Genomic DNA, 101,503 nt, shown 5'->3' with positions numbered 1-101,503 from the left:
TTTGGGGGTTTTTTTTGGGGGGGGGGGGCGGGGGGGTCCCTTGTGAAGCATGAAGATAAGAGATGTGCTGTTATTTATTGTAGAACCATGGGTATGGGTCCCAGAGGCTAATAACTAGGGTTGTAACAATATTAGATTTTTACTGCATGATCATCATGGAGCCTCTGCCAAGGCCAATGGCCTGTTATACAATTTCAAATAAAGTTATTCCGATCCTTACTAAAATTTCACAGATTCTTCCTTTTTCATTGCTCTGTCTCTTTACCAAGTTTCAAGAAATACAGCTGTGTAGTTTGAACTCAAAGCTTTCTGGAAGGCATGCTTTCTAAGATGAAGTTAGTGTTTTAAAAAGTGTTTTCATCCAAATCGGATTTTCCCTAAATCTCATCAAGTTGTCTTGTTGCCTGAAGGGGTGTCCACAGAGGGAGACACTAGAGACTGATAACTTCGTCTTAAACTTATCTCAACACTGAGCTGAGTGATTTAGACAGCTATCAATGGGAGTGGGAAATACCTTAGAGAGTTACCTACCAGCAAGAGACCAGTGTCCTCGAGCAAACAACCGTCAGCTACAAACTCGGTTGGCAGGGAACCCTTTATGTGTGATTTCTTCTTCTGCATTGAATCTCAGTAGAGTCTGAGAAAGCTGAAAATGCATACGAGGACACAATGGTACTGAGTGTGCCGATCACAGTCACTGTGAGCTTCACCGATGCAATGTGTAGTTGTTACATAATAGGCTCGAGATAGATTCAGAACTGAAGTATAAAGGTGCACATCAAGTTACATCATGAGTTATAGCTTACAGTTTTAGAGAGGTCTGCAATTATAGTCTACCTAAAGCACACCCAGCATAAATGATGATGTTAGACCCCAAACCCTCATTGAATACAGATACCTGCAATCTATTGATTCTTAAGAGATAAATAGTAAGTATAAAAAACAGACATAGCTTCCAAATCTGAAAAGTCAAGCTTACCTAAAACCTGTATTTTTTCAGTGGCCTCCAGAGGGCAGTACTTGTGGATGCAGAAACACTTACAGTCCTATATAAGTCTATTGGAGAAGCAAGCCTCTGGCTGAACCCCTGTAAGCACTTTCCTGGTGAGTTTATGAGCTCAGTCAGTCATTTTGGGTCATATTGAATAAGGTGAGGTCAATTTTGGTCATTCCAAGTGTTAGAAAAGAGGATTATCCTGGATATCCTCCCGGCTGCTAATGTAATCAAGCCAATGAGCGTGCAGTTCCACAGTCAGATCCACCACCAACAAGATGGTAACGGTAAAATCCATCTCTTTGAGTCTTCAAAACAAGAATTTGAAACCAGAGGGTGACATCATGGTTGCTACATCATATATAGGTGCAAATAAAACCGTTCAGCACAGTGTTTCAGTACAGGTAGGGTTGGATAGGGATGTAAAAGCACCTAAATAGTACAACATAACATTTTACTACCTAATACAACAGACTACCTGCTTCCACAGTTTGTACAAAGTATGAACTTTATGTGAGGCAATTACAAACCACTGGTCCAGTGCATAAGAAGTTGGCCTTTCTGTGTGTTAAAATTTCTGAAAAAAATAAAATGAGATAAATAAAAGAGCAAGATCCGGCCACTTTGAACCGAATAAGCAGTTAAGAAAAGGGATTGATGGACAAAGTTGCTTAGTTCAAATTCTAAAAAACATTCTCAGACCCAGAGATTCCCCCAAACCTTTGATTACTAAGTACGTTTTAAAATATAAAAGACAAAAATCTTGTTTGGCGCAAAGCTGCTAAACATTAGCTGATATTTTCCAAAGGTAAGCGTGAATTATTCATCCGTTAGGAACAACATCTTGTCGTTGAGCGGTCACTGCTTCAGCGGGATAAAGAAGGATTCATCGTAATGTTGCAAGGCATGAAAAAAAAAATGTCTGCATAATTTTTCCCCGTGAAATTGGAAAATTGGTGCTATTATGTGACAGATTCAATCAATGGAGGATTTATGAATGGCTTCACACATGATTCATGTCAGCATATTGTTGCAGTGCCCTAACCCTTTGGCTTTTCACCCACTTCAAGCTGTCCCTGTTTCTTTAGATTCAGCTGGAGGGCTCTCTCTCTCCCCTGGTTTTTTGTTTTTTTTGTCTTACAGTTGCATCTGACTCAGCACACCTTTATTTTGACTCTTCTTTCCTTTCCTTTGTCCCTTACGCCTCTGGCCTAAACAAAGAGCAACTTTATTACCGTCCATTTCTGCCTCGTTTTCTCTCCCCCATGCTTTGCATCTTCCCCCCTCCCCCACACTTTTCCCTTCCTTGACTGTGGACACAGTGTTCATGTGTGCATTTGGAGGGTGTAGGATTTTTTTTTTTTTTTTGGGGGGGGGGGGGGGGGGGCATATCCCATAATCACCAATCAGAAGGTTCCTGGGGGCAGTTGTCATAGAAACCTCGTGCACGGCTCTTGACGCTCCTCCCACCCCTTAACGCCGCCATCACACTGGCAGAATTGCATATCTCATAATGATAATAATATCATATCTGAGGCAAAAGGAAAAAAGAAAAGGAGGAGGGAGGGAGGGTACAGACCATAATAGTGTTCCTGTTCGGCTGGTCGCCATGGAGATAAGCAAAGAGGGTGGTGGTGGTGGTGGAGGGGAGGAGGGTAACAGGCGGGGTCAGATTACCATGTATGTCAAAATACATACCATACTACTTCTTGACCCCCCCCCCCCCCCACGCCATTCCCTCCGTTAGACACCATCTCTGCTCCACCCGTCCTGCTCCTCCGAAGCACCAGAAAGAAAAGTGGAAATGGATTTGATCAGCCCCAACATGTCAGCCATATGAGATAACACACACCACTACAGAGAGGCTGACACATGGAGAAACAACGATGATGAGATTTGTAGGACGGGGCAGTCTGTGATGGTCTGGAGTTCACATCTTTTTATCTGCCATATTTCAGCCAATCGTGTGACTTAAAACAGGAAGTTCACTGATAGAAACTCATTGATCGCTTTAATATATTACTGACAGATCTGTTAGACCTGTCTCATCACATATAAAGTGTGCAACTATGCATAGTATTTAGAAGTAATTACTGTGAGCCACAAGCTCAGGGTTCAAACTGCCCTAAATCCTGTTTCAGGCTCTTTTTTTCTGCTCTCAGATATGTCATGGGGGTGCATATCCCTAATATGGTTGTATAGAACAAAAAGCTTTGACTGTGAGGGGCAACCAATCAAAAAAAGGTTGGCTTAAAAGGGAGTTTGGTATAAAATAGGATTATTTTGAACTATGAATCATGCAAAGCTGCTCCAGTTAAATCCAAGAATTAAAAGATAGAGCTAAAATATGGAGTGTAATAGATCCCCTGTGAATAAATTAGCTATTAACAGGAACATAGCTGTTGTAAGAGAGACATTGAAGAATCCTGAATTGAAATCTATGAGAGAAATTTAACACAGCCAAGGTTTTTGTAGAAGTATATCTTCTTTGGGACAAAGTCAGCAAACTTTCTGATAATTCTGTAGATGCAGTGTTTATGTCCCAGTCGTCTGCGTCATGTTTCAACAGCTCGTCCTCCTCCTGGGCCTTCCCAACATCCACATCCTGACTGGCTACCAGTGCTGTAAGTGAGAAGCTACACTGGAAACACTCACTCTCTCAATCCTCAATGACTACTCCCCTTAAAACTTTCTTCTCGATCAGGGATGTCAAACTCATTTTACATCGTGATCCCACTTTAATCTTAAGTGGGCCAGACCAGTGAAACTCTTCTTTCTGTCACTGTACAGAAGTTTAATTGCACATTTAATCCTGGAGAAATCTTAATAAAAGAAAAAGAAGCATAATTACTATGTCATTTTTCTACATGACAGAGAAATGCTCCTGTAGTAAATTAAAGAAATCTGTCAAAATTACTAAAAGTTCTGGTAGGTTATTGTTGCAACCTTCCTGTAATTCTAAAACTAATAGATAAACCTGATAGATAGTGAAAAAAATGGAACTTTTGTGTCATATAATTGCTTATCTATTATTATGTAGTATCAATGGCCATGGAAGAGGTCTTTATCAGTAGGAAAAGGTGTAAAACTTATGAAAATACAGTTAAAAGTCCATTCCTGGGTCCTTCACATTTTTCAAAGCAGTCCAGCGGTCAGAGTCTTTGTCAGGCCCCCAGGCTTTATGTTTGATGCCCCTGATGTAGACTCATGTCTTAGATTCAGAATTTCTCTGTGCTGACTTACCAAACCATATCACATTGAGCACTGACCGTTCTTACAGACTGGATATGTTTGTGCCATTGTAAACAGGAAACAGAGGATTGGCTGCTTGTAGAAAATACAGAGGGACAGCAGTGGCAAAAATATAAAACCAGAGACTTTTTTGTCTGCGCTGATGATGAGGTGGAGTATTTGGCGGACTGAGACACAAAAAAGGAATGTAAGCTGGAGTCTATCCCAACTGATGTTGCAAGAAATAGGATACACCCCGGACAGACCATCACAGAGGTTATAACATTTCATCCCGAGGAGAACATGCACCAAATATTGTGACAGTGCATCCATCAATTGTTGAGACATCTCAGTTAGAAATGCAAATGTCAAACTGCTGTTGGCGCAAGAGAAAACACGAGAGGATGACCAAAGTAAGGACAGTCTGGGCGACCGACCAGCTGGCATTGCCTTTCGAATGGCTAGGCTACTAGCATGGCTAAGGGCCAGGTTGTGCTAGAAAAAGGGAAGGTTCAAATGCCATTTTGTCTGACCATGTTGGAAAAGAGGTGTTTACAGATGGTTCAAAATGCCACACTTCAAAGTGGAGTGATATGCCAGCTGTGTGGAAAACTCTTATTTTTTTTTTTTGCAGATATAGTGGTGCAAACATTAGCAAAAGAGCTTGAGAGCCTTTACCAAACTGGCAGATGGCATTGTAAAGTGAGCTAAGAGATGCCAGGTTCTTGAATGATTTCTCAGATTTATAAAGCTGTAAACTACAAAAAAGTCTGCAGAGCGCATCTTCAGGAATTTGTCACACAATTACACAAAGATGAAAATCTTCCAGTTCATCTCTCTGTTCCCACTTGTCCCTTCTTGTCACAGTCGGCCTGCTTCCAGTGGCGAAGGAGGGAACAATAGTGAGCAGGGCCGAGAGCCAAAATCCAGTTGTGACAAATAATTTTTGTGCAGTTTTGAGTTCATGCTGACCAAGAAAAACGCCAACAACTCCTGTGTGATGTTACAGACAAGTGCCGTCACTTAATTGGTCTGACAGCCTGCTGCTGTATATATAAATAATATATTTCCCGAGCAGAAGGACAATGCAAATCTGCAAGAGTTTAGGCAGTAAACACAGCAAATCGCTGCACATAAACACGGTGCGTGCTCCACTGCTGCCTCAGTAATTTTCATTATGGTGGACAGGGAGTGTATTGTGCTGCTCAGATACTTTGCCAATGAAGTTTTTTGATGAATTCCCAGCTGCTGCTACTTCGCCTCACTGCCTTTGTGCTGCCTCCTCTCTCGGGTCTCACTCCCTTCTTGAGTCACCTGAAGATAGATGCCCCCTCCACCCTCACTTGCCCACCCACCACCGCCACCACCAGCAAATATGCAAAGTCTGTGCACGTCGGGCTGTGATGTCAACACGCGCCTGGAGGGGTTTGGCGGGATTGCACTGCTCACAAAAACAGGCCTAGGCCACAACATAATACCCCCTCCCCCCATCTGACAACACAGACATCCCATAATAAGCATTTGCCTGCCCCCCCACCCTCCTCGCCACCACCACTTCCTCCTCCTCCTCCTTTCTTCAGCGCTTGGCCTGCCAGTCCATAATAATCACATGGCTAATTCTCCTCCTCTCTCTCTCTCTTTCTCTCACTCTCAGCCCCTTCCTCCTCCCCCTCCACTAACACCATCATCACTTCCTGTCTTATAGCTTATAGGTTCCTCAAGTGCACAGTATATTATGTCTCTCTAAACGGCAGCCACCGCTGCTCAAAATACCCAGCCTTCCCATCTGTGACGTCTTTGTCGCACTTCGTCAGGCCGGGGTTCCTCTCGCTCTCTTCCTTTCTCCCCCACAGCCTCACGGAGCTGCAGATCATCACAAACAGATATGATAAACTGTGTATTTATTTGGTTCTAACCACAGAAGGAAAGTTCACCAAAATCAACAAAGGACTGGAAAAAAGTCACTCCCACACATCTTTTTTAAATGTCAAGTTCAGTTATACACAATTGTCTTATTAACAGATGTATTATTGTCTATTGTTATGCCATGTTTGGTAGTGTAAGGCGTAATGCATTACTATAATCACATTACATTTGCCAGTACTTTTCACCCATCCGTCCAAGTTGGAGTTGGATTCTAGTCGTCATAGTTCGAGAGGTGGAGTACACCCTGAAAAGTATTAACATAAAAGTAAAAAGCAAATAACAGTGAAACAAGGTGAACAACACAAAGGTCAAGTGGGACATCTTTCATTCTTCTGGCTGACAAAACCGACCACCACAATCCATCTCTCTAATCTCTTGATGTGGATCGTAAAACTGGACTGCAGCAGGTTTTACATGCACGATACTAAAGTACACCTTGTTTGTTTGGGGTGAGGCAGGAGGCAGTTTATCTGGTAGTTATGTTCTTCAATTATCTGCATGACCCACTTGAGCTTGTGCAACAATTGGTTGACATCAGTTGAAGTGAGAAGGAGGACAAAAATAACAGCGTGATTTACAACTTTTGAGGAGTGATGATTACATTTAATTTACTGCATAAAACCACAACATTTTTCTGTCAAGTCCTCTATGAGCTGTTTTTCACCCTCTCTGTCAGCTTTGTAGTAAAACTTAAATATGTTACTGAAAGAAAGATGTTTGTCATCCTTGATAGAAGAAACACAGAAGTAAAGAAGAATAAGAAAAAAAAGAACATGTAAAGTAATACATTACTTAAAAAGTAGAAGATAAAAATGTCTTTTATTGTTTTTGAGTAATGACCTTTAACACTAAACATAAATATACTTTTATATATACTTTAGGGTCAGAGGATCCTCAGCTGGACATCAGGGCCAGAATCGACTTCCCAAAGGGTTTCATCCGGCCCACTGGATGAATATGTGAAATTACAAAGGAGGGCATAAATTTTGGACTTACAGTTCTTTTCTTAAGATTTCATCATCAGTTTTATAAATGGGGGCTATTAAATGAGAACATTTTCAGAAGGTATTGCACTAGAAGAAGCTGGAACAATTTGAAGCTCCAGGCTAAATTGGGTTTGACACCTATTTCTCTGTGTGTGTGTGTGTGTTCTCATGTTTGCTGAGGAATTTAAATGTCAAACTAAAACTTGGAACAACTGAGAAATGGAAGTCCTCGATGCTGGGACCACAAACAGACTGCAACTCAGTCCTATGTTTGCACTTAGATCAAAATGTCAAAGTCATGGTGCAAGGATGTTTGGAGGTATACACATTGATTACTGAGCCAATCAATGGCAGAGCTGCTCGTGGGAAATTACTTAAACATTGAGCTCTGACGCTGTACAACAGCTGAAGGAAGAGTCAGTGTCAACGGCACCTTTGCTGTAAATCCGTGAGGTGTCCTGTGTCGAGCGTGATGTCAAACAGGAATGTTATTATTAGGCCAAATTGGATGTTGGTCACAGATGCCGTCTGTGAGGCTTCCTACTGAACCAGGTATCATATGCTGCTCTATTCACATTTCACTGTTTCATTCTCTTGCAAGAGTCCATGGGATTTATTTGGTGTTAACTGTACTATCTGAAAATGTCCCAATGTTTGAGAAGTCCTGAAAAACTGTTAGTCTTAGTGGAGCCTTTAGAAGTCCGATGGAAATTTGATCACCTATTTTGTCAATGCAGAGTGAGACCTTCCACTTGGACGCCGTCCCTTCTAGCATTGACAGTTTATTCTTTGACATGTATGTTTTGGTTATCGGGCTTCTTTCTGCCCCATTTTCAGATCCCTTATTAATATTTACAGATTGTGTTCTTTGTTAGGACCTGCCAGAGAGTTGCTCTGGGAGAAAACTTGGTTTCTAATATTCTCTTCAGATTTTCCAGTCTGCAAAAATAAAACTGAGCAACTCATCAACATAAGTATGAAACTTATAAATACACTTTTGATTCCAGTACTGCTATTCCACAACTCGATTAATCCCTGAATGTAACGTTACAGGTTAATATGACCTCACAGAGAAGATTGAGTGGAAAATCAGTGTGTATAAGTGAAAAAATGCTACAATTCAACATTATTAACCCATTCAGGTTTGGCTAGTAGGTCAAATGATACTAACCTATCATATTATGCCATATGATACCTAAACATATTTTTATTCTTCTTTGCAAGCTACATATTCATTGTATAAGACGAAGGAATCGGTGATCATCACCATGTCAAAATATGACCTCAATGTTTTATGCTGATAGTTTTTTCTTATGCAAAAACAAAAAGCTATCAGGAAAATAGCAGACGCATTAACATTTACATTAACATGCTCATGAAATGGTCGTCACAGTTTGTAAAAACTGTTTCCATATGGATCAATCAGGCAAGTCATGAAGTCCAATGGGATGTGTTCCAATGCTATATGTGCCACCTGGAGATTGTGGGAGTTTTATGGGAGAAAATAAAATATACAATATAAAATATACTGCTGAAGTAGTTCATTGTTCTGGCACAGAATGTCCAGAAAAATAGGTAAGTATGCGAGAGACCAAGAGGGACAAAGTTAAGTCCAATTCCTCAGATCTTCTGCAATTTGGAGAGCACTAAATCCCAATATTTCTGCAATCAACGGCAGGACCAAAGGCAGCGCGTTAACCCGGTGGTATTTATTTTACACTTAGGACATTAAGGTTGAGTGCCAGTCTTGAATTTTGAAAGGAGACTGGGTGGTAGATGAGCTGAATGCAAAAATGTCTTACATTAACGGGATATCAACTAAAGTTGAAGTAGGGCTAGGCTGTACTTTCTTGTAATACCAGTTTGTACCAGGAGATGGTGTAGTGAGACAGGTAAACTTTATATACCAGTTAAGTAAGTAAATAAAACACCTTTTTCTTTATAGTAGCCTGGCGAGGATGTAAAGAGAAATACCAACAGTTATAATAACAATAGCAACATTATATAATGCTGAAAATGTGCAGAGGTTAATTTTTTAAAAAGTACTTTTAACCTTGAAAAAAAAAATACATTACAGTCTGTATATTTAGTGCCAGCTGGAACTTCATGAAAAATAAGTAAGTAATTTCTTTTGTAAAGACACGTTAAAGAGTGAAAATTTTAAAAACAAAGCAAAATCTATTAAAGCGAGTCACGCCATATATGCATAATGTCAGATGTGTGTGAGAGGGACTATGTAATAACTGATATTAACTGATCACAACTTCCAGAATCAACAATTGAATGATTGATAAACACAAACAATATCTTCAGAAAAATCCAATGGACTCAGTGTAATGTCACAAAAACAATTCCTCTCATCACTGGACCAAAATCCTTCTTTTGACATAAACACCTCATCGTACCATATTATCACAGCACAGTGCTTCACTCTCAGACTGCTGGATTAGCTGTGGTTCCTAGGATATTTAAAAGTCGAATGCGAGGCAGAGCCTTCAGCTTTCAGGCCTTCTTCTATGGAACCAGCTTCCAGTTTGAATTCACAAGGCAGATACTGTCTCTACTTTTAAGATCAGGCTTAAACGTTCCCTTTTGATAAAGCTCATAGTTACGGCTGGATCAGATGACCCTGAACCCTCCCCTGGTTATGCTGGTGCAGGCTCAGATTGCTGAGGTACTTTCCATCATACACTTATCATTTCTTCTCTTCTTAATTCTTTTCAATCAATCAAATCAATGAAAACTTTATTTGTATAGCACTTTTTATAGAACTTTGCAGCCCAAGTTACTTAAAGGAAACACAACAGCATAGCCTCTCTTTCACTTTCTCTCATACGTAAAGGCAAAAATCACTGCTGAGCCCACCATAAAACATTAAAAACCGAACAGAGGAAACACTATCAGTGAAGCAAAAACATTAAATAAATAAATATATGATAACAAAGCACAATATATAAGAAAACAGGGTAAAACCCCCCAATTCTGATTATTTCACTCCCCGTGTCATTAATTTGATCTTCCCTCTTCCATAGTTATTGTTATATAGATGACTCCCCCTCTCTTGTTCTGTTGGAGGTTTGTTCCTGTTAAAATGGATTTCTTCCTCCCTGCCATCACCAAGTGGTCGTTCATTCTAGTTGTGTTAATAGATGAGGTTTTCTCTGTAATACTGAAGGGTCTTTGACTGCTGCTGTGAATTAGTGCTATATAAACAAAGTTGAATTCAATCAAGGGTCACCTTTTGAATATATCCAAACCCCCACAGTCCTGGATTAACTCATTTCAGGAGGAAAATGAGGAGCCAAAATATCAAAAACAGGGTAATTCTGACTGTACAAACTGACTTCTGGGTGTGAAAGCAGCAAAAGTAAACTTTACAACCAGCCTTGCGCACGCACACACAGGAGCTGCCATTTTATCTTACCTTCTCAAACACATATGCGTGCACTCACTCTCTCTCTCTCTCTCTCTCATGCACTTATTATAAGCTCACACGTCTGCGCAGACACGCACGCCCAACCCCCACACAATCTTCTGCTCAACACACACATACACAAACCTGACACGCTTTCCCTGCAACACTCCCCCAAACACACACATACTTCGCGCGCGCACACTTGTGCACGCCAACACACACCCTGATCCCTTCCCCCCTCCCATTCCATACCAGGGCACGTCGTGACAAAACAAAGAACACCCCATAATAGTCAGAGTCGCACAGTATGCATGGTAACCAGTTATGTCAGAGATGAAGGCAATCTCTGTGTCTGTGAATCTCACTGTATACTGCATATGAACACACACGCACACACACACATACAGCAGTGTGTCTGCAGATAGTTCATACAGAAATAAACACACAAACATTCCACAAACCCACATATATACACCTCCCACGCACGCACGCACGCACGCAAGTAAGCACATACACACACATACACACACAAAATTACAGGCCGACGGGTTCGTATCCACACACACACACACATGCAGCATGTACACACCCAGACACAGACACACACACCCATAAAAAAGTACACTGCACATAAATAATGACTCACATGAGCAAGAATATGGAGGCACAGACACAAAGAAAGACGCAAGATTTAACATGTGAGCACAAAAACGAGGAAGTATGGAGTAAAGATAAAGAAGTAGACACAAAGAAACATGGAAGATGAATTAAAAAACAGGAGACACAAACATGGAAACACAAAATGAAACGCACTGTGGATACACCAACATGTACTCCATCAAAGAAAAAACGAAACACACCAAATAAAAAGAAATAATGCAAAAATACACCTGAGTGCAGACAAAAATTAGACACACCAACATGAAATCACTATAACACTATAACACACATGTTTTTTTTAACAATAAAATCTGAAGGTAAACACACAAAATAAAATGATAGAAACACAATATTTGGAAAGACGTACAAAAATACACCAAACTTTATATGCAAACATGATATGGATGAATAAACGTGCACAAGGTATGTGGTTCAATAACACTACAGCACCGATACACTACACAGTATCGCTGGAGTAAGTACAATAAAGAGACAAAAAAATTTAAATACAAGCACAAAATGTTAACACACACTAAAAACGGTAAACACACACACACACACACACACACACACACACACACACACACACACACACACACACACACACACACATTGAAACATAAAACTCAAAAACAGAAGCAGCTTTATTGCCATGTTATATAAAAATACACACATTACAACACCGAGAGTATAACTGTCATCTGAAACCTCTTCAGTTCTTCTTTTATTTCTATTTTGTCAGATGAAGGGACTTTTAATAGCTCGTTTGAACCGACTATAACAGCGACTATTTAATTAGCTGTGGTTCGCACCGCGCTTGAGAACGATCTGTTTTACCGCCTCATTATCAATAAGACCCTTTGAAATGTGCTAATTTCAACCTTGTTCGTTACTCTCTAAGCAGTTCAAAGAGTGATGTATGGTTGACACAAAAGCCAAAAGCACACCTGGACTTTGCACTGGACACACCATTGGGAATCAACGCAGCAGTGACATATAAACAATAAGAAATGGTCAGTGGGAGAAACAAACACACAGCGTCCCTCTATTTCACAATCTGATCCACCCTGCGCTCCTGACATCCAGATTCAAAATGTTTAGATTTATGTTTTATGTTTTAAGTCTTCTGATTGGCTGCCCCTCGGAAATCCAAGATTTCCCTCTTTATAACGTCATCTAAACATAAAATTGAGTGTTCAGATCAGCTTCAAGCCTAAGTTTTTGGCCTTGTGCATACACTGACCTCACTATTAGAAACTTTAGTCATGTTGTAACAATGTACACATAACTCACCTCTCTTAGCTATATTTTGCATGGTGTAAATGAACCTGACAAACCACAAACAGTGCTGGTTTCCTTCAACAGAAGTGTCCACTGTGTGCAAGTTCATCACGAGTCTTGTGGTTTTTTCTTTACATTCAGCAGTAAACGGATATTATCTTTTTCCTCCTCCTCTTTTATGTATCTATGTTCAAACAAACCGTGTGTGTGTGTGTGTGTTTGTGTGCGCGTGTGTGCATGGCTGCACATGTGCGTCCACAGAGAGAAGAAGAAGAAAAAAACAAAAAAACAGGCAGAGGTCAGGTTTCTATCCCATGATGCAACTCTCTCTCTCTCTCTCTCTCTCTCTCTCTCTCCCCTCCTTGTTCTCCATGCTGGTTGCCCATAGCAACACACTTATAATGAGGTCAGATGGACATCCAATAATATTCACCAGCCACACTACCAAGCAGTAGCGGCAGTGAGAGAGGCACTTTGGGACAGACAGCAGTCAAAGTGTCAGAGGCAAGATGGCCGCCACACAAATGTAATAAATCATCAAGTTCCTCAAAGTAAAAGTGAAACTGATCTGGAAACAGTTTGATGTGGGTTTTCACGTTGATCGGGACTTAAATTCTCTGAAAACGGAAAAAAAAAAGTTTGGATGAGATGTTGCTGTGTTTACAAAATATGAACAAAAACTTCAGAATACCTGAAGAAGAAAGGCAGCGCTCGCTGTAAAAGGCAACTAAAGTCAAAAGTCCTTAGAACTGAAGAAGCTTCTCGGATGAGAGGTGAAACGTCTTCAAGTAACTTAAAGAAGTCCAGACGCTTTTCTTTGCAAGCTCCTTTGACTACGATGACCTGGATGACTGAGAACCTTCACAGACATGATGTGAAAATTATTCATTTAAAAAATATTTGATTTTATTTTACCTACAACGATACTGAGCTGCAGTTATTCCACTCACAAAAACTTGTTTTTAGTTATCAAAGTTAAAAAGATTAATCAAACGATCAACTGTCAGTAAATTTAAAGTCTACTAATTTTTTCAGCTCTGTTTGTATTAGAGTAGCTTTGCATGGCCTACAAAAATAATCCTTATTTATCTTCTCAGTTCATCTGTTTTGTTGTATGAAACAAGCTGTTGCAGAAGCTAAATCTCTTATGAATGGTTGCTATTTACAAACAGAGGGTTCTATCTAATGTTCGAGTCCGATACTGGTCACAGTTTGCTGATCTATTCAGTTCAGTTCTGGTTTATTTTGTGATATCTGCACAATTGCAAAGTACTTTTCCAGTCTTACTGGCCAAACAAGGTGCTCTACATCACAAGCTGCATTTAACCACACGTTTCTGGTTCCTGGGCTTTCTGTGTGGAGTTTGCATGTTCTCCCCATGCTTGTGTGGGTATTTTGGCTTCCCCCCACAGTCCAAGGACATGCACGGGTTAGGTTAGTTGCTCATTCTAAGGTGGCCATGAATGTGATGTAGATAAAGTGCTGGAAGTGTACAGAAAAACACGCGGCATGAATGTGTGGTTAAAATGTGACTAAATGTGACTATATAAATGCAAATACATCTACTTTGGAGAATATCCAGGCAGATACAAGGAAAACATGCAAACGCTGCACAGAAACCACTGCAATGCTGTGCTATCCCAGAGAAGATCAAAGTCATGTATCGCCATTACACATGAAAAATTCATACTGGCGGATTCTGTCATGAATCGCTGTGTGCAGGCAACAGATGCAGCACTCGCAACACGGGAATCAACTCAAAAAGGCAGTTTATTGTAGACTTATTGTAGATTAAAGTGGTGCACTCACATTGCAGTGTAAAAATTCTAAACAACATAATTAAAAAAAAACAAACACCAAATAATAACTTTGTCTTCTGTAAAGCACTTTGGTGCACAGGTGAGTGCACAAAGGGGAAAATGAGGTGGCACCAGCTTTAAGGTGAGAAAAGGGCCATGCACTAGAGGGGATAAAAAATCTCCAGCATTAGAAGTCTGCAAAGGTGGTCCCCTTCACCTCCATGCTGGCAGCCACTCATATTCATCAGGTGATACACTGAGATCGCTCTGCCTCTCTGTAATCTTACTGCATGTTTGCAAATGTATTAACTTTGTCCTTATTAACTACAGACAAAGAAAGATACCAAACTTAGTTTCCACACATTGTTGCAGCTTCCACATGAAGTCTCATCGTTGTAATACTTTCCTGTAAATGACAGTTTTTTCACCAGTCTCTGTCCCTTACATTTATTTACAACCGCAATACAGCTCCCTCTCGCCAAAGGACTGATATGAGCCAGAGCAAAGTTCGCTGAGTCAAAGCAGTGCAGACTCACTGTTGTCACTCCTCTTGACATATTGCTACATCTTATTGATGTTGGTTTGCAGGCCATCTCTGACCCTCAGGCTGTATTTAGTCCCTGTATCATATAAAGTCATTAATATCATGTACATTATTCTGCATGATAAGTACTTTTGCTCCAGATACTTTAAATGGATTTAAATGAGCATTAATGCATCTTTTACCTCCTTGCAAACTACCTGGTGTGGAATGACCTTTAATTTATTATCATCTGCACAACAAGGACACATTTCTGCATATAAGCCTGAAAACCAACATTTTATACACTGATTTTCTACTTTTTCTATTTCCTCACCTCTGGGAAGTCTCACTTGAAAGTTTTTCGGTGGATAAAAATCTGCATGTTTATGTGGATGGGATTGTGTTCAGGTTATTTTTATCCAGAGGTGTAACTGCATATAACAGTGTATTAAATGAGATCTGATAAATGGCCTTTAAGCTCATTTGAGTGGTTTATGTCTCGAACATGATGAGGGTAGAGCTCCACATAAGACAACTGTAAACATGTTGCTCCTGCAGTTTGTATCAGTGATCACTGTGGTTAGAAACTGTTGCGAAAGGATGATGACTCAAGTTTTTAGATGAGCTGAGAGGACTCAAACACAAAGACCTCAAAGGCTCAGACAAAAGACACAAAGACGCACGGAGAAAAGGCTGATGGGAGAAGGCATTGAAGAAGAGGATGGGAGTAGGAGAGAGAGATCGGGCTGTGCTGTGAATGAAGGGCTAATTCATTTTTTCTTTTCCGTCTGGTTCACGCCTGGCTGCTGCTGTTAGTCAGACAAAGGAGTGAGCGGGTCTCAGCCTCCATGCCATGTTGGTCTGAAGGATCCATTTTAGTCTGCCAATCAAAATGAACCCAGGTCATTTACATACCAGACCCACCAGGGCCCACTGAAAACCTGTGGAGCAGCTCCCCCTAGAGTTCTGTGAGTGGACACTGCATCTGCTCTGCAGACGTAAACCACGTGTCCACTCTCATGTAGGGAGCATTTGATCTGCAGATTGAATTAAACACATTTCAAATGTTTACTTATAATCAGTAAATGAATTCAGACATTATTAGAGAGGAACTTTAAAAAAATAACCTTGCCTGACTCTTATTTAGGGAGGAAAAAGTTCCAGAACCCTGATTTAACAGCTCCCAGAGACACAGCAGGGATGTGTGCTCTGTCATGTATCGAGTACTAAATGTGTCAAATGTATTAAGCACTTTTAAATGTTTAGCTCTAACCAGGAAATGAATTCAGATAATTTAAGAGAAGCTTTACAATGTACAGTTTAAAGGATTCAAGGATTCTTTATTGTCATTCACCACAAAGAAAACACGACAGTGCAGTTACTCAGTTCTCTGACTAACAATCAAAAATAGTAAACAGCCAACTAAAAATATAATCATTTATATATGAAATAAACAAGTAAATAAATATATTACCTATTAAATCATTTCAGAGATGTGGAGGTTTAGCACAGTTTAACATTGTCACAGTATCCAGAAAAGCAGCAATTCTTCGGCCTCACCAGGATGCTGTGCAGCCTCCATCCCAAATGGAGGAGGGAAAACGGTCCATAGCAGGCAAAAGATTACTGCTGTAAAACTGTTTAATTCTCTTCCTAACTTAACCCCCCACACATCTATTTTAAAATGTAAAACATTTTAAATTTAAAATTAATTAATAAATTATGATGTCGATTCACAGACTCCAGCCTATGCCATTATGGCTGAACACTCATATGGGCTAATGATTCCGGGTCCACCTCCCCTTCTTCCCCCTAAACCCTCTTTTCCTCTTCTACTTCTCCTTCTACTTTTCCGTTTATAGCAGAACACAGAAGTAAGTGGATTTTTTATCTGTAGGATTTCGAGTTGCCAGGATGGCCTCTTCAAACACCTCCCTCACTCCTTCCTGAAAACGAGACAGAAAGAGACACTCAAATTTAACAAGAGGAAAAAAAGATTTCTACTTCAGAGAGAGGTGGAGGAGTTATCAGATCAAAATAAAGATCTATTTCCTAGCAGAGTATCAAGATAAACAGGAAATATTGTGAATATAAACTGTTTATTTTGATACTCTACAAGGAAAAATCTAAGATGTGAGAAATCATGATGGTCTCTGCAGTCCTGCTGACGTGCCTCTGAAACATTGCATGGACGTTGAGTACAGCGCCTCTGTGCTGGCACACTGGGGAGGTGGCTCCCCTGTTTGCCACAGACTGTTCCTTCCTTGAAAGGCACTGATCAAACCTCAGATTCAGGAAGAGAAAGGCAGTTTTTATCCTGGTCCTTGAACACACTGCATCAAGTATTTATCCTCTGAACATATTCAAAGGTGCGTGGCAGTTTTATATTGTAAGGTAGAGACCTGACAATAATACAAAGAAAACAGAGAAATACAAAGAAAACCCCAACAGTCATATGAGCCCCTATGAGCAAGCACTTTGTTGACAGAAGGAAAAACTCCCTTTTAACAGGAAGAAACCTTCAGCAGAACCAGGGTCAGGGAGGGGCGGGGCCATCTGCCGTGGCCAATTGGGGTGAGAGAAGGAAGACAGGACAAAAGACATGCTGTGAAAGAGAACCAGAGATTAATAATAACTAATGATTCAATCCAGAGAGGCATAGTGAGTGAAGAAGAAACACTAAATGCATCATGGGAATCCCCCAGCACCCTCGACCTATTGTAGTGTAACTAAGGGGGGATTCAAGGTCACCTGTTCCAGCACTAACTATATGCTTTAATAAAAGGAAAGTTTGAAGCCTAATCTTGAAAGTAGAGATAGTGTCTGTCTCCTGAATCCAAACTGGAAGCTGGTTCCACAGAAGAGGGGCCTGAAAACTGAAGGCTCTCCCTCCCGTTCTACTTTTAAATACTCTAGGAACAACAAGTAGGCCTGCAGAGCGAGAGCGGAGCGCTCTAATAGGGTGATATGGTACTACAAGGTCATTAAGATAAGGTGGGGCCTGATTATTTAAGACCTTGTATGTGAGCAGCAGGACTTTGAATTCAATTCTGGATTTAACAGGAAGCCATTGAAGGGAAGCCAAAACAGGAGAAATCTGCTCTCTCTTTCTAGTCCCTGCAGCAAGAGTACTGAAGCCGTCTCAGGGAGTTTTCAGGACATCCTGATAGTAACGAATTACTGTAGTCTAGCCTAGAAGTAATACATGCATGAACTAGTTTTTAGTGTCACTCTGAGAAAGGTTCTGTTCATAATTGTTATTAATTTTTAGGCACAGAGGGTTTCCTCTTTCCCTGCTGAGGATGCTTTGGTTATTTTGGCTTCACTGCGTGATGAACTGCAGCTCGCAACTAAGGCCACTGTTCTCAGTTAGAAATGGGAGAGGAGCTGCTGCCTAAGAACAGGTGTGAGGTGAGAGTGGAGCAGGAGGTTGGCAGACTGATTTGTAGGGCAGTGGCTGCAGATACAAGCAGTGGAAATGAGCTTCCCCTGTGGGGTCTGGGCTCACCCACAGAGAGGGGATGCCGAAGCCTTCTGGGTGAGGTGCTGCGGGTATTAGAGTCATAGAGGCCAGTATTTTACTCAAATATGTTGAGCCATACTTAAAAATTTTGTTATGATCTTTAATTTTTGTGATTTGTAATTTTTTTATCTTAATTATTTAGTTTATGTTGCAATTTTAAACAGTATCATCGGTAAATTCACCATGCTTTGCTGATCTATTCTGTTTTAAGTTGGTAGATGTCGTAAAACGGGTGCACGTTGAGCCTCCATGTGGTGATCGTTTTTTTGTTTTGTTTTGTTTTTTTGCCTGTCCCATTTGGTTCTTTAGCCGTCAGAATTGTTGTCTGAAGACCAACAAGGATCGCCAATGGATTTACTTTGCCAAATGGATCATCACGGCCTTGCCGTATTGGTCCTTTTGATCGACCTTTGTTGTTATTATTTATTTTATTTTATTTTCAGTTGTTACAGACGGGAGAGACATGAGTGAGGGATAGGAAAGGGAGAAAGAAAGAGGAAGGAAAGGAAAAACAGAAGGGGAGAGGGACAGTGAGAAAGGGGGGGAGAAAAAAAAAAATCTCCTGGATCACCTGTTGAGAGAAGAATAGAAAACAAGCAAAAAAAAAAAAAAAAAAAAAAAAAACCAGAGCAACATACTAAACACAACACCATCACGTTAATCTAGCTAAGTGTAAACAGCAGTAAATACTAAATATTGAATGTTGTTGTGTAGCAAGCAGGACCGACAGCGCACAATGTGCTTGGAAATAGCAGCCAATGAAGGTGTAGTTTATGTCTATGAACAGTGAACACCCGTGTGCACACCTGTGTGGATCAGCGCGCTTGTATTCAAAAGGTTTCTCCATGTAATGGTCTGCTAGAGGATGTAGCGAGCCATAGCCCCGTCCCCCAGGGCATGAAGCAGGCATAGAGGAGATCCAGGCCCCAGACATCCAGAGGCCCCAGAGTGCGAGAGCCCAAGGAGGACCACCGGAGGGGCATCCGTGTCACCCTCCTGGGAAGAGCTGAGGAGAGCCCAGATGAGGGGTCACCCAGTAGCCACGGAGCAGAAGCCAGAGGGGGCTGCAGTGGCGTGCCCGCCGGCTCTGCCGGCAGCCAGCTGTGCCAGAGTGAACCGAGCCGCAGGCCCAGAGGCCACTCCCCAAACAAACTCTATACCCCAGGTCCAGGTACCCTCGCCCCTAGAGGTGGAAACGGCACCTAGACCAGTTACCCTTTCCCCCGGGGTGGAGGCAAGCAGACCGCTCCAGGCTCCGCAGCAGCAGGGAGGCCCCGCATCCTAGATCCCAATCGGACGGCCAACACCTCCTCCCAGCCCCCCCGCCCCAATGGCCAGCAGAGAACAGGAGTGTCTGAAGACCCCACACCTCCCTCCTCTCACTCATGTGTAGTGTTGCTGCGTGTTGTTCGAAGGTGCATTTAAAACACGGGAGAGCATGGTGCTGCTGCCAGAGAGCAGCAGGTGTTAGCACGGCCCCTCCTGAGAACCCTCCATGTCTACATGGATTTAAAACTGAGAGGTGGGCACCGGCGCCAGAGGTGGGGTTGAATACACAGACCGTCCACTAGACGCTGTTAATGTGCCCACCTTCAAGGCCCTATATGTATGTGTTATGAGAGTGTGAGTAATGTGGATGTCTAAGTTGTGGAATAAAATTGAGGCACAAGTGGCCAAAAGGGGGGGGGGGGGGGGGGGGGGGGGCACTAACCAGGTTATGACCACAACCCCTGGGTTAAGTCCTCCAGGGATAACGTCCCTAGGGATTCTCCAGACCCCGTAAGCCCGTCCCTACCTCCACATCAACCACAATGGCGAAGGCGGGACCAGACCACGACCCCCCGTGGTGGTGATTGTTTTAGATATATCAGGAGTATGTAACCAGGACCCCAACCTGAGATGTTTTGTAGTTATTTTTTACTTCCACTAGGTTTTGACAAATGGCTTTTGATGCCTTTTTATTAAGTGTAAAGACTTCCTGTGACTCTGTGAGTAATGATGATGTTCATATTTCTTTTATTCTTATTGCCCAAAACGTATAGATACCAAGGCTTCTTTCTCAACAGAGAATCCCACCAGCAGACTTATTTTTCTCTCTCTGTACCTGAGTCCGAGCCGAACACTCCATGTATTTAACAGCCTTCAGCTCATGAGCCAGTTCCTCGCCACTCGTAAAGGTCAGGGCTTGTTCCAGGGTGTTCTCGTTATCTCTCAGATCCACCTGAGTCCCAACCAGCAGGAATGGCGTCTTTGGAGAGAAGCGTAAAATCTCTGGCACCCACTGTAAAAAGACAAGCTAAAGGTTTGATGCAGTTTCACTGCAACCCTAACGATCTCTGCTCTGTGTGTGTTTATCCTTAGAGTTTGGCTCATTATATTTCTAGTTATGGAAGTAATTAAAGTGAAGGACATGAGCATCAAATTAGAAATAAAACACACAAACCATCTAAACGAACCTTGTCTGTGACGTTCTCAAAGGTTGAGGGCGATACGACAGAGAAACAGACAAGGAAGACGTCGGTGTCAGTGTACGTGTTAAGTCGGATGTTTTCGTAGTTCTCCTGACCTGCAGAGGCAGACACACACGAAAAAGATCCGCAACAAACAGTGCAACCAAAGCAAGGCAAATTTAAGCAGTTATCTCCGAGGCTGAAAAATGTGAAAAAAGAAACACTGCAGTTCCTTTAATATCCACTTGGGGCTAAAACTTTACAGCAGAAATAATTACATTCTCAACCTGATACAAAACACAGTTTTGTCATCTCTGGACTGATTTATTCCCTCATAGAAACTGTATGGTGGGTAATGTTTTTCTAAATCACCCATCAAGATACTGGTGAGGCTTAAAGTCAGTGGCATGGCTGCTTTGATTGACAGCTGTTGCCAGATAACTGTTCGTGTTTCATAAGTGCCGCAACCCAAAAATAAAGATTTCATAAGGAACTTCATAAGGACAGTGTAGTAAGATTTCAAATTGCTATAGGATCCTATCCATCACCAGCAGCTCCGAACATTACAGGAAATACTGCTACTAATATAAATATGCTACAGCTGTTGCTATTAGTATCTGTTTTGTTTCAGTTTATGTGTATTTTTTACCTGAAGTGTCACACAGTTGCAGATTGTACTCCTCGTCATTGATCTTCACTGTCTTCACACAGGTAGCAAACGACTGGGGGGACAGAAGGCAAGGAGTGAGGAAACAAAGAAAAAGACAGTAAACCTGTGAAAAACCTTGATTGCAGATGTACTCCAAACAAAACTGGAAGTAGACTTCTGGACTAGTTAAACCTCTGAACGAGTGTCGTCTCAGTTAGTCTGTGGAGCTGAACCAAAGCCACGTAGTTCCAGTGTTAAACAAAGATTACACTGCTGAAACAAAACATGTTTGTGGATGCTGACAGAATAAACTGGTGAAATCTGACCAAGTTTTGTTTAAGTGCCATAAATACACGAAAAGTTTCCCACTCTTATTAAACCTTAAAGGTGCTCATACGTTCCACACACTCACATAAATGCGTCAACGAGTTGGAGGTTCATCATCTTGACAAAGGACACCCATGAACTAGAGCAGCCAGAGATTGAATCCCTGACCTTTCGTTTTCACAGAACTGTAAGTAGATCTTGAGCAGTGTTGGATCAGATACTCAGTGGTCTGCAACCTGCCAGGTCTTTAGCACAAAGTCACTATAACACCTGAGCATATTGTGTGAGGACATAGCTGTCGAGAGGGAGCAGCAGGGTTCTCCCTCTGTATAACAAGCTTGGCAGCACTCCGGCTCATACTGATCCCCAGCAGATCCTCTAAATTCAAAGCTATAGCTGTTACGTTATACCTGCTCTTCTGTTCAAGTCTTAAGTCTTAAATCAGTCTCAAAGGGGATGGTTAGTGAGGGGTGAGTGTGCATGTATATATTTATATTATACAGGACCTCGTATGGGTATTCTGCAATTGATACATCAATACGTTTATATATCAACTGTTACGTAGACCATATGTAGTGAAAACTGTAAATGTTAATACACAGAACTTTAGACATATCCGCACATCATTAACAGACAGCAGCGATTACATTCCTGCGCTCTATGATACCGGCTCATATTGAATACTGTATTACAAGTTGGTCCTATACAAGCTTTGCTGCTATCGGGCCAATCGAAGTGTGCTACAAAGATCATTGAAAATATTAGATAAGGAACCTTTTTCATATCACCATTGTCAAATTTTAGATAAATACAAGTTTCAAAATTTTACTAATTTCAAATTATTTAAATCTGCCTGTCTAATATACAAAGTTCTTGTCATTGTTTGTTCTAGTATAATGTGATCACTGTTTTTGTCCTTGTCACATGACCTGTAAATATTGTCTCTGTATGTTATTACTAACTTGTGTTTAACACCAACCTGCCAGAGAGTCTGCAGATGGAAATTAGCCCAAGGCTATTTGTTAAAATATTCATTAATATGTATTGTCCCTCTTTCTAAATAAATAAATAAATGAATGTATTATCACGGCAGGGCTGCTGTACAACAAATGCGGAGTAGTAGTACTTCCAAATAAGCCGTTGAATGGTGTGACGGGGTGCCCAATCCCACTCCTCGAGAGCTATTGTCCTGCACCTTTTAGATCCATCCCTACTCCAACACAGATGAAACAAACGGTTGGATTACCTCTTCAGCATGCCATCAAGTTTGGCAAAGGCCTGATAACAAGCCATTCATCTGATTCAGGTGTGTCAGAACAAAGATGCATCTAAAAGCTGCAGGACGGTAGCTCTCGAGGACTGGAGTTGGACAGCCCTGCTCTAGGAGAAAGATTTGACACATTCACAGAGCTTCATCACATCATCACTACACTTTATACTGCAAGAGGCCCTGCAACACTACAGAGAAAACTGAACCCACTACCAACCCCCCCCCCCAAAAAAAAAAAAACAAAACAAAACAAAATCTGATGACCTATGGGCAAGAGCTTTGGAGACACTGGGAAGGAAATACTCTGTTTAAATAGGTAGAAACCTCAGGCGGAACCAGGCTCAGTGGGATGCAGAGATTAATAATAACTATCGATTACCCTCTTAAGCACCTATGTCCCCAGATACGGGGCAAAGGGGAGGAGATCACATTTACGGTTATGCGTGGGTGCTTAAGAGGTTAAATGCAGAGTGGTGCAAAAACACATAGTGGGTGAAAAGCTGACTAAAGGACAACTCGGTGCATGATGAGATCTATCACAGATCTACTGAAGGAGGTTTCAAGGTCACTGGCTCCAGCCCAAACTATACCATTTGCAAAAAAGAAAAGGAAACCTTCTGCCTGTGCTCAAAACTTCTGTCTGCGTAGGGCAACCCATCAGAAGGCGATGGCATAAAAATATGATAGCAATAGACATAAAGTCAAATCATATATTGGTCACATGCCAACACCGTGGTCACGCACAGACTAAATGTTGTGACTGCTGCTTCCTTTAGATTGACATCCTTGGCTGAAAGGCTCTCTTTAGTGGTTTTGGTGGGAACTGAACTGAACATCGAGTGAGTTCGATTTTTTAGTGAGAGGTAAAAATGCACCACTGTCAACTAAAGAGATGTTTTGTGTTACCAAAACAAAAGCTTTGCAGTGAAATGAATTCCAGTGACCAATCCTTTGATCGTGATCATCTTGTTTTCAAGATAACGGCCAGCAGATCAAACGGGTTTGTCTGCAGCGACGATTTTCACTTATTATGGTTGCTAACACTAACAAAACAAGCACAGAAACCAGAGTACAGCACTGTGATTCTGGCTTTGACTTCCAAATGGTAGCACTTCTAGTTTTAGGGCATTTCAATATGTCGTCCACATTTTTGGTTATCTTGCAGGCGCATCGAAAAGAACTGGAGGAAAACAGACGTATACCCTAGAGCATGTTTTTAAATGTATTTATATGTACTCATTCTCAACTGTATGCTATGTTTTAGTTATGGCGTGAAACAAGAGTCAGAAATACTCTGGAAAAACAATGTTACAGGTGACCTGTTTTCTTACTGCGGTGGTTATTTGTTAGATGAGTGACAGGAAACACCACCACAAGAGCCAGCACTGGCATGAAACAGCTCAACACAAAGCAAAGATTAAAGAAAGTATGCAGGGCACAGCTGGGAGATTAGAGAGGACACTCTGGTTATTCAACTTAAGGCCTGATGACTTAAAGGTTTAAGATACAACTACAGCACTGACAACGAGTTGTTAGATAGTTAATAACAACAGGAAAATATAGGCAGGAACAAGAAGGTTAATATTTATACAATCAATGAGACAATAAGCAATTAAGAGTGGCAGTGATGTAGTCACAGCCCATCACAATTCACAGGTTATTGCCCAGGAAACGAATGTGACCTTGACACTGAGCACAATTTAGGTGAAGAGCCGTAAGGTGAACACCATGTTTGTTTTTGTCCAGGTACGGCTGTGTGGCAGGAAGAAAGAACTCAAAATCATTCTTAAGCCCCTTTTCCATTAGTACCTACTTGTGTTTTCAGGGTTTTTCCTGTAGGTCATAGTACCTGGTACCAGCTACTTTTTAAATACCTACTCCATGGGGTTTTGAGCGATCCAAGGCGACCTGAAAATGTGACGTCAGAAGACTTCATGTCACCAAAAAACAACATTGTGGTTCTCGAGTCTGAAAAAAAGCCACAGACTGTGCGGCAGGTAGATCGTTGCCTCGACGTCCGCCTTTGTTGTGGCGTTCGTGTCACATACTAATCACATCGTGAGACTGTCGGCCGCGCTGCTTTAATAACCCCACGTGCATTAGGTGGTATCCCACTGTAATGGAAAACGAGGTGTGCCGCTTCGAGCCGATCCAAATAGGTACTAATGGAAAAAGAGCTTTAATGCTGCTGTTTTAACAGAATACAAAAGGCCAACACAGAAGCAGGGCAGGAAAGGGGAAACTGAAAACTCTGAAACACAGAGCAGGGAGACACAGGACCATGAATGAGGACGTGACAAAGGACAGGGGGAGACAAAAAATACTTACAAGATAACGAGGGGAGAGGAAACAAGTAGGAACACAGCTGAGGGAAACTAACATCATGATTTGGGAGGAAGTCGTCATGGTCCTGCATCTTTGACCCAGTGTCTTGAGTTTTTGTGTGCTCATGATGTGATCTGTGTTCAGCTCTGCTTCGTGCTTGTGAGTATTATATTATTTCCTAGTGCTTTTCAGTTTTGTTTTCTATGGTCTTCAGATGACAGCAGTTTCCTTTCTCTTCCAGTCTGTCCTAGTTTCTTCTCTGTGTTTTGTGCCTCATGTATGATGTCAGTCTTCTCTCCGTGTTGGTTTCCCTTCTGTCTTTGCGTTCTTCTGTTTCCGTGTTCGATAACATCTCGTTTTATTTTGATAGTCTTTCGTCTCATGTGCGTTATGTTCAGTTTTGCCCGAGTCGTCTCCACTCTGCCCTCATCTCCTCTTGTGTATTTAACCCCTCATTTTGTTTCTGTTCTTTGTTTTGCCCTCCATTGTCACGCATTTTCTAAGAAGCATTTTTTGCTTTAAAATATAAAAAATAAAAATCTTTTTGGCCCTTTCAGTAAAGAGCGACAAAGAGAAAGGAAATAAATGCACCGAAGAGCTGTGGGTCAGACTCCAACCCAGGCTGGCCACTTCCTGCCACTCAGCACATGGTCACCTGCTCATCCCAGTGATCTAAACCGGCACCCCTGACCTGCCTTTTTGATGCATTTTTGTAAGCGCTTATAAATAATAAAACAGGTTTTTGAGTTTTATATCTTCAGTGTCCTTCACTTTTGGTCCCATTGCCGTCCACCACACAGTGAACCTTGATGGAAGTTAAACTAAACACAGACTGACCTATTCGCCCATTCGTTCATTTTCATTGCTGACACTGGATTGCCCAATCAAATCTCCTAATGCGAGCGGTGTTGTGCCAAAAAGTGATTGTCTGCCAAAAACTGATTTCTGGTATTTGCCAAAAAAAGATACGTATTTAAACTGCTATAAATAACTTGTTGGTCTATAATATGTGAAACATATGTCAAACATATCCCACATGAATGATACCAAGTCATCTTGAGCCACAAACAACATTCCTGTAACAAGGTAGAAGCCACGATCAGTTTTTGGCAGTGATTGTTATATATCATTTATTTATGCAGTTAAAAAAAATCCTGTTGACATTAAAAATGTCTTTTGTAAGAGTAATCTGGCCAAGACGACAGCAGAAAGTGCAACAAATATTAGTTCTGTAAACATATTTTAAGTGGACAAAAAGGACTGAATTGGTTATAATGTAAGTACAATAACACAGAGTTATAAAGATACTTAAAAAACAGGTAATTTTTAAATTGTATATATAACCCCTTTGTAAACTCTGTTCACCAAACTCTATTTACCAACATACGTAAAGATATCACACATAAAAAACACACGGAAACATTGGAAATCAGTTTTTGGCAGGCGATCACTTTTTGGCACTACACTGTCCCTTTGCCCACCTGTGCGCTCACGCCGCTTAAGTTTCAGTGTTGAAGAAGTGGTGAAAAGCTGAGAGACAATGTTAGCTGTCAGGGTGCTGATGAACTTTATTACCAGTAACAACTAGAAAACAGACCTCACAGTCACAGGAGGCTGCTGCTGGCACCAGCTGTGGAGAAGTGAGGAAGAGACAGAGGAAGATGAATTCATGTGTTAAGAAAATAGATGGAGGGACAATTAGGAAGGGAGAGATTTCAGGTAAAACCAATGGCTACTCTGACCATGAGCCATCGCTAATAGCGAAAGTGTAACTTTAAGTTATTGTCAAGTGTATTATATCCGTCAATCAACAGAAATGATCCCCAGTCCAGCCCTTTGTCAGCATTACAATGACTGCACAGAGCCTTGCTTTCACTCTTCTACCTGCAGAGATTAGATAGTTACAACCATTTACCACTTCCTGTGTGACAGCATGGAGCCAAACACCGAGCATTCCAGAGAACACTCTTAAGTTAATAACAAGCTGGCTTTTGAGCCGTTTCACAGCTGGTGAATGGAAGCCACTTGACTCTGTGCTGTTTTCGGATACTCACCGTGGGGAAATCTCCAATGGGAAGCTTGTCAGTTGTGTAGGAATTGAGCAGGCAGGTCTTTCCTGCTTCATAGTCACCCACCACCACACATTTAATGTCTTTCATCTGAGGAGAAGGAAGATACAGAATTTAAAGAAATAAAAAGGACAATATGAGGAAATAACACCTATTTTCCACTAGCACTTACTCGGCTCGGCGCGACTCGCCTCGACTCGACAGTGATGGCTCAAACAATACCGAAGCATCGGTGCATGTGTCAAACACACACCTCGCACCGGTGCGTGTATGGCTTTAAGAAAAATCACGTGACTGAAGCTAGGCGGACGATAGGAGCGCGTTAACAGTGCCGTTTGTGTGTTTACGGGTTTCGCTCGTCATGAATGAATTCCAGCGATATCTGTAGGATGTCACCTTGGCCGCAAAATGCGACATTCGTCTTCTTTCTTATTAATAATAAACCGTAAAGCCTGTCTTCTCCCCTCACACACAGATACACATGAACTCCCACTTTTACAAGCACGTATTAGTCATTCCTATTATTTTTGTTCTGCTCCGTGTTATTCTATTTTGTCCAGTTAGAACTCTATCATCACTTGGTTAACTAAACAGGATTACTCATCACTCGTTTGCTGTCCACATGTCAAAGTGAACGAACTTCAGTCTGTCTCCAGGTTTCCTGCAATTACTTTTTAAACCGAGCAGATGTCGCTGTTGAGCGATTCACGGAAACAGTGTCAACAGCAAGCAGAGGATTAGTTTGTCATATCCTCCCGAGAATAACAGCCTTTTCATTTATGTCCTCTGTGATCGACATTAGCTTTGACTTATCTTATCCACTGACTTATTTGCTCTCTGGGTACTCTGGGTTTCTGCAACAGTCTCAAGATGTGAGTAACCCAAGTTAAATCACTAGACTTAACGCTCTAGTCCTATTTGAGTTAATATTCTCTAATCAACAAAAATGTACCCTTAGGCCCCCTCCTCGATTCAGAGATTTATGTAAATGGCCTTCTTGACTCCCTGCTCATACCAGCGTTCTTCCCTGTCCAGGATGTGTAAATCCTCATCATGGGGAGGCTACATCTTTCTTCATCTTACAATGCTGTGATTGCAGCAATTCTCTGTGAATGGTACTCATGGCCATTGATCAGATCAAGGAACTGACTTCACAGCCCATTGGTCATTCAGTGGTGCTAGTTTCAGTCACTGTGTAAATGTACTGTTAATAAGGTTTGGGGAAACCTGCAGTCAGCTGAGACCGAAGAAGTCAGTTGGATGAGTGACGAAACGTTTCTACGTCCAGATGAACAGAATCAACCTTTTGGGAGTTAGCATTACTTCTGTTCTAACAAATAACATAAAACAACAAAACACGACATTAAATGAGAGATCATTGAATTTATTGCTAGTTTTAAATACATTTTACTTTTAAAGTAAAATGATTGTAAAGCATATGAAAAAAAAGATCAAACAAGCTTGTAAAGATTTTTGGTTACCAGTTAATTTCAGTCTCTAACTATTATCTTACTCATCTTGTCAGTCAAAAACTGATGACTGACTGCACAGTGTTAGATAAAAGTCTACACAAGATGCAACTGGTTGTAAAATACAATATGCAGAATTCAAATAATACAAAACAAACAGATGCTTGCCTGATATATTCACAGAGGAGATTTGTGGGCTGTGGCCTACCTCAGTATCTTCTCCGGGTCAGTCAGGAGCTTTTCAGTATAATTCCAGCATCAGCGTCCTCGTGCTGTCACGCTTCATCAGAATTTTAACACTGATCTGAAGGTTGTTTGGCCTCGAGAATATACTCTCCGTAATAATAGTGACTCAGAGGAAATCTTCTGAGTGTGCTACTGTTTAATCATCCAGTCGGTCCTGTTCTGCACTCTTTTCAAAAACGAAACTATTTCAGTTCATTCCAGTTTTATCTCACGTGGATCAAACCAACAACGCATAATCTAATCTACATTTTGTTTACTTACTTACTTTCTGTTTTCTTTTATACTTTGTAGGAAGAATTTTGTAAAAAAAAAAAAAAAAAGAAAAGAAAAGAAAAGAAAAAAACATTCAGGAAGTGAAAACTGATCGATATTATTTAGATTATGGTTTTGGGTTAAATTACAATCATTGTCACAGAGCTCAGGTTCTTTGTTTGCCATGGTGACACTGACCTTGAGTCAGTGTCACCTTATGTTCTACCTGTTCACACCTGCTGGAGTGTGACGCATTCAAGTTCCCTTCCTCCCTTATTGCATGAGGTATAAACATTTTAGTGCTTTTGATCTATAAAAGTTTCTCTTCATTTTTGTGAAATGTGTACATAAGGTTTTAATTTTGCTTTTAAGAAAGGAAACCAAGACCATCTCCTGCCTGGCAGCTCTATCTTCAACATCCTTTGCCCAGTATATCGACTATCCCTCCTCTGGACATGTTCAAACCACTTCATCCTTGCCTCTCTAACTTTGTCTCCCTCTATTATACTCATTTCTAATTCTGTCCATCCTGGTGACTCTCAGTGGATGGTATCTGCAGCCCTGCTTCCTCAGTCGCTGTGCAAATCTCACAGCAGGAATGTCATTCTCACCACTCTTAACTCAGCTCTCAAGTGGTTAAAATGTTGTTGTTTTTTAATTTTATTGAAAACGTCCTGACCTTGGACAGAAAACTGCAAAAATATTGGCCTAATGTACAGTAAAAGTGTTCAGACACAAAAATGAAGTGTGAAAGATTTATTTCAAATCATAATAACGACAAAGACAATGCGTAACCAACTACTGTGCAGTTCACTTAAGTCTCACCACATACATTCAGCAGCCACTTTATTAGGTTCGCCTGTTCAATTCAATTCAATTAAATCCATCCATCAGTTCGCTTCCGCTTATCCTTTTCAGGGTCGCGGGGGGCGCTGGAGCCCATCCCAGCTGTCATAGGGCGAGAGGCGGGGTACACCCTGGACAGGTCGCCAGTCTGTCGCAGGGCCAACACACAGAGACAGACAACCATTCACACTCACATTCACTCGCACATTCACACCTAGTGGCAATTTGGATTATCCAATTAACCTATCCCCACAAGTTGTATGTCTTTGGACGGTGGGACCCATATGGAAAAGATGTATATAAATCTTATAAAGTTTGTATCTGTCTTGTGTGAAATTTGTATGAAAAGCATATAAGAATGAAAACAGATATAAGATCCCTTGAAAAATTATATAATGAAACTTGTATGTTTTGGATACTTACTAAAACAATGTATGAAAGTAATGAGAAAGTGGCCACTTTCATGAGTAATCACATATAAGTTTTTACTATTTCTTTTCCATATGGGGAGGAAGCCAGAGTACCCGGAGGGAACCCACGCAGACACGGGGAGAACATGCAAACTCCACACAGAAAGACCCCGGCCTGATGGTGGAATTGAACTCAGGACCTTCTTGCTGTGCGGCAACAGTGCTAACCACTGTGCTGCTCAATTCAATTCGATTCGATTCGATTAAATTCAATTCAGCTAACATTTTCTTCAGCTTTTGACCTTTTCCTTCAGCTGCGTGAGCACTCAGCGAAGGTATACGAGGGGCTGGTTGCATTAGGAGATCTGAATGGACAATTGAGTGTGGGCAATAAAAATGAATGAAAGGGCACATCAAGGCAGCTAGGATTTACCAGCTGTACGCTGGCTTTGTGCAACAGTCTTAAGCTTACGAGTCAGTTCCTTTCCACTCGTGAAGGTCACAGCGTGTTGGTTTCTCTGGGCCAGCTTCTCCAGGGTGTGGCTGTCATCTCTTAAATGCACCTGAGTCCCGACCAACAGGAAGGGCGTCCCCGGGCAGTGGTGTGAAATCTCTGGCACCCACTGTGGAAAAATCAAGGTCAGGTTTGATGGGCTTTTACTGCAACAACTGACCTGTAGCTCTGTGTGTGCGCGAATATCTCTGAAGTTAGAAACCAAACAAAATTAACTTTGAGTTTGTCAAGACCAAATTTGAATTTAAAAGCAAGCTGAGTGTATTTTTGGACGAGTCTTTGAACTGAGGAGAAGAATTTCACATTTTAGTTTGTTGATTATTATACAAACGATTCTCTCAGACAAGTGCCCGTTTACTTTTTACCCATTATGAGCATCACTCATTATTATCTGCCAGTAATTAAGGTTAGGATATGTATTTTTTTTATTCCAATCCATTCAGCATTTAAATAACCTTTATCAGATTTAATGGTTCTGTTACAGACTTTTCAAAAAAGTGTTTTGCTTTTCTTTCACAAATGTGGGGATTAAATTGTGTTAAAATGTACAAGACAGTGATGTCAGTGATGAGGACCCAGGCACAGAGAGACTTGATGCATTTAAGAATCTTATGATTTAATAAAGAAATTTGCAGACTTGCACAGAGAGGGTAAATTTATGACGACTGATAACGGAGACGAAGATAACAGACGATGAGGACAGGGAGGAACAGGGGTTTAAATGCACCAAGGAGACAGTCAGAGGGAACTCGGGACAACTGGAGACATTTCAGGATGCAGGGACTGACAGAGACAGGGAAGAAGTCTCATCGTGATGAGTAAAGGTTATGTTGCCTGGCTGGGCAGCTCTCTGGGTGCTCAACATCCCCAAAGCTCTGATCCTTGAATCGCTCCTGGTCCCAGCTGTGTTTCCCTCCTGTCTCTCATTCCCTGATTGCTTCCTGTGTATTAAGCCCTGTGTTTTCTTTGGTCTGTGTTGCAGTCTACCCTCATCCTCTGCTGTGTGTTCTCACTGTCTGTATTGCGTAAGTTTATTTTGCATTTTCAGTTTTGTTACTTTTTGAGTTAGCATTAAAGCTGCAGCTGTGTGTCTGCACTTTGGGCCCTGTCCTGCTTGCACACAGCCTTCACATGACAGAAGATCACGGCCATTACATGGACCCAGCAGGTGAGCCCGTCCAGCCGTTTTCCTCATGTTCTGGAGGCTCAGGAGAATTCACTCAGCTACCTGATTATCATCCACCATTACTACATCATCTTAAACTTCTATCCATAGGTCAAATATTAGCTCACTTATTAACTCAGTCACCAGCTCAGTCATCTGCTCAGCTGCCTGTTCAGCTAGAGGTCTCTGCATCTGCTGGCCCTGTGTCTGTCTCTGCAGTTCAGGAGAACAGTTTCAGCTGCCTTCCTCCTCTGGAGGGTCCGAGGGATCGCTCAGCCATCTCCTGTTCAAGGGATCGCTTCAGCCGTCCTCTGTCTTCGCTGAGGGGCCTGTGGACCAGCTTCAGCCGTCCATTATCGCTGAAGGGTCCAAGGAAGGATTTCAGCACCTTGTGTCCGCTGACCGCTCTGAGTCCGCTAAGCCACCTCCTGAGTCTCCAACTGCAGCTTCCACGCTGTGTGGTCCTGCCTCATTTGGTCCACAACATGCTCGGATGGCACATCCATGTCCAGTACACCTGGCTCTTTTACGGCCGCCAACTCAACGTCGCCGGCTACTTTAGGGGCCACACTGGCTGGACATCATCGCTGTCATGGACGGCCTCCTGTACTGCGTCGCCACCGCTGCCTTCTGCGCAGCCATTTTTGGACTCTGTATTGCATGTTTATTTTGAATTTTCAGTTTTGCTACTTTTTGAGTTAGCATTAAAGCTGTTTTTGAGTGCTCCTTCAACCTCAAACTGAACTTGAATTAAAAGGATATGAAAGTGAGCTTTAAGATGACATTTGAAAGATTCTGCAGTATGAATATTAAGCAGCAGTTGTCCTGATTCTTGGATATTGAGGATAGGAACAAACCAACACTGGCCCAGATGAGTTCAGTCAAATGATGATTTCATTAAACACACGCGTGGGAAGATGTGCACTGTAACACGTCAACATAGATCTCCGCTAAAAAGCACACTTCAAAATGGTTTTAATATGTCAGGGTTCAGCCCCTTCTGCGTCAGCAAAGAATATAACATGCATAAGTTGCAGTTAATGACGGTTAGACAAATTTCCATTATCAGCAACATTTTACCATACATGGCTGTTTCTTTCAACTGTCTCACCCCCAGATGTTTCCCGTTGACTTGTCCAGTTTTCATCAACTGTTGCTTATGCAGGCACAAATGCAGTTACCAGCAAAATGTCTTCCTGGCCTCTGGCCCAGACTTTCTTCTGTAATTAACTGTGTTTGTAAGCATGTATGCATTAACCTTCTACACTCGCAGTTACTTACACAATAAATCGTTGGGACCATCACGCCAGACAAAGCTTATGACCTTAAATGGACTGAGCGTCAACTCTTCATGAGCACATTTGCAATGTGTACATAAAAATAACTACAACTACACCTTTAATAAAAGTTTTAATAAAATGCCAGTAATGAAAGCCATGTTTAGCAAAAACATATTTTCTGTTATTTCCACACAGTTCATTCCAGAGTCTTAAAACTGTGACTGCAAACTCCCGATCCAAATCGAGACCTCTGCTGCACTATGAGCATCTGGCTAGAAGATCTTAGTGCTCTTTTGGGGTTAAATAAGTTGAGCTGGTTGGTTAAATAGCTGGGTACGACACCATTTAAAACTTTAAAAGTAAGGCAAATCTTAAAACCAGCCGAAAAATGGACAGGAAGCCTGTGAAAACCTGTTAAAAGTGGAGTGATGTGATCATGCAGCGGCATTTTGGACTAACTGCAAACGATAAAGAGAAGAGTGTTTCAGACCTAAACACAGAGGATTACAGTGGTCCAAACTAGGCCTGAAGGCATGAACACATTTTTCAAGGTCTTTTGGAAGAAGATGTGATTTTGTTTTGGTGATTTCACATAACTGATTAACATCTGGTCTTTACAACTGCGGTCAGTTGCTTCTCAGATTTAAAAGAAGTATCGAAAAACACTGATTTTTAACAATCAGAGAACAATGAGAAGCAAATAATGCAGCAACAACGTTGCTGACAGGTGAGTGTTTTGTTTTCTTCTCCTCGGTTTCATCTGTGATTTCAGTGGTATGGTATGACAGTTTAAGCAAATAGTAAGATGTGTATAAATATTGTCATTTTATAGATAATCAACTTTCAATTGATCTGTAGAAAAAAATATATAAATGAATTATTTGGATAGTTATTTAAAGCTTTAGTAGTAGTCAATGTTGATGTATGTTCTGATAAGGAATTTTTAAACTTTTTTTTGTTGTGTTGTCGTTGGTTTTTTTTATAAATTAATGTTTTTAACAGGCATACTGAGGTTTCCTTTAACTGACAGTCTTTGAGAGTTTGAATTTAAAGGGAAGCCTGTGAAGAGAATCACCTCATTAAATTAAGTCAGTATCTCCATCAAATTAGAAACAAACACAGATACCAGCTAAACAAACCTCTGTGACGTTCTGGAAAGATGACAGTGATTCAAATTGGGACAATGGCTGCTTTGACTGACTGGTGTTCCTCAGTGTCTGTCATCAAAGGTTTGACTGATACAGGATTTTTCCACACCAATGACTTCATCAAAGGTGCTGATGAGAATAGGGCTCTGTGGAAATCAAGTCAGAAAATTGAGATTTCATGGGTTAAACACTGAGACAATATTGTTTAAGTTTAAAAGTTGGAGTAGGTAGAGGATCAATAGGATCCTCTAGGTCCATGATCCTGTTGGGGAAACTCCCATAAGGCTTGAAATCTGGGACTCTCCACTAATTGCTCTTAGAACTGATTAAGATTCTCTGATGAGAGGTGACATATTTACAAGAAACCTACAGAAGTCCAGACGCTTTTCTTTCTAAGCCCCTGAGACAACGATGACCTGGATGAGTGAGAACCTTCACACACATTGTACAGTAGAATTTTTTAATTTAATAAACTGAGCTTAGATGTATTTTTTTTACCTAATTTTACCTCGTCAAACATTCCCAGAGTGTACGCCTCTCCACCAACAATCACTGTCACAGCATACCTGTCAAACACCTGGAGAAAACAGGGAACAAAAGCCATAAACAAAGATAAGTAAACATGCAAATGCAGCAGAATCGTTACAGCATGACTAAACAGAGTCAAACTGATTTATGAAATGAGCTGAGCACTTTCATGAATATTAGTTTGCAGCTGTTCAGGTAAGCAGATGTGTCATGTCTTGCTTTACTCCCCTTTACTCACGTTCAGGCTTTTGCCACGTGTGTTAACAAGCAGCTTATCCCAACATTCCTGGTAACCTCGGCTCTGGACGTGAGCGGATGCAGGGAGTGTTTTACAGCTGCTGCGCTTACTTGAATACTTACTTTCAAACTCCAAACACACTAGAACAGAAATTGGTCCACACTGCTACTACTGCACATTCACCCAATGTATATACTACATATATATATATATATACTACATATATATATATATATATATATATAATGTTTTTCCTCTACCCCCCCCCCCAAATTTTTTTGCTGCACATGTCGAGGAGCGTGTCAGGCTACATTTCACTGTGTGTTATACTTGTATAACTATGCATGTGACAAATAAAGAACCTTGACCTTGACCTTGACCTGTATTGTGTGAGAACACAATACACAACCCACTTCGATTGGTTTTGCATGTATGTCCGTTTGTACTGTCTGTCTTTAGTGTCCTGTAGAGTTCAGTCACTGGTCTGTAAGTATCACAACCTGTGTGACACAAAAGAGCAGTTCAGAGCAACCTGAAATCTGTCTGGTTTATGTCTGCAGACTTTCATGCCACGAGTTTCCTGCAGAGAAAAATGTTTTTTTATTTTTTATTTTATCTGTGGTATTTAAACCTACTCACTGTGGGTATGTATTCTTACTTGTAGGCTGTGCCTGTATAGGTCAAGAGGAATTCATGCTTTCCTGAATCACCATCACCCACCACCACGAGCTTTATAGTCTGCATCTGAGAGGTAGGAAAAACAATTTTTAAAAAAGGAGCAAAATTAGGAACAAAATAAACTGTAAAGACAAGTAACAGTAACTGATTTGTGTATAGTTAAACTCACTATCCACATTAACCTTCTTATGGCAGCTGACTCTGGTTTACTTTCTATTCTTATTCTCCTCGATCTGAGTTCTGCTGTCGACACCATTTCTCACTCTGTTCTCCTCAGTAGGCTAGCCTCCATCGGTTTCCCCCATACTCACACTAGCTTGCTTTAAATCATACCTGTCTGATCACACTCAGTTTGTTCGACTCAAATCCTTCACTTCTCAGTCCTTTCCTCTGGTCACTGGCGTGCCCCAGGGATCTGTCCTGGGGCCCTTCTTTTCATTATCTACCTTCTTCCGCTTGGACACATTTTTCATAAATATAATATACAGTTTCACTGTTATGCTGATGACACCCAGCTTTATCTGTCCACTAAACCTGACTCTGCTCTCCCCCATCCTTCCTCACCCTCTGCTTAGCCGAACTAAATTCATGGTTCTCTTCTAATTTTCTCAAACTCAATAGTAACAGATCCGAGCTCCTCTTGGTCGACTCTAAATCAACATTATTCAGAACCAACAGTTTCTCTGTTACTATCAAAAACTCGCCGGTCTTCGTTTCTTCCTCTGTGAAAAGTTTGGGTGTCATCCTCGACAGTACTTTATCTTTCAATTCACACATTAACAATGTTACTCGGTCTGCATACTTTCAGTTGCCAACATTAATCGTCTCCGTCCTTTTCTCACCCCACATGCCACTGCCATTCTTGTTACTTCGACGGGTTTGGTTACTGCAACTCTCTTCTTTTTGGTCTTACTCAGAAATCCATCCACGAGCTCCAATACGTCCAGAACTCTGCTGCTCGTATTATCACCAGGACCCCTTCTGTCCATCACATCACTCCTGTCCTGCAGCAACTTCATAGGCTTCCAGTCAAATATCGCATCATTGTTAAAACACTCTTGTACACATTTAAGGTAATTCATGTTCTCTCCCCGCCACATCTGTCTGATCTGGTTCAGATCACCATCCCATCTCAGTCTCAGATATTTTCTTCTCTTTCTCTCTCTGTCTCCTCCCCCCATCTTGCCGCCATGGGGAGCTGGGCATTCAGCTGCTCTGCTCCTTGACTTTGGAGTTCCCGACCTCCTGATTTAAGAAATATAACTTCCTTCTCTCTCTTTAAGTCTTAACTCAAACATCAATTGTACAAAATAGCTTATCCCAAATATCTTCTCCACTCTGCTATTTTACTTTTGTTTTATGTCTTATGCCTTTATGATTGTGTAAACTGATTGCTTTTATGTTGCTTTTATTATTCTGCTGTGTACAGTGTCCTTGAGTGTTTTCAAAAGGCGCTTTCAAGTAAAATGTATTATTTTATTTGAAAAAAGTGCAATTCAAACAGGATTTCAAAGTAAAGTTTAACATGAAAGCTTTTAATAGAAAATGTAAACATGATGTTAACAGTGCGTTCTAAAATAAATGTTTCTTTATAAAGGCATAGTAAGATATTAAATCATCAACACTTACTTGAGAAGTGCAAAAGTCAAGTTTCAGGTCTACAGAGCTCCACTGCCTCTTTGTCTGTTTATTAGAGTTTAATCATACTTTGCAAAAAAAAAAAAAAAGTAAATAAAACAATGCTAAGTGTCAAAGTGTCAGTACAATGCAAGTCTTTATTGCCTGGTTAAAAGATAACCAAAAAGTTAGAGATTAACTGCCCTTCCAGTAATGTGTAATCAAGGTGGAGTTTAGAAACCTTTGTGTGTGGGTTAGTGTGGGACTGCAAACTGCTAGTGTAATTTTTTTATTTTATTTTAACAGAGGGACGTTACAACATGCTTGTGTTAAACATTATTCTCCACATCAACTCTGTAGACAGTTTTATTACAACTCAGTTAATGATGAAATTTAATTTAAAAACTATATTGGTGGTAATAATAACTGAATTACTTTGCACACTCATCAAGAGCCAGCAAAGCAAAGAGCTCATCATTTACAGGAGCATAAAATTGTACTTATCCATGAAACTGTGGCCACAAAGATGCACAAGTGATGCAGCCAGTCATAAACGACATGGTGCTTTGTATTCAGATAGCGACACGCTGCACCAACATACTCAAGCCAAGTTAAAAGTTACCTGTTAGATGTGCATATCCTACACTGATAATTAAAATTTAACTAAAAATGAAGAACGATTAAACAGTATGAAAGTAAAAGTATTTTCAATGCTGAAAAAAAATCTCAAGAAGTCAAGGAAATGCACACATTTGATCTTGATAACTGAAATATTCAAAATTTAAATCTTTACTGACATAATGCTCTTGTCATCTTTTCAGTATGAATGCAAAGCAGACAACAAATAGTTTAGATGCTTTATTAAAAGAGGTATAATCAAAAGACAGGGCATGTGGACAGGTAGGCAGCAATTCAGAGAAAATGAGAGAGGCTTGGTGGAGACTTTGCAGGCATGCGAGTAAAAAAATGTGTCCCAGAAGTTCTTAGTTGGATTCAGCTCTGGAAAATGTCAGAGACAGTCAATGGTATCAATGCCCGTATCCACAATGGTTCTGAGGAGGTCATCTGTATGATCCTCCAAGGATATGCCTCCCAGACCATCGCTGACCACTGCCAAACCATCATGCTGGATGATGCTGCAGTCAGAAAAATGCCTACACTGTATCTCAAGACTCTTTCACATCCATCTGTATGAACCTGATAGACTCTGGTGATGCATGACGTGGGACTGTGAGCACAGGTCCCACTAAAGGATGTCGGACCCTTATTCCAGCAGATGGAGTCTGTTTCTCATAGTGTGCGGCCAGAAACATGCAAATGAGCACTCCGGAGGCCATTCCTTAGGCCTCTGTCAGTGTTCCTCCTGTTATACTCGCTACACTCCAGTGTCCTGATCAGGCGTCCTTATTGTTACAACCCACTTGCTTCCTGCACCTGCTTCCACTGTGGATCACTAGTTACCATTGTAAAGACACACCTTTACTCGTAAATGTCCAAATTGTATTCTTGAGCAAGCAAAACCCACCTCATTAGTCTCTGCTTGTGAAGCGTTTCAGAAACACCAAAGGGCATAGAGAGCACCTAGAGGTCAGCTTGCATCGATATGCCATTCTGGAGAAGTTGTTCTACCTCTCCAACCTGAATGTGTTGGAAGCACCATCTCATGCTACCAGCAGTGACAAGGACATAAACAAAAAGTTGAACTGGAGAAAAAGATCAGATGTAAGGACAGAGCAATGGTTTTTGGTTACTATCTGTAAAACCAGTCTCTTTTTTCCCCTTTTCCTATTTTCCTGTTCCCTCTCCAGTGAACCTCGTGTCACTTTCATTTGCACCAAAGGAAGCAAAAGTAAAGTGCATCAGCGCCCCCCGATCCACTTTACAGCCCAAATGATCCCAAATCACACACTGCTTCTTCGTGTGACAGCTTTGTTAAATAAATAATATGTCATGTGTTGTTGTTCATCTACGGTTGTAATTAAATCATTTTAAAACCTACTAAGGAATAGATGGTTTCCTGCGTGCAGTTTCCTGCTCACATGGTTGTACCTTAAACACAAGCTGCATATGAACAGGTCAATGCAAAGCTGTAGAGGCTGAGAATGATATTAGTTGATAGAAGTTTGTGTCCATTAAAAAAATGAGCGAGTGAATGACACTAATTAATACTGCATAAAAATTACAATGTAAACATAAGTTCAGAAAAACCTAAACTACTGTATATAAAGACTTGCCTGCACTCATTAATAATAAATCTGCATAAATTATTTATATTTGTCCAATATACTTTTGTATTTTTATTTTTAGAGCATTTTCAGCTCTGCTTGCTAAATAAAGAGATATTTATATTGTTTTTGGTCTAACTTTTGAAAAGATGCGGGTGAAACCACGGAGAAACAGACGAGGAAAACGTCGGTCTGTGGGTAGCTGAGGGCTCGCAATCTGTCATACTCCTCCTGACCTGAAGGGTGAGACACAAAAAGCCTGATTAAAAGTTAGATTAATGCTATTATCTGAAACATTTAAGTGATTAATGGAAAATTATTTTTTTTAAGTTAGCATGGGGCAACAAAAGGCTGGAAAATTACATTTTTTGAAAAGAAACAGCTGGAGCAATATTTCCGACTGATTGGGTTAATTTGCAACAGATCAGTAACAGGATTTAAAAATATAAAAGGCACATTTAATAGACACAGTTTCTCAGAATGTTCATCAATCTGAAAATTGTGGAACAATTTCAGAACAATATTCCTTAATGTGAAAACTGTGGTATCTCGTCATTTACAGTAGAGTGTCATCAAATGTTTAATAAAACCTGGAGTAGTCTCTCACCAAAAAGGCTGTTCCAGATTATTCCTCCCCTGTTTATATTCTTTCATCTCTTTTTTGGAAAAAGCCCCAGTGATGGAAACACCAACAGGGTTGTCTTTTATGTCTTATTGTTCCCTCAATGATGGCTTACATCAGTTTGATGATTGAAGGCATGTAATGATGTGAAATAAACACTTCGCTCAAATGTCTTGAACCTGTCAGAAAAATACATACCGCGGTAAACTACAAAAAAATGTAATTAAATGCACTAATGAAGTATTCAGACTTCTTTACTTCTCACCTCTCTTCAAAACTAAAAGTATGAGTATTACTAAAGTAATACTAAAAGTAATTTATTAACAATTCTTGTTTTATTAATGTTGTTAGCATGGAAAACACTAGCCGGTATTCAGGCTGTACACGTGCCCTTTTACAGTTGAAATTATCCTCAAAGTCTGCTTGTAGTAGAAAACAAAAACATACAAACATTTATTTTCACACACAATCCTGAATTCACAGGAATTAGCTTGAATGTCCTTGTAATGCACCAGACACGGTATGAAAAGTGTTTCACTCCACAGCTAATTATTGCCTCTCTACAGTGCAGAAGTCCAACAACCCACACTGCACGACTGTGTATTAAAAAACAGTACATAAAAATTAAATAAGTGGGAAAATACAGTTTAGCAATAAACATTACACTAAAAGAAGATTTTAAAGCAAAATTAAATTACCCATCCTACACTTAAATGTATTCACAGTAATTCAACTCAAAATTATTAACAAATATACATTCTGCAAAATGCGAGTGAAGTAAGAGAAACTTACAGACCTTTATCTTATACAAATGTGTTCATTGAAATACATTTTGTGAATGACATTATAATTGCCCCTAAAGGTTTGATCTCCTGCTGCTGCTGCTACTAATATAAATATTACTTAACTGAAATTTTTAGTATTTATTAAACTGAATGTAGATTTTTATTTATTTATTTATTTTACCTGAAGTGTCCCAGAGTTCCAGATTGTACTTCTCACCATTCGTCACTGTAGCAAAGTAGTTATCAAACACCTGGGGGAGACAGAGGGCAAGGAGGACGAGGGTTGGTTAATAAGATCAGTGCCTCAGGTCTGGGCTGTGTGGATATCTCTGGCTGTGTCCCAATTCAGGGTCTGCACGCTTGAAGTACGCGCACTACGTACGGTGCGTACTATAAGTACGAGAAGTGCGGAAGTGAGAGGCTTGTGAAATGGGACGGTATACGCTTCGTCGCGCTGTTCAGGTTGCCTAGCAACCATGATCCTAACCGCGAGACACGTTACATACAGCTTTGTTTGACAGGAATGAAGGAGAAAAATGTTTTGTTGGTCATTCATTTTTGTCATGACATCACTTTGATTAGTTGAGTATCTGAGGCTGAGACCACAGGACTGTAAAACATGATTGTTGGGCTTCCTTTCTGTGCTGAACAGTCATTTAAGATTAGTTAGTAAATAACAATTAGTTAATGTTGTTCATGAGACTAAAGTCATCTCACTGTGGTAATGTAAATATAATATGGCCAATATTATAGTATTGTCAGATTATTTTATAAATAAAAAACACCCAGCACGCCCCTGCGGGCGGTTTATCCTTCAAGCTCGGGTCCTCTACCAGAGGCCTGGGAGCTTGAGGATCCTGCGCAGTATCTTAGCTGTTCCCAGGACTGCGCTCTCCTGGACAGAGATCTCCGATGTTATTCCCGGGATCTGCTGGAGCCACTCGCCTAGCTTGGGAGTCACCGCACCTAGTGCTCCGATCACCACGGGGACCACCGTTACCTTCACCCTCCACATCCTCTCGAGCTCTTCTCTGAGCCCTTGGTATTTCTCCAGCTTCTCGTGTTCCTTCTTCCTGATATTGCTGTCATTCGGAACCGCTACATCGATCACTACGGCCGTCTTCTTCTGTTTGTCTACCACCACTATGTCCGGTTGGTTAGCCACCACCATTTTGTCCGTCTGTATCTGGAAGTCCCACAGGATCTTAGCTCGGTCATTCTCCACCACCCTTGGGGGCGTCTCCCATTTTGACCTCGGGACTTCCAGGTTATACTCGGCACAGATGTTCCTGTACACTATGCCTTTGACAGTTCACTCTTCGGCCACTGCATCTTATTAGGGAAATTCCACATACATAAATGGGCGATCGTGGCTCAAGAGTTGGGAGCTTGCCTCGTAATCGGAAGGTTGCCGGTTCGAGTCCCGGCTTGGACAGTCTCGGTCGTTGTGTCCTTGGGCAAGACACTTCACCCGTTGCCTACTGGTGGTGGTCAGAGGGCCCGGTGGCGCCAGTGTCCGGCAGCCTCGCCTCTGTCAGTGCGCCCCAGGGTGGCTGTGGCTACAATGTAGCTGCCATCACCAGAATCAGAATCAGAATGGGTTTATTGCCAGATGTTGAGGTTTACAACATTAGGAAATTGCTGCGGTGCTTCAGTGCAGACAATAAGAATTAAAGTGCTATGTAGAAAGAAAGATATGTGCATGAGATATACATGAGATATATACATGAGAATAAGAATTATGAGTGCTACGTAGAAAGATATATACATGAGTGCAGGTGGTGATCAGTGCCAAACATGAAATGATGCAGTGACACAGCGTAGGGTCATGTGTTAGTGGTGGGAACAGTCATGTGGTTATTGTTCATGTGTCCAACAGCAGAGGGGAAGAAACTGTTCTTGTGGCGAGAGGTTCTGGTGCGAATGGACCAGAGCCTCCTGCCTGAGGGGAGCAGGTCAAACAGACTGTGTCCAGGGTGAGAAGGGTCAGCTGAGATCCGGGCTGCACGCCGCAGTGTCCTGGAGGTGTACAGGTCCTGCAGAGATGGGAGTCTGCAGCCAATCACCTTCTCAGCAGAGCGCACAACACGCTGCAGTCTCTGTTTGTCCCTGATAGTGGCTCCAGCGTACCACACGGTGATGGAGGAGGTGAGGATGGACTCGATGATTGCAGTGTAGAACTGCATCATCGTCCGTGTTGGCAGGTTGAATTTCTTCAGCTGCCTCAGGAAGTACATCCTCTGCTGGGCTTTCTTGATGACGGAGATGATGGTGGGCTCCCACTTCAGGTCCTGGGTGATGGTGGTACCCAGGAAGCGGAATGAGTCCACAGAGGTGATGGGGGTGTCAGTCAGGATGATGGGGGGGAGTGGGGCTGTGTGAATTCACCAGTGTGTGAATTAGGGCTGCTCAATTAATCGAATTTTAATCACGATTACGATCTGGGCTTTCAACGATCATTAAAAATGACTGAGCCGATTATTAGCCCCTCCTTCATTTATCCGCGACACATTAAAGGCGGGTCCGGGAAAATATTGTCGGGCATAAACCGGTCCGTGGCGCAAAAAAGGTTGGAGACCGCTGATTAAGAGGACCCGAGCGAAGCTCGGAAAGCTAAGCAGAAGTTATTTGGAGAGGAGAGTGACTGCTGTTGGTTGAAAAGAGAGGTAAAAAAAAAAAAAAAAACTTCAGTGGTGTTGCACACTATTTTATATTATTTTTTAAAGTCATTGTTAACCCTTTAAAGCCGTCAGAGCAGCACGCTCCGTTTTGTGTAACTATTTTTAAATCCCTGTAGAACCTGAACCGTGTAAGCTAGCGCAATAATTTGTTTGCATATGAAACCAGAGGAGTTGTACTTACATCTGATGCCATCAGCTTGTCCTCGGTCACAGTTTCCTTCCACATAAATTGCATAAAAAGCACTTGCAGGAACAAAAACATAATATTCCAGAAACACGCTTCGCCGATCCGATCAGCTGTTCGTAACACTTCCCACATTGAAAAAGTGGTCAGCGCGAACTATCACATGTCCGCCATTTCCTGGCCGAAACCGGAAGTGATGTCATTTTTGCGGAAATGTAGTTTTTTTTACTTGTAGGCCTTAAAAACCTATACTGGTCATGTTTGACTTTTCTGAATAGTTTCTGGGATGCTTAGAACTCGAATTGCACTGCTGGAAATAGTTTATTTTGATGCACATGCTGTTTTCTTTGCAAATTTGCATCATAGGATTGTTTTTTTGTTTTTCCTGCAGTATATAAAAATTGGTGTATCTCCAAAATAAAACTATGAAGACACTCAAAATAAGTTTCCTGTTATTGTAAACTATTTTTGCAACTTTTTTGTATTTAAAGTTTTGAGGGATAAGCCTCTTAAATTTCTCCAAGTAGAAATATATGTAAAAACAGAAACGATTTTCAATTTTTTTGTAGTATATTGCACTTTTTTGCAATTAATGTAGTTACTATGGACTTAATGTATACATATTATTAAAATATGGGCTATAACAGTTATATAGCAACTTGAAATGCTCCCACAAATGGCACTACAGCATGTAAAAATATAATATAAGCTCTGGCGGACTTGGTGCTACACTGAAAAAAATATGTTGTTGGATTTACTTAATTCAATGGTGGACATTTGTTGCACACAGATGTTTTGCTTTGGCAGCAACTTAAACAATTGAGTTAAATTAACACAATTTATTCATGTTCAATAAACCTGTGCAATTTGTGTTGATAAAATGTGACTTAAACATGTTTTGATGAAGTAATTTGAGCTCTTGAAATATTTTAATCCTTCACAATTTTCTCACTTTATCCCAACACCATTCAATAACTTTTACCCAATACTACTTGGTCACTTAAATACTACATGTTATCTTCAAATTACATTTTGCTATTATATTCTAGTATCAAATACACAATTTTCAAATGGAGGCCTTATAACAGATTATATTGTTCTCTTCCAAGATGGTTGCTGGCATCCACCAGTAACCTTTCAAAACAAAATGTCTAATTTCACTGCATTGACAGTAGGTAAAGAATTAAACTGACATTACTCCACTACTGAATCTATATAAACCAACAGTTAAATAATGTCAGTTCTTCCGTGTTCTCTGGAATCAATCACAGCAAAGAAATTAGACTCTTTCTTTTGAAAAATGTTGGGAAAGAACAATACAAAACATTCTATTTAAGGCCTCTAACGTCAAGATTCAGTTAAACAACAATTATAACTAAACAATTTGAGGTAATGTTAGTTTCCATTAACATTAAATTAGGTTACTGAATTGGCAAACACCTTCCTATTAACATTACCCATTTTACCCCAATAACTAAAGAAATTAGCACTTGCAGGTCAAAACCTTTATTCAAGAGATGCAAAAATAACATTGATACAGTGACTGTCAAAAATTACGGCACTAATCATACTGTGACATCTTGGTTCAAAACAGCAAGCTTAGAAATATTCAACGTTCTTTACTTCAACTGAATGAAACTGAAAATACCATTTCACACGACCCATATGGGATATTTAGACTGCATAACTGTTCATGCTACATCTCTTCACTAGTAAAAGAAAGAAAAAATACAAAGAGAAATTTAAAAATGCTGCCAAACAGACAGAGAACTTGTACAGAGCAAAAGGAAAAACAAACAACAACAACAACAAAAAAACGGCTCGTCCTCATGGCAGTTGCAGTGTATATAAAAATGAACCCTGCGATCTGTTCCTGGAATTGAGCTTCAAAAATGCAGCAGAACAAGTGTGAGATTTAAATGTCTTCTCACCTAGAGCTGATCACCTCACATGCATAACAGTGAGCTTCGTTGCAGGAGCAGTTTTGTCTTAGTTGTGAGCTTTTCTTGAGAGCTGAGTTGCTTCCAACTCCATTACCACCCTTTGAATCACCTCAAAAGTGTAGCAGAGTTGTGATGGGTAACTCATATTGAAGGAATAAAAAAGGTCCAAACAGCATGGCTACTGCAAAGGTCACGTTATCCAGATCTTGAAGAACTACTATACCCTCGATGATGATGCCAACATCAGAAAAGTCATTGCCTGGTGCATCCTCTGGAGACAGATGTTCATTGTGGTTTTCTCAATCTGTGCAGTGGCCTCAGTCAAGTCCTGGTTAAACACAAAACATTTCTTTAAGATTCCTTTTTAAACTCATCTCTTTTGAATCTACCAGTTCTAATGTTAGAGTAATTTAAACCAATGCAAGCAACATAGTAAATAGCTATAGCCAAAGAGTGGCCTGCCATGCTGCCATTCATGGTCTAACAGAGTTTCTAAGAGAGGGTGAAAAACATAATTTCAAATGCTTTACATTAGTTTTTCTTAGAAAGACACCGGCCCATCAGAAATCCAGGTTTTGTCACTCAGAAGATGTTAGAATTTAGACTTTCAGCCCCACAATTTGGTTAGCTGTTGGTCTTTTTTTTTTTTCAAACAAAAGCTAATGTAAATATTGGTGGGATTTTCCTTTGTTCACTAGAATGACAAATTTAAAGTTTTTTCACACTGATGTGACCCCTAATACAGGGGTGGGGCCTCAAGGGCCGGCGGCTGAGTTCACTACCAGGCCTCATGTGAACTTCAAATTATTAAAGAGGACTACTGGTCCTAACTGGTCCAATGAGGATCAAGTGGATAACTAAATGCATTTTTAAATGTTGCAAAGCCACAATCTACTCATAAAACACTCACCATGAACTCCTGCACCAAGATGTTGCAATTGTCTTTCACACAGATGCGGAGCACTTTGATGAGACTCCCTTTGAGCATTAATGTCATCCTAAAGTATTATAACAAAGAAAACAGAGATTTGTGAACTTTTCAGTAGCACAGAAGAAAATGATCCCAGACCAAAACTTAAACCAGTCAACATGCAACACCAGCATCTACAAAGCAATATCAAAAGTTCCTGTTTGACATCAACTTTGTGGATATATAGTTTCCAGAACATTTATTTTTTTAAAAAGATCAATTTTTCTCAGTGGGCCAGTAAATGCATGACGAAAATTATGGCATCCTTTCGGTGGAATCAGTACTCACAGGTAATAGTTGACTGTTTCAATGGATGCAGCATAAAAATCTTTTACTGACCTAATGCAATACATATACACTTTGTAGTTAAAGAATTTTAAAGTTCTTACTGTCATCATGGCAGCTACATCCTTTAGCTTTGTGCCCTGTTCCCCCGATCACTTTGCAAACACTTTCAGCAGACTGTCAGAGAGAAACTCAGCTCCGTCAGAAACCTTGACTGTAAAGGCAAGGTTGGGATGCACTGGAATGCTGCATTTCATCTGAAATGACATAAAATTATTTTGAAATAACAGCAGGCACTGTGCTTGGTTAATAATCAGTAATGTTTTGTTGAATAAAAACTGTGTTTCCAGATCTTATGGGATTAAAAAAATCCAAAGATGTTTATTTCTGATTTGCAACCCAAGAACCCACAAGTTACAACCTCATTTTAGTTCAAGTGTGCATTAATGTGAGTCCAGTAATCACCTTTCTGACAATACATACAGGTTAAACCTATGGCAGATTTTGGATTTCTCAGTTGTATTAATAGGGTGGTCTATTTGAGTATGCATGCACCTAATAATTATAAAAAACCTATTATAATTAAGTTACAGAAACCTTAAGCGAAAATAGAATATACTTTCTTACCATAACACCTTGAACCCACAATCCATCAGCTGACTCCTGGTGAAATGCAGAATAGATGTGGTCTCTCAATGTGCATCAACAAAAACAAAAACAAAAACAAAAGGACAGCAGGTGAGGGCAGGAGGGGTAGGGATGTAAGCTAGCATAATACCGCTGATGATATTAGCTAAAGCTGTTCAATGTCCAAAATCTCACTAACACCACGGTGCAGTAAATACACAATGTAACTGAAGAGTCAGTTGACAAATCTATTCACACAGAAAACCAAATTATGTTATGAGTGCCTCGTAATTAGGTTTAATGTGATATTACGGCTCTTGTGCCAAAGACAAATTCAAATGAAAAAGCGCCAATTCTTTGATAACAGATAAAACAGCAAATAAGCTAACGGCTCTTTTTTAGCATGTTACATGGCGGCACTTTAGACGTTTAACTACATTTGGCTGAAATATGGTAAATATTAATTCAAAAAATCAAGACATACCAAAAAACGTAGAGTTGGCTGCTCGACTTGACTGAGATGGATGCATTTTTTAAACCACGATCCAAAGCCCGCGAGATGAAATCACGCGTGGTTTCACGAGATTTAACGTTGCTATCTTATTGACTTACTTCACCTGAACATGATATGAACAATTTAATACACCCTTTCTGCATATCATGTAGTTTTTTACACTATATAGTTACATTTATCTTTAAAACATGAGGCAATTGTGTTAAATACATGCAAGATGCTTACATAAATCCAAGAGATGGCCAGTCCCTTTTTTTCAGTGTATAGTAGGTCTTAAAGGGTTAAATAAATATCGTCAAATAATCGAGATCTCAATTTCAGTGAAAATAATCGTGATTATCATTTTTGCCATAATCGAGCAGCCCTAGTGTGAATGTGTGTGTGAATGGGTGGATGACTGGATATGTAAAGGGCCTTGGGGTCCTTAGGGACAAGTAAAAGCGCTATATAAATACAGGCCATAAATGTAAATTTCAAAACTCAACCCCATCATTTAATTTGGTTTTGATTGAAATTGAATATTACTTAAACTCTCTTAAATTAACTTCCAATAAAAAAGGTTTATCATTGATTGAAATTCATTCAGAAATGTTTAACGAATGAGCTGTCACAACTTTCAAGTACAAAGTTGTTATGAAGTCTGTCACATCGCCCCCCCCCCCCTTTTTCTTTTTTTCTTTTTTCATCCTTTATTTATTCATCCTTCTTATTTCATTGTGCTGTATATTGTTACTCTTATTTGCCTTGTATGTCTACTGTACAAACTGAACTGGAATGACTGACTGTTCGCTTTATAAGTTCAATAAAGTTTGGAAAAAAAAACCTCTTCGGCCGCTCCCTTCTGCCGTATTTTGCGGCAAAATTATCCACACCCACCACCGCGCTATGAATTGTGGGATATATGGGACCACGAAGCGTGCACCGGACCACGCTTGATATTTGGGGAAATCGACGGCGCATTTGGAGTATGCATTTGAAGCACACTTCGAATTAGTATTTAGTATTTAGTATTTATTTATTTATTGTCATTGTCAAGAACAATGAAATTGCGTTTGGGGCTTCCATACAACCCAAAAAAAAAAAAAAAATTGGGACAGCCGTCGTCGCGTGGCGGTGACGTAACCGCACTTAAAATGCGTACTTCAAGCGTGCAGACCCTGAATTGGGACACAGCCTCTGTCTGCCTCTGGCTCCTGGGGGCTGTTATTGTGGATTCCCACCTCCGTTTTCAAGTACATTTCATGACAAAGACACAGGCCCTCTCTCTCACTCTGTCTCTCTCTCTCTCCTCACACACGCACACTTTCATTTCAGGCGCTGTGTGTTTTTCTTTTCTTACAGGTGCAGCAGTTGGTGATACAGTGCGCATTTCTTTTGTTCTTTTATTATATTTTCACCTATTGTCACCCCTCTTCCCTTTTTCCTGCCTGTCCTGCCTTACACATTCTCAAACTGTAACACATATAATGTAATAACTGAAATAACAGGAATTGTAATGAATAAGTAAAAAGATAAAATAAACACCTGAACAAAAGAAGCCTATGAATAATTTATAGAGCCAATCTTGGAAAAGAAAAATTTGTTTGCACAACAGAACATTCGGATCATAACTTTGATTGCAAAGCTGTCACACAGGAGAGGATTAAAAAAAACAAAAACAATTATTCAAAAAATAAAATAAGATCTTGAGAAACATTGCAGGTTGTTGACATGGACTGAATAAACTGATAAAACTGGGATTTATTAGCACACTACTCACTGTGGGGATGTACTCAGAGGGATACTCTTTGGTTACGTATGTGATGAGCATGCAGGTCTTTCCCACTGCACCGTCACCCACCACCACACACTTTATTCCCTTATCCTGAGAGAAAGAAAAAGAATTAAGGGAGGAAAAGAAGAAATGTTGGGAAGCAAATGAACTGTGTCAGGTAAAGCAGTTTCACCCCAGTTCTTTTTATTCCTCAGGCCTCCAGTAGTCATTTCACAAAACCTTAACAATACAATACAACTTTATTTGTATAGGACATTTAAAAACCAAAGTGCTTTACAGTAAAAACAGGAAAATTAAGACATGATTAAATAAAAGACTATTAACAAAGTACCACATATGTCATCAGGTTGAGGGCACAATTATACAGGAATAAAAGGGAATAGAAGAACAAAGTTACTAAGAACAGATATAGCCAAAAGATAAAGTACATAGATAAAAAATTGAACCAAATATAAAACAGGGATGCTAACTAGATGGAAAAGCTATGTTGAATAAATGAGTTTTTAAACGGGATTTAAAAGATAAAACGGAGTCTGACGCACAGATAGCGAAAGGAAGGTTGTTCCACAGATTTGGTGCAACCAGGGCAAAAGCACGGTCACCCCTAGATTTAAGTCTAGATCTAGGCTGAGCCAGGAGTAATTGGGCTGAAGACCCGAGGGCTCGTCCAGGGACATCTAGACTAAGGAGATCGACAAGATAACGAGGGGCTAAATCATTTATAATTTTAAAGGTGAGCAACAATATTTTAAATTCAATACAATATTTTATGGGTAACAAATGCAACTCAATAAGAACAGGGGTGATAGAGGCATGCTTTCTAGTGCCAGTCAGGAGGCGAGCGGCAGCATCCTGGACAAGCTGAAGTCTGTGAAGGAGAGCGGAGTGAAGACCAAAGTAGAGGGAATTACAGTAATCCAATCTAGAAGTCACAAAAGCATGAATGAGCTTTTCAAGATCTTTATGAGGGACATAGTGCTTAGCCTTAGCAATAAGGCGCAGTTGGTAAAAGCTAGATTTGATTACTGAAGACACTTGTTTGTTAAATTTAAAAGAGCTATCCAGCAGGATAGCACCTGAACGTGCTTCAACAACGTGGCCTGCGGCGAATCCTGAGAATTTCCTACCAGGACCGAATAACAAATGAGGAGGTCCTACGAAGAGCAGGCACCCGCCCATAGCCGATGTTGTTGCAGAAAGGGGCTTCCGCTTTGCGGGCCATATTTTACGCCTACCCCCTCATCGCCCAGCTAAGATTGCCATGACATGGCGTCCACACACTGGCAAGCGAAAGCAAGGCCGACCAAAGACCACATGGCGTCAAGCATTCATGGACGATCTGAGAACTGTCGACATTGCCTGGGACGAAGCTGAAGCAGTTGCTGCTGACCAACATCGATGGAGATCACTAGCTGCCCGATGCGCCGCTGCATCGGGCAGCTAGTGATCTAATCCAGCAGGACACCTAGGTCACTAACTGAGTCAGAGAAAGACGTGGCAAAGGAACCAAAGGTATGAGCTAATAGGCCCCAAGGGATATGGTTGCCAAACACCACAATCTCCGTTTTCTTTTCATTCAGGATAAGGGAATTGTCTGAAAGCCATGCTCTGACTTCTCTCATGCACTCGAGGAAGCAGTGTCATCATTAGTGGTGCAACGGATCAAAAGTCTCACGGTTTGGATCGGAACATGTTTTTTTTGTCACGGATCGGATCAATTTTCGGATCAGCAGAAAAAAAGAAGAAGACAAAAATTTAACTCGCCGTTTACTTATTTAAGTATTTTTTGCCTATTAAAAAACATTCAACTCAAGACTCATTCCACGCAATTATATAAAAACAAATTAATATGCAATATAGGGCAGTACAGGGCTTTCCATCTCCCACTCCGCTGTGATATAATGAGCGGTCACGGTCACGTAGCTTTCCGTTGCCCTGGAGGTCCACCCATTTGTAGTTAGGGCAACAGATGCCTGGGACATGCGACGGGATATCATAGCGTGGCTCAAGCACGTTCATCGTAGTTTAAACTGGTACTGTCAGCGTAAATCTCGTTAAAATGACGTTAATGCCATAACTGCATTAACGCGGAAAATCTCCGTTAACTAGTTACCGCGGATCGCCCCATGCATGGGGCTGCACGGCGTCAATGCGTCAACTAATGCGTTGACTGGTTTAAACACCTTGTTTTGCACAACAGAATACGGCCTCCCGTCTGCAGCTAAACACTCCGATAGCTTCTGAAATAGCTTTAGCCCGGTCGGATTGGGCAGCAAAGGGCTGCTTAAATACCGCAAACTCCTCTGCTCCTCCACTTGGACCGCTAGCGCTGACCATAGCTATCGCTTGACAGACTGACCACGCGCACCATACACATACTTTTTTCTTCTTTTTCGAATCTTCGGATCACGTGCGTGCCGAACCGTGGAGTGGGATCGGTTCGGATTATGGATCAACTGTGCTCCATTGCACCACTAGTCGTCATCATCTAATTGAAAATATATCATTGGCATAGAGGTGATAAGAAATGTTATATTTTTCAAAGATTAAGCCTAGGGGGAGCATACAGTATGTAATGCCGTTAAGTATTTAAAATACAAAATACAGTGGAACCCCGACTTACGAATACCCCATTTAACGAAAAATTCAAGTTACGAAGGCGCTGAACGGCAATATTTCTGCCCGTGTAACGAAATCCGCTGGCTCTGATTGGCTGAGCCTACAATGCCCACAATGCCTTCCGAATCATGTGACAACCCCTTGGCTTTCGTAATTGCGCTGCGCTGTTCCACTTGAACGACGTATTGTTGTTCTAATTAGTAATTAGCCTATAGCCCATCGTTCAGCATCGCCTCACTCAAAAGGCGCGATGGGTGCTTCGACTTACGAAAGACCCTCGGGAACGAATTAATTTCGTAAGTGGGGGTTCCACTGTATGAGTAACTGTATTCCGTTACAGTTACCATTCAAAAAGTTGGAATTCAGAATGCAGTTACTTTGTTGAAATAAAGGGATTACACGGCGGTCTTTTCCCGTTTCATATGTTCGGCTATGCCCTCTCTAATTTTGGTCATTCCACGTCGGTGGAAACCCAAACAAAACGCGCATTAAAAGGCTCTAATGTCTGTGTCTCAATCTCGCCTCTCATAATGATGTGAAGAAATATTTTTAAAAATGATTTAATATGAAGGCAACAGGCAGAGTGTTACAGGCATCGCCCTAATGCATGTAGCCTCATGGGCAGTGTAGTCCATGCTGCAGGGAGAATGGACTGTCATACCCGTTATGTGTCTGTGAGCGAGGGAGAAAAAGGAGAGTGGAAAAGTACGAGCTGTCACTGAGCAGAAACGGGAGCTGGAAGCATGTAAATATAATAATAACCACAGCAGCCAAAAAGAGTGCCTGACGAGCCCAGTTGTAAGTAAGCTGTTAAGACTCGACTGTACGCTGTGTTCGTGTTTTCCTCTGAAACAATAAGCTCCGTTGGAGCAGCCTTTCAACGCCTCTCTCTGTCTCTCGCTAGCAAAGTTGACCCAGACAACAAAGTAAAGCTATTTTTCGGCTACAAGCCCGACACGGAACCCGAAGTATTAGCCAGAGGTCCCTTTACTACGGTTGGGAGGCATGTATTCTGTAATCTGTAGTGGGATACATTTTAAAAGTAACCTTTCCAATATTATGTGTGAGAGACAATAATGCTTATGCTAGGCCTTCAAAAGGCTGAAGTTTAGCCAGGAAAGACCCTGACATGCAGTGCATGACACCAGAGTTCTTGTTCTCAATAAATGCAGCGGAATTTATCGAGGAGTTTAAGATGATGTCATCCTGCCCTTTGCACCTAACAGCAACAACTCTTCTGGGAAGGCTGAGTGTGTTTATGGGAATCTTTGATCTGCATATAACCTTAAAATTAAAGACTTTAATAAGTGAATATGTACAGAAAAATCTTAGTTTAACATTGGTTTAAGTGAATTCAGTCCTACACTTTGTGATGTCATGCCCCCACCACCTCTGGGCATAAGCTGGAAACTCTCAGACTGACACCGGCTTCATCTACAAAAGAAAACACAAAACATCCATAAAATGTGAGCAAAGCTTAATTAAAACAGATGAACAGAGCACACTGTGTTTAGAGACACACAGACTATATTAAAAAGTGTTTAGATACTAATATAACTTATAATGTCTATTACAAGTCATTACTAGTCATACTATTAATGACTATGTAATGACTGATAGTCTGCACATCACTGGATACACTATACTATCTTCTAAAAATACGTTTTGCACAATTCAAATATAGAAAATAATCGAATGCTTACCTGCTTACTCCCAGAGAAGATGTGTGGGGCATAGCACAGGATCTCCTCCCGATCATTCACGAATCACTTTTCAGTATCATCAGGTCTGATGTTTTACTCAGCACTGAGATTTATTTTCACCATGATTCAAATGCTGTCTACGAAGTCATCTCACTGTGCGCAGTCCGTCAGGTGCATCCAGTCGATCCTGTTCAGCGATCTGCGGCAGGGAAATGATTTTCATGATATGGCTCATGTTTAAAAGCAAAACCATTTCAGTTCAATCCCAAGTGAGTCAAACCAAAAACGCTACAAAATAATAATGTATATTTTATGTTACTGGTTTATTTACTTACTTTTTGTTTTCTTTAGGAGTAGTAGTATATCCACAATGTCAGTTTTTCAGTGTAAACTGCAGATTACGTCTCTGAGAGCGTCTACCTTACCTGGAGGGCTGGTGATATTGTGTTGCATTTAGTTGCTTCCAGTAAAATTCAACTCCTCACCAGTTGCAGAACATGTGACTGTGACTTTCGGCATTTGACAGCTGGGATAGGCTGATCCTGATTTGGATAAGTAGAAGAAAAATGATGAATCTCTATATATAATAATATACATAATCTAATCTATTAATTCTTACCCATTTTCTGAGTTAAAAGCCCTCTATAGAATAATTCCTGCAGTGATTAATGTTTCAGCTGGTAACGCGTTGTTGAACCGATGATTTCTTAAACAACCATGTCTAAGGCAGGATCTTTTTTTGAGTAACCAGCTCTTGAGCTCTAAGAGACCTCACTGCTGTCTAATACTAAAATACTGAAAAAATTAGATGGGACTTAATGACACCAGTGACCAATATATATATATATATTTTTTAGTTTGCTCCCTTATTCCATTAATTTTTTGTTTGAATGGCATAAAAAGGTGAATAAATAACAAAAAAGGTAACTACAAAGCTGAATAATTCCCATGTTAATGACTTTCTTCAGTTTTTGTGTGTGTGAACAACATAAAACCACTAAAAACATTTTCAGCTTTTTTACGGTATCAGAAAAAAAACTTGAACTTTGATCAACCTACAGCTGACACAAATCCAGTGTTTCAGCTGATTTGTAGAAATCAACATTAAACTATCAGGTTTTAATTTAAGACAAATCTTCATCAACAAAGGTGTGAAAGCTGCTGAGAAACACGGCTTCTTTATGACAGTGTTCATACAAAAAGATAGCTGCACCCAGGGCTGGACTGGGACAGAAAATCGGCCCGGGCATTTTGACTAGAGACCGGCACACCAGGTATTATGGGAAAAGCCATAAAGCCTTTGAATGAAAACAAACTGTTGTGAGAGTGATGTACACTGTCACTGTCAGTAAAACAGCCTGCTTACGGGAAAGTAACAGTAATCAAATTACTTGTTTGCAATAGTTATCCCTTACATTACTTGTTACTTGAAAAAGTAATGGGGTTAGTGCCCGTTTGTGGCCTACAGCAAGCAGAAGAAGCTCTGGACCCAGATCAGTTTGTCATATCCTCCTGAGAGACCCGGCTTTTTCATCTATGTCCTTTCTAATGAACATTAATTTGGTCTATATCTATTGACTTATTTAAGCGACACTACTAAGTCCTGATGCGCTCAATAAAACACAAGATATCTCATGATATCTCGTGTATTGGTGGACTCTTTTAGCTCCAAACAGGCAGGAAATCACAACAGTTAAACAGAAAATACATTCTTCCTTGGTTCTCAGGAAGATATTTTATTCAATTTTTCTCTCACTTTGATGTGTATTTGTGGAGTTCCATCTTCCTGTAATGTGAAGGCAGCAAACATCAATGGCCTGGTGACCGCAGCTCTTGCCAGCCACCTTTGCAATGGAGGCCAGAACATGGTCCATTAAGACTCTGTACTAAACCCACAAACAGAACTGATTGCATACTCTCTCCATTTATCGCATTAACAAATGACAAAACCCCAATCAGCTGATTTCTCATGTGCAACTTTAGTCCATTTACTGAAGCCGCACAACTTTCAGTCTGTCATTATGATTATTTTCTGACTTACAAAGCCTTGGAGTAAATAGAGATGGGTATAGAATTAGATTTTTATGTTCCCCGAGAAACTTCTGAAAAAGTGTTCTAACAAATAAATAACGAAACACAACATTAAATAAGAGGTCATTGAATTTATTGCTAGTTTTAAATACATTTGACTTTCAAAGTATAGTGATAGTAAAACATGTGGGAAAAAAGATCAAAGGAGCACGAGTTGTAAAGATTTTTGGTTACCAGTTAATTTCAGTCTCTAACTATTATCTTACTCATCTTGTCAGTCAAAAACTGATGACTGACTGCACGGTGTTAGATAAAAGTCTACACAAGATGCAACTGGTTGTAAAATACAATATGCAGAATTCAAATAATACAAAACAAACAGATGCTTGCCTGATATATTCACAGAGGAGATTTGTGGGCTGTGGCCTACCTCAGTATCTTCTCCGGGTCAGTCAGGAGCTTTTCAGTATAATTCCAGCATCAGCGTCCTCGTGCTGTCACGCTTCATCACAATTTTAACACTGATCTGAAGGTTGTTTGGCCTCGAGAATATACTCTCCGTAATAATAGTGACTCAGAGGAAATCTTCTGAGTGTGCTACTGTTTGATCATCCAGTCGGTCCTGTTCTGCACTCTTTTCAAAAACGAAACTATGTCAAGTTGTAGTTGATGTCACTGACAGCGCCTACCTTTCGTTCTACCTGTTCACACCTGCTGGGGTGTGATGCGTTCAAGTTCCCTTCCTCACTTATTGCACGAAGCATCACTGGCTGGCTCCCAGTGGATGGTATCTGCAGCCCTGCTTCCTCAATCGCCTTTTTGCAAATCTCACAACAGGAATGTGCAAATTCCCTGCTGACTCGGCCTCAGGATATCTACAGGCAAGATTCAAGCGCACCCAAATGAGCGCATTAGTTGTCATATGCGCATCACGCAGAGGGAGAGACGAAAGGCGCAGCGGCAGAGCAGTTGTAACGCAGTTTTGTGTGATTCCGTGTGAGTTAATGAAACTGTAAGTGTTATTACCTTTGATAGGTTAACTGGTGTGATAATAGTTATAGTTGTTTGTGCAGGTTAAAGTTAAAGTTGTGCCGCTGTAAACTGATATCATGTTAGTAGGTTTATTTAATTAATTTGCACCAAGTAAATACCAGTGGCCTAAATCTCCTCCAATAATTACATCCCGCGGTTAAAGGATTTTTCTGTTGTTTATTGTTTAGTTTAATTGTTGTTAGCTTGCCACCTTCTTGCCTTCCCACTAGCAACTTGGAAGAGATGTGCTATTTAGCCAACTTATGGTCTTACAGCGACCCCTTGTGGACATTGTGAACTATTGCTGTGTCTGAGTAGATGATGTGTTCTGATTGTTTCTTAGTTATCTTTGACCCTACTAGCTATAGTATTACCTGTTTCTGTTTCCAGACAACCATGCTTATAGTCACCTATACTGCATCTGCTACAATTATAAATTCATGTCTGGCTGCATCACAGTTGGATTTATCATGGCAAGTCCTGCTGTAACCAGTTCTTCTGTGAAGCTTAATTAAAGACGGTGAACTAAACTCCAGGACTGCTGCAGTCTTTCTGACCGAAGACTTAGGCCAGACTTGTATACCCAACACTTCCAGTATATATATACTCTACAAGGAATGTCATTCTTACCACTCTTAACTCAGCTCTCAAATTGGTTAAGGCATTTTTCATAACAGTTTAAAAAAAAATATTAAAAACTTCCTGACTTTGGACAGAGAACTGCAAACATATCGGCCTAATGTACAGTAAAAGTGTTCAGACACAAAAATGAAGTGTAAACAGTTTCTTTGAATAATTCCTGAAATGGAGAAAATCATTAAAAAGACAATATATAGAATGTGAGACCAAATACTGTACAGGCCACTAAAGTCACACTACATACATTCAGCAGTCACTTTATTAGGTACACCTGTCCTACTGCTCATTAATACAGTTGAACCTCGAGGCCTGCTTTCTAGTTGTTGCTGTTCAGCAGCAGCCTTGGCTGGTTGCATTAGAGATTTGATTTGACGATCCAGTGTGGACAATGAAAATGAATGAATGGGCACATCAAGGCAGCTATGAAAGCAAGAGGATTTACCAGCTGTACTCTGGCTTTCTGCAACAGTCTTAAGATGTGAGTAACCCAAAGTTAAATCACTATGACTTAACCCTCTAGTCTTATTTGGGTTAATATTCTCTTATCTCTAATCTACACCTCCACCGTCTCCTCCTTGTTCTCTTCTTGTGGCATCTATAGCAGGATGCAGAGCTTCTTGGATTTAGTATCTGGAGGCTCCAGAGCAGCAAGAATAGCCTCATCAAACACATTCTTCAATCCTTCCTGAGAGAGAGACAAAAAAGAAAAACAACAACAAAACAAACACATGAGAGAGGTTTAGCAAGTTAAAACCATTTGAGCTGTTTGTCTTGCTTTCTTCACGGGTGATAAGTCCTTGAACCAGCGGGCCTGCGAGGCGCAGACCCAACAGAGAGGCTCCTCTTGGTGCCAAAATGACTTCCAGTTCTATAGAAAACAGCCCTCTTTGACCTTAGTAAACACTTTCCTGGTGCCTGTACTGGGTGTAAACCCTAAACCAGATGACTCAATTAACTCTAAAATACTAATGTTGAGTGATTTTCATCCATGTGAACATTTTACAAAACCTGCTTGTTAGTGTTCCGGGGTTAAAGAGATCGATCGAGCTGAACTGAGTGGGAATATACACCAATATACACATCTGTTGGCTTCTGTTGGTAGTTTAAAGCCAGTGTGAAGCATCAGGAATGAGAATCTGCACCATTAAGGCTGAGGCCATGGCTGTGATTTGGTAAAGGGCAGCGTGCCCAGTCCCACTTGAGTATGAGTAGGAATGGGCATGACTGAGTGGAGAAGTTTAAATGTCCCAGTGTCATGAGTGAGGGAAGAAGAATGGATTGGTGTGACACCGACAGTGACATGGACACAGTACCAACCTGTTGTGATGAACAGAGCTGAGCATGTAAGTAATGCTGTCAATATACTGGTCAATCTACACCAACACCCTCACCTATGGTCACGAGCTTCATGTAGTGACTCAAAGAATAAAGCTGCAGATGCAAGTGGCTGAAAAGTGAGATACTATGTGATAAAATGTCACGGTCATCTTCCTGTGGGCTCACTGTTTAAAAAAGAAGTCAGTCATTCGAGACAGACTCAGCATCATGGGTGTCATGTGCCTCAGTCTGGTCACTCTTTTCATCTTTCTTCTTCATCTGTGTGTGGATGTGATTATCTACTAACCAATCTCTGGAAACCCAGGAGAGGCACACATGTTTCCCATCAGCAATCAATACAATAATTAACCCTGGGCTCCACTACCGCTTGTTAACCCACCCTGACCTACTCGTGCTCTGCTGGCTGAATTAGCACACAGCCTTGGATTTTAAGGTACCTTTATCACTAATGAAGACGTTCATATTTCTCTTAACTTTGCACCCAAAAACTTATAGATACCAGTGCTTGTTTCTCAGCAGAAACACCAGCAGACTTCTTCTCCCTCGTACCTGTGTCTCAGCTGAACACTCCACGTATTTGACTGCCTTCAGCTTACGAGCCACTTCCTCTCCACTCGTGAAGGTCACAGCGTGTTGGTTTCTCTGGGCCAGCTTCTCCAGGGTGTGGCTGTCATCTCTTAAATGCACCTGAGTCCCGACCAACAGGAAGGGCGTCCCCGGGCAGTGGTGTGAAATCTCTGGCACCCACTGTGGAAAAATCAAGGTCAGGTTTGATGGGCTTTTACTGCAACAACTGACCTGTAGCTCTGTGTGTGCGCGAATATCTCTGAAGTTAGAAACCAAACAAAATTACCTTTGTGACTTTGTCATAAAGTGCACATGCGCCATTAGCATGCTGCCTGCTGTAACCCTTAATTTCCTTCAAGATTAATAAAGTATTCTGATTCTGAGAATATAAAGCGCCTTGAGGCGACTGTTTTGAAAAAATGTTACATAACTTAATCTGATATTGGATTATTAAATATTTTGGCAATTAACTTCCCCGTGTGAGCATGAAAACATAATATTCATTAGACGTTTATCTCTCCCTGAAGTCCGTTTTGAATTAGAGACTGCAGTTATTTGTTTTAGAAACATCATCATTAGATGTCCCAGTGGTTAAAGACCACTAATTAACCAAAACAATCCAATACAGATGCCAACATAAAAAGCTGAGGTAGAAAAATGAGTTTTAAAACTAGACTTAAAAGATAATGTTGATTCTGCAGTATGACTATTAAGTAGCAGTCTTAAAACTGTGACTGCAAACTCCCAATCTGGAGATCGCAATCGAGACCTCTGCTGCACTATGAGCATCTGGCTAGAAGATCTTAGGGCTCTTTTGGGGTTAAATAAGTTGAGCAGGTTGGTTAAATAGCTGGGTACGACACCATTTAAAACTTTAAAAGTAAGGAAAATCTTAAAACCAGTAGAAAAATGGACAGGAAGCCTGTGAAAACCTGCTAAAAGTGGAGTGATGTGATCATGCAGCGGCATTTTGGACTAACTGCAAACGATTAAGAGTGTTTCAGACCTAAACACAGAGGATTACAGTGGTCCAAACTAGAGCTGATGAAGGCATGAGCACATTTGTCAAGGTCTTTTGGAAGAAGATGTGATTTTGTTTTGGTGAATTCACATAACTGATTAACATCTGGTCTTTACAACTGCGGTCAGTTGCTTCTCAGATTTAAAAGAAGTATCGAAAAACACTGATTTTTAACAATCAGAGAACAATGAGAAGCAAATAATGCAGCAACAACGTTGCTGACAGGTGAGTGTTTTGTTTTCTTCTCCTCGGTTTCATCTGTGATTACAATAGTTTGGCATTACAGAGTTTATGCAAATAGGAAGATGTGTATAAATATTGTCATTTTATAGATATGTAGAAAAATATATTTAAAATGACTTTTTTTTTTTTTTTTAATTTTAGTACTGGCCAATGGGAACATGTTGATGGATGTTCCGATAAGGAATTTTTTAAACTTTATTTTTGAGTAGAACAAGAAGACTTTGTGTTTGTTTGTCCGTGTGTTTTTTTTTTTTTTTTTTTTTCTAACAAATTAATGTTTTTTACAGGCATATTGAGGTTTCCTTTAGCTGACAGTCTTTGAGAGTTTGTTGGACTTAAAGGGCAGCCAGTGAAGAGAATCACCTCATTAAATTAAGAGTCAGTATTTTGAATTCCCGTCAAATTAGAAACAAAACACAGTTACCAACTAAACAAACCTTCTCTGTGATGTTCTTGAAAGATGACGGTGATACGACAGAGAAACACAGAAGCAAGATGTCAGTCTGAAGGTAGTTGAAGGGTCGCAGTGTATGATAATCTTCCTGACCTGCAGGGGGAACACAACACAAGTGTCTGAACAACAAGTTACCCCTCCCCCAGAAAATGAATTTCCAAGTGGAAATGACTGCATCTAAAGGACAAAGGTCACTCTTTCGAGGATGCCAATGTTCACATTTTGGGCAGAGAGGACAGATGGTTTCAAAGAGGAGTGAAAGAAGCATCTATGTCCACTGTGAGCGACCATCTTTGAACAGAGGCGACACCAACTCTCTGCCATCTATAATCCAGTTTTGAGATCCTTCCCAGACGCCTTAACACCCACTCACATCCTGGGCCATCTGACCTCAGGAAATCACATGATAGGGTGGGGCCAGGTTTCACAATGAGCTCACCTGAAACCCTGGCTGATTGTGACGCACAACCGCTTTCACACCTTGGATCATGTGATTAGGTAGAGGATCATTAGGGGGGACACTCCCACAGGGGGACACTCCCACGGGGCTTAAATCTGGGACAATCTGGGACTCTCCACCATTTGACCTTAGAACTGAAGAAGATTCTCGGATGAGGGGTGAAACGTCTTCAAGCAACTTATAGAAGTCCAGACGTTTTTCTTTCTAAGCTCCTTAGACTAAGATGACTGAGAACCTTCACAGACATTATACAACTGATTTTTTTGTATTTAATAGACTGAGTTTCGATGTACTTTTTACCTGTAGTGTCATTTAATTCCAGACTGTATATCTCTCCACCAACAATCACTGTCACAGCATAGTTGTCAAACACCTGGAGAAAACAGGGAACAAAAGCCATAAACAAAGATAAGTAAACATGCAAATGCAGCAGAATCGTTACAGCATGACTAAACAGAGTCAAACTGATTTATGAAATGAGCTGAGCACTTTCATGAATATTAGTTTGCAGCTGTTCAGGTAAGCAGATGTGTCATGTCTTGCTTTACTCCCCTTTACTCACGTTCAGGCTTCTGCCACGTGTGTTAACAAGCAGCTTATCCCAACATTCCTGGTAACCTCGGCTCTGGATGTGAGCGGATGCAGGGAGTGTTTTACAGCTGCTGTGCTTACTTGAATACTTACTTTCAAACTCCAAACACACTATAACAGAAATTGGTCCAGACTGTATTTGTGAGAACACAATACACAACCCACTTCGATTGGTTTTGCATGTATGTGCTGTAAATACTGTGTTTGTATGGTCTGTCTTTAGTGTTCTGTTGAGTTCAGTTACTGCAAGTATCACAACCTGTGTGACACAAAAGAGCAGTTGAAATCTGTCTGGTGTATGTCTGCAGATTTTTGTGTCATGAGTTTCCTGAAGAGAAAAATCTTGTTTGTTTGTTTTTTTTTTAATTTGTGGTATTTAAACCTACTCACTATGGGTATGTGTTCTTCCTTTAAGGCTGTGCCTGTATAGGTCAGGAGCAATTCATGCTTTCCTGAATCACGATCACCCACCACGACGAGCTTTATAGTCTGCATCTGAGAGGTAGGAAAAACAATTTTTAAAAAAGGAGAAAATTGGGAACAAAATAAACTGTAAAGACAAGTAACTGATTTGTGTCTCATCATCATCATCATCATCACCTTTATTTATAAAACACTTTAAAACAACCACAGCTGACACGAAGTACTGCGCATTGGAACTATATAATACATTTACATAAGATATAAATAAAAGCCAAATAAAAGGAAAATAATTAAATAACTAATTTAATTATAAGAGAAACTAAGTCTCACTGAGAATAAGACAAAGAATAAGTGGGTTTTAAGACATGATTTAAAAGAGTACAGTGAAGGGGCCTCTAACATGCAAGGGCAAATTATTCCATAATTTTGGAGCGACATTAGAAAAGGCCCCGCCTCCTATGGGTTTCCGCCTGGATCTTGGTACCTTCAGGAGCAGCTGGTCAGCTGACTTGAGAGACAGGGTAAGGATGAAGAAGCTCAAAGAAGTAAGGTTGGGCAAGAATGTGAAAGCATTTAAAAACAAACGTAAGAATTTTAAAATGAACCCTAAAAGGAACAGGCAGCCAGTGCGGAGAGGCCTGCACAGAGGTTATACAGACGTGGACAAAATTGTTAGTACCCTTCAGTCAATGAAAGAAAAACTCACAATGGTCACAGAAATAACTTTAATCTGACAAAATTAATAATGAATACAAATTCTATAAACCCTAACCAATGAAAGTCAGACATTGCTTTTCAACCATGCTTCAACTGAATTATTTAAAAAATAAATGCATGAAACGGGCCTGGACAAAAATGATGGTTGCCCTAGCAAAGAATGGAAATTTTAATTGAAGGTGTGTCCACTAATCAGCATCACAGGTGTCTACAATCTTGTAATCAGTCAGTGGGCCTGTATGTATGTCTCCAGGTAGTCACTGTGTTGTTTGGTGACATGGTGAGTACCAAACTCAACAGGGACCAGAGGAAGCAAAGGAAAGAGTCGTCTCAGGAGATTAGAAAGAAAATCATAGACAAGCATGTTAAAGGTAAAGGCTATAAGACCATCTCCAAGCAGCTAGATGTTCCTGTGACTACAGCTGCACATGTTATTAAGAAAGTTAAGATCCATGGGACTGTAGCCAACCTCCCTGGACGTGACTGCAGGAGGAAAATTGATGACAAATCAATGAGACGGATAATCCAAAGGGTAACAAAAGAGCCCAGAAAGACTTCTAAAGAGATCCAAGCTGAACTTCATGCTCAAGGAACATCAGTGTCAGATCGCACCATCCGTCGTTATTTGAGCCAAAGTGGGAGACGACCAAGGAGGACACCATTGTTGAAAACAAATCATAAAAAAGCCAGACTGGAATATGCAAAACTACATGTTGACATGTCACAAAGCTTCTGGGAGAATGTCCTGTGGAAAGATGAGACAAAAATGGGATTTTTTGCAAAGGCACATTAGCTCCATGTTCACAGACGGAAAAATTAAGCATATCAAGAAAAGAACACTGTCCCAACTGTGAAACACGGGGGAGGCTCGGTTATGTTCTGGGGCTGCATCTGGCACAGGGTGTCTTGATCTGTGCAGGTACAATGAAGTCTCAAGACTAACAAGGGATTCTAGAGAGAAATGTGCTGGCCAGTGTCAGAAAGCTTGGTCTCAGTTGCAGGTCTGACAATAGGAAAATGACCCGAAACACAGCTTAAAACACCCAAGAATGGCTGAGAGGGAAACACTGGACTATTTAAAAGTGGCCTTCTCTGAGCCCTCACCTCAATCCTATTGAGCATCTTTGGAAGGAGCTGAAACATGCAGTCTGGGAAAGGTGCCCTTTAAACCAGAAACAGCTGGAGCAGTTTGCACATGAGGAGTGGTCCAAAATACCTGCTGAGGGGTGCAGAAGTCTCATTGACAGTTACAGGAATCGTTTGATTGCAGTGATTGCCTCAAAAGGTTAATCAAAATATTAAGTTGTGGGTACCATCATTTTTGTCCAGGCCTGTTTCATGCATTTATTTTTTAAATAATTTAGTTGAAGCTTGGTTGAAAAGCAATGTCTGACTTTCATTGGTTAGGATTTATAGAATTTTATTTATTATTACTTTTGTCAGATTAAAGTTTTTTCTGTGACCATTGTTAGTTTTTCTTTCATTGACCGAAGGGTACCAACAATTTTTGTCCACGTTTGTATGCTCTCTTTTACGAGTTTCTGTTAGGAATCGCGCAGCAGCATTTTGAAGACGTGAGAGCAATGACTTACTCACCCCCACATAAAGTGAATTACAGTAGTCCAGATGGGAAGAAATAAAAGCATGAATCACTGTTTCAAGGTGCTCTCCTTAAATGATAAAAACTGGACTTCACCACTGTTCTGATTTGGTTGTCTTTAAATTTAAAATCACTCCCCAACTTAAAACCAAGGTCAGTAACAACAGGATTAAAATAAACTTCCAGGTGTCTGAAATCAACAGAGGACGCACAGGGACCACCAGGTCCAAACACTTCTGTTTTCTTTTCATAAAAATTTAGAAAGGTTAGAGCCAACCAAGTTTTGGTGTCATCTAGACATGTCAAGAGAGGTTTTATGGAGATGCCATCCTCCTGCTTTAGTGGCAAATAAATTTGGCAGTCATCAGCATAATGAGATCCTAATGAAAAGAGATCCCATGCCTTCTAAGGATGGAACCCAGAGGCAATAGATACAGCAAAAACAGCAGTGGCCCTAAAATTGAGCCCTGTGGGACGCCGAATGACAGAGAAGCAGAAAATGATTCGGAACCGAGAAGGCTGACAGAGAAAGTTCTGTCTGCCAAATAAGGCCTAAACCAATTAGGTCCAGTCCCAAAATTACAATTTTTTTTTTTTGTTAAGGCAAAAAATTGCGTGTAAAACTCTGCGCTCAGGTTTCCTGGCTGTATTTATTTCAACTTAAAAGTACGAATTTTGACCCAATTTTTCTGTCAATTACAAATTTAACAATCCAATCAAAGAACAGATGGGTTTGGCTGTTGGAGGGGTGCTTTACTGAGCTTCATGTCCTGGAAGGGTAATATAGGGTAATATTTCTATGTGAATATCCCATAAGGGTCATACAAGCAGGGGCGGTCCTGGCCTGTTCGGTGCCCTGGGTGAACACTCAGAAAATCTAAAATTTTGTTATTATTATTTTTGTACTACTCAGTTTTATTCTCTTTTATCCAGTTGGCACTTTATCATCACTTGGTTAACTAAACAGGATTACTGGTCATGACTCGGTTGCTGTCCACAGTCAAAGTGAATGAACGGAGACTTCAGTCTGTCTCCAAGTTTCCTGGAATGACTTTTTAAATCCAGCAGATGTCGCTGTTGAGCGATTCATAGAAACAGTGTCAACAGCAAGCAGAAGGAGCTCAGTCTGGATCCAGGTTAGTTACTCAAATCCTAGTGAGAGTCCCAGCTTTTATATTTATGTCCTTTCTAATGAACATTAATTTGGTCTATATCTATTGACTTATTTAAGCTACACTACTAAGTCCTGATGCGCTCAATAGAACACAAGATATCTCATGATATCTCTTGTATTGATGGACTCTTTTAGCTCCAAACAGGCAGGAAATCACAACAGTTAAACAGAAAATACATTCTTCCTTGGTTCTCAGGAAGATATTTTATTCAAATTTTCTCTCACTTTGATGTGTATTTGTGGAGTTCCATCTTCCTGTAATGTGAAGGCAGCAAACATCATGGGTATAGAATTCGATTTTTATGTTCCCCGAGAAACTTCTGAAAAAGACATCTTCTTTCAGCGGCTCCCCTCAGAGGCTCACCCTGTTCTCAGCATCATCTGTCACACCAACCCTCTGCATGTCCTCCTTTTCTACATGTATGAATCTTCTCTGAGGCCTTCCACATTTCCTCCTGCCTGCCAGCTTCATCTTCAAGATCCTTTGTCCAATATATCGACTATCCCTCCTCTGGACATGTTCAAACCACTTCATCCTCGCCTCTATAACTTTGTCTCCCTCTATTATACTCATTTCTAATTCTGTCCATCCCGTTGACTCCCAGTGGATGGTATCTGTAGCCCTGCTTCCTCAATCGCTTTTGTGCAAATCTCACAGCACTGTCATTCTCACCACTCTTAACTCAGCTCTCAAAACAGTTAAGGCATTTTTCACAACACAGACAGTTTAAAATAAATTATTAAAAACTTCTTGACCTTGGAAAGAGAACTACAAACATATTGGTCTAATGTACAGTAAAAGTCTTCAGACACAAAAGTGAAGTTTGACAGATTTATCTGAATAATTTCTGAAATAGAGAAAATCATAATAAAGACAATATATACAGTCTGAGAATGTGTAACCAAATACTGTGCAGTCCACTAAAGTCACACTATTTACTTTCAGCAGCCACTTTATTGGGTACACCTGCTCTACTAACCTGTTCCACTTGTTAGTGCAGTTAACCCATATGAGGCCTGCTTTCTAGTTATTGCTGTTCAGCAGCAGCCTGGACAGCTAACGTTATATCTCAGCATTTCATCAACGTTTCTACGTCCAGATGAACAGGAGATGAACAGTTAGCATTACTTCTGTTCTAACAAATAAATAACGAAACACAACATTAAATAAGAGGTCACTGAATTTATTGCTAGTTTTAAATACATTTGACTTTCAAAGTATAGTGATAGTAAAACATATGGGAAAAAAGATCAAAGGAGCACGAGTTGTAAAGATTTTTGGTTACCAGTTAATTTCAGTCTCTAACTATTATCTTACTCATCTTGTCAGTCAAAAACTGATGACTGACTGCACAGTGTTAGATAAAAGTCTACACAAGATGCAACTGGTTGTAAAATACAATATGCAGAATTCAAATAATACAAAACAAACAGATGCTTGCCTGATATATTCACAGAGGAGATTTGTGGGCTGTGGCCTACCTCAGTATCTTCTCCGGGTCAGTCAGGAGCTTTTCAGTATAATTCCAGCATCAGCGTCCTCGTGCTGTCACGCTTCATCACAATTTTAACACTGATCTGAAGGTTGTTTGGCCTCGAGAATATACTCTCCGTAATAATAGTGACTCAGAGGAAATCTTCTGAGTGTGCTACTGTTTTATCATCCAGTCGGTCCTGTTCTGCACTCTTTTCAAAAACGAAACTATGTCAAGTTGTAGTTGATGTCACTGACAGCGCCTACCTTTCGTTCTACCTGTTCACACCTGCTGGGGAGTGATGCGTTCAAGTTCCCTTCCTCACTTATTGCACGAAGCATCACTGGCTGGCTCCCAGTGGATGGTATCTGCAGCCCTGCTTCCTCAATCGCCTTTTTGCAAATCTCACAACAGGAATGTACAAATTCCCTGCTGACTCGGCCTCAGGATATCTACAGGCAAGATTCAAGCGCACCCAAATGAGCGCATTAGTTGTCATATGCGCATCACGCAGAGGGAGAGACGAAAGGCGCAGCGGCAGAGCAGTTGTAACGCAGTTTTGTGTGATTCCGTGTGAGTTAATGAAACTGTAAGTGTTATTACCTTTGATGGGTTAACTGGTGTGATAATAGTTATAGTTGTTTGTGCAGGTTAAAGTTAAAGTTGTGCCGCTGTAAACTGATATCATGTTAGTAGGTTTATTTAATTAATTTGCACCAAGTAAATACCAGTGGCCTAAATCTCCTCCAATAATTACATCCCGCGGTTAAAGGATTTTTCTGTTTATTGTTTAGTTTAATTGTTGTTAGCTTGCCACCTTCTTGCCTTCCCACTAGCAACTTGGAAGAGATGTGCTATTTAGCCAACTTATGGTCTTACAGCGACCCCTTGTGGACATTGTGAACTATTGCTGTGTCTGAGTAGATGATGTGTTCTGATTGTTTCTTAGTTATCTTTGACCCTACTAGCTATAGTATTACCTGTTTCTGTTTCCAGACAACCATGCTTATAGTCACCTATACTGCATCTGCTACAATTATAAATTCATGTCTGGCTGCATCACAGTTGGATTTATCATGGCAAGCCCTGCTGTAACCAGTTCTTCTGTGAAGCTTAATTAAAGACGGTGAACTAAACTCCAGGACTGCTGCAGTCTTTCTGACCGAAGACTTAGGCCAGACTTGTATACCCAACACGTCCAGTATATATATACTCTACAAGGAATGTCATTCTTACCACTCTTAACTCAGCTCTCAAATTGGTTAAGGCATTTTTCATAACAGTTTAAAAAAAAATATTAAAAACTTCCTGACCTTGGACAGAGAACTGCAAACATATCGGCCTAATGTACAGTAAAAGTGTTCAGACACAAAAATGAAGTGTAAACAGTTTCTTTGAATAATTGCTGAAATGGAGAAAACCATTAAAAAGACAATATATAGAATGTGAGACCAAATACTGTACAGGCCACTAAAGTCACACTACATACATTCAGCAGTCACTTTATTAGGTACACCTGTCCTACTGCTCATTAATACAGTTGAACCTCGAGGCCTGCTTTCTAGTTGTTGCTGTTCAGCAGCAGCCTTGGCTGGTTGCATTAGAGATTTGATTTGATGATCCAGTGTGGACAATGAAAATGAATGAATGGGCACATCAAGGCAGCTATGAAAGCAAGAGGATTTACCAGCTGTACTCTGGCTTTCTGCAACAGTCTTAAGATGTGAGTAACCCAAAGTTTTATTTATATATATATATATATATATATATGTATATATATATATATATATATATATATATATATATATACATATATATATATATATATATACATATATGTATATATATATATATATATATATATATATATAAATAAAACTTTGGGTTACTCACATCTTAAGACTGTTGCAGAAAGCCAGAGTACAGCTGGTAAATCCTCTTGCTTTCATAGCTGCCTTGATGTGCCCATTCATTCATTTTCATTGTCCACACTGGATCATCAAATCAAATCTCTAATGCAACCAGCCAAGGCTGCTGCTGCTGAACAGCAACAACTAGAAAGCAGTATATATATATATACATACATATACATACATATACATACATATATATATATATATATACATATATGTATGTATGTATGTATGTATGTATGTATGTCCTTCCTCTCTCTCTTCTCATCCAGGCTAATAGTCCTTTTTCTACGTCCACGTACATCTCCAGCTTCTCTTCCTCTGCCCTTTACTCCATTTGTTCTTATTGTGATGTCTATAAAAGGACACAGCGACTGGATTTGTTGTGTAGAGTCTCCAGCACCACCCGGATGGCCTCTTCAAACACATTCTGAACTCCTTTCTGAGAATAAGAGAGAACACCACACTCAGCTTAAGAAATAAAGGAAACACCATAAATCAAACGGAAAGACAGAATCTTTCTTCAGATAACTACAAATATTGCAAATGTGTAAAATGTGATCAGCTGCTGTTGTCTGTCTCTAGAAACTGAGAATCTGGAGGGAAGGGTCCCAGAAGCTTCTGGTTTCTATTTGTGGTCACCTTAAACTGAATAGCATTCAAGAGAATGAAAATGATTGTTGCATTTACCACATGGGCAGGATAAAAGAAGGCTGAAGCTTCTGGGTTTGAAATGTAAAGTAAATGCAGAAGTTCATTAAAGCTGTATTCTCTCTAATGACCAGCAGGGGGCGACTCCTCTGGTTGTAAAAGAGTTGCAGCTATATGGCGGTAACCCCGAACCAGATGATGGACACCAGAGGTAAATGTGTTGCTACCCTAGCGTTTGACAAAAGGCTTTTAATTCAGAGAATTGTAAAGACTTCCTGTGATTTCAGGAATGGAATCTTTCACATTTCTTTTATTTTTGTGTTGAAGGCTGACAGAGACTCGTAGGAGATCACAGCAGCAGACTTCTCCTCTCTGTACCTGTGTCAGAGCTGAACACTCCATGTATTTAACGGCCTTCAGCTCATGAGCCAGCTTCTCTCCGCTCTCAAAGGTCACCGGTTGCTGTTTGTTCTTGGCCAGCGTCTCCAGGGTGGCACCGTCGTCTCTCAGATCCACCTGAGTCCCCACCAGCAGGAAAGGCACCCGTGGACAGTGGAATAAAATCTCTGGTACCCACTGTGAACAGATAAGTTTAAGATTATGATCACTTATTCTTTATGCCTTTCTTTTTTAGTACCAAATTCAGATTTTCTTTCTTCCAGCTTGAGTCTCTCTTTAACCATTAATTCTAATAGTTAGTTCTAAATATTAATTATTAAGCAACCATTTTATTGCCAACTTTGCCTCATTGTTTTCCCCTTTCAGCTTTTTTCTTGGGAGTAATAACAAATGGGGGCTGATCCAGGATTGTGAAAAAAGCATCTGGAAATGGTAGTATTTGTTTGTGAGTTGCCACCTGTTTGTCATATTTCTGTTTTTCCTGATGGCCAGCAGGATCACGTGCTGTGTGCAACTGCAGGTTCTGCTTCAGGTAAGCAGATGAACAATAACCTGGTCATGTAGCAGCTCCTGGTATTCTCTGCTTTGTGTTGGAACCTGAAGCTGATTGGAATCATTTGAGGGACTAACACGACAGGATCACAATCAAAACTCATTTTTTGCGTTTTTCAAATTTGGAATTTAAAGCTAGTGGATTAATTTTTTGTACATTCTTTGAACCGATTTAAACATTTAGGTGGTCTGCTTATTATTCTGGAAACAATTAAAATAAAAGTGAACCAAACAGACCTTCTCTCTGATACTATAAACTGTTGAGGGTGATACGACAGAGAAACAGACGAGGAAGATGTCAGTGTCGGCGTAGCTGAGGGGTCGCAGTCTGTCATAATCATCATGGCCTGCAGGGGGAGACACAAAACGAGTCTGAGTAGCAAAAAATAGTGCGAACAAATGAAGGCTGAAAAATGCCTCCCAAGTGAGGACGTTCCCGTAGATTCTACATGCTAAAATGTCCAACCTCACAACAGACACAAACATCCTCCTGAGGCTGCATTTGCAGGCCGATTACGTCACAGCGACGCGACAAAAGCCGTCCAAATGCGTAGACTCCTCCAAACGCAGCCGACAAATGCGTTCTCCTTTTCCCGAATTTGAAGGATGGGTCGGGAGTATCCTTCGTGGCCCACCATATCCCAGAATTCACAGCGCGGCCCAGCCAATTTCAGTTTCAAAATGACTCTTATTACTCTTTCTGGGTCACAAAGTAAACTTTTAAGATATTTTCAGGCGAGAATGTAGCTGGGTAAACTTCAAATATCGGTTTATCAAGATATCACATATTTGCAAAAGCGCTCCGACATTTTTGGAGACATCTGTTACCCACCACTCGATAGCTAGCCGGGGCGATAACAGCGTACTCCCGCACATCGTTTTTTGTTTCCTCCGTGAGTTTCTCCCTTTGTGGCTTCCTGTGGATTCAGGTTTTAGTTCTGTTTTATTAGATTTCCCAGTTTAGGGTTTCTGTGTATGTCATCTCCACTCCTGCTGTATCCTGCTCTCCTTGTGAATAAAGCTCACTCACATCTAAGTCACTGCCTACGTTCTGGGTCCTTATCTCACCTCCAGCTGGCTTGCCTCGCTGATAAAAGAATGCATTTCATGGGTAAAATCAGCTTGACAGTGGGAAAAATAAAGACACAAGTGTCATTTTATTTCAGTTTGGACATTAGCCTGCCCATACTATCAATTCTGTATTTGTAAAACCTAAAGTTTTCCCCCCATTTTATCTGCAAGGAGATGTAAATAAATCACGAGTTCATTGAGGACTGTACACAAGTAGATAAAGAATGTCCATCTTTTATGTACAGGCTATGTCAACACTAATCTGCAGTCTAAACCTTTTTATCTAATTATAGGTTTGTTTATTTAATTTGTATCACTTGAATTTCTAACAGTGAAAACAAAAATGATGATTATCTCTGACCTGTATGTTTGCATTTTGTACATTTATATACAATATAAACAATTTTAATATTGCATATTCTGTACATATCACCACCTCAAATTCTGACTACAGCCACGCATAACCTACATAAGCACTTGTTTTACTTTATGTATTATTTTCTATGTTCAGAGTTAAGTTTGTTCTTTATTTGAGTCAGCTGTTTATTTAGTTGTGTGACGGGAACTTGCAAAGTAAGAATTTCATTGCTCTGCGTAACCACTTGTGTTTTGCGGTTTATATGACAATAAAATTCTTGAATCTTAAAATAACGTGTGGGTTGTCTCGTCAGCGGTGGGGAAACTGCTCATCACAATCAGCTCTGAGCGTTATAGGAAATATTGCTCCGACTATATGTATGTGACTGCTGCTGGTATGAAGATTGATATTATACAACACAGAGTTTCATTAGTTATTAAACTGAGAGCAGAAATGTTTGTCTTTACCCGAAGTGTCGCACATTTTCAGAGTGTACTCCTCCTCTCTGATCATCACCGTCATGGAGTAAGTGTTCACCACCTGGAGGAGACAGAGGCTGAGGAATGAGAACAAGAAAGAGACAACAGGAAGGAAGTAAACCCGCCAAAAGGACTTGATTACAGATGTTCTTCATAATAAAATTGGATTTATTCCATGCACTCACACTGATTTATCAAAGCAGTTTGGGCTTCAGTGTCTTGACCAAGGATCCTTACACAAAAAAATCTTTTTCATCATAAGTGGTGTTTAACTTGTATGTTTTTCAACACAACACAACACAAATAGGTCCATTAAAAACACTCCTCTGTGTAATATTATGGGTTCATAAATAGTAATAGCTTCATCACAGTGTTGAAAGGGGGCGCTGACAGTTCTTCTATGCATAAAAACCGTGGAACAGCACAAGAGCTGCACACTGTGTTACATGGAATAAAGTGAAATGAATGCTGCTGCATGTCTGCAGACTTTCACCTCACCGTGGGCACGTATTCAGAGGGAAACTTGTTGACCGTGTAGGACATGAACAGGCAGGTTTTTCCCACTTCAAGGTCACCCAACATCACGCACTTTATAGTGGACATCTGAGGAGGAGGATGGAAGATGATGAAGAAGCAAAGAATGAATGAACAGTAAATGTGAGGCAGGGGAACAGAGGGAGTCTCTGGAGTGTCATCTACAGTATGCAGCTGATTTTAATTAGACACTTGTGCTTAAATAGACTTATTATATGTATGATACTGTAACAGTTATGGTTACAGTAACAAACAATAAAAGTTGTCACTGTAAATTTGGAACTGATGTCAGTACAAACAGAACAAGACCAGACTGCAGACCACCAACACTCAAGAAAATATTCATGCTAAAAATGCTGATTTTAACTAATTTGATTACTTTTAATTACAGAGTAAAATCTTAAATGTAAATGAATCTGGTCAAATGTACTTGATTGGTATATATTCAGTTTAGACCAAACACATTATTGCTTCATGTTTAAGAGGCTACGTATCCTCTTTCTTTCTTTTTTCTTCTTCCACATCAGGCACGAATTGATTTTGCGCATCCAGAAAGAGATTCAGATTAGTGTGTCATAATCTCTTGGCACAACTTGAAAGTATTTAGAAATATAATATAAATATTGATATTGGACTCCTAGAACTTCTCTCTCCTAAGTCTACCACAACTATGCTCTGATTGTTTGATGGTTCCCAATGACAAGGCGATTCTGAGGTGAGCAGAGCATGTGATGATGCTCATTGACGCCTTAAATCATGGTAAGTTCATGAACCTTGGGACACACACATCACTGGTTAAGTGTGTGCGCTGCCTTTACCATTAAAGTAATTTTGTCCTTTTTTAAAATGTCCATCGCCGAGTGCAGCACAGAGATGTTTGAAGGGCTTTTCACTTTGGAGACTATTCCCCGCTCTCTGCCCTGCACCTCTGGCCTCTGCCTCCTTGGTGGGGTAACCGTGGCAACAGAACACCTCAGACAATATGATAACCATGTTCATTTGATACAAAAGCAGTCAAATCTGAGAAAGTTCCCCATGACCCCCTCACAATTAGCTGACTGTGTTGTTGTTGTTTTAATTCAGTGAAGACAGTTATACATTCATCATCTTCTTCTTTTGGCTGGTCCTTTTAGGAGTCACCACATCTGCCAACATCGCACCCTATCACAATATCCTCCTCTGTCACACCAAGGGTTAGGGTGACCAAGGGTTTCAGGGTTAAATATCATGAGGTGTAACTATGATACTTTAAACAGCAAAAATGCACTAGTTTAATGATGTAGGCGAACAGAGACGAGGACGTGTAACGATCAGTATCTGAAAAAGTGCTCAAAAAGTGTTTTTTATGTAAACGTCCGAGGATCATCAGTATTTTAAAGTTGATCTGACCTTTTGTTGCACTAAGATTCCACAGTCGACCGTAATCATGACTCAGGTGACAGGCCAACATTTTTCTAAATGTCATCTTCTTATCTGGGAAGTCAAACATTGTTGTTTATCAGGTGCATCCAGATACTCCTGTTCTGCAGACTGCAGCAAATGACTTTCATCATTGAGCTCATTTTAAAAATGAAACTATTTAACTTCAGCATAATCTGATTTCAAGTTGGCCAGACAAACAACACCACTGAATACATGACCTATGTGTTATTTTAATTATATTTTGTTATTTACTGAAGTTTAAGAAGTGTATTCTCAAAATGTTCAGGCAATAAAAAATAATTTAAATAACAATTTGAGTTAAAACGCACACATTACCATCATTTTTAAATCTCCAATGTCTTGGTTGCCACAGGTACCCTGAAGATATTTGAGTATTTATTGTCAGTAAATCGCAGTTTATAATAACTGGCAGCTCCTACCTTTCCTGTTCACAGCCGATGGACCGCTAGGTCTTATTCCGGGAGCGGGTTTAGCGATCAGCTCCGAGTTTGATAATCCAGGGTTGAGGCCAAGTTCGGGTTTTCTGCTCCAGACCGAGTAAACGTCAACTCCAAGTTAGTTACCGGGGTAACAGACCCCGTGAACTAATCCTGCTCGCTGTCAGATTTTCTTCAGCAAACTGAGTGTCCCTCTATCTCCTCCCTTCCTGCTGTACCTGAGCCAGCTGATTCATTTCCTCATTCACAGCCGCTGCCAAAGTGCGAAGAAGAGCTGATTCATTTGCAAAGGGTTTTTTTAAGGCACAGAACACATTGATCAATAATCAATCATTTGTCGTGTTGGAATCAATCGAAATATCCCAGTTGGATTTTGGACATAATGTAAATATTTGAGTGAAGATGAGGCTTAAATAACTTTAAGACGCTAAAACTGATTTTGTTTACTTTGGAGTTAATTTAAACAGCTGCAGACACTCTGTGCTCTGATTATTTTCAGGTACAGAGTCTGAACCGCGACACATTTCCCACTGAAAATGCGTCTTTGAGAGTCCACTAAGAAAACGCGAGGTGCCAAAATATAATTTCCAATGTTTCTGTGTTTCCCATGTGTAATAACTTTGCTTGTATTGGTAAATAGTCTGTGGCCAACAGGGTTTAAAGGCGTTATAAGTAAAATAAAGAAATAACTCGTCCTCTTGGCCTGATTTTTCTGATCTCGATCCCTTTTTGACACTTCACATCCGCCCAAAGGGATCACCGGCTCCATATCGGCTCCTGGAGCCCAGAAGCCCAAAGTGACTTTAAACAATTACAATCAGCGCTATCTAAAAAAACGAAAAAAAGAAAAAGGAAATCAGTTCATGCTCCTTTGTCAGTCAGAGAAAGCGCCGTGTGGGTCCTGTACTAACCAGCATTATTGAAAACCAACCGTGTATTTACGGAGGACTAAATGTGCCAAACCAATTGAACACTTTTTTAAAAGTCTAGCTTTAATGAGCAAACTGATTCAGTTATTATTGCAGATAATTTAAAATATCTTCATCATCTCCTGTGTGAGTGAGGACCTCAGTTTCCTGTTCTCATGTCTGTTTATGGTGTTTTTTTTTCCCTACGATGAGTAATAGTTAATTAACTATATGTCTATCTCAGGACCAGTGTGGTCTTCTACCGTAGCTCTACTGCTCATCTTGGCTGTAAGGACTTTGGAGTTACTGTTGCTTCTCTATCAGCTCTAAAAAGTAATTTTTACCCAGAGACCTGCTGCTTACTGGATATTTTCTGTCATTCAGACAATTTTATGTAAACCCCAAAGATGGTTGTGCAGGCATATCCCAACCACAACCATGAGTCACCTTTCTTCTGACGTTTGAACTTCAGAATGTCTTGCTTGTGTCTGCATGTCTAAGTTATTGAGTTATGCTGATGAATGTTTGCACTTAAAGTAGCCATGCAGGTGGACCTAACAAAGTGCCTGTTGAGTGTGGATGTCGGTCTGTTACTAATTGGAAAACAATTACTTTTGTTATTTAGTTAAGAAAAAGTGTCATATCTTTAATTACGCTGCCCTTTGCTTTTGAAGTATTTAAAGCATCTTTCACTTTTTTTTTTTAAAATAAAAGGAATAATTAGATATATTCATACAACCAAATTAATATTCCTTCTGCTAAAGTTCTCAGACAAGCTAACTGTCCTCACATCTTTTGTTGTTGTTTGTTTTAAAAAAAAACAAGAGCAAAAGATTATACATTCAGATTATTAAGACTATTTGAAAAGAACAACTACAAATCCTCCATCTAATTTTGAAACATTTATACTTTCATCCATGAAGAGGCAGTCTGATTTCAAATGAACAAATTAAAAAGATCCTGGCAATCACACGGATAAAAAAGCAGTTTTCTAATTTCAACAAATAAAGTCCCAGTGAAAAAAAAACATTCAAGTACTGGTTTTATTATTTCCAAACACCCACCACTTCCAACATTCATCTTTTAAAACATCTTTAATTCTTGCTTCGGCTCTCATGTTTCTCTCCTGCCATTAGAAGCTTGTTATCACTTAGTTTCAACCCGGCCAGCAATACTCGAACCAGCTGTTGGCACTCAACCATCAAGTGTCAGAAAAAACGTCTAAAGAGAAAAGGAATTAAAATTCCAGAAACACCAAGTTAAAAAAAATCACCAGGAAACAATAAAGAAAAAAAATCTATATAATACTTATAATCATCCATACATAATCAGAATAAACCATCATCAACCATAGAAAAGAAACAGGAGGGAAAGTGGAATTTCAGTTCATTTGAATGGGAAATGATTTCAGTTTAAAGGTTTCAAATGTGTTACTGACTCCTGATCAGTGTCAGAGAACTTTAACATCTCACCAGTCATACCGCCTTAAACCATCCTCAGATCAGAGGTTTGTTGATTGTAGCTTTAACTAACTTTATGAAAGATGAATAAAAACAAGCAGCACCGACTCTTTCAGTCCAAGTTTGCTGTCAGAGCAGCAGGTTTCAATAAATGACTGGGAAAATTCAGTCACTGAGGAGGGTTTTTTCTAAAGGTCAGCGCAGCACTTCCTTATTTAAAGGTAGTAAAATGAAATATAAAAACTGTGAAGCCGCTAGAAGATGAATGAAGGTAGAACTGATGTCTTTAAAAGACTCAACTTTAACTTCTCAAACACTGATCAGTCTGATTTTAGCCAATGAAATGACACACAGAATCCTTTAAACCAGCCTAATCCCCTTTAAGGCCTCCAGGAGGAGCCAACGAGTCACCAGAGAACCACCTCGGGTTCTAGCCTGGAGCAGCGAAGCAGGAGTGAACAAAACAAGAGGAGGTCACACGTGGGCCGTTTGTCTGTGTCGACTTTAACAGTTTAATAAGGTGGAAAACATTTAAGAAACTTAAAAAAGGCGCGTCTCACAGTTTTCACACAGTGACTCGTTCTAAAGGAACATTTCGCCCAATCTTTTTCAATATCTCTACTAATGTTTACAGTTAAAAGTTATAGTTAGGAGTTATATAATGTTGTGTGCAGTTGCATGCAAATTCTTGCAAAACATTCCCGTTTCTGTGGTCAGGTGAAAACTGCATGACTTCAGATTTCCTGAATATCCCACATTTGTCCTGTTACCAGGTGGAACTTGAGAAATCTCAGACAATTCAAGACTTAAAGAGTCTGAATATTATTTTTGTTACTTTGGAAAGCAATGCATCCACATGAGAACATCGAGTTTCTAACTTCTCTCAGCTACAGATTGAGGCACTGTTAGCTACTGTGCACACCAATGCATGTGTTGTCCTGTAACGTGCAGCTTCTGCCCAGTTAGTAAATGTTTAGTCTCAGTTATTCTTTTTGACACGGATGAAGTCAAGTTACAGAACTCGCACCTACAGCACGCAGAGGCGTTATAAGGAGGAGACACGGCTCTCAAACAATCCTAAACTGAAGGCTACTGGAGCTGCAGCGGTTAGCAGCGTTGCCTCACAGCAGGAAGGTTCCTTGTTTGAATCCCCTGGTCGGTTTGCAGGCGTGAGTTCACTCCAGCATGTTGGGTTAAACGCTCATTCTTTCAGTGTTTGGAGGAAACAGCTAGGAGGTTTTTTTTACTGCCCAAAGGTGTAGACTAGATGTTTGTTGATGCTCTTTTTGTTGCTTTTTTGAAACCAGTGACCGAATAAAACAGCACTAATGTTGACTTTCTTATGATCAACACTTTTGATTACATTTAAATCTACAGTTTAAGCAGAGGTGGATGGGTTTATCTACTTTAGGATTTATCTGACCTTGTGTTGGGATCAAACTACAGCTGCTTGGAAAGATGTCCTGCTTTCTTCAAAAGGACTTGCTTGAATTGTATTGTGGATACATTAAGAGCAAACTAGCTCCTTTACCTCAAGTTTCACAGGATTTTTCGCCACAGGATGAGAATGTCAACAAAGGCTTTCTAGAAGCAAACACAGCCACTCAGCAGCTACGCTGAAACACCTCTGGACAATTATTTTAAAGCACTACCTTAAATACTTTTAACTTCACCGCTGACCAGGACATCAAAACTGCACTTACAGAAGCAACAGTCAAATCTAATCAAAGCAGCTCTACAGGTTTGACTTGAAATAGGCTTTTTTCTCCTGTAGGTTATTATTTTTTGTATTTAGAGAGTCCTCAGCTGAAAATCTACGAGTGCCACGTGTCTCTCTTATGTCTTACACAAATCCACAAAGCCTGCACAACTGCATATGATTTTTTGGTTTAAAGGTTAAAAATAAAAATTCTAAATCTGTAAACAGAGTTAATCTTTATGTTAACAAAAGAAAAGGGAAAAATACTGCTCAAAGTTTTTTTTGTTTTAACGTGGAAAAGTTAACAAATTAAAAAAAGCTATTGTTGAGATCAACAGTGTAGCGCCCGTCACTGCTACTGTACACCACAGCCGTTCAAACTCTGATTACCAAATTATTTCAAGGCTATGAAATCAACAGCAGATCAATCACTAACACAAGTGTCACAAATATAAAGCAGCAGTTTACTGACCCAACACATTGTTCCCAACATTTATTTCAGATATTTTATACAGTTCCTTGTAGATTTTTTTAATGATTTTAAAAGTTTTTGTTAAGTTTCAGCTGCTAACGTGACTCCATCCATTGTTTGTATCTTCAAGGCATCTGAGGTTTAAACTACTATTGCTCAATCTGCTTCCTGCGATTATTAAAACCCTGTTTCCAGGTTAGCGAAGAGTGTTGCTCAAACATGTTAGTCATGTTACGGTGATGAAAACAAAGCGCCTATCCGTTCTAACACCACACCCACGTTAAGTCACTATGGCTGAAGGCACTGTTTAAATGCGTCTACCCTCCCCCCCTCAGTTCCCATCTGGGTTAATAATCTCCTCCTGGTCCACCTCCACCTTCTCCTATCCTCTTCTTCTTCTTGTCGTGGCGTCTACAACAGAACGCAGCGCTTTTTGGGTTTGGTGTCCGGAGGCTCCAGAGCTGCCAGGATGGCCTCGTCAAACACGTTCTTCAGTCCCCTCTAAATAAACAAAAACAACCCATTACTAAATAAATAAATAATAATTAATTTTAAAAAAAAAACTGAATTCAAATTTAAATTTCAAAATTCAAAAATTCAATTCACATTTAAAAAGAAAGAAAATTCTACAAAGGAAACTAGAAATGAAAATAGACGACGTCGCCATCCTTTTAGACCGAGGTGGAGTTCTGCCACAGATCTCTGCATGCCTCAAATTTACTTGCAATAAAACAAAGTAAAATAACAAATACTTTTTTCTAATGACCGGAGCTCCTGTCCTCTCGCTGAATGTGCTAGGGGAGGCGGTTTCTGTCTAGCTCTACCAAAAAATACATAAAAATAAATAAAAGAATTTGACTAAATAACATGACCGTATGTAGAATAAGTAGATTAACATGTAGGAGGAAAGTCTTCTGTTTTTAACTAATCAATTACATTTAAGAAGACTTTTTTTAAAGCAGGTAAACACTTGTTCAAATACTAGTTTCAGTTCCTATTTAATACTCACAGGTAATTGTCTGATGATGATTTATTTTTAAAAGTGCTTTTTAAAAGCTGATTAGCAGTTGTAACCAGAATCATGCCTAGTACACGGAGCCACGTGGAAATGAGCCGTTTACAGTTTCACATCTGGACACAGACAGTTCTGTAGCTACACGTCGCCACGCTTATTAGACTTAACTGTGAAACTTCCTTTGACCTCATCAGTTTATCTTTTCAGACCTGAGCTCACATGGATACTAAAGGCCTGTTTCTCCCACTCAGACGACTACTTCTTTCTCCGTACCTGCGTCAGAGCCGAACACTCCACGTATTTGACGGCCTTCAGCTCACGAGCCAGTTTTTCTCCGCTCTCACAGCTCAGGGCTCGCTGTTTGTTCTTGGCCAACTTCTCCAGGGTGTTGCTGTCGTCTCTGAGATCCACCTGAGTCCCCACCAGCAGGAAGGGCGTCCGTGGGCAGTGGTGTGAAATCTCTGGCACCCACTGTGAAAAGACAAGGTCAAGGTCAGGCTTGATGGACTTTAAATGAAACTCCAACTGACCTGAACCCTCCTCTGTGTCCTTAAAGTTACACTGTGAACAAATTTAGATCTAAAACCAAGCTGATGGTGTTCTCAATTAATTTTTACTGAGAAGACAATAACTTGTCATAGTAAATAATTTGGTTTACAGATTATTCTGACAGCCCTTGTTTAAAAAGGTAAAATGTACATGTGTCAATCTTAATCTAGAAACAAAAAACACAGAGAGAGCTAAACAAACCTTCTCTCTGACATTCTCGAAAGATGAAGGTGATACAACAGAGAAACAAACGAGGAAGACGTCAGTCTGAGGGTAGCTGAGGGGTCGCAGTCTGTCGTAATCCTCCTGACCTGCAGGGGGAGGCACGAGATGACAAAATTAAGCTAATAGAGATAAAAAAACAAAACAAAGCTTCAGGTCCAGTTGAGGTGGGCTCCAGAACTGAGTCAATGCCCATATTAAAGTGTCCAACTTTGGACCACACATGAACATGCGCAGCGTGCTACAAAACAAAAACCTTCCACCCTCTTCACCATAACGACGCAGCGGATATTTTCATTTAAACATATGGATACTGTAAAGGTTTAATCTTAGGAGTGTGGCTTGTTTATTTGACAGGTAAATGTGGAGCAGATCGCAGTCCACTCGGTCTCACCTCCACCAGCTAACATCTCACACTACCAAAAACTCTCACTCTCTGACTTCCTGTTTTACCAAAAGTGGTGGTGAGATGTAGCCAAAAATTAAGATTTCATGATGCATTTTTTTCCCCCAGGAAGTTTTCATCATCTTTTTGACAGAAGAGGGTTAGCACATTGACTTAGTTTTATTTTTAGGTTTTGTAGTGCTTTTAACTCCACTAAAAAAACCTTTCTGTAAATATTAGGCAGTCACTGCTCGTGGGAGTGTGTTCGGTGTTCCTACAGTGAATTAACTGAAATGGTTTTAGATTTTTTTTTACCTGCAGTGTCAAACAGTCCCAGAGTGTACGGCTCTCCACCGATCATCACCGTCACGGCATAGTTATCGAACACCTGGGGGACAAAGAGGGGAAAAGGTGAGAAAACAGAAGCCGGATGATATGACAGAGAGAGCAGAAAACAAAAAAAGGAAGTAAAGTGTAGACTGGAAGAAGACTTGAGTTGTTAAATCGTTGAAAAAGGAAGTGCTTTCCTAGTGATTTTGTTTGACAGACGTTCAGCACCGCTGTCATACAAATCAGACAACTCCAGTGTTGAATGTGCAAAGTTAAAAAGGCTAAAATATGAGCACATGATGCTCCATTAAGCAAATCTTTAAGTCAAACAGTGGATGAGCGCACCCATCAGCGGTTTCACACCTACAGTTTATTTCCTCCGGTCAGAATCAGTTCAGTTTCTAAACGTGTCAACTGAAAAAGAACAATTTATGTTGGGCGGCTAGTTGCTAGCCTGTGCACATCTATAGTACCTCGTGCTTCACAGAATACAAAGAAATAACCGCACGTGACTACGGGAAGTTGTTTTTTTTTTAGCTCAAACTTTCAACATCTACATGGTAATTGGGCCTGACTGAGCTCGTATCCTGTTCACACCACAAACGAACTGCTGAGTTCATTTGGAACCGCACAGAGACGTCCTCCAAAGGGTCTCGGTGCGGTTGTTTTGGTCCGCACTCGAGTGCGATTATATTTACATCTGCACAAACGAACTGCAGCAACAGGGAAAATGAGAAAGTGATTTAAACTGACTAAACACCGCAGGCGTTCACCTCCATGAAACCGATCATTTCCAGTGTTGAGAACGTGTGAAGTGGATTTCTTAACATTGTGTGCTGTATCTAAGACCACTGTCTGGATCTGTATGATGTGATTCAGAGCTGTTATTCTCAAAATTGCCATCTTGGCCAGAGAAATCCAACCTACGTGCTGTTCAACCCTTCTTTTTGAGAGGTGCAGCTACTCGGCCTGGTGTAAAAGAAATCAGGATTATTGTGAACTGTGAATCATGCAAAGCTACTGCAGTAGGGTCCAATGATAAAGATATGGAACTGGAAATGGGTAAAACAGCTGCCCTTTAAATAGTTTATTGCATACATGATCTTTACCAAATTACATGAAATGATGGAAACTGAATATTGTTTTGTTGTTGTTCAGGTAAACAGACCTGCTGCGTCTTGGTTCAGTCCTTCCTTTTATTTAATCACAGCCATACCTTCAGGCTGCTGCTGTGTACAATAAAACAGTCCAGTCCCAACACGCCTGCTAACCTTGGCTCGGCGGACGTGCGCTAAAGCAGGGAGTGTTCACGGTGATGACCTCATGCAGTATAAAACAAGGTACGGTCACAGTAGCTGACTGGAAATGCTTGTTGCACGACGATCTTCATAGAGACATGTTTCATCAGCGAGTTTCAAGCTGCTCGACTGTTTCACAAAACAATCAGCATCATTTTGAACTATAACTGTAATGTTATTTAACACAATTATTCATTAACTTAAAAATACAGGCTCAGCTTTTAGTCTCGTCTTGGACTGAAAACCGTTTCGGTCACTTAAAGCAACAAGTCTTCACAAGGAGTTTACTTTAAATACTACTCAGATTGGAAACACTGCAAATGAAATGATTAAACAGGCAGAGCTGATTGACCTGCAGACCGTTGGGTGCACACCAGTGGGTGTTTGTGCTCGTGAAGCCCATCTTATTTGGGAGCTGCTGGTCACTGCTGGCCCACAGCCTCCATTGTGTCTGTTTGTGCAGACGGCTGTGAAGCGAGACCCTCGTGACAGCAGACTTGGAGGCATCAGAACAATTGGATGGTAGCCACAGGTCGAGGGAGAAACAGCTAAAGCAGACAGCCAAAAAACACTTTGGTCGCACGCCACCAAAAGTGAATCAGGCGAGATGAGTCAGCAGACGACAGCTTTTCTGGCACGCAAAACATTTTGGGACCCACCAGAGGTTCTGGTCTTCCATCAAAGTAAAATGTTTTTGTTTAATTGCTGAAACTTAACAGAAAGTTCAGTCAAATGACCGAGGATAGCAGGAAAACGCACTGACGTCTGGAAAAGTCACAGACTTTTCGCCTTAGTTATATGCAGACAAATCATGATTATGTGTAATCACGCTCAAAGATCCTGAGCCAGTAAGAAATCCCAGTTAACTGTTAACTGGTTTTACAGGATTTGGCATTAACACGACGGTTTACCATCTTTTTTTAACCCAATGCTAACCTAATGTCCAGAGAAGCTGCTGCTACAACTGTTCAAAATTTCTTCTACTTGTCTGTTTGTTGGTTGTTTATTTTTCTTCCGAGCACAGAGAGGCAGAATTGACCCGACGTTTGATAGACTGATGAAACAGTTCAGAGTGTGCGACACACACGCAGAGAAATGGACAAACAGAGACAGAAGTGCCCTTCAGGTCAAGTTTGGACAGAAACACTGAGTAACTGGCCCCTCCTCTCAAACATCCACCACACAGACAGAAGAAGAGACACAGGTTTGATGGTAAGAGCTTTGGATGGAGCTCAGACTACAGAAGCTGCTGGAAACAGATCACAGCAGACACAGTGGGGAAAGAAAGCGCTGTGCCGAACGGTGTCCCGACTGTGCTGTTACGATAACTGTATTTATATGCCGTTTCAGTTTCATACAGAGCCAAACAACAGCCTGAAATTAAACAATAAACACACTCCTTGTAAAATGTGACAGGTTTGACATCAGATTCCTGTAAGGTGACTTGTTGGTGAGGAATTACTTCCTGGAGAAGACTTACTCTCTCCTAATTTCTTACTGTGTGGCTTGTTTGTCAGCAGATTGACAGGAAACGATGCAGACACATAATACAGCACTGATGTATAGTTGCTCAACACACACACACACACACACACACACACACACACACACGCACACACAGAGCAAACATGAAACAGAAAGCGTACAGGAGAATAAAGTGTTTTGTCTAAAACAAGACATTGCTCAACTTAATGCTGCATGATGACTAGCCTCAAAGATTAGGGTTCATTAAGTACGTTGGTGACATTAAGTAATAAGGCGGTGATTAACAACAGGAGAATGCAGGTAGGAACAGGATGTTGCACAGGAATAACAACAATGTGACAGTAAGCAATAAAAACAAAATAACACAGCTTTTGCTGAATCATGTTGGAGGTGTATAAAATCGTATTACTATTCACGGATGATAAAAAATAATAAGCATAAAAAGTTGCATTTATGAGGAAAGAAAGTAAAATTTTACAATAAAACTTTGTTCTTGATATCCTTTTTTACATTTATATGAAAGTATTTCCACTTCTGTCTTGAAAAGCACCTTTATTCTGAAAATATCACAGTAATTATAATCAGCATTTTGATAATAAAGTTAAGTCTTTAGTACTTATATAAAGGTTTTCCTACATGTAGCGCTAATAAGGAAAAAAAGAGCTCTATGCTAACAGCAAAGAGCTACTATGCTAATGTTTTCATTAGTAGGAAGCCACAGATGAGCTGAAAACTACATACAGCTAATACGTTAAGATATGTTTTTACATTATTTTTTTCAGTGGGTAATAATAATAATAATAATAATAATAATAATGGATTGCATATATATAGCGATTTTCAAGGCACACAAAGCGCTTTACAATGCCACTATTCATTCACACACTGGTGGAGGCAGCTACAGGTGTAGCCACAGCTGCCCTGGGGCAGACTGACAGAAGCGAGGCTGCCATATCGCGCCATCGGCCCCTCTGGCCAACACCAGTAGGCGGTAGGGTAAAGTGCCTTGCCCAAGGACACAACGACCAGGACAGAGAGCCCGGGGATCGAACTGGCGACCTTCCGGTTACAGATGCGCTTCCCAAACCCCCTGTGGTGACCGTGTCCTGTTTGAGCCTAATAAAAGTGCTCAAACAGGACTGAGAAAACTAAGAAGAGCAGACAGAAAGCAAACAGTCCAGTCTCGGCAAACAGAGGTGGTCACGTGATGCCCTCACTTCTACTCTTGTTGACTGAGTTTAAGAAGAAGCAGAGCGCATTTTTAAATATGAAAGGGAAAGCTCATAACAACAATGTGGCATTTAAACAATGCATTTGAAATAAAGTAGTTGTACATAAACAAATAATAGATAGATACTGACATGACCATTCCTGCATATACGAGGTACGCCAAACATACAGCCCGGGGAAGAACGAGCCTATTAAAGCAGCGGTTCCCAACCCGTGAGCCACGGACCGGTAAGGGTCTGTGAGACGTTTGGTACCGGGCCGCGAGAGTTGAGGCTCGGGGTGAAATTTATGGTTTTCAGGGTTTTTATCATTAACTCTCTTTCCCTAGGTATTTTCCCATTAAACTTTAATGCATTTAAAAGACCAAAGTACTTTCTGATCTTGATAAGGTTTTAGAATCATAAGGAGGTAAAATGGCAAATACTACTGTTGTTTAAGCTGCAAAACAGTCTAGATGTGAAGGTTGTGCTTTTATACGACAACAATAATCAGTAACAGCCGTATTAATACTGGAAAAAAAGTGCATTTTTTAACATTAAAAAAAAAAGAAGATCTTGTTTTAGTAATTGGTGGCCGTCAAAAATCGTAATAAAAATTCAAACAGAATTGGTTGAACGACATTTGTACTGAAGAGTTAAAAATAGTGGAGTGGAAGCGAGGTGAGTGAGATGGACAGTCTGACAGGAAGAGAAAGATAAAAGTTGAGTCAGCACTGTTGCTTCCGCAATTCTCAAACAGTGCTGACTGCTGACAGATCAAGCAATGGCACCAACAGAAAACAGAAGACAATTACTCATCAGTTTGCAGTCCCTACTCACAGACCCTACCCATCATCAATTAGGAGGCATTTCAGATATTTCTAGCAGGGCTGCAGAGCCTGTCAACGCTCAGCAAGCCGTTTTCTGATGGCAACAAACCACAGAGTCAGAGAATGCCGGATCAGCTGAGCTGAGGCGCACATGGACCACATTTGTGTCACGCTGCAGAGCTTGCGAAGCTTCTTCCTCATCGTGCTGCTGCAGCGTGACGCAACACTTTTGAATAGTCACGAATCAAACAGGATGTCAGGAGACAAGCACACATTTCTAATCCTGCAGGTACAGACATGAAACCACCGACTGCACGCACCAAAAACGACACAAACGTGTACAAGAATCAGAACAAACAGCGAGCGCTAGAAAGTTTACAACTTCAGGAAATGATGTGCAAAAACTCTTGAAGGTGTGAAAAAGAACTTTTTACCAAAATATCATCCAGCTTCATGCTTGAGTGCAAAAGGGTGCTGCTACCAAGATACAATTCACTGTAACAAATTAAAAGAGGACAGCTTAATGAATGCAGTAGGAGCTTGGACCCAGTAGCAGGGTTTATAAGTCATCATTTAACAAGCGTATTGTAAAAACTTTTAAGCCCTTCATTTTTATATGCAACATTTAACTTGCAGCATTTTCTGTGTGTGAACTGTCACAACCTCTCTCTGCCTAATGGAGAAGCTGTAGCTCAGGAGGTTAGGAGCGGTTCATCTGTAATCGCAAAGTTCGATCTGCAATGCGTTCATTGCAGTAGCAGTGTGTGTGTGTGGTGGATAGAAAGCACTAAAGTATAAACAATAAGTGTTTGTATTAAAGGGCCATGTTGTATAAACAGAGCTGAAAAGCACTACATAAGAACCAGTCCACTTACCATTTATCAAGATGTCAGCTTAAATCTAAGGTGGAGCTTAATCAATATTTGGCTCTGTTGGCTCAGCAGTATGAGAAACACACCTCGAAGTGTAACGTAGTGTCTCCTTTTCTAACATTTCTTACTCTCTATCAAGAACATTTAGTTTTTTTTTCACCGTGTTTTTATAGGTATAAAGAAAAGTCCAGCTTGATCATGTGTCAACCTTGAAAACTGTAACATCAGCACAAATTTAATTTAGGAACCATTTTTCAATAAAGATTAGAGGAAAGTGGGTCAACCAAGTTATTCCATGTAAAAATGTTTGATGACCATTACTGGTTTAAATCTATATTGAGAAAAATATTCCATGAAAGACAACTGACCTTATATCGCCTTTGGGCTTTTGGAGCCTTGACCTGACTAAAAAATAATTGAAAAAAGAAAAGAAAAAAAAGCACTATGCTGCTGAAAAATGAAAAATAGATATTTGCAAAATTCTGCCTAAATATGTATTTTACCTGGTTAATGTGTGTGTGGGGGGGGGGGGGGGGGGGGGGGCGTGGTCTGCAGCACCACTGCAGGGGAGGCGGACGCACCTGAGCGGCACCCGCAATCACGCCTCGCCGCTTTAACGTCTGTGCCATCTATGCTGTTGTGTTGTTGTTGGTGTGTGTCGGGCTGTGGGCTGAAACGCTACAGCCGGCTGTGTGCGTACAGCAACCGTGTGTGAAAAGTGGTCAATAAAGAGATGTTGAAAAGCGTGTTCATGGAAACATCGTTGGGTCTGCCGTGATATGTTTACAACGGGACTTCTGCTCCTGAACCTCTGCGCACAGCGTCTGCAAATCGGGGCTGTACGCAGTCACTTTCATCTTTACGCAGGACTGTAAGCTGTCGTCTGTGGGGCGTGAGCGGTGTTTGTCTTTAAACATAGTTCGCGGTGGAGAACAGCTGCTGACATAATGTGGATCCGAAGATCCATAATTGGCCTGCCTGGGGTTGAAAGTCTCGATAAATCCATGGCGTTTCGGTGGGTACACCGGCTTCCGCGAGTGTGACGCTTATTTTGAGCGATGAAAAAAATATTAAATATAATTTTATTTTTATATTTCAATATCACAATAATCTTCCAATTTAGAACTACAAGTTAAAAAAAAGAACTAACATAAATAAAATACACTTCAGCAAAATACTTCTAATTTATTTTCCCAAACCACGCGGAGCCGCATTAGAAGGACTAAAGAGCCGCAGGTTGCCGACCCCTGGTTTAAGATATTTGAGAAAAATATATGTGATGTAATTTCAAGGTGCTGCTGACCAAAAGAGTTATAATAACACTAGAAATGTTATTAGAAAACACTGGATATATCTGGAGACCAAACATCAACGTCTCATACAAACTTTGCCTACTATAAATGAACACAGTGAGACCAAATGCAAAAAGGAGGTTTGTTTCAGTTTGAGTGTCTGAAAAGGTGTGTTTTATTGTTCCTTGAATCCACCTCACATATTTTTGTATCATTTATGACCATTTGTTGACCAAAATTTAGTCGTAGCGTTCCACAGGGTTCTGTGCTAGGACCAATATTTTTCTCATTATACATGTTTTCTATATCACAGAAACACTGCACATATTTTGATTTCTTTGACAATGATACACAATTAGATCAGGAAACACATAAATTAGTAAACTACAGGCTTGTCTCAAACAATTCAATTCCTGGATGACCTGTAATTTTCTACTTCTACATTCAGACATATTTACACATAGAAAGCTTTGAAATGACTACTGAAGTCTGTTGATTTTATATTAAAAAAAAAGACACATATTTATATGTGCTTCACATCAAGAAAGTTTCACATCACTAATTTGCCAATGCACTTCTTCTACAACTTCTCAACCACTACATGATGTTTTGCTGTGGAACACTACTAACAGACCTAGAGAAGTGAGAGTTACTGCTGCAGCACGTTTCATTTTGAATTTATCTGCACAAAATATTTGAAATGTTACAGTTACAAGCAAGACGTTTGCTTATATATCGTTTTACACAGCATAATGAAAATAAAGGATGAACAAACAGCCTGACTACAATGACTTGATTCAAACTTGTTATTGATCAAAGTAAAGTTCATCCTGTTTTTTTATTAAAATGATACACTTGTACCGCAGTACATGCAATTCGTTTATGTACATATAAATGAAATGTAATCTTTGAAGGTGATGTGTGTTAACGCATTTTTAATAGAACTGATTGAAGCCCATCAAAAGCCATTAAAAAAATATTTCAGTACAAAATATAAGAGTCATAAACGACCCAACTTGGTACTTTCAGTTCTTAAAAGACTCCAGAGTTTTATTACAGTGTACTACTACCAAGTTTTGGTACCCATTCCCATCTTTTAAAAATAAAAGTGAAGCTGAAATATGAGTGACACTCTCTCACTGAACTGGAAAGGTATGTGCATGCTGTAAATACAGTGGCGTCGATACTGACGATACTTTTTTCAGAAACCTGTTTATGTAACCTACGTACAGCATTTACCCATCTATCAGTATCACTCCACAGGAAAGACCTGCACACTGGGTGTTACAAGGAATAAAGTGGCCCGTGCTGCTGCTGTGCGTCAGCTCTCTGTCATTTCAAGTATTATTACTTTGGGGAAGTGAAAAAGTTACTCGTGTTATTTGAGACTACTCACCGTAGGAACGTATTCAGAGGGAAACTTGTTTGTCGTGTATGAGATGAGCAGGCATGTCTTTCCCACTGCACCGTCACCCACCACCACACACTTTATAGTTTGCATCTGAGGAGGAGAAAAGTAGAAAACCTTCTTATTAAAACAAACACAATCTCCATCTGTGTGTTTGTTTCTTTATCCCTGAACTGATCCTAAAACCACAAGGAGCTAGCTACCAAACCTGGCACACAGGTACACCTTAGATCCCTGAGGTGTTCCTATGTATGTCATATATTTAAACGTCATCATGTTGCCTAGTAACCACCTACCAATGGGCTGATATGGCTCATTTATCGCATTTTTGCACCTTACAGAACCTTATAAAAAAATCACCATATCATTTTTATTTCACACAAAATTTTATTTTTATCCACAAAATTGAACTGTGCACCGATATAATGCACCTACAACACCTTATGAAAACACCTTCTTGTTTTAATTTCATGATTAAAAACACCACATTTAAATCCACAAAAGTTAGCATAGTAGCATAGTGAGCATATGCTGGTTAAGAAAAAAGGACATATCAGTAACTAAGTGTACAACAGATGTGAGACAGGGAAGTGGGGTCTCTGGAAGACTGCTGGAATGACAAAATAAGCCCCTGACAGACCTTAATCAGGTGTTTGTCCATAATGAAAGTAATTAGATATGTTATACATAATGGAAATCACCTGATGAGTGTTGCCTTTAAGACAAAAGCAACTTTTTGAGACAATCTGTACCAAGTCTAAAAGGATCTATGAGAATAATCTAAGGTTTAATCTACTTGAATCACTGAGAATGAAAGTATTAATAGGCTGTAGTTGTACTTCAGTCATTATCAAACTGAGCATCCGGTGCAACTGCTACATTTCAGGGGCTTTCCATAAGCGAGGTGATGCCCTGCTCTTGATTCTGCACCTCCCACCAATGCTTCATGTGCAGAAGGGTAACCATGGCAACATAACTGTATACAAACAAGCCTTGACAATATGAGACAAAAGATTTCAGTCATTACAGTCGATGCTTACGACACAATTTCCAGTTACTTTTAATTAAGTTTTAGTGCAAGCAGACACAGCTGCTCTGTAACAGGTTGATTTTATACAGAAGCAAATAAATGTGAGAAAACGACTTCTCCAACCACCCTCTTAATCAAATGATTTTTATCTACATGTAATTTCCACACAACTTTAGTATATCAAATGAAGTCATGTATAAATTTTAGCTTCATACTGTGAGTGTTTTCCAAGTTGCAGGCCCTCAAAGTAGACAACGGGCTATATTTTGTGTCGTTTCATCTGTATTATTTTTTCACCTTATCTTCAGGGCTAAAAAACACATTTAGGTGTTGTTAAAAACATCACTCAAATCAATCAAGTGTCCAAATCTCATGCCAAAATTTTGTTTGAGAATTGTTTTTCAACTTTGAGCACCAGTTTATAGGGATATATCACCAGCAAAATCTCACACAGTAATGCCAGTAGGCATTGTTACACTGGCTCTTTGGTCTGTTTTCTTATAACTCCCCTGGACAAAACCTACATGCATTTCTGGACAGCTTTAAGGGTCATATTAACATGCAAGATTTTCTATGTAGTTATGTTTTGATACTATGCTCAACTTGCCACTGTGTTGTGTCAAGTAAGAGGGCGAAGCATTAACTAATTTACTATGTATAGATGCTTATGGGTGATCAAAATGTAGATTAAATTACTTTTCCAAACACCTGCTCAGTTGCAGGTTTAAGAATTATTAAATGGTTTTTATGCCCTTTTTTCTCTGCCTGTTTGCATCAGGTGATATGAAAATGCAGAGTCAGTATGAGACTGGCTGATGGAAACACTGCCTGGTCTGTGGCGCGATGTTTACTACACAATGACTAGAGAACCTGTGACCTCTCTGATGCCGAGCAGCTCTCATACCCACTCTGCGGCTTCATTAAGAAGGACAATGGTTAGAGGGCTATGGCCTGCCACTTCATCACTGGCTCTTTGTTTGGGTAAATTTGCAGTGCCAGAATTCAGCTGAACTCTGATGAGTCAGAAACAAGGTGGCCAGTCATTTGCAGGCATGAAGACACCAGTTATGTCTGCAGAATTCATTTGTCAGCAAAACATAGTTTTGGGAAATTAGCGCTAGCTGAGTCTTTTCAATGCCCCTTTCTGCCCCAGTTGCATCCAGATAATTTTCATTACAGGGCTCATTTCTAAAACCCTAAGCATTTTAGCTTAGGGGTGGGCTGTAGCTCAGGCGGTAGAGCAGGTCATCTACTGATCAGAAGATTGGTGGTTTGATTACTGGCTTCCCCCTAGTCTACATGCCAAATATCCTTGGGCAAGATACTAACCGACGCATCCATTGGAGTGTGAATGTGCATGAATCTTAGATAGGCACTAACAGCTTAGAAAAGGTGCTTGTGTGAATTGGTGTGACTGGCCGAATGAATTTGTTGTAGAAAGCTCTTTGAGTGCTCAGATAGAGTAGAAAAGCGCTATATAAGAACGAGTCCATTTACCATTTAGCAGAGTTCAGTTGGACTACAAAGACCAGTGAAAGATAATGTACAATTAATATTTAGTATTCTATATATGTTGAAGGACATTCTCAAATCGTCTAAATACTAAACTACTTTGGATGTCAGTTTGCCTTAAGATGCAACTACTGCTACAACTTTCAATAGCTCAGTTTTCTTGGTTGCCCGTATTGATGTCCTTATTCAAGACTAGCGAAATACTTATTGTTGAAATATGTTAGTTTAAAAGACTTGCTGTTAGACTGAACTGCTGTATTCTTGTCAGTTTACTTTGCTTTTATGGGAAAACAGAAAATATGTTTTTATAGAAAAATAACATTTTTTATGTCTGAAGAAAACTTCAATTACACTTGAGGCCAACTCCAAAAATTAGCCAAATTCATTAGCTAACATCTTGTCAATCATAAGTCATTTGCCAATAACTGCAGTTTAACACTTAGATCCACCCATCACCTGTAATGCAGTGTTTCAACACACCAAGATGGTAAACGCAAGCTTGGGACGGGACTTTTACTAGAGTAGGATGTCACGACAGCTATGTCTTTTATCTATCTGTACTGTAATAATGGTTGTGGCTGGCCGACACATTTCTACTACTGTTTGTGAGTAAAAATATTTTGTTTTCATACTATTTGGTATTTGAATAATATCAACATTAGCAATACATCAGAAATAAAGCAATGGACTTGTGTTAAATATTTTGGGATATTTAAAATTTTTACCCCTGATTTATCACAAAGGTTCTGGATGGCGCTCATTTGTAGTGAGTGTAGGCCATCAACCTGCTGTTTACTACAGCTTTTAAAATGCCGGCTGTAAAGCGTCCACATCTATTTATTCAGGAGGAGGTTGTAAAGCTTTGTGAAAGTAGTCCGATATGAGTCGATGAGTCAGTGAATCTCACTTCTGACCAATGACAGCTATACTGAGGTGAGATTAACCTTTCTGCCGGTAAGCACTCCTGCGTTTGCCAGTGTTACCTGGTATTACTGAAAGGTACTTTGAAATGGATCAGTTGTCAGACTCTAACACTAAGCAAATAGCCTCTCATACCATTTAAGAACATAATCAAGTTGTTTATCAGAGGAAAAGTGTTATTTATACACACTCAAGCCATTAGCTGACATAATATTAGCCTATATCCGGTAGTTGTTATAGGCGGCTCATTGTCAGCTGCCCAGAGATGGGACAGTTGGATGTGTGATCTGCTGACATGAATCATATAAATATGCCTGTCGACATACACATTCCTATGCTAGAGCCCTGACTTGAGTCCAGGAGATCAGGCTTTAGGTGAAGAGGATGAGATGGAGATAAGAGAGGAGAGAGCGTTAGTGGAGGGTGTAGAAGAAGGAGGAGAGGATGAGAAATGTATCATAATTGACACTTCACAGTAGTACTCAGGAATCTGGAACGTGCTAATAGAAATACAGTGGGATACAGAGAGTTATACATCTATTATATAATTTGGCACTCCCCCACTTAAAGTCACTTCTGACTCTAAAAATAAAATTACATTAAAAATAACAGCAGGAGCCAAAACAGCAACTTTGTGGCTTTAAAAATCTAAGCAGAATGCAAAATTAATGATGCTGGTTGCATCTGTCTTTTCTATACGGTCTATGGAAACAACAGACAGACAACAGCACCTGACATTGATAAATTTTATCATTTGTTCAGATAATTAGTCAATGCATCCCATAACAATACTAACAACTGGAGTTCACCAACTCAAATGAACGTGAGCAAGAATAAACCATGTAGATAATGGTTTATTTATGCTAAAAAAACAAGATACTAGTATAGCTTTATATCCTACATATCTTTCCATCCCGTTGCCTCACCCGGCTGCAGCAGATGCAGAGTTTTTTCCTTCCCTATGTGGCCAAAGGGTTGCTCATAGGGGGTCATCTGATTGTTGGGATTTTCTCTGTATTCTCTGTATTATTGTAGGGGCTTTACCTTACAATATAAAGCGCCTTGAGGCAACTGTGTGATTTAATGCTATATAAAAAAAATTTGAACCTAATCGAATCGCCTTTAAAAGCTAAAATATCCAAAAATTTTAAAATGGTAACTTCAAGGAAAGCATAGTTTTTATAAGTTTTATATAAGACACTTTCAACTTTCGTTGTCAAATTTAAGATAGATTTTGTATGAGGTACTACCAACAGCAGTTTAATAACACCGACTCGTCAAATAGAAAAGTCAACAGAACCCTGAGCAAACACCGACAACTTCAACTTATTTATGGCAACTTTTTCAGCTGTAAATGGTTAAAAATCCATTCAAGTGTTGCTGCTTTTCACTCACTTCCGCATGTGAAGCTGTCCACTTACTTACAGTAAGATTTTAATCGCAGGCCTGCTACTTGTACAGTAACTGAGTACAGATTTCTTTATGTTTTAACGCCTAACGTCGCTACCTGCTGACAGTTTTTCACGGAAATAATCTGCTAAAAGTTTATCATTAAAAGTTTTACTTCTTCGAAGCTCGCTAACTGAGGCTAAGCTAACCTAAAGTTACATCCGCCCAGACCCCCACCCACAGCAAAATAACCTGCTTAAAAGTATTTTAACATAAAGATAATGACAAAAACAATCTTAAAAGACGCGTGTGTAAACTTTATAAATAAGAGGGTTAAACGTTGTAGTTTACCTCCCAAAAATATAAAAACAAAAAAACAACGTACCGGTAACTTTGGGCAGAGATTTAACAGCGAAGCTAGCTTAAAGTTAGCTCAAGGAAATCATTTGTTTTGACAACTACCGTATAGGAGAGTGAGCTGTCAGCTCACTAACAGCCAGTTTTAACTCCGGGAAGATGAGCCCAACACCTCCCGGTGATTTTTGTGGATATTTCAGTATTTACCACCGATAAATCGTTAACGTCACTTACAGCGCCTACCTTTTCAAGCCACAGCCGCTGGACTTGCTATAATGCGGTGCTACGTTCAGGTGCTTCCTGTAAACTACCCCTCCTCACCCGAGGCGGAAGGCGGAACTATGACCCATGTTATATTCAAGTTCCTCTGTTTTTATTACTCTTCATGTATAAAAGCGTTTGTTAATTCTAACTCGCTTTAATTTAGTTAACATCACAAAAATATATAAATTAAAAGTTATGGTACATGAGTTTTTATTCATTATTTATTTAGTTTTTATTTCCGGTTTTAATTTTAAAAAAATCAAGCTTTGTGTGGAAGGTATGTGAGAATTTTTATGGCTTAAAAATTACCACGTTCCTGTACTTAAACCAATCACTGTAAAATACAATCTTTATTAATCTTTCAGTCTTTCTTTTATTAGTCTTTTATTCTGTAATTGATTTAAAACAACAAGGCCACAGGTAATAGGTAATGTATTTATTATTTTTAAAAAAAATCTTATTAAAATAACACTGTATTACATTATAGTTACATTACAGTGCAGGTGTAATGTAAATTCTTGTGCAATCACAAAAAACAGGCAGGCACTCAAAGGTCTGCTCGTTATGAAATTTACATCACTGAGAAATTTTGCATCTGTAAGAAATGCAAATTTTATATTTTTTAATTTTATATTTTTCTCAGAAAAATAGAAAAATTTGCTTAACATGATCAAACACCCAGTCAGGCCTTCACCTGTCCAAGCCTATGAGGGCATCATGCTCACCACATTGGTGGCTTTGCGCAGTGACATCGTCACAGCTTGGAAACATTTATACTCCCAGTGAGAGCATGAGTAGGAGTAAAGATTTTTAAAGTTTCGTTTCAAACTGTTGCAACATCTCTTTCATTAACATTGCAGTAAATGCCAACACGATCATAAACTTGTGTCTTTAATTTGGCTGTGGCAACAGGGGCACTTGCTAAAATGGTAGGAAACCTGGGAGGTCAGCATGGCCAAAACAGTGCAGCTAGTGCCTGCGGATGTGACGTCACTTTGTCTTTGTCGTCACTTTGTCTCCCTGCAACAACCAGGTGTAAATAGGTTCTTATATTCACCACCTGAGCTAGAGCACAAGCTTATTTCTAATCCTCTGCTCAGTTTTCAATTTTCAGAGCTTATATTCTACGGTCTTTAAACATTTTCTTTCTTCGAGATTTGTGGTTAAATTATGTCTCTTCTTTCTGTTATTATTCATTGTGTTTTTTGTCACTGATTTTTTAAAATACATGTGTCTAAAATAGAAAGTAAAACAGTTTTATCGTGATCAAACAAAACCAGGACAACAGAGAAGTGGTTTCACCCATTTTTGGTTGAGAAGAAAATGATTTAAAAGATAATCTAAAACAGTCCCTGGATGCACAATCAGAGGTCATCTTAGCATTAAAAGGTACAACATAGAGCCACATAATCGAATTTAAAACTGATATTTTAGGTTAACAGTAGAGATTCGCATTAATAACCTGGCTCCAGTTCAATAAAATGTAAAAACCACACATAGACTGACAGATTTTCCTCAGTGATCACCAGAGGGAGATAAAGTACACACTGAGGATACTTTTGTTTTTCTTTTTAGGGTCACTGCAATGCTCATTTTCAAGGGCCATTTTACACGTTTTAACACAACCAGAGAGCGTCCTGGTGTTCTCTGCTACTTCAGAAATCTCCATGGATTCATACACTCCACACTTGCTGACATTTCCATTTGAGCAACGAAAAAATTAGGAAAAGATTTCAAATTCAAGGCACCTTTAAAATGAGCAATTCAGCCTGTAACGTGCTACATTTTTTGTATCTGTTTAACAAAACATGTTAAATTTCATTGTATATGATTAGTATTAGCCACTGAATGCGCGCCCTGCTTGTTTAATCTATAGACAGCATGGATGTAACACTGTGAAATCGCTCATTGGTTAATGAAATCCTGTTTTGGAGTCTCATGCTGATAGTTTTTGCCTTCGTTATCTTTGCTAACAACTATACTTTATTTACAAAACAAAACTCCCTGATATAATATTTTATTCAATATGACCTGAAATGAGTGGCTAAGGCAGAAAATGATTATTTACTGCAGTAATAGAGCGAAGAGTCCAAACTTTTTTCCAATAGTCTTCTGTGCAAACAGATTTCTTTTTGCAACTAGAGGTGTTGCCCCCTGCTGGTCATTAAAAATGCCTTTAAAAAAGTTTAAAATAGATTTTAAACATTTATATGATACATTTTAAGTCATCCAAGAAATAACTAAGTATATTATAGTATACTATACAAGTTCTTACACCAATCCAATCTAATTTGTTTCCCTTGACCGCAGTGGAAAACAGCGTGAGGTCAGGGAAGAGCTGTTCTGCTGTGTCGAAATGATCAGTCTCTGGTCGATAATGAGTTAGGAATTGGATGTGGACAGTTCATAAGCTTGTAAAAATAGCCATGTAGATGAGTATGAGTGAATATGCAAGCTGGTCCTCTGTATTATGTCTTTAATAGGGATAAATCTGTTTGTTTGGTTGGCCTGGTCAGCACTGATGTGCTGGAGGTGAAGGGAGACCTCGCCGAGGGAAAGGCTTGTCAACCTTCAGCAATAATGCAGCAGAAAATGAGATAATTACAATGCGAGGTGCTCCTCTATTACTCCGTCCCTCTGGATGGCCTCGCTGTTTTGCTCACTTCACAAGCATTTCATTGCTTTTTTATCTCATCAGTGCTTTTTGGGGAAAAAAATCCTCTTTGTTGCTCCCTCATGTTTTTTTCTCATCTGCCCCCATTTATTTCTCTCTCTCTCTCCTTCTGTATATATGTTTCTCTTAGTCGCTCACCCATAGCTAACCACAGGGATTGATGCCAATGACGATGTGCCGCTTGTCTCCCAAAGATAATCCCATTAAACTCAGGAATTTAATTATAGATTATCTCACACTCTCGCACACACACAGAAGCACACCCAGAGACGTTCGCACAGGTGGATGTATGCACCTGCCCGATAATACTCTTGCATGCAGGCAAAGACACACCATAATAGACAACCGTGACACACACTGAGCACACACTGGCTTCACCCTTTTGCCCTATCAATGTGTATCAGTGTCACTCTCAGCATTAGCAGCGTCACCGGTCTGTTTTTAGAGCAGCAAGGACACAGCTCAACACGATTCTGCACAGAACAAAGGAAGAACAATGAAGTTATGGTGAGCTCTGTCCAGAACGCAGTCACAGTTCCTGTAAACTCATCAGTTTAGAAGCATTTTCAGGACACGATGGTGGATTTGCGCCGCAGGCCAGAATTTGATTTGGTGAAAGTAAAATTTTATTGGTGAAAGATCACTGGAGTCTTTGGTTACACCACCATAACTTAACCAAGTTACAAACAAATCGGGAAATATCACACAACACCAGTGAAAATATAGAGATACAAGTTTTAGTTAAATCATGAGTACAAGTTAATATGGAAAGCACCTTCGCTGTGTGGTAAAAAGTGGATAAATTAGCGTGTACGTGCATTAAAGGGACAAAACTAAAAATCAAAACAGAAGAAACAAAGCTGGTTAGTTTCTCAAGAGCATTTCTTTCATCTCTCATTCTGTAAAGAGTAAACATGCTTTTAGCCTTCTGCCCTACACATGGATATCTACTAAAGAAAAACATCTGCTGGGTAAAAATGAATAGGATGCACAAAATATGAAATCCAGGCAATTCATTTTCTTTTTTACAGACTCCCAAACAATCAGTAAATTAGCTGCTGGAACTGACAGCCCTCATTATAAACAGCTTCAATTTAAGGCTCGGGGTTTTATTCAAGCACTGAATCATCATAAATTTAGGTTATATATGCTTAAATGCAGATTTTTGGTAATTACGCTCTGAAAACTTTACATTTTCACCACCAGAGGGCAGCATTTTGTCAGTCGGTATGTTGCTACTGTTCTTTAATTTCTTTAATTTCTTTTTTAGTCCTTCCTCATGTCCCCACAAGGATTTTCCCGTTTTCAGGCAAACATTGTAACTAACAGTTGATGTGTTTAATGACCCACCTGGTTAAACAGGTTAAATCAGTATCACAGGAAAGTACAGCACGGCCATAGTTCAACTTCACTTGATATCTTTTTAGTGCAACACACAATTTTTGCTTGTTATGTCATATTTATCTCCCTACAACATGAGCATTACACACACTGAGCATCATGTCGTGTGAGTATAGTGGAGAAGGCTCAATTATGTAACCATATATACATCAGCTGAACCCCACTGCAG

General features: G+C 40.1%; 5 protein-coding genes and 1 long non-coding RNA gene across 10 annotated transcripts; all 6 read right to left on the bottom strand.

Moving 5' to 3' along the window:
* Positions 1–16,134: 16,134 nt before the first annotated feature.
* Positions 16,135–27,716, bottom strand: LOC146548616 (cell division control protein 42 homolog). Its single transcript, XM_085261489.1, has 6 exons — positions 27,601–27,716; positions 27,414–27,518; positions 21,438–21,510; positions 20,795–20,904; positions 20,443–20,619; positions 16,135–16,761 (listed from the first exon to the last, which is right to left on the bottom strand). Exons 2-6 carry the CDS (start codon positions 27,516–27,518, stop codon positions 16,672–16,674), a joined length of 555 nt encoding a protein of 184 aa, XP_085117615.1. The 5' UTR covers positions 27,601–27,716; the 3' UTR covers positions 16,135–16,671.
* A 3,288-nt stretch (positions 27,717–31,004) lies between these two features.
* Positions 31,005–57,515, bottom strand: LOC146548614 (cdc42 homolog). The gene is made up of 10 exons (XM_085263381.1): positions 57,213–57,515; positions 56,508–56,595; positions 55,087–55,293; positions 54,752–54,950; positions 54,413–54,482; positions 50,415–50,519; positions 41,633–41,702; positions 40,148–40,280; positions 32,573–32,689; positions 31,005–31,353 (listed from the first exon to the last, which is right to left on the bottom strand). Exons 5-10 carry the CDS (start codon positions 54,446–54,448, stop codon positions 31,074–31,076), a joined length of 741 nt encoding a protein of 246 aa, XP_085119507.1. The 5' UTR covers positions 54,449–54,482; positions 54,752–54,950; positions 55,087–55,293; positions 56,508–56,595; positions 57,213–57,515; the 3' UTR covers positions 31,005–31,073.
* Positions 45,056–49,311, bottom strand: LOC146548615 (uncharacterized). Of its 2 annotated transcripts, XR_014890334.1 has the most exons (5): positions 48,881–49,311; positions 48,142–48,758; positions 47,619–47,771; positions 47,170–47,257; positions 45,057–46,587 (listed from the first exon to the last, which is right to left on the bottom strand). It is a non-coding gene; the product is annotated as an uncharacterized LOC146548615 (long non-coding RNA). The 2 variants fall into 2 exon arrangements; XR_014890333.1 differs by lacking the exon at positions 48,881–49,311 and having other exon boundaries at positions 45,056–46,587; positions 48,142–48,858.
* Positions 57,516–58,595: 1,080 nt separating the features above from the next.
* Positions 58,596–70,200, bottom strand: LOC146548613 (cell division control protein 42 homolog). The gene is made up of 6 exons (XM_085261488.1): positions 68,524–70,200; positions 63,518–63,622; positions 62,837–62,909; positions 62,060–62,169; positions 60,341–60,538; positions 58,596–59,138 (listed from the first exon to the last, which is right to left on the bottom strand). Exons 2-6 carry the CDS (start codon positions 63,620–63,622, stop codon positions 59,049–59,051), a joined length of 576 nt encoding a protein of 191 aa, XP_085117614.1. The 5' UTR covers positions 68,524–70,200; the 3' UTR covers positions 58,596–59,048.
* A 306-nt stretch (positions 70,201–70,506) lies between these two features.
* Positions 70,507–76,706, bottom strand: LOC146548612 (cell division control protein 42 homolog). 2 transcript variants are annotated; one of them, XM_085261482.1, is made up of 7 exons: positions 76,336–76,706; positions 75,863–75,946; positions 74,438–74,542; positions 73,928–74,000; positions 72,269–72,378; positions 71,459–71,656; positions 70,507–70,871 (listed from the first exon to the last, which is right to left on the bottom strand). In XM_085261482.1, exons 2-7 carry the CDS (start codon positions 75,899–75,901, stop codon positions 70,785–70,787), a joined length of 612 nt encoding a protein of 203 aa, XP_085117608.1. In that variant the 5' UTR covers positions 75,902–75,946; positions 76,336–76,706; the 3' UTR covers positions 70,507–70,784. The 2 variants fall into 2 exon arrangements, with proteins under 2 accessions (XP_085117608.1, XP_085117609.1); XM_085261483.1 differs by lacking the exon at positions 75,863–75,946 and having other exon boundaries at positions 76,336–76,697.
* Positions 76,707–78,290: 1,584 nt separating this feature from the next.
* Positions 78,291–97,323, bottom strand: LOC146548611 (cell division control protein 42 homolog). Of its 3 annotated transcripts, none has more exons than XM_085261485.1 (6): positions 97,239–97,323; positions 91,775–91,879; positions 83,379–83,451; positions 82,658–82,767; positions 82,181–82,378; positions 78,291–81,393 (listed from the first exon to the last, which is right to left on the bottom strand). In XM_085261485.1, the coding sequence occupies exons 2-6, from the start codon at positions 91,877–91,879 to the stop codon at positions 81,304–81,306; spliced, it is 576 nt and encodes a 191-aa protein (XP_085117611.1). In that variant the 5' UTR covers positions 97,239–97,323; the 3' UTR covers positions 78,291–81,303. The 3 variants fall into 3 exon arrangements, with proteins under 3 accessions (XP_085117611.1, XP_085117612.1, XP_085117613.1); XM_085261486.1 differs by having other exon boundaries at positions 97,230–97,274; XM_085261487.1 differs by lacking the exon at positions 97,239–97,323 and adding an exon at positions 97,101–97,221.
* Positions 97,324–101,503: the final 4,180 nt, after the last annotated feature.

The sequence above is a fragment of the Mchenga conophoros genome, linkage group LG22, assembly GCF_057382185.1.
Source record: "Mchenga conophoros isolate Kocher_MC1m ecotype Shallow Benthic linkage group LG22, M_conophoros_male_GT1.1, whole genome shotgun sequence".
NCBI lineage: Eukaryota > Metazoa > Chordata > Actinopteri > Cichliformes > Cichlidae > Mchenga > Mchenga conophoros.
This window is presented reverse-complemented; position numbering and strand designations above follow the sequence as displayed.

Coding starts and splice junctions, on each gene's coding strand:
- LOC146548612 (XM_085261482.1), bottom strand. CDS start 75,901: ATGATTACGGTCGACTGTGGAATCTTAGTGCAACAAAAG. Junction 74,543..75,862: donor GAATCTTAGTGCAACAAAAG/GTCAGATCAACT, acceptor CCTCCTCCTCAG/ATGTCCACTATAAAGTGCGT. Junction 71,657..72,268: donor TTTATAGTATCAGAGAGAAG/GTCTGTTTGGTT, acceptor ATCTGTTCACAG/TGGGTACCAGAGATTTTATT.
- LOC146548611 (XM_085261485.1), bottom strand. CDS start 91,879: ATGCAAACTATAAAGTGTGTGGTGGTGGGTGACGGTGCAGTGGGAAAG. Junction 82,379..82,657: donor TCGAGAATGTCAGAGAGAAG/GTTTGTTTAGCT, acceptor GTCTTTTCACAG/TGGGTGCCAGAGATTTCACA. Junction 81,394..82,180: donor AGTGTTCGGCTCTGACGCAG/GTACGGAGAAAG, acceptor TTGTTTATTTAG/AGGGGACTGAAGAACGTGTT.
- LOC146548613 (XM_085261488.1), bottom strand. CDS start 63,622: ATGCAGACTATAAAGCTCGTCGTGGTGGGTGATCGTGATTCAGGAAAG. Junction 62,170..62,836: donor GGAATTAAATGACACTACAG/GTAAAAAGTACA, acceptor TTCCCCCTGCAG/GTCAGGAAGATTATCATACA. Junction 59,139..60,340: donor AGTGTTCAGCTGAGACACAG/GTACGAGGGAGA, acceptor TCTCTCTCTCAG/GAAGGATTGAAGAATGTGTT.
- LOC146548616 (XM_085261489.1), bottom strand. CDS start 27,518: ATGAAAGACATTAAATGTGTGGTGGTGGGTGACTATGAAGCAGGAAAG. Junction 20,620..20,794: donor TTGAGAACGTCACAGACAAG/GTTCGTTTAGAT, acceptor GTCTTTTTACAG/TGGGTGCCAGAGATTTTACG. Junction 16,762..20,442: donor AGTGTTCGGCTCGGACTCAG/GTACAGAGAGAG, acceptor TCTCGTTTTCAG/GAAGGAGTGAGGGAGGTGTT.
- LOC146548614 (XM_085263381.1), bottom strand. CDS start 54,448: ATGCCCAGAGGTGGTGGGGGCATGACATCACAAAGT. Junction 50,520..54,412: donor GGGGCATGACATCACAAAGT/GTAGGACTGAAT, acceptor TCTTTCTCTCAG/GATAAGGGAATAAAGTGTGT. Junction 40,281..41,632: donor GGAACTCTGGGACACTTCAG/GTAAAATAAATA, acceptor CTCACCCTTCAG/GTCAGGAGGAGTATGACAGA.